At 43.0% G+C, this 121,896-nt stretch overlaps 3 protein-coding genes across 5 annotated transcripts; 1 reads left to right on the top strand and 2 right to left on the bottom strand.

Moving 5' to 3' along the window:
• Positions 1-4,733: 4,733 nt before the first annotated feature.
• Positions 4,734-14,158, bottom strand: KLHL38 (kelch like family member 38). 2 transcript variants are annotated; one of them, XM_027792425.2, is made up of 4 exons: positions 13,796-14,158; positions 11,765-13,240; positions 10,241-10,346; positions 4,734-7,808 (listed from the first exon to the last, which is right to left on the bottom strand). In XM_027792425.2, exons 2-4 carry the CDS (start codon positions 13,112-13,114, stop codon positions 7,522-7,524), a joined length of 1,743 nt encoding a protein of 580 aa, XP_027648226.1. In that variant the 5' UTR covers positions 13,115-13,240; positions 13,796-14,158; the 3' UTR covers positions 4,734-7,521. The 2 variants fall into 2 exon arrangements, with proteins under 2 accessions (XP_027648226.1, XP_005241416.1); XM_005241359.3 differs by lacking the exon at positions 13,796-14,158 and having other exon boundaries at positions 11,765-13,756.
• A 6,737-nt stretch (positions 14,159-20,895) lies between these two features.
• On the bottom strand, positions 20,896-46,455 carry ANXA13 (annexin A13). Of its 2 annotated transcripts, XM_013302356.2 has the most exons (12): positions 46,386-46,455; positions 44,596-44,670; positions 32,544-32,622; positions 30,179-30,273; positions 28,368-28,538; positions 27,663-27,696; positions 27,495-27,574; positions 25,706-25,774; positions 25,396-25,497; positions 23,338-23,413; positions 22,406-22,518; positions 20,896-21,233 (listed from the first exon to the last, which is right to left on the bottom strand). In XM_013302356.2, the coding sequence occupies exons 1-12, from the start codon at positions 46,398-46,400 to the stop codon at positions 21,114-21,116; spliced, it is 1,029 nt and encodes a 342-aa protein (XP_013157810.1). In that variant the 5' UTR covers positions 46,401-46,455; the 3' UTR covers positions 20,896-21,113. The 2 variants fall into 2 exon arrangements, with proteins under 2 accessions (XP_013157810.1, XP_005241417.1); XM_005241360.3 differs by lacking the exon at positions 44,596-44,670 and having other exon boundaries at positions 46,386-46,454.
• Positions 46,456-53,788: 7,333 nt separating this feature from the next.
• On the top strand, positions 53,789-82,838 carry FAM91A1 (family with sequence similarity 91 member A1). The gene is made up of 24 exons (XM_055799562.1): positions 53,789-53,976; positions 55,816-55,900; positions 56,881-57,032; positions 57,938-57,995; positions 59,757-59,824; positions 61,084-61,197; positions 62,225-62,315; positions 64,541-64,603; positions 65,668-65,774; positions 67,024-67,062; positions 67,168-67,280; positions 68,216-68,334; positions 68,736-68,848; positions 69,045-69,131; positions 69,889-70,021; positions 70,705-70,853; positions 71,314-71,448; positions 73,545-73,658; positions 74,602-74,674; positions 75,978-76,127; positions 76,631-76,738; positions 77,027-77,150; positions 78,207-78,276; positions 79,690-82,838. Exons 1-24 carry the CDS (start codon positions 53,905-53,907, stop codon positions 79,864-79,866), a joined length of 2,514 nt encoding a protein of 837 aa, XP_055655537.1. The 5' UTR covers positions 53,789-53,904; the 3' UTR covers positions 79,867-82,838.
• Positions 82,839-121,896: the final 39,058 nt, after the last annotated feature.

Raw genomic sequence — 121,896 nt, 5'->3', positions numbered from 1 at the left:
AAATCAGGGGAAAAAACTCTTCTTCTAGATATGTTTTAGGGTAATGATGCCCTTCCAGCTATGAGGCATCTGGGGACAGAAGAGGCTGGTATCCATCTGCCACATGTTGCCTGAGTTTCCAGGAAGCCCTGGTCCTCAGCACTTGTTTGATGACATTTGTGTGTGGATCTGTAGGATGGGTGGTGGGCCAGGGGAGCCACAGGGAAGAGATGATTTTGTTTTTTTAAGGTGTGCTTCAGTTATCCAGGTTGCGGCATAAAGTGTTGCTCTTGCCTAATGAACAAGTTGGATGCTCTGAAACTCCAGCTGATGATGCTCTGAGGGTCATCTGTGTCCTCTGCTCTGAATCTCTCATAAGCTCTTTAGAGTAAGGGCCCGTGTATTTTACACTGCCATCACAAATAACAGACTCTCGGCTTGAAATCTGTGATTGACTGTGCATGTCACATTTCATGCCATTAAAAACATAAGCTCAAGCTTGGAAGGGCGAATGTGCTTTTGGCTTCTCTGCCATTTGTATTTCAGTCTGCAGGCACCACTTCTTTCACTGCATGTTGCTGTTTTTCTCTTGAAAAAATTTCCAGAGCCCCCTGTGCCTGCAGAAGAAACAGATTCTATTTACTGACATTTGTTCCAAGTAATAATGAGCAGAAAGACAACTCTTGTAGGCTCTAAACAGGGTCTCTCAGCTAGAAGCCTTCAGGGCTTCAGCCAGCAGCTCCCAAGCCCAAAGGCTGCCTTCTTTTAAAAAAGTCTGAATTATCCATTAAATACCACAGCGTCTTGAAGAAGGTCCATGGGACCTCTCTGCTTTCCTCCTCGGTCAAGGCTTGAGCTGGCACCCAGTTAAGCTGCTGGGAGTCTTCTTAGGATGCCATGGCTATGTGTGCGCTGCTTGCACAAGCATTGACTAGTTTATGCCATGGGTAGGGGGAATTTGGGATCCCATTAATGGTTAATTCAGGTGCTTGCAAGGGAGTCCCAGGGCTGGCAAGTGGCCTGAAGCACTTGGAGGCACCATTGACACAGCCTGGGTGTTGAGGAGCCTTTCTATGCTTTTGCACAGGGTGAACCCTGTGTCAATACCTTGGGGAAGAATTGTCCCCTGCCACTGGCTTCCTGTCTCCGGACCTCAGTGTATGGCAGGGGACTCTCTTTTGGTGGCTGATCCCTTCACGTGTCTCTAAGGGATGCCATCCTGCCAGGTGGTAATGGACAATAGCCATGCATGCCCTGATGCCCTGGGCTGGCTTCCCATGTCATGCTTGCTAGCGGCCCTCATGCCAGAGGCTGGTTTTTTGACAGGCAGCATATTCTGCAGTGCTCAGGCTGTCTCTAAGACTAAGAGCCCTACCCGGGGAACAGATAAACAGAATAATGTTTGAGCCTCTGGTACTCTTTAATGTCATTTTCAGGGAAATATATGTGTCATAACAACATAAAGCAGGCATAATTCCCTTGCTTTCAATCTGTTTGGTGCCAGGGTCCACGTCATTTCAGCATCAAAATAGATCCAGCAAGCTCATGGTAACTTTGCTCTCCCAAGAGCTGCCTCTCTTGCCCCCTTGGTTTGTACTTGTCTCTTGTCTTCCAGCAGCCTTCCTCACCCCTGTCAGAGGATGTCACGTACTGTTATGGTTAATATCTAATTTTCACTGGAAGCCCTTGGGAATTGGGCCCTTATCTCCACATACCATACACATCAAAATGGTTTAATCAACCCTATTAATTCCAGGGCTTGTTGCTGATCCGGATAAAACACTGTACTTTCCCAGCACTGAATCTTTGTAGCCAAGTTTCACGTTGCAGCACCCTCCACGCAGATTGCTCTCTGCTTCTTGGGGCTGGACACATTCCCTAGCAGTCCCTCACCCCTCACAGAGAGATGCCAGGGCCCTACTATAAGGTTCAGATTGGTTTTGGCTGATTTGCCAGACCAGAAGCATCCCATCAGCTTGAAAATGTGGACTTGAGAGTCCTTGGTGTCACTTCCCAGTGCTCTGGGTAGTCATTGCCACCTCCAAACACGGGTGCAGGGCACCTGCAGAGCACATCTGCCCAGTTGTTTGGCTTGAGAAGGTGTCTAAGAATGGGAAGCATGTCTCAGCGACATGCTAAGACCAGGGAAAAAATGGGAAAAACTCAGGAGATATTACAGCTGTAGCATGGGGGGACCTGAGGAAGGGGACATGCCTTTGTCATTGTTCCAGCATGCCTGCTTTAGGGAAGGGTGCTGGGACATGACTTATTCATCAGGAGACAAGTCTGATAGAGTAACAAACTTCAGAGGACTAGATATGGAAGGATTAGACACACGAGGCTGGTCTATAGACATCTTCCTGACCAGATGAAGAAGTGGACCAAATTCTGCCATCTTTTCCCACCTCCAGCAGTATTTTACCTCATAGCTCACCCCCATCTTAAAGCCAAGAGTCTCCAACAGCTGTGGGGATGTCACATGTTTAAAGCAACCGCAAGATGTCCACCTAATGTCCCGGGGCTGCTCGAGACATGCTGCTCCTTGCTTTTCTCAGAAAGGGTTCTTGCAACATGAAAGAAGTGCAGGCAAACAAAGAGCCCCAGGGAGAGAAGTGACAAGCAGCAGCTGGAGCCGGGGGGTGACTTGCCGAGTGACAGAGCAGTTGGGCTCCTCGTTACTCTGCTACTATTTTGGAAACATCAATAAACAGAAGAGGCCAGATCAATCTCTCAGCGCTCCAGCACAAACCTTGAGGAGCCCTGTTGACTACTGTGGCAAGGGCAGCCTGAGACACCAGTTTCTCCACATGCATTGTGCTTTCTTTGGACCCGGGGCAAAGTCATCAGAAATAGCCACTGCAAACATTATTAGCAGTCTCCTAATTAGCAAGCCTCAGCTCCTTTGCTGGTGCAAGCTTGCACCAAGGAATTCATGCTAATTTGTACCATGGAGAGTATTACTCTCTAAATTCTGTGTGGGAGCTTTCAAGCAGCTGGAAAAAAAGTATAGATGTTTATATTTTTAAAAAGGGATAAAAGGGATTGTTTTTGCCACTGTCAATTATTAATGGCTCTCAGGTCAGGCTAAGGAACAATGCCAGGGATAAATTACCCTGTACGCTATTCATATGTGCTCTCCCCAATTGTTTCCTTCTCAACCAGAGGATTCACCTCGCAGTGAACTCCTTGGCGTTTAGAAAAAAGGACTGATGAAGCAATGAACTCAGAGTGCCCGTTTATTTATGCATCGACATCTTTCCTACTTTGTCAGGTGTGTTTAATCAGAAAGAAGCAGGAAATGCATTATAATTATAAACATATTACCATGCAAGAAAAAGGCTGCCCTTGCAAAGGATTGTGTTGTTTGATAAAATGATTAGAGTGAAAAAACACAGGCTTAACCTGCGAAGCTCTTTGCTAAGATCAAAGCAAAGCTGCCTGCTACCACAGGCTGCCTGTGCAGATTCAGCTCTGAGTTTGCAGCGAGGGAAGTGGAAGAAAGTTAGAAAGAAAATGCAATCTCCTCCCTTACTTTTTTTTTCCTCTGAAACTTTTCCCCCAGTATAAAAAATGAGTCAAACATTAGATATTTGCTGTTAAAATTAATAGAATTAGTGATGAACCCAGCTGAGAACACAGTAATTAGGGCCCGGTCCAAAACCCCTTGCTGAAGCCCATGGAGAGACTTATTGTTTTCAATGGGATCTGGCTCAGAATCCTGGTGAGCCAAAGCAAAGATGGAGTTACAGCATAACCCTGGGAGATCCTGGATCTCCTGCAGTCTTTCCATGTGACCTTGCCCAAACTTGCAAGCATTCCTTAATCCTGAGCACAGCTGAAACAGAGTCACTAATCTGCTGCTGCTGCAAAAAGCAAAAAAGTCCTTCTAGGCTGTGAGACCAGGAGCGCTGTAGGTAAGACGCAGAAGGGGTTTATTGCCTTCCTCAGCACCATGAGACTGAGCCACAGCCCTGCTCTTAAAAAACAACAACACAGACATACTGGAAATTTTCCAGAGGATAGCAACAAAAATGATCAGAGGTCTAGAAAACATGACTTATGAGGAAAGAAAGAAAGGGCTGGGTTTGTTTAGTCTACAGAATTAGAAACATCCTAATAAACTTGAGAGATGTAAAAAAATGTACGGTATCAAAAAGGCTAATCAATTGCCCTTTATCTCTGTGGAAATGGCAGAAGGTACAGCAAAGATTTAGGATAGATTGTATGAAAAGCTGTGAGGTTAATAATGCACTTAAGTATGTTACTGAGGGATGGAGCAGAGTGTGTCTCACAGGAGATTTTCAATGTGGTGGACAAGTCCCTGCCATGAGGGCCTGGGTAACTCACTATTTCATGGGGCAGGCTGCTTTCAGCTATGGTTTCCATGATCTAGTGACTGTCTTGGGACACCTAAGAAGGAGACCTTGGAGGTGATGAGCTTTCACAGCATTACCCGATTTGAAAAAAAGCAGCAGGTGCTCAGCCCTTTTACTAGTTGACCCCCAAATCACTGGCCCTTTCTTAAAATCCTCTTTTCCTTGGCTTCCATGGTTATTAAATAAAGAGAAACAAATTCCCATCTCTTCACAGGGCTGTCATGATATTTAGGAAGTACCTTGATGCTCTCCCATGGGGAATTCCCATCTAAGTGAATGCTGAAATGCTTGAAATTAGGATGATGATACCTCTGAAAAAACATATGGTGATGCAGAAAGTGATCCAGGTAGTGGTGACCTTGCAAATCCTGCTCAGGAAAGTCCCCTCCTGATGCTGGAGAAAGAGGTACCTTGGTCAACCTTTGCTAGATGTGCTTTCACCCATAGCAACACTAGGTACGACAGTTGCAAAGCACTTGGGATAGTACTAAGTATTGCTCTAGGTGGGCCAGGTGGTGGCCAGCACCTGATTAGAAAGGCAGCATCCTTTCTCCCCATAGCATCTGCCCTGGGGCTGCATATCCTGGGCCCTGAAGCTGCTGCCTCCCTGTGACCAAGTGACTCTGCTGGCCCTTGTCTGCCTTGGTAAAGCTCAATGCTGTTCCCTGGTTTCAACCCTTTTTGCAAAGGGCCCCAAAAACTTTGATCAGTTTGCATCCAAACTGACCACAAGACAGAAGTCTATCAGAAAACAGGCTTTATATTAACTACCCAGCAGAACCAAATTCCTTGATTTACGGGCATGAGGTGAGGAGTCGGTGAAGTACCACAGGGTTGCAGCCAGAGCAGGGCTGGCCATAGCCCTTGGCAGCTCCAAGGACTTGGGGGAGATGTGAGGGCTCCCCGAGGGCCGGGGGAAGGATGCTGTGCTCAATGCTATTGCAACCGTGCCTTTTCTTTGCACTCCCCATTTCCTGCCCAGCTACAGCTGTGCAAGGTACTATTTGGCCCCTGCATGAATGCTGAGAAAATCACTAGTTATACGATACAGGAACGAAAAAAATCTGTTTGCTTCCAAGCACAAACCAATGACTGTGGCAATGGTTTGCAAACATGGGGTTATGGCCCCAAGTCAGCTTTTCCCCCTTGGTTCTGGGTGTAGTCACGAGCCTGGCAGGAATCCGTGTCAGCTAAAATGCATGGCAGCAACAGGCGTCTCCTGGAGTTTTGGAGCTGAGTGGGGTCACAACAGGAAGGAGTTTGGCAAGGCGGCACTGTAGGGTTAGGAATAAACATCTCCCCGGGGCAGACTTTCCATAATTGGCCATGACAAGGCTTCTTTCTCCAGAGAGCTGGAGCTGGTCTGTGAGGAAGCAGAATGAAATCACTGCTCTGGTCCAATTTGGCATGTGCCCGCGATTTAGCCCTGCTTTGCACAGGGAGGAGGTGATGATATAGACTGAAAGACAGAGGAGAAACTTAGCCAAAGACTTCCGAGCCGGGGGGTGAGTTTGGTTTCCCACTCATTTTTTGCAGGTTTACTCAGATCCTTAGAAGGAAACCCTGGCACAAAACCGGTGGTACAAAACCAATTCCCTTTATCAACAATGCCGAGAGAACAATGGGGACTCCTGAACACAAAGCTTATACAAACAATAACAACCATTTTGTTTCATATTGTTAAAACAGCAGTTGATACGCAATGCTTCCTTCCAGCCCCCCACTTTGTTAACTATTTCTGTCACCCTTCTGCTCCCAGATACAGATTTATGGGAGGGGATCTTAGCTGTTGGAGTGGTGTCCTGCAACGTGATGGTGACCACACGGCTGTGCAGCCTTCTGTGAAGAGGAAGGTTGGGTGTGGTTTCCTCTTGACACCCTGAACCCTTGGAAAAGCCACACTTTCTTTCAAATATGAAGAAAAAGGGGTGTTGTCTCTGTTGTCCTTTCTCTGGACGGTGGTCATCAGTGCTATCTTCAAAGCTCCCTGCTGTCTCAGCAATCTTACCAAGCCTGGTGACCTGACAGCAGTTTACAGCCTGTTCGGTATCTGATGATTAATCCCCTCCCTTTAAAAATATGCACTTAGTGGCAGAACCCCACAAAAATATTGGTGGAGCCAGAACTGCTTTGCCAAGTGGCAGACTTAGACTTGCTCTTCTTGGAAAGCTGGTTTCCTGTCACTGGCTTTTTCTCATCGTTGTTTTCCAGTGGTTTGGAGAAAAGAGAAAAAAAAATAAATTGTTCCTCCCAAATACCTCTTCTCCTTTACATCTCTTTTCCTTCATGCGTCCTCTCTGCCATTCCAGATTACAGGAATTCCATCAGCCAACGGGCTTCCTAACTAACCCCACAGCTATCCCTGATGCAAAAGGAGAAGCAAGCTCCCTGCCCTGCAAAATAAGACCCCTTGAAAAAGAAGATGCAATCTTCATTTCCATCCCACCTTCTCCCGCTTCTTTGGAGAGCAGGCAGATGGAACAAAAATCTTCCATGCACTATGAAGGAGCGGCAGCTCAGAAAAGTCACATCTGCATCTTGTTGCAATGTGAGAGTTTAGATCACAGCGTTAGCCTTTTGCTAATTTCTAATTTGATGCTAGGAACATTTACGTTTTATTTCTTATGAAATGACTACCATAGCTAACGCAGGCAGCTGCTGCTGGGCTGGCTACAAGACTAGAGCTTGGGGCTTCCTATTCTAAACATTCCCATCACTTGAAATGGAGGCTTGGTCACCACCAAGCAGCAAAGGGCTGCGGCATGCAGCTGAGTTTGCATGCTAACAAATGCAGGTTACCCAGACCTTACTCTCCCTGGAGAAACCAGCATTCCTATTCACCTTTCATTTAAAGTCTGTGCAAGGCTAAATCCTGCAGCAGGTTCTTACCCAGCATCTTTTTCTGGTTTTCTGCTGAGCCTCTGTGTAAGGCCCCCAGGCTGGACTTAGCAGCACCATGTGCAATACTGGTCAGGTGAATACAGCATGAGCACAAAGCTCATGACCTTTGTGGCAGAGCGTTTGGGGAATGACTAACGCAGCTGGTGCCTTCAAGGTCAGGAGTTTGTGGGACCCCATGAGGATTCCCCACGTCCTCTCTGCAGAGCAAGGTGGGTCCTTTCTGAGAAGGAAAGCACTAAATGTCCTGGGGAGTACCAAAGATGGTTTAGAGGAGTTTAGAACAGGGGACGCACTGGAGTGTAAGGCATCCATGGTCAAAGAGTTTGTGTGGCAGTTTTCCTTTTGGTGTCCATGTGTCAGTCTCTGGATCATAGCAGTCCAAGGAATCCAAGTCCTTGATGGCATTGTCCGTGGTGAGACTTCGTCCTCCTGTGACATACAGCTTGTTCTTGATGACAGTGGCCCCGTGATGCATTCGTCTGTCCTTCATGTCTGCACATTTAACAAACTTGTTGCCTTTTGTATCATAAGCAATTATTCTCCGGGTGTACCCTAAATGCAAAGCCAAAGGTAGATGAGACAGGTAATATATTTTCTGCTAGTCTTCAATAAAACATGTTATACTAGCACATAATTTGGCAGAATTAAGATACCTAAGCTGGGAAGTAATGATGTGTTGCAAGAATGCCTGTCTATCTTCCCTTCCTGTTTGGCCTCACCCTGTCTCAATAGCACCTTGGCAGCCAGGGTTTGATGACCACCATAAAACCCCTCAGAAACTTGTTAAACACAGTTGAACCTTGCAGTTTTCTACACGTGCCTTCAAACAGCCCAAAGTATTTCTTTTCACCCAACAGACTTCTAGAGCTTTGCAGAAGGATGGCTGCAGAAGCATGGCCTTAGAATCTCTGAAGATCTGCACAATCCAGGCCTGGTATTAGAATAGGCCTGTAATCAGAATTGTACTGAAGTTGCTGTGCTGAAGTTAACAAGAAAGGTAGCCTTGAGCTATTCTTGAATCCTGAGACCAAGTAATTATGTTGTGCCAACAGGCCATGGCTGTAACAAGATACAGCTGCTGGGAAAGCAGGTGCAGGGCCAAGAAAGATAGGGACCGGTATGGGAAAACAGGGAGTAACAAACTGCAAGGCTGAAGCACGGCAACACAATTAGCTACATGGGTAGAATGCTTATTTTAGTCATGATAATTAGGGGTGTGAGAACCGTGCGCGTTTAGAGACTACTAACCAATTATATTTCTGCTTTACGAATATGTATGTGTATCGGTTCTATATAAGTAGTGTTAGAAACTAATAAAGTTGAGCAAGATGCATAACTCGTATTGAGCGTCTTCTTGACTCCGGCGAACCCTTCTTCCAGCAGAGCTTCACTTGGAAATACAGAAGCCAATGGCACATGGGGAAGGAGCAACAATGCCTGGTTGGGTTGGAGTCATAATTGTCTACTGCGTTGACATGGGTACTCAACAGCACAGTGCCACTGCTGCTTGCTCCACTCCCAAAGCACTCAGCGCTGTGTCTGTGCTGGCCATCACGTCAGTGACCCAATGGACAGCTTGTCCACTAAAGGGTGATAGCTAGTACCAGAGCCATTGCCCTGGAGCAATGGAGGTGTGGAAGCCTGGTATGCAGCAGTACCTTGCTCATGTATCCCTGTAGATAATCAAGAGTGCCCATGGCAAACAAACTGCTTTAGGCTGTGTTTTTCAGGCTTTGAAGCCACTTTTCCTAACAATAATCAAGGCCTGCCTCGCTTAGGCCAACCCATTCCCCTTTGTTACAATATGGCCAGTCATGAAAAGAGGACCTGAAATGTGGCAAAAGCTGTTTTTAAGAGAAAATATTAGTTTTGTGTGTTTTACCGATGTTGATAAACTAAGAGTGTTTGGCCAATGTTTTGGCACGGAAGGTGAAAATTAGCATGGAAGTAAAACCTGACTGTGGTGAATCTCTCTACTTTCACGCAAAGTGAAAGATGTTTAAAGTTAACATGAATTTCTCTGGATTTTGTTAGATAAATAAAAAACAAATTGAGAACTTAAGCTCATCATCATCAGACTTGGGTCAATGCAGGCCCTTCAGATCAAACCATCTGAAGATAAGAGGTTGAAAATACTGTATTCTGGGCACTGTGGTCTGGGGTCAGGGTAATCTGCCACACGGGACCCTGATAGTCTTGGACTTTTTGACTCAGCCCTCCCCCTGTTCTCACTGCAAAGGGTGGCAGTGGCCTCCCTCTGAGAGATGACATCATGTTTGAATCCTGTGTGATTTGAGTTCAGTCCTCTGCTCTGCGAAAGCTTCCCTAGGTCTCATTTTCCCTTAAATAATATAACACGTGCTTCCTCATGCCAGTCTGTGGTCAGGGGAGCTGCATTAAGGACGGTAGTGCCAAACTATCAACAACATGTGATCCATCAAAGTGCCATGGCCAGAGGCTGATCCTCAGGTTGAAGAAGACACTGAGAAGTTTCCTTTTTTCAAGTGTTTCACCCCCTTTCAGGACATTTCACAATGACCCTAAGGAGGCAGCTACAGGACTGATTGACCCCTCATAGCCCCTGTCCCCAACCATCCCAACAAGCCGTCCATGGCCTTGTGGTAACCACGCTCTCCACTTTTCCAAGAAGAATAGACAGGGAGGGCCAGACTGTGAGCCAGCAGGAGGGAGCAGGTTCCCCATGCCCTTGGCTTCCTCCCTTCTGCAGAGCAGTAACTTGCATTGGCTTTTCCCCAGTCTTCCCCCACCCAGGTCCTGCTACTTGGAGTAAGAAGGTGCCTCATAGAGAACTTGTTCCCACTTCCATGGCCATGAGACCCCATGTATGGAGGCTGGACACACTCCTCCTTTTTTTTCCCAAGCTCCATGTGCTTATTGAGGGAGCACCCCAAGCAGGAAAGCTGTGAAATCCCACAGGAGCTGGGCAGGGGGAGGCAGAAGGGAGGGGGAAACAGAGCCCTTACCACCTACGATGATAATCTGGTCTTCAATAACAACAGCTGGTGCACAGACGTTCTTCACCACTCTGGTCTCCATCCGAAACCATGTATTCCTGGAGACATGGTAAACCTGACAAATAAATAAAGATACAGACGCAGCTGTTTATGTTGCATTTTAACTGGCAATTATAATTGCAGAGGAACTGATGGGTTTTACTTTGTCCTAATGAATATTATTCTCTGGCTTCAACTGCTGGAAACCTGAGAATTTACCCATTTTTTTCCCCGAATACGTTCCCTTGGAAAGCATTCTAGTTCTCCAGGCTTGTCTGCTCAGGAGATGCTTGCACATGCACTAAGGCAAAGTGTATCTGCCATAAGCAAGCTCCTCAGCTGTAAATCTTTGTATGGCAGTTAAATCACTGTAACTCCTGGATAATGCTCTATCAAAGTACAAGCTGTTTCATTTAATTTTCCAGTTATTCTGTGTGTTTCTGCCTTAGCCTTACAATTTTCTGGGCAAACAAACCTCAGCTTCACCAAGCTCTGCTGGCAGCCCCCGTGTTTGCCCAGCTGCTATATTTGTGCTGGTGGCTGGTATGCACTCAGATTGGCAAAGGGACTTGTTAATGGGACTTAGAGTAGTATCTAAGTCATCAATTTATGTGAGAAAAGGAGCTCTTGCCAGATGATGATCAGTCATCTGTATATGGGTGACACAAACTTTTATGTCATGTCATCCACTTCTTAATATAGCAAATATCTCCAGGACATCTCCCCACTAACTGATAAATACATTTCCTTCCCCCTGATAATCAAGTAGCGTTATCACTGTAAAGAAGCATTGCTCATGTGCTGGCTTCATCTTATCCTTTAATGATCCTTTTTAGTTAAAACACGTAAACCAGTGAAAAATACTCATGGGGAAAGTAACACTACGACGTTGCTAAAACATCACATCAGATAAGAAAGGATTTACGTATTTTTTCCTCCTCCTAACTGCTGAAAACAGGCAGAGAGCCAGCAACATGTGGCAGGAGGCATATTTTTAATACAACTGTTTACACGAAATAACTGTCAGTTTAAGTCCTGGCCCTTTGATGCGTGAGAATCTAATTGCTCTAATGAACGTGAGTCTGCTTTTGCTGCAAGCGAGCAGGTGCACGGCTGAGACCCCAGCTGGGCCACTGAGTGGAAAGCACTGGTTTTGGTGAGATCAGCTACAGGCATGAAGCCAGGCAGGAGGGTCGGCCGCTGCCTGCCATAGCATCACCTGCAGCAGCCCTGGCCCCGGTGCCCACCAGCGGCAGGGGTGACTGACACTCGACGAAGCACCTCAGGGCTTATGCCTGAAAAACTCAAAGGGCAAAATGAAAGAGCTGCAATATTCCTTGCAGACAAGACTTCCCTGAAGCCATGTGTCAACTCATCCTGCCTCTTGCTGCAACTCACAATAGTTTTCTTGGGGAGTTTGATTTCCTCAGGAGTGTGATGAACTGCTGAATACCTTAGATGAAACAGCCCTCAGCAAGTAGGACTGACCATTACCTGGATCAGCCGGACAGGGTTTTGCATAATGTCTTCTCCCCCAAAGAGGTAGACCCTCTGATCTTTGGCAGCAACAGCAGGGTGAAGGACAGCAACGGGCATGTTTGCCATGCTCTCACAGGTGTTGTAGATGCTATCGTATCTTTCCACAGAATTCAGGATTTCCTGGTTTTCACCAATTCCACCGAATGACAAAATATAATTTTTATATGCCAAGCTTCTGTGGGAGTAACGTGGAACTAACATGTGCTCAACCAACCTCCACTGATTGAGTTTGAGGGAATAAATGTAAATATTATCACTGACCGGGCTTTTCTTATTGCTAACAGGCATCCCTCCGAGCACATAAATATTGCTGTGTAAACTGACTGCGGAGGCTTTGTACAGGCGCATGGGAAGTTTGGCCAGACTTAGCCATTGGTTTGTCTTGTTGTCATAGAGCAGGACATCCCTTGTCGTCTGCTGGCTGTCCTTCCTGCCACCAATGATGATGAGGAACTCTTGGTTGGAGTACCTGCGAGGAACGTGCAGCATGGGCTTGATGTCAGGTGCATTGGTGCTGTACAAGGAAAACATATGTCTCCGGGCTGACTCAAGGATGCTCCTGCAAGTGGGTGAGGATTGAACGAGAGCGTCATTGGCGATGAAGTGGAAGAGGAAAGTTGGATGGACGTACTGAAGCCTGACCTTCTTGAACAACTCTTGGATGTAGCCTTGCCTTGCCTGGAGGTCGTGCCGGATCCAGACCATCAGTGCCTCAAAGACCTGCTCCTCTTCCCCACAGAGCTCATCGTCCCCAAGGTAATCGATGAGCTCCAAGAGACAAAGGTCTTTCAGGTCCTCAGAAGAGGCCACCTCAGGAAAGCATTTCAAAGCCATAGCCTTGGCTTTCTTATTCAGGCTTTGGCAGTTCAAGACTTTTGCCAGCCTGATCATGCTCAGACAGTTGTCAGGAGCCAGCTTATCTTGGAGGTAGGCAGAGCAGGCCTCGAACAGCTTAGCATACTGCAGCATGGAGGCTGTCTCCAACAGGCACAGGACATTCTCAGCGCATATAAGAATCTCCCCTGTGTAAGCGTAAAGGATAATCAGATCCAAAACCTTGGCGTCGATGCCCTTCAGGATGACTTTAGCCTGGTGGCTCTCTCTGAAGTCATTACAGAACATCGCCTTGAAGTATGGACTGCTGGAAGCCAGCACGTTTCGGTGACAGGGGATTTCAAAGCCCCCGCAGCAGAGGGTAACATCAGTCAGCATCCCGCTCTGCCGCAGAGCATTCAGCTGCCTCAGCAGTTCAGAGGAGAAGTCCTGGTCTTTGAAGAGAAACTCCTCAGCTGATCCCTCCTCCATAGCAAAACAGAAGAGAGATGAATTCTGGACTTGACAGAAAAAGACAAGTTCTTAGCAGCTTTTGTTGAAATATCCAGCTCCAAGGGAACAAACTGGGACTTTGATGTTGCTCTAAATATGCATTCACTGTTACACATAAAAATGGAACATGGTTTAAGCACAGTGGGAAAACAATAAAGAAGCTAAAAGGTCGCTAAGACCCTTTAAAATTTCCATAAAGTTATCAGATAGGTTGTAGCTCTGAGGTCAGTGCTGCCTGTGTCCCTGGCAACAAGCAAAAGCACTAAAGTTATCTCACTGATTTGGGATTAAAGCTGGATGGCTGAAGCAAATGGTTTGTTCATTTTAATCACGATGAATAAATGCACTTAGACATTTATTCACTATTTTAAAGTATTAGCAGTTTAGTAGCTTGCGCCTCTTCCCCCTAGAGTTAGTCACTCCCAAGGAATGTAAATCTGGCAGAGCTGAACTCTGCAGCAGGGCAAACGAAACCCTAGAGACTGGGAATCTGCATTAAAACGGTTATTTATTAACTCTGCTTAGCTGTGTATTTTTTTTATGTTAATCAGACACACAATGACTAAATTAAGTGCCAGGCAAGAACAATATGATGAGTATCTATTGTCTATGAGGCTAACTGCTCAACCTGCAGTGAAACGGTACGGTAGAAACGTTTACCTTCTGTCGTCCTTCACTGCATGCACTTACTCTCTGTCGTTTATTCTCGGCTGAGATTTTCCATAGCTAGAGCCTGGATAAAAACCTATAAACCCACAGGACGTTTCTTTCAGTAGGTAAGTGATTCATAGAGGGCGATTTCTGGATGTGTTTATTCTGAAGTCACTTTTGCCGCTTTCAGGAGCTGCGCGCAGGAGTGGCGAGGCGGTGGGGCATTGTATACATTCCAGCGCTAAGAATAGGCACACACGGGCTTCTCGCTGTTATCACATGTGACGCTGACGCTGCCTTTTGCAATGACCTGGCCGGTACTGAGCATGCCCGAGTGGTGTTTTTCTGGCAAATGTTTACATATAATAAATAGACAAGGAGAGGAAAGTTCACTTAAAAAAGTCCTGGCTGTCCATTTGGAAACAGCGGCAGGACCCTGTCCTAAAGTGCCTGGGAACTCTAGAAGCCTGTAAACAGTCTGCAATGCCTCGTGCTAGGTAATGCACTGTCACTGTAGTTTCATGGAGAAAGAGGGAGAGAGAAGAGCTTCCAGGGACCCCGCTGGGAGAGACCGTGTCTCCACCTTATGGAGAGATCTGGGGAGCAGCGGCTCCTTGCAGTCTGTGGGAGATGTTGATGCACCAGGACCCCTGTGTCCAGGGCTGCCCCAAGCTGGGCAGGGAGACCCCAGCTACCTCTGCTGATCAGAGAATGAAGTTCATTCTTGGAGCAGTTTATGATGCTGCTTGGTATTTCATATGGAAAATATCAGGTTGTGGCCGTTTCTGTAAGGACCTCACTGTCTGAAACCCTTGGCAAAGAACTTCTCAAGCAGGTGACTTAAAGAAGCTCAGTGTTATGGGTGGGGGGACCAGAGCAGGTTGCTGAAGCTAGTGCAGCAAGCTGGAAACTATAGAGTCCCAGCGTGGCATTTAGCTCCTCAGGGTGGACACCTCGCTGGGGTTCCTAGCTACAGAGGCCTGCCCACGAACAAGGTGTCCGAGCTTCTTTTGCAGCCGGTGAGGTCTAGTCAATACAAGCACATCTGCTGAGTTATTCAGGTCACCAGTAAGTACCACCTATGTTTGGGCAGGTGAGCAGTCCTCCAGGCACTGCTAGGTCTCCACAGGTGCTCAGCTGCCTCAATCACATGTAGGTGTCCATATTTAACACTCCCGAGTAGGTATCTGCGATGATGAGCCTAAATCCATCCCCAGGGCTGGGATCAGTTGAGTGCCTCATGCCAGCAGAGGATCTCCCACAACCCCAGCTGTCCCCCAGTGGGCGTCTTCAGCAGATCCAGTGTGATGTGTCCCAGCTCAGTGCCAGCTTTCTGGGTATTTCCAGAAAAACTGCATGGGCTGCCCACGGACCCATGGACTGGGTAACTGGATTGAGCCCTTCATCTGTGCTGAAATTCCTCCCTTTGTTCTGGGATGGGACTGAATCCAAAACGTCATTTCTAAGCATTGCTACCACAGGGAAACACAAGGTTAAAGCAAAACTCCTCATATTTTCAAAGCCAAAGCTCATGGGTGAGTCATGCCTGCATCTAGTCACAGCGAGGCAGATGAGTGAAAATCGTTGGGAGCTCAGTGCCCTTATGTCAACTCCTGTGCTGCGCTGGTGTCTGCAGTTCTCCATATGTCCCTGCCCCCGCATCCGCAGCCCAGCAGACTGCAGGGATGGGTGCAGCCTGTTTCTCTAAAAACAGCAGCTTTGCATCACGGGTCATGCCATACGTGACCTTTCCCAGAGACTTTTCAATGCAGCGTAACAACGTGGTGAAATGCCTGGAGGCTAACAAAACCCGGAAGGCCCAGATCCGTGTTAGAGACAGGGTGGAGTTGGGCTGGAGTAAGGAGCTTTTTGGAGGTTGTGGCATCTTCCCTTCTGGCACAATCTGTGTGTGTGTGTGCACACACGTGTGTGAATGGCCAGGTGAAGTGAGGGAGGGGAAGGGCAGGAGCCACTGGACTTGATTCCTGTAAATGAGCCCCTTTGAGGGTGAACTTGGCAATGGGGAGCCTTTTCCCTCTCCTTGAGTAAAGAGGCAACCCACAGGATGATGTTGAGGCGCTGGGGAACATGCGCCCTTCTCTCCCTGCTCCCCGCCACCGCTGCCTCACCAGCTGGCCATGATCTTGCTATAAATATTTAGAGTGGCATTAAAAACCCAAAGGAGAATTTCTCTCTCCTCGTCCAGAGAACATTAGCTACCCAAACAAAACGCCCTCTCCCTTTCTTTGTTGCTCAGTATGTATATGCTTTCGTCGCGGTCCATTTTGATGATTGATTTAGGTTTCTATCTCTGTTCTGGCTCTAACTCTTTGCTGCCTGTTTAGTTCTGCCTCTTCCTGGCAGTGGCTGTGGATTATTTTTTTAACCCTTAAAGAAACAAATGATGCTATCTGACTTCACTAATGACACTGTTTTATGGGGTCGTGGAAGGGTAGGAGGGATGTTCTTCTGCTTTAGATACTGATAAATGTGGCATTTATTTAGAAGATCCCAGGCTGGAGGGCTTTGCACGGTTATGCAAACTCCTGCTAACTCAGAGTACAGCGTGTGCTGTTTAAACAGCTTATTGCTCTCGGGGGGGTTGCTGCTCCCTGCTGAGTCCCCACACAGGTCCCTGCCAATTTGGGGCCAAGGCTCCCAAGCAATGAAGCTCTTGCTGCCTGCTTTACAACTGTCTCTTCTTTCTTTCCCAGAGATTATGGTTTCAGACACATCTCCAACCAAGTGGGCACATCAACACTGCTTAGCTAGGATTTCCTTTATAAATAAACTAGAAATAAATTTTCATGGCATATCCTAGAACAGTATGTCCTATATGGCCCCTACTGCTGCAGCATGACCCCTGGTGAGAGGATAGAGCTGTTTCTCCTGTGGGACAGTGCAACTTGTCTGAGAACAGCTGTTTCTGAATGAGTTGTTGAGGCACATTTCCTAGGTTGGCATGCTATTGACTGAACCAGGCCTGGGCAGTCTTTTTTGGGAGGACAGGATACTGCATTAACCACAGGAGTGGGATGTCGCACGGATAATGGGCTGGTCTGGACACCATGTGCGCATGGGAAAGTGGGCTTGTTCGCAGGTTATGTGGGCCAGCAGCACTGTGAGATGTGATGCTGCAGGTCCCCCCTCGCCCTTGAGTGGGACTGGGAGCCACTGGGGGCTGTTATAAACGGTGCCCCTCTGCAACTGCTGCTGTGTGAACTCCACCAATGGCCACTTTCTAGAAAATGGAAAAGTCTGCCAAAGAACTCACCCTGCTCCTTCTGCTCTCTCTCCTTAAGTGTTTGGGATTGCTCAGTTTTGGAATTAGGATGTCTGAACCTTTGATCTGACCCAGAGCAACTCTTCTTATGTTTTAATGTAATGGGATGATGAAATTACTATTATCGTGCACTAAGCAACAGAGTGGAAAAAAGCTGTAATCTAATCGGCCAGCAGACAGGTGCACGGAGAAGATTGGTGACGTCAGACAACTTCTAAAACTCATACATTGATCCTATTACAATTCAGGTGAAAATGAACAAATACGGATAAGGATAAAGGACTATTCAAGGCACAGACTTCACTGAGCTTAGTCAGTGTTATGTGCACTGCCTCAGTGACTACCAGCCCCCACAGTTATCAAGGGAGAGATCATCCCTTTCCCCAAATTTTCAGTCTAAAGAGACAGGGGGACAAGAACAAATATTCCTTATTATGGTCTTCATAAAACCGGGAAAGGGAACAAACCCCAGGATTAACATTCCTCATTGTAAAAAGAGACAATTACAGGGAGTGCAATTGATCAGATGCCATGTGTTGGAGAGGATGGGAAGATGCTCCAAGCACCAAGTGGTGGCTGGCTGGGGTGACAGCCTTCAGCCCAGGCTGGGAGAGCAGCCAGCACTGCCTGGGATGCTGCATGCCCTGGCAGTGTGGGGGTTGGTCATTGGGCCATGACACCATTTTGCTCATAAATGGGAGGGGAGAGAAATACAAGAGTAGAAAGGAAGACTCGTACGTGGGAGAATTATTAGATATCTGTATTGCATATTTACACATGCATGTAAACATATATAACAGATATGTGCATTGAAAGAGCAAAAATATGTCTATACAGGCAAACTACTATCAAGAGATAGCATGGACAGGGACCTTTCTACTCAACATGTATGTCTGTTTCTCACCCAGCTGATAACACCACCAGGAGACCAAACTCCACACGTGATGTCTGAGCCAGACCTGTGAAGAAAATGTTTCCCGACAACCAACACCCAGTTTTTGACTCATCCTGACACTTCCCACTGAAGCAGCCTCCTCAAGTGCTGTCCATGCTCAGCTGGAGCCCAATGCAGATTTACTATTTGCTTCACTGGACTGGGACAACAGCCCTTTGACATTGTCCTTTAGCTCCCTTATTGACATCTCAGGGCTGCTGAAGGCAATGAAACTCCCCAAGCTAGCAACTAGCAGAGAAGACACTGAAAAGTAAACAGAATCCAGTGTGAATATGGGGAACCGATAGGCAATCACACATGACAAATAAGATGAAATCCTTTGTGCTACTCCAGGCAACAGAAATACAATGACTATTCCACACAGCACTGCCAGGTGGGGTCTCCTGTTCAGAAACCACCCAATTCTAGAGTCATGGGAAGATTGGGTTGGGGACCCCCTGGGAGCAAACTTTGTGCAATCTCCTGCACACAGCAGGGCTAACCTCAGAGTTAGATCAGCTTGCTCAGGGACTTGTCCGGTTGAATTTTTGAAATCTTGAAAGATGGAGATTTCACAGCCTCTCTGGACAGCCTGCTCCAGCCCTGAACCACTCTCCTGATGCAAAATTTTTTCTGTATGTCTGACAGAAATTTCCTTTGTTGTGAATTGCGAATGCTGCCTCTTGCCCACAGAAGTCTAAATTCCTTCTGCTGCTACTAGTTGCCAATATCTGGTCTTCTTCCTATTCTTTAAGTTCAGATACCCTTGTGGTCCTTCTCTCTCAATCCTCTGTAATTATTGCATTACTCATTTTCTATTTAGCTGCTCAGCAAACATGGTTTCTCCGAGTGCCCTATCACCACAGCTGTTGTTCACATTGGTATGATGCTTTAATTCTGAACCAAGGCTTAGTTTAAGACTTGATTGAATCTGTCTTTGGTTCTGATTTTTTGGGCAAGGTAGCAGACCACATCTGTAGATACTGGTCTTGAAATCTGAACTTGAATTTTGAACCACTGATCTAAACTTTTGTTATAGAGGCATAGGGACATGTTTTACAGCACTGGAGACACAGAGCAACTTCCCAAGTGTCTCTGCCATCACTGTATGTATTGTGCACAGATAGAGAGATATAGCATGTAATTCAATAATTGCTTTGGCCCAGTATGTGTGGGTGTGAAGATGTGTGGGCTTCTGGCTTGGTTTCAGGCCAATCTCTAATTAAAGAGTGAGAGATTAAGATGAAAGCAATTGTACTCATCCTTCTTTAGTCAGAATGACCTACTAGTGTTAATTAAAACAGTCTTCAGGCAAAAATAAATTTAGCTGCCAAAGTTATGTGCTTCACATTAAATAAGGAGATAGCTGGGTTTCAAGTGTGCTGAGTTTCTAGAGGTTTCACAGAAACCACTCATATAGCTTTGGGCACTCTTGTTGGAATATTTTAAAACAAATCTTTTGCCTAAATCAGCTCCTTCATGTGCATTTCAGCAACCTGCTGGCTTTTTCTTCTTTCTACATCGTTTGAGAATGGGTACCTGCCAGCTTATCTTGGACTGAACATACAGTGTGGCCTCTGGAGGATAAAATATCACCAGGAACGCTGGACACCTAAGTAGATCATTCATCTATCCTTTCTATAGTCTCTGGTTACAAGAGCCCCGTGGCAACAGCAACAAGAAGATATGCAGATCCTGCACTGCTCCGCTCTTTCTGGGTCTGGACGTTAAAATGCCTTTGATAAAGGCAAACCTGGAATCATGTCTTTCATTTCAGGTTCAGGATCTTCCCCTGATATTTTAGGTTGCTAGAAATGTTTCCAAAGGAGGATCAGACATTTAAAACTCCAGAATGTCCTTTGACACTTCTGTGACACACAGATCATTGTTCTTAAAAGCCTTCACCTTTCTCATCTCCCATTTATTTTGCCTCAACTTTACAGACTGTAACTAGACAGCCAGGTACGACTGCTGTGACGTTGATACAAGCAGAGAGAAACAGGTCCAGTGCTTCAGAAATATTATTTTCAATGGGAAAATCAACTGTGGTCATAAGTATGATGGCCACCAGCCATCAGACCCTCAGAGGATCTAGGCCCGAAACGCCCTTCCCCTTGCAGAGCAGTGCACTCAAAAGAAGGAAGGGGGCAGATGCAGGGAAATGCTCGCAAGCCCAACTTCTTGACCCAGACTCTTTCTCTCTTCTTATTTATCAGGCCCTGTCATGTTATTTTTCATCCACATCTTCTCTCATACAATTACAGCATTTTAGGGTAAATCAGGGAGGAATTCTGGTGGGGGTGAGCCATGAGATCAGACCAGCTTGCTCAGGGCTTTATCCAGTCAGATCTTGGAAACCTCCAAGGATGGAGACTGTGCAGCTGTCCTGAGGCCCATGCCTGCCTCAGTGGGAACCTCATTTCCCTGCCTGGCAGATCCACCTCACAAATCCCCATCTCTTCCCCAGCTATGCTTCTGCACCATATTCCAGGATTTGGTGCCAATGGGGACCACAAGTCCTTATATCCTTCACGGGATAACTTCGGAGGTCACTATGTTGGGATAACTTAGGAGGTCACTATGTTGAGAGGGCAACTCACAGACAGGGAAATCACTCTGGCCTTCCCAGCTGATAGGAGGATTTTAATCAGGGCCTGAATTAAATGATTAATTCGCAGCCCTCAGGTTGTTTAAAAAGCTGTGATAATGGGCTGAGAAGAAATTACTGTCCGTTTTCTCTTGGCAGGACTGTAACGGCATGACATAGCACCCGTAGAATTGGGGAAAGAACAGGGATAATCTTCAGAATGACAGAAAGACAGAAAATCTACCCAGAAGAAATAATAACAGAAGATTCTTCCACATACCCAAACACAAAGAGGTCAATTTAGATTTAGATTTTTTAACATGTCTTTATTGCTTAAGGACATTTGGCGAGATAGCCATAACATAAACCTCATGTCCAGCATTACTTGGCAACACATTTCCCAGCTGGAAAGAAAATAAATTGGATTTTTTTTCTTTGTGCTAATGCCACATTTTTTGGATGCTATTTTGGAAACTAATCAAGAGGTGGCTGCTCAGCATGCCTCTTCATTCTTGATGGCTTTTTAGTGCAAAAGAGCCAGCAGCAACTTTCTGAAGTCCCCAGAGGTATCCGATCGGACAGCTTCAGCTAACGACTTCTTGTACATTTGTTGGAACTTCTCTTGTATTGCTGGCAGGTCACTCTAAGGAGACACCAAGAACCTCTTTAGAAGCACGGGATGTACTTTGAGTGATATGCCCTGCTTCTATTGGGACCCCTGGGATCTGATCTAAAGCCCATCGCACCCAGTGGGAGGAGGAGAGGAGAAAGCAGATCTAAAAATCTTGGGAGGACTTTCAGCTTAACTTTTGGATTTGAGGTAAGCCCATGTCTGATGGTGTGGTGAGGGGATGCTAGCTGCAAAGAGGGGTACGGGCCTGTGTGGAGAGCTGTGCTGGGGTGACCAGCGCCATCTCTGCCCAGTGCTCAGCAGTGCTGTGAAGGCATAGCCTTGGGACCGGACAAACTCAAATGGGTTGCTGAGACCTCCTGAGGCTGCTCCATGGTGGCAAGCAAGGACAAAGGCACTTCCAGGAGTGTGGCTAAAAGAGAGTTTTGTTCCACCCACAGAAGTAATTTTCTGGTTACTACAGGGGGAGAATTAAATGCCTTGTCTCAAGCTTTCCTGTGAAAAGGCACCCGTTGGTCTGATCTTTATCACTTTGGGTTGTAAATGTTATCATGATTGGACTACGGCTTAAGAGAGAGACTACCCTGGAGCCTAATTTCTCGCACTGTGGACCATAGAGAAATATGCTCTTCTCTCTGTGAACGACTCCTCCTCTTTGTCAAGACTGAAACAGTCCTGGGGTTACAACCTACACAGCTTACAAGGAAGGAAGACTTAAAGACTGTGTTTAAGATCTCAAATGCCTCGTGTAGTTTTGTGCTTTTTAAAATGGCAATTATCTTCTTTGGCTCTTTATTTGTCTTCCCTCCTTCCCATCTGTTTTTCCCATCTGGAATCAGAGAGAATTTGCAACATATGTTTATAAACAATTCTCAATTTGGGAACTGCTGCTTTATCATTACTTAACTAGGGATTTACTTTTACACATCCTAACGGGGCCAGACCTCCCTGTGGATTAGTTTTAACCAGGTATCGTTGACTCCACTTGAAATTGCCTGCATGCTTTCTGGTTTAGTTCTTTTGAAAACTAAATAGATGCAATATTGAAAGAGCGTGACCACCAATGTTGTTGAGCTGAAGTGGGTTGACTGAGCACATGATCCACCAGGACTCACTCCATATCCTCTACATTTATATTTCTCCCACAGCTGATGTGAGGTATTACAGGTCACAGGGTTCCCTACCTCAGCCCTGGTCACAAGGATGCGGATCAAGGTCTTTTCGTCAGTCCCACCTCCTTTCATTGAGTTATGCAGAAGTGTAGCGAAGTAACCTGGGCAGTCTTTGGCACAGCTGACTAGAGAGAACAGGAAGAGATTTCATTATACTTGTATCTTGACATTTTGCAATACACCTTCAAGGAGAAGGAAATAAACAAGGAAGAAATAAAGGAAACTCTCTAGGGTTTACTTGTGAGCTAGTGGGGCTTTCATTCTGTGACTGGTCTCCTATCGGTATGCAAGGAGAAGTCTTGGAGGTTGAATGGGATGTACAGTTCTCCACTGGGAAAGCATGTCACACCGTGAATTATCAGTATGAGCACTCTGCCATTCCACAGTGAAAATGAAATTGAGGAGAATGAACATTTGCCCCTCTGGGGTTCCTTTTCCCCCATCTATTCCGATGCTCACTCCGCAGCTCACAAGAACAAGATTTGGGAGAGCCCAGACCCAGATGGATAACAGCTATACCAGCAAGTTAACCAGAGCCAGGGCACAGGCTTAAACACCAGTCACAGTCATCCCCAGTGCTAAATTGCTGTTGAGGTCACTGTACATTTTTGTGGTGGCTGGATAGCACACTTCTGATGATGCCCAGGCATCCACTGGAAGCTACCAACAGCCATGGCTTCAGGGGCAGCTTTGAGGTGAGCAATCTGTGTTAGAGGGCAAAAAATTTAGCTGCATGGAGAGGAGCTGTGTTTAGCAAATTTTATTTCTAATACCAAGGAGTCCAAATTGCTACTGAAAACTGTCTCTTCTCTTCCTGGCTCACTTTAGGGCTATCTTGATGGCTGCTGCCAGGCTATACACAGACACCCAAAAACCAATGTCAGATGATGGCAAGAACTAGAAAAGAAAGCTCTTGACACCTTTTTTTTTTTTTTTTTCTTTACCAAGAGTGAGATAAGCCTTCTCCAGATCTCCAGATGTTTCACTTTTAATGGATTCTTCTATATCCTTCCCACACACCTATGAGGACAACAAAAAGGAGCTATAAGAGCTGCTGTCTGTACATGTAATCCCACTGTCATAAAACCAGCATCAGATTTAGGATCCAATGGCAAAAAACCAGTTCAGATCCTTTAGAGCCTTTCCCAGGGAGTAATTCAAGGCCAAATGAAGTTCTCTTCTGGTGCAAGTGCTCACAGGTCCACTAAGAAGAGAAGAAGGTCCATGGAGCCAGGTAAAGGTGCAGTGGTTAAGAGACGGATAACCTACATCAAGCAATTGCACTGCTATCTGAGGGCTTCTAGGACAAAGAAGATGCAGCTTCTTTTTGAGTGACCCCTAGTCAGGAGAAACTGCTTGAGCTTCCCCTAATCCCTCTATCAAAGGCTCTGGATGGCTCTCACACAAATATGATAATTTTTGGAGCTTTCCCAGCTCTATGAAGTTTTGTTACTTATTGTCTTTGGCTTCCCAGGGAAAGTTTACAACACTGCAGTTGTTCCTAAGTTTTGGTATTATTCTGTAGGAAAGGGAAAAAAGAGACTGACACTTCAAAACAGAGTTGATCCTGATTTATGAACTCCACGAACCTCAAAGGCTTTTACTTTGCTCTGTTTTGTCTGTCAGGATGGCCCCGCGTGGAAGACTTAAGTGGACTTTTAGGTCAGAGCTGGGAGACCATGTGTACAAAGCTACCCTTGTAGGGTACCTTGTAGCTCTATTTAGGCTTTATTAATATATATCATATAATATATAATATGTAATATACAATATATAATAGATAATAGATAACATATAATAGATAATAGATAAATAGGCTCTATTTAACTTTCCAACTGCAGAGGGGGACTGAAGTCTGCACAGCTCTTATCTTGACGCACTTCTGCTTAAGTACAGCCAGGCAGGATGTGGTGGACCGGTTTGGGCAACCTGATCTGCTTGGCTTTTGGAATCAAAAAGCCAAGGTAGCTTGGCTATCAGAGCACTTAACTGAACCCCCAGGGTTTGAGCCACTCCAAGGGAGAGAGCCTCAGTCAGCGACTGGGTTTGTTCTCCTGCCAACAACAAACCAAAACTTGGATGAAACTGCCAACATTTTTCCAGCTATGGGCTCCTTATTATGCTGACGCTGAAATATGGCCTTGACTGGAGCTTTTTTCATCTTCAGTGCCTAGGGTTACAGTTTTCTGGTGAACTCAGAGTTATTCTAGGGAATTTCAGGACTGTGAGCCAGAGGCTGGACGGGGGACCTTCTCCTGAGAATAAATGTCACTGCTGAGCTTCCACCTCACTGTCAGGAGAAGGACCTTGAATCTCCCATTGCTTTGACTTTCTCAGGCCATCTCCAGGTGAGGCATCTCAGTGGGGGTCACCTCCAGGCCCAGGCATGTGTAAAATGTCCCTGGTGGGTGACACAGGGAGAAGTACCAAACGGCCAGGATCCCGCTGCCTACTTTGCCTTATGTTGGGAGACAGAAAGTGCAGCAAAGTACCCGCACAGGCTGTCTGCCCAGCGTGGGCAAAAAGGAAGAGGCTGTAGATGTGCCTCTGCCCAGCCACAATGAGCGTGTGAAGCAGTGGGATCTGGAGGAGAGACCTTGCCAGGCTCTGCCTTGGAGAAATAGAGGAAAAGACTAGAAAAGCAAAACTCTGCTTCAGGGCAGGAGTTTTTAAACCTGTCCCTTTGCTGGTTCTCCTGCAGGAGTGGGGACACCCACCATCGTGCAGCTATGGGAGGGAAATGACATTATGACATTTATTTGGCTGGATGTTTTGTAGGTTATGAAGGGGAATAGGTTCTTCAGCAGCAGCAAATATAGCTTTTATCCCCTATTTCCGTAAGATCAGGATCCAGATGAATAAGAATGTTTTCCGAGATTCTTAAAGCACTGAAGAAGTTTTAAAATGGCAAAGAAAGGATGGTCTGGTCTACATGTTGTTGTAGGGTCTGCAAACTCATGCCAGGCCCTATGCGACCCACATCGCAGAAGAGAATAACTCACCTTTTGGTACGCTTGAAAAGTAGCTCTCAGCTGACTGTAGCTTCTCTTTGCTAAGACCACGTTGAAAGCCAGCTCCTCTGTTCCCCAGCGGCCTTCTCCTGCCTTAAATATTACATGTTATTTTTTCGAATCACTTGTTTATTTGTCTTTACTGTTAAAGACAAAAAGTCAGCCAGAGCTCTTGATCCACCAGGCTCCAGCCTGTGCCCCCCTTGCTCACCTTCCACTGCCGTGGCCCCTGTGCATGGTGTGTTTAGCCACCCCCAAGACAGCACGGGGCAAATGAGGATTTCTCCACAATTGCACTTACTTTGTACAGATCTGTGGCATCTTGCTCAGCGAGCTCTGCATTGACCTGTTGGGTCTCATCTCGGGTTGCCTAGAGAAAAAAGGACATGACCGTGAAAAAACCAGACCAAGCGCAGGTTAGGTTTCATAGTGGAAGGGAAGGTGGTCAGCCTGTGGCCCTCACAAATATTTTGGTTATAGTTTTGCTGCCATCTGCTGACAGATGTCTCGTAACGGGGCACGGTGGGACTTGGTGGTGCAGCTTTGAACACGTTTACTACAGCCTCTGGTTTTGCTGACTTCAGCCTGGATGGTAGGGTTTATCTCCCACGTTTATTTGCTATGTGCTGGGACCCTGATGAGACAGTAACCCTGATGCCTCTGGAGCAGGAAGGGACTCTCAGGGGTGGGCAGCTGCACAGCATTAGACCATACCCTGCAGCAGGGTGACCCGTTGGTCCCCCTTGTCCCCAGACTCTTTGCCATACCATAGGTGCTCCTGCTCCCTCCCCCAGCCAGCATGTGTCCAGAGCAGAAAACAAAATCAGAGGAAAACCTGATCTGAGTTTGGAGTTACGCTTGCTTTGAGGAGGGCTGGACTAGAGTAGCTCCAGAGATCCCTTCCCACCTGGCTGCTTCTTTGGTTCTGCTTTCTGCCACTTTTTGCTGCTATTTTTCCACTGGTGGCAAGTGGTTGCGTGCGTGGCCAGAAGCTGGGGTGGGAATGGGGCTGAGATCTGCAGGCAGAGCTGGGGCAAGATGCCCCCAACACGGCCTTGGGCTTTCACCCCTTGAGGGCTGAGCTGCTGGGTACGTACAGCACCCGGGGCTCAAACCACAAACTGGTTTATCTGTTATACAGCTACTGCAAAATGGCTCCCAGTACTTGCGGTGAAGTGCTGGTGGTTTTCATCGTGCTGGATATGCCCTGATAACTGCAAGATATCTTCCTGGCTAACCTGTATACTCTGACCATTCACTAACACTGTAATGCCTGGTAGAAATTATGAAGGACTAATCTATGAATAATATGTATTTGCCACTCCTGAAAATATACCCTAAGTGGTTGAAGAGCTGTGACAATGCTTTCCAGAATGGGAATCTAACTGTGATGTATTTAGTGATGTGACTGTTACGTCTTCAAAGCGTCTTCTGTTTATTTAATCTTGTAATTTCTCAGGGCTGTCTGACCAGACTGGCTACCATGCTGCATTTCTAGGTGTGATCTGACTCTTCTTAGTTATCATTCTTACTTATGAATATATATATTCATAAATGTCTTTATGAAAATATTAATTTTCTTCTTTATTTCATGTAGGTGGTTCAAAATAAAGTGTGTTCTAATGGAAAATATGCATTTTTGGTGAATGGAAAATAAATAGAACAGCAATCTCTTTCTTTATTGTTCTGGATCTATCTGAACTGTAAAATCCTCAGCTGAGATGGAAATTAGATTTTGTTGGTTTGGGGCAGAATTCAGCATAATGTAACCATGCCCTTGAATGGGTATTCTAGCCATTACCATGGCATAAATAATGATAAAAAAATGCTATTCTCTTCAAAGTATCAGAATTTATAAAATTACTTCTGATTTTAGAAATTAAAATTGTATATATTAAAAGGCTATAGATTAGAAGGCTCTTATACTGAAGAATGCCTTTTGCTTATGATGATTACCTCATTATTATATCACATATTGTAATTACTTTATTATAAATACAAGCTAATATTTATTATGATTACTCAGGGTAGAGAAAACTAAATACTTCAGTCAGGCAACTGCATAAAAGGAAAGCCCCCACCAGCCTTACCTCGAGCACAGTGACTAATATCTTCTGTAGGGAGCCACTTGTGTCACTTTTAACATCAGACTCTAGATCCCTATCAAAGACTATGGAGAAAAAAGAAAAAAAATCCGTGAGGGTTCGCCCAGTGATAAAGGTTTTAAATGAAGGCATTTGAAGGACAATACTACTTACGCCGTTTATATGCCTCCTTTATGTTTACAATTTCCTAGGCAAATAAATAAAATAAATAAATAAGGAAAAAACACTTAGAAATAATAAATACAAATTCAATTAGTTAATAAATAAACAAGCAAACAACCCCCCAGTATGTCAGTGCCATGACCATGTTTGCATGAGGTGTAGCAGGCGTGGGTATGGGAGAAGCTGAATTCCCATTCCCCACTGGTGCTGGGACCCAGTGTGGTGCAGACCCACAACTCAAACCCATCCCTGTTCAGGACAGCATTTCAAGGGATGCCTGACTCATGCAGGCATCTCTCTGGTTTCACTTGTTTTTTAGTGTTAGCTAAAGGGCCTTTTGAAGAGGATCTCGTTCCCATAGCTGGTGGGAGCCACCTCTGAACAGTCAGAGCAGTGCCAAAGCTGCCTCTAACAGGCACCCGGGGATTTCTCTTCATCAGCGCTGCTTCTGGGCCATCCACGGAGATATGGACGAAGGAAGAAATTTGCATTCTATTGCTCTTAACTCCTCCAAGAGTTTCAGCCCTGGTATGGCAACCTTACCGCTGCAACCACAGACAACAAGCATTTCAGCTGTGGGAGCTGGTCTGATCCCTCCTCCTCCTCCTCCCGGGGGGGGACACGGGACGACGCGGAAATGCTCTTGGCTAGCTCTTTGCCCTGCTACCTAAAGAAGGTCATGCATGGCGTCCCAACCTTATTGTTTCGTGTGCAGAGAACCTCAATCAGCAGCGACTCATCCGTCCCAGCACCCTTCATCGCCTTCTGAAGCTCCCGGGCCTCATACTCGCAGGGCAGGTCCAGCAGAGCCAGCACAGCCATTTCGAAATTCCCACTCAAGTCTCCCTTCAGGTCCTCTACCAGATCCTGAGGGGACAGTTGGAAGGGTTAGTGCAAAAGCTGAGTTGAGATTAGAGGGTTTCTTAATTTGTTTCAGGGAATTTCACAATTTCAAAGCTTCTTCTGTACCAGAAAGGGACAAAAACATAAAAAAGACTTTAAATACGTAGACTTCTTTTTTGCAAAATAAATTCCCTAAAAAGTTTTGTTTGGGATTGAATGAAATGATTGTCCCATCTTCAAATACCAGCTCATATCAGTCCAGTTTTGACTCTTGTTTAAATAAATGCAAACTAGTGTTTTTAAAAACTTAACAGGAGGAGACTTTACACTGAAACTTCCTGCTTCGAGCTGCAACAGAAGGGATTAAACTTATTAAACTTCTCTTCTTACTGGAAAAACCAACAAATTTTTACAAAGTGCTTTGGTGCCAAGCAGTCAGCATTTTTTCCAACAACAACAACAAAAATAATAATAATAAAAAAATCAACCTTCTGATCTACTTAATTCAAAACGTAGTAAGACCCTGGAGTATGTACACTGGAAGGCTGCCTGCTGATAATTCATTTGAAGCCCTACCTCCAGTTAACATTTCCTGTAGCATGGGAAGCACTTGACAAGTTCAGAACAACAAAGCCCAGCTCTAAATCTATTGTTCTTTAATACCCTCTTACACAACCCCGAGTGAACACTCAGTTTATTCGAGCCAGATTGACATGGGTGTTGGAGCAGTTTCCGCACGTGTGCCACGAGCCTTGCTGCTGCCTGGAGCAGCGACAGAGCGAAACGGCACAGCTTGCGGCTCCTTCCCGAGGGATTCAGGCTTCCCAAGCAAGCGAGAAGGGTTGCTACGTGCCATTGTAACCGGGATGTCTCGCGGCACTTGCTCATTTCTAATGACTATTTTTCTTTATCCTCATTATAGAACTAAATTAATAGTATTTACGTAACCAAAATCTTTATCATGCTTGCTGTAAGTTCTACTTACAGAAGGATTTCAGGTTCAGTGCTGCCTGTCTTATTAATATTGATTAACGACTAATGAGCAAGCAGACCTTAAGAAAATACCAATGTAATGATAAGCTCTGAAGGAGTCCGCTTTGCACCTAAATAATATATTGGAAGATTTATTTTTCTTACATGCAAAATCATTAAGGCAGTCTACGCTTCCTCCTCCAGAAATCAAGTCCCCAGTGAGACTTCTTAGTTTTACAAGGTGTATTCTACTTCATCGCTGGAAGAAATCAATACTACATCTACTAAACTCAACAAAAATATCATGATGTAAGATCAAACAGTTCCTCTGAATTTGCATCTGGTCTAAGAGGGATTCTGACTTAAAAATTTCCCTTTTACATCAATTCCTTTTTCTGAATGTGCTGAAGATGAACACAAGCTGAAATATTTTTTTTATTTCAGTTATGAATTATTTTCTAGCTCTCCCAGCTTTGATTAAAACACTCTGATCTGGTTGAGGCTGAACTCAAGAAGACTCTGAGGCTAAGATTAGAAATATAATCTGTATTTTAGGAGATAAAATAAATTGCTGAATAACTGGTGTCCTCCTGAAATCCACTGTGCCCTTGTTCTTTTCAGAAGTAGAGGCCTGTAGGCTATATTTCTAGCAGGCATGCAGTTTGAAACAGGGGCCATTTATATTGAAATACCTTATTATACAGAGTTTTGTACTTCTGTTTTATTTGTTGTCTCTGCTCTGATGTTCGACTCGACAAGACTTCAATAATTTTCTTTTCATTGGTTCCTGTAAAAGAAGTTGCACATAGTAATTACTTAATCGTGGATCTAATGCAAAGGATAGAAAATGTGATCTCTAAAGAGAAAAAAATTGCTATACGTATATCCCCACTGATGCCAACTTTATGATTTGTAGCACCTAAGGTTCTTTTGCGGATATATTTAATTGTAATCAGCTACAATGATCAGACCATAATATAAAAGTTCACCATCCCGTGCCACTCAGATTTTACCAGGGCAACTCAGTCTTCTGTTTGAGAAGGTCAGGCACTGCTCCCAAAATCAGGGTTATGCCAGCACCGGCAGCCTGACATACACGTTTTTGGTAGCAACGCTTGTTTGAGTAGTCCTGAGGGATCACCCACCAGCTTGTGCACTAAGTGCACAAACACTTGTGCCGGCACAACAGGACAAATAGCGTGGGGTGAGAGGCTGGAGCAGGTGAGGATGTGTTTAAAACAGCTTCATTATCCCACTGCCTGAATGTACAGCCCGTACAAAATGGGTTGTGCCTTGTACTAAGCGGAGTCAGGAAGAGGAGCAGGAACTAGCCTTTATGGTCTGAGTCTCTGCTGATGCCATTGTGCTTGGCAAAAGTAAGTGAGAGTGAAGGGGGAGCATGGGGTGCCCCAGTGACAGGCACCACAGCAGCTGCATCTCCCGGGAACCCGCAGGAGAACTGCACACGGAGCACACTCCATAGGAAAGCCCTTGGGCAGCTTGGAGCTGTAACTTACGCAACGGATGGAAGCAGCTTTCTAAAGGCGATGGCTTTGTTCTTGTACTTTTCTTGCTGTCAGCCTTATAAACAGATGTTTGCACTAAACAAAGCTGCTGGAAGGCATTTGTTATGTTTGTGGAACAGGACCACAGTGATGTTACTTGGATGCCCAAAAGACACTTTAGAGTAGCTATTGCATTCACACACGTGCCCTAGTACCCTTCCATCCAAGGGCCAGCAGCCTGCCTCAGGCATTATTTTTTCAAGACAAGTATTGAAATGGGGAATGTGTATCAGGAGAGACCTATGACCCTGCATGTGATGGGCATTGCCAAAATGCCTGTGGTGCATAAAGGGTTTAGATGGCAGAGCAAAGGCATCCATGCCAGGTCTGCTGATGCATGCATGTCATGCTGGTGGACGCTGCCTCATGCTCTCCTTGTGCTCTTCCATCTGTTGCATCCACATACTGGGCTTTGTGCTGTGCCTCATCACAGGTTCTTGGGAGCAGGGACCAACAAGGCCTTCCAAGTAGCTACCAGTACAAAGGATAAAAATACAAATTATATTGGCATTCAGCAGCAGCTGATGCATTTTCATGCCTGCCTATCACCACCAAGTACATACAGGGCAAGTTTAAGGCATCTGGTCCAGTTTTTCCTGCTTAGAATAGAGGCAGAAGGCCCGGTCCAATTTCAGAAGGAAAAGCTACCTTTTCTCCTATCTGGCAATGAGGGGTTAAACTGTCAGTAGGAGAGTCCTCTGGGGAGCTCTCTTGAGGGGGCTGAGTTGATAGGATAGGAACAGTTCCTAAAATTCAGCACATAAGTAGCTGATTCTGAATGTCAGTGCTACACCAGGAAGAAATGTTTAAATACTTGTTTACTGTGCAAATACCTGGAGTGAATTAATGACTTATTGCTCTTGTGTGCTGCCTGGCTGCTCTCCCTCTGCTGGACATTGTCACTTCCATGGACCTGAGGATCCCATGAACACTGTGCATTCCTCGTTCCTGCCAGTGCACAGTCAGCCAGCTTACTTCAAACTACCTTAGAAGATGGTGGGAGGCAGTATTTTTGGTTAAGAATCACTGATGCAGATTGAAAGCACTGTATATTCCTTTCAGCTGATGGAGCTGCAGTGGGCTTTGATGAACATTTGGAGGTGGTGATGTTTTTTACTGGTCCTTGAAGGCCTGAGAAAGGACATATAACCATGACCTTAGTCTGACTGGAATAGCTGGACCCCATGACTGTCATATCAGTCTTGGTAGCTTGATGTTCCTATCGCAGGGAGCAAATATCATGTTTATCCCAATCCCCTGGAGCTAAGCAATTAACAAACTTGACCTTACCAGTTTTTGAGAAACAAGCTGGCTTCCCTTCACATTTATCTTATTCGTATAAAACTTTGTGGGTGTGCATATTCTTTGAGTCAGTGACAGAAAGCATAAAGATTACCTGAAACTTGTTGGAACAGCTGTTTTGCCCTAAGTTTATGTATACGTCTTTCTAATATTGAAATGTCCTTTGTGTAAAACCCAGGAGGTTTCTTACCTGCTCCTTTGCAGGCACTATGTAGTTTCTTGGCATCTTGGTCTGCATCAAAACCATGATGATGGTGTTTATTGGTTGACTAGGAAAACAGGAAAACAAGATAGATGGGAAGCAATTTTGCATTAGTCTCACTGAACGACAGCAGTCTGGGTCAGGTTCTTGCTTGATCTTTGTTCTCACCATCTAAACCATTCACTGGTTTAAGAGAAGTTCACACTGGGCTTTGCTGAAATACTGTATCTATCACTAGGGTGCCTAGAATGGATCCGCAAATAGCTGTCACCACATGACACACAGTGCCAATCCTATATAACATTGTTCTGCCAGTTCAGGCTTATTCAAATAATTTAAAGGTAGTAACTCCATACTAGGCACCTTCATGGAGATGTAATATTATTTGTTTGTACTGCTTTAATAACAGGCCAATATAAATGCCTTAATCAGATGCATACAGAACCAGGCTCTGTCTCTGCAGTACGTTTGTTAGATAGGAGCTTTTACAATCCCAATCAGCTGAATAAAAACTGGTCCTGCAAACCTTTCTTGCGGCGATGCATTCCTGCAAACAAGATAATTGGACATACATAATGTGATAAAGCTGGTGCATTTTATATTTTGGCAAAATACTACATGTGGTTGCCTTGAGCTAAATCCATGGGGATAATAACTCAAAGTCCACAGCCACAACAAAAGTTTACAGCCTGACATATCAATGTAAACAGTGGCTACTAATTTGGCAAGCTGTGAATCACAAGGTCTGAAATGCTGGTACATCCTCTATTCTGCTGTTTCTCGGACAAGGATAGAAGTATCTGAGACCAGGAGGTCAGCAACATTTGCAACACCTGTAATCAGAATCATGAATCAGATCTTTTAAAAGCCTAAGCTCTAAAAGAATACCTGAAAATAGGTCTTAGGTTCCTAAATCAAGTAGAGCTGTATCCACAGCATGGACTTGGGGGGTCTAAGTGGGCACCGCAGGTACTTTGGCATTTCCATTCAAATAGCAACATGTCGATCAGGCTAGTTGCTTTGCAGGGCTGCCAAGCACTGGCACCACCACTGTTAATTAAGGTGTTAACTTATTTGTTACACTGTTAACTCCAGGGCATGGCACTCTGCTTTCCACTAAATTAAGTGTTGTGACACCCCAGAGTATGGCAGTCTACTATTAAGCCCTTTTGAAAATGCCACCAGCCTACTGAAGAGCAGAAGAGGCTAAAAGGCCTTGTCTTTGGGGATAGCACAGGGCAGAGATGATTCCTGAAAGACAGGAGGCACAGGATTGTTCTGCTTGTGGGATAAAAATAATTTAGCCATACGGCTGTGGGCCATGCTCTGCCATGCATCCATCTGGCCGGAGAACAACCTTTTTATTTACAAGTATAGCTACAACCTGGAAGTTTGTTGGTATTCTTCAGAAGTTTCATGCTGTGATTCACTGGTGGAAGAGCTACATCTCTGGACAAAGGAGTCCTCTGTCAAAAGCCAAAGGGTCTTTTCTCAAGGACAAAACCCAAATCCAGTCCCTACACTGCTTTACCAATGCACCTTTGTGACAGACTGAAGACCATTTAGGTACCTGGCTTTTCTCATGCAGTTAGCAGCTAGGGTACAACTTATTGCTAATGGTAGCTGCATGTAGTGCAGCCAGCTCACTGAAACTGGAAGTTATTTTGACAACAATAGCAATTAGTAAGGTACAATAACACAATAATTCCTCTTGGTCTCTACAGCACAAGGTAACACTTTCATTGCCATATCAATATCACAAATGTTGCTTGTAAATGCGTAACCTACTGTATGCTCTGACACACACACACTTCTCTAAACCTTTCAAACAAGGTGGAAATAGATGCATATAAGTAACTAATATTTTCTAGTGGGAGATTTTACTTAATTATCTTCAGATGTCCCAGAACTTTTGTCAAAAAGGAAAGGTGAAAGTACAAAGTTAGGAAACCGAGGCACTGATCACTGTCTTTATCCAAAATGAATTGCATTCACTTTTTTCTATTATGATAGGGTGTATGTGCTTCTCCTTTGATGGAATCATGTACAAAAGAAAGCTTTTTTGCACAACATGCTTGAAAATTAAGCAGCTTTAATTTCTTTCTTCCTTTCTGACTGCTACATCCTCATTTTCATTCCTGTGAGAATAAAATTCACCTCTGTTCTCTGTAACACCAAAGCAAACGACAGCTAACCAGACTCGGTGATGAGCGTGGGGGAACGGAATAATGGGATCCCACAATACCATGGAGGTTTATTCTGGATATACAGACCCAGGATGCAAATGCTGCATGCACAAAGGGCCTCTGCTGGAGAGTCATACGGGCACAGTGTTGCCACAAGGAGCATGGTCTAGGTGCTGCTCAGTGCGTGGCGGATTCAATGAACATCATGGTGTAGCATTCAGGAGTATGCTTTGCTGCCTGCTCAGCTGAGCGTGTCCTGCAGACAGCAGCTTGTGGTGCCAGTATAGTTTTCCCCTCTCAATAATACCAAATTTAACATGCAAAATGTTTTCAGACACTTCAGTCCATACTTTAACGTAGGATTGGTAGTGCTGTCAGTTAGGACTACGTTGCATAATGCACTCCTAATTACTTCTTGCATCTGTATCATGCACCCTGGAGCAATCCCAAAAGACAGCATAAGATGGAGAGACAGTATCCCTGCCTTTCCCCTGATGCATGTGGAATGCTCTTAGTTGGAACGGGGTACAATATCTGAATGGAGTACATGATGGTGACATTAAGATGTCATTTTGGCTCTATAGTGTTAGTATGCTTTTCAGATGATGTTCATGCCACTAGTATGGTTGATCCTGCTGTCTTTGTTAGGCAGCTGGTACGGAAGTTGTTCTAGGGTTGTTTGCAAAACATTTCTTTGTGAGGGTGAGGACCAGGGAAACAGCTGAAAAATCAGCCAAAAAAAGGGACAATTCTGGAGCACAAAATCCAGATAGAAATGCTAACATATCAAATGCATAGATTTGACTACTTTGTAGTATCCAAGTGCTATTCTAACTTGTAACTTACTATAGCCCCCAAATTGGCTCCAACAATGAGTTGAGAACTGTTACTCCACATTCATTTCCTCATGACCTGGGACAGAAGATGTACTGGTGAGGAGTGAGAGGAAAAAGGCTTTGTCTGGCATTTGCCCCCACTTTTCAATCATTCAGCCTGGACAGAAACACCTACACAAACACCCAAAAGCAAGAAGCTGGTTTGCCTTACCCACCAGCAGTGCTGGGCTGTGGGTATCGCTCTCGTCATGTTAATGCTGCCGCCTCTGCAGCTCCCACCGCCTCAACCCTACCACAGATGCACCGGGTCCCCGTAATGTCATTACAGGACTTTGGGAGAGTGGTTTGCTCCCTTATGCCTTGATGGATGGTCAGTTACACTCAGGTTTTAGTGAGTCCCTAACTCCTAGGTGCAACTTGTCGTAGCTGTTGTGTTTGGGTGTAGCACAGTTGCAACAGGCAGGAAAACAGTAGCACCAGCGACTGAAACAACATTGTGGATTTATGAGGATTCATAAAGATACGTATTTCTTTTCAAGGGGAAAATCATGCGGGAGAGAAGGAAGGCCTGTTTCTTAATGATGTTCAGGACATGTTTGTTTTAAAGCAGCACTGTTGAGTCAGCTCTGCTAAAGCCTCCATCTACAAATAAATCACTGTAAAACATTAAAAGATGCACCCCGGGGATATCATTCTTATAGTACTATGTGTAATCCCAGCATCAGCTTTATAGATGGGAAACCTGATACTCTGGGTAAATGACTGTCAAGGCCAACTCCTGAGTTATTTGGAAAGCTCTGGTTAAAATCCACCACTGGCTAGGTCCCAGCCTTGACCTTGCCCACTGATGCAGCCTTTCTGCGCAGGAGGGGGAAAGCTGCAGGTTTGGAGAGGTGGATTTTCCTGCAAGGGATAAATGGCGAAAGAAATGGGTGTTTAATACCATTTGTAAGTTTTAGGCATTTTTATTTTAAAAATATGGGCAGAATCACTTTAATATAGTTCTTGTTTTAGAGTTAGGTTCTAAGTTTAATTTGAGTAACTAATGACTTACAAGTGTTACAGCAGTTTAGGTGACAGCATGATGTGCAGTCTGGAACATCAGGTGGACAGATTGCATACAAATGTTGCAGCTGGACATAGGATGTAAGGGAACTTGCTTTCATAAATTAGTCCAGCTCCATCTACTCAGTTACTTCATATTCTTCCACATTTCTCTCCAATAGCTCTATATTAATTAGTGTCATCAGAGTTCTGGTGGTAAGAAATCTTCTTTTTAACTTCCAGCCTGGCTGAATTCATGGCCTATGTCTACTTGTTTTTTCTGCCTACAGTGTTCCTTAGCTTGAAGAGTTTTTGCCTCACTTAAGCATATTTTAAACAACAATCATTTCCTCTTGCAGCTTTGGCTAGAATTGCCACAGATTTATTTTTGTTACACTGTATAGATTATAACTGATCTAAAACTAACACTTCTACATTGTTGTGAAGCACAGAAAGCAGTTTTTCCTGCTGTAAATTAAATTTGACTTTAAGGAGATGTAAGATAAATTTATGGTTGAAGATGGTTTGCAATGCTTATAGCAGCATTTGGAGACTGTTCTTTGCTAGTTCAGCACATGGAGCCCTTACGGTGCACGAATAAACATTTTAACAAAAGGGTTAGCAAAACCAAGAAAGGCATAGTGGCGACGGGGGGTGGGGGTGGGGTGGGGGGTGGCAGGGGGAATAAGAGCTCTGGTGGATTCAAGGCATCAGTAGTTAGAATTGGTGGGGTGTTGCAATACATCGCAGACATTTCTGAAGACTAAGTCTAGTATCTTCCTTGAGCCAAATACAATCAAGCTTGCAGTAGATACAAAGTGCTTATATGTCAGTAGACAAGAAGAGAAGAAACACTACCATGAGCATGCCAGGTAGCTTCCTGTATTACAAAAAAGAGAGAGCGCGCCCTACTTGAAAATAGCGGAAAATACAGCTGAGCAATCACGGCTATTTTTCCATTTCCATCATTTCAAGCAGATGGCGCAACCATGCTCAGGAACAGAGGTTTCTGGAGGAGTACTGTCAAAACAACAGAAAGGGTAGCTGCTCGGGATGCTGCTGACAGTGCTCACCCACTGCAGCTCTCACGCAGATCGATGCTGATAATGTACATTGAGAGATGCAGACACAGACCCTTCTAGCAAGCGCCAGCAGAAGCGTGGCCGCTGACAAGAGCAGGTCTAATAGCTATGGGCAGAGCTCTAGAAAGGGCTGGATTGATCCAGGGATGTTGAGTGCCTGCCCCAGTCTTCATTTTTGCCAGATCCACTTAATGTGCTTTATTCAGTGCATGCCTAATTTCAAGCTTCTCTTTGGTTGCTGTTTTCATTTTTCTTTGGCTTAACAAAAATAAAAATTAAATCTCAAAATGGCTGCACATAGAAAGGGCAGACTGACTCGTGCTCTTTCCGGCACTGACTCCTGCAAATCAGTGTGGTCTGGAATAAAAATTAGGGCTGTATTCAGTTGTCTAAATGTAGGTATCTGTTGCTGTTAGAGATGCCCCAGGGTAAGCTGGCTGCTGCCTGTCAAAAATGGGCAGTGTCCTGTGGGACCTGCCTCCGTCAGCCCAGTGTGGATGTCTCACATACCTGAGAGCATACCAGTGGTTACTGGAGGTAGGCAACAGAATCATGCCACACCTATTTCACCAGTTTCCTTATTCTTCACGTATACGTAATCATGTTCACAAAAATGCATTGAGAAACCCAAGGTTTTAAAAAGAATGACATAAACCAGTTCCATGCGTAACACTCTGAGCTTTCCTTTCTACCAAGCAGGTGAGCGTCAGTTTCCCACAGATTTATGTCTCCTGTCTGGCTGATTTTGGTGCCTCTACCACCTACTGCAGCTGAAGCAATTCCTGTGATGGGCAGAGGCATAATGGCCCATCGCTGTGGGGATTCTCTGGTGTCTTACAAGGGTTGAGCTCATGCCTCTGTCTTTTGTTCAGCAGACTTCTAATACAGTCTCTCTCTTCTCAAGATTTTCAAGAAATGTAACAGGCACTAAGAACTCTGAGACTAACACCCTGCTGGTAAAATCTGAAAATTGTCCAGTGGCTTCAAATATTTTTAGCTAGGGTAACAGAGAAATACATACAGCAGTGTCATGCATCCAGTTTCTTTAGGAAGCCAAGCCCCAGACAATCCATAATATCCCAAAGGTGAGCACAGGAATGCCAGAAAAACAGACAGACAAGCCAAAACAATTGAAAACCCATCACAGATAGGAAGCTGTGGAACCTGTTGAGATTTTGCAGTTCTCACTGTGCGCAGTCACTGGGTCACCAGTTCAAAGACCTTTGGGGACCCTCATCTCCAACTAATGAACCAGTTCTCTAGCTCAGCACTGCCAGAGCTGTCAGGACTGGTTTGGGCAGAGCTGATCTTGCTGTAGGCAAAGGATAAGTGAGCTGACATCCTCAAAGTGCCTTCCAGTTCTATTGTTTTCTGTATTTCTCTTTTGTGTGGTGGGGAAAATGCAATTTCTCTGTCTGCCAAGAAATGTCCCAAACCATCTAGTCACCTTGTTAGCATAATAAATGAAAGGACTGGGGCGTTTATCTCATTAGTTAAATTGTATCTATTATACTAGGATCATGGAAGACAGCTTTTGGCAAATCAGCACCTATGTGATTAATTTTTTATCAACACACATACACTCCAGATTAATTATTTATCCTGGCAGAAGCCTTCAATAAGCTATAAATGCAACTGGAATCTAAGGTTAACTAGACTAACAGTACTGGATAGGATAAAAAGAAAGGGCATGTTATCTTAGATCCTGTGGTTTGTGTCTTCTAGTACGTAACACTTTGTGTGCATGACATCCTGTTAGCAGAACAAATGCTGAACTCCCACCCAAAGGGACAGTCTTAATGACAGCCCAAATCTCATTACTCATTTTCAAGCATTTCCATGTGTTAAGAATAAAACACAAGAACAAATATGGGAGTAGGCTGATATATTTCGATTCTGATCTACTTCCAAAGCATGGATTGAAAACATGATGACACATCCCTACTTCATCAATAGTCTGATTTACTGATTTACTAAAACAAACGTTGCCAGTTATAAAGATTTTTTTTTCGCCCTGTTGTAATGCCTCCTTAGGCCCTTTTGACCTGGGTCAATTTGTGGATCATTGCAGAAGGTATGAGCATAACAAGAACAGTCACAGCCTCCTCCTGCTATATAAGGTATATTATATTTCTATAATAATGTCACCCTATTTGAAACCCATGCATTCCTAATAGAAAATGTATCTTCCTGCTTCTACCAGTGAAAAATGCAGCTGAGGCTGGAATGAACACCAACAGAGGGGAGGAGAAGCCATTTCAGAGGTAGCACCCAATCTGCTTGTCAAGCAGCATCCCTCCCTCACCCATGGCAAAGAGCCTGGAGACATGTATCACACATCTAAACTGTGGGCAGGAGAGCTCTCGGTGTCAGCAGGCAGAGGATCACCCCTCCACTGGGAGCCTTTGGCTTTGCCATGGGATGGATGAGGCTGGCAATGGGGCCCAGCAACCTGTGGCTGCTCTCTGTGGAGGGAAAGCCCTGGGACACTGGCACAGACCTGCTCTTGGCTGTGTCAGCCAGCCTGCCACAGGGCTGTCAGTGTTCCTGGGGAATAAAAGTGTGATTTGTTCAGAAAGCTCCAGACCATCAATCGGAAAGGGCAGAAAAGCAGATAAAGCCCATTTCATTTCAGTGTATAGGTACTTCCATGAGAAAGACTTCCAAATATTAGAGAGCTCTAATATAATGGAGAAGCAAAAGAAGCAAAGAGCAATTACTGGTAGGCAAGGTCAGGTCTCGTCTAATTGGGAAAGGCTGTTCAGGGGTGAGGATATCTGGTCACTGGTGCATGATGGGTTCACCATTGCCTATCATCCTTGCATCAAAGCAAGATGTTCTTCTGCAAGCTCTTCTTCAGTGAAATTCAAATAATTGGTCTCAATTATTCAGGTAGGAATTTATGTGAAACGTAAAGCCTTTTAGCATATGGGACAGAGTAGATGGGTGCTAGCATCTAAAAAAAACCCCAGAAGCGAACAGCAGCAGCATGTTGGAAGTGGGGCAGTGTCACCAAGCACCAGAGTTTGTGCTATGGTAATAAAAAGGTGGGGTTGCTAAACACCTTTTTTTGACATATGCCAACCGGCAAAGTGGTACCTTAAGGGCTATGTGTCCTTTTGACTGCAAGGTTTCTTCCTCTGCTGTTTTGTAAAATGTACCTGTCATTTTTGTTTGAGCAATTTTCTCAGTAAACCACAACACGTAATTGGAATATTGCCAGCTGCCTTCTTGTTGACTGCTCTGAGAATGGTATCAGCATCTCCGAATGCCGTCCGCCATCTGCCAGGCAGGCTGTCACTCTCCCAAATCCTTACGGCTGTTTTAGGTCTAACAGCTGCACAACAGCAACATGCGCTGTGGGGCCAGCTTATTGCTGACAGTTTGTTGCTATCAGGAACAAAGCAATTTCTAGATGACTTCATTTATATATATGTATTATATATATAACTACTGGATATTACAATATATGTAAATCATGTAGATTAGATTTCATTACTCAATGGCCTTTGCAATGACTCGGTGACTCTTTCCAAACTGAGAGATGCAAATAACTTTTTCTACGACTGAGACTAAAACTACAGTGATAACAAGATCCTAATAGAATTAGTTGTATTTACTTTTTCCTATTACAAACATGCGGCAACAGTGCAGGTAATTGCTCTGACAGTTATTTAAACTGGAAAATTAAAACCATCTCTCTCTCTTACTATGCCCCTCCTGTTTCTAAGTGGCTGTTAATGTATCATCTCATACTACCTTATGGCTAATTTTTTATCCACTCAGTTTATTCACACTCATTACGATGACAGAGAAGTTCATGATTAAGAGAAAAAATAAGTTTTGGGGGGGTTCTCTCATGGCTGAATTTTAAACTGTCTGGCTTTAATGTGTCCAAACCTTCCTGTGGCTGGTGGAACTCCTTAACGCAGATTGCTTTGAAGATCAAGAGCTGGCTACCAGTGGAAATGCCAAAGCTGCAAACCTGCAGCTTTTATTTCTAGAGGGTTCAATCCAGATGCTTAAACACAGACAACCTGGAGATGTGCCAGAGCACCCAGCACCTGCACGGGGCTGGCAGAGGTGACACAGGGCTGACAGGAACCTGACTCCCCTGGTGTTGCAGCTGAAGCCAAGGCAGCAAAGGATGCTAGGATTCTCCAGAGACACCACGCCTCTGTTTAGTCATGAGTCATGCCTCACATCACTTCCTTTTAATACTTAATGGCTTTCTTCCCCTAGGGCAAACCTGAAATTTCAAGTCTGGAATAATTCTCTGTTATGCTGGGGGTGGACTTGACTACTTTAGTTTTATTGACCATAATGCCTGGTTGGCAAACACTTTGTATGCTGGGCCATTAGGGGTAATGATAGCTAAAATGATTGGAAACTGCCATATTCTGCCTCTTTTTTCAGCTGAGATACCAAATCTCTGTCTTGCACGCTGATACAGAGACAGCTAAAATGTTCTTCTGTCTTACTAAAAATTTTACACTCATTACGTCAATTAAGACTTGTGATGAGTACTGGTAAGTTAACATGGATGGAACTGAAATAAATTCTTGCGTATGCCAGCATGAAAGTTAACATGACTTAAGTACACCTATGCAGGGCTGAAATACATGAACACAATCTTTGGAAACATGATGATGACTCTCATGTATTTTAAAGCTCAATTATTTAAAAGGAGAAGAACCTGAAGGATGTTGCACCCCATCAGGGAAGCCCCAAGATTACACACTTCTCCCCTTGGTTCATTTTAAAACATTCCTCTGCAAGATGCATTATCTGAACACCAACCATACATACATAGACACATAGAAGGGCTGTTACTATACAGACATTACTTGTTTAGTGTCTGACAGCCAACTGTGTCTACCGAACTTGGAGACTTCTGTGTTGGACTCTTTTCCACCTCACAGGGTGGAGGAAGTCTCGGGATACTCCCTGGTCAGCTGAGTCACCTACAGCAGCAGTAATCAATCTATTGCTTCTGTTAGTAGTCACAGTTAACAACAGAGGCAGAGTAATTTTTCTAGATAGTAACAACAGAACTTGATAGAATATGCTAAAACTGTTGTATACAAAGAAGAGCTTTAGAGTCCAAGTATTTTGGAATTTTTTTATGTTTTTGCAAAACATAGTTGTTTGACCTATTTACATTATGTAAAACATAAATGTAATGACCCTTTGATGCTTCAGATGGATTATTTTTTTTTTTGCCACAAATGCATCATACATTTTTCATGGGTAGATGCTTGTTAACATCTACCACGGCTGCACTCACAGGACAGACCTAAAAGGAACAGCAAATATCCTGGATAAAAGGGGACCATGGAAATGAAAAGAATTTGCCACAGTTCTTCCCCTGTGTTGGGTGGCTGAACAAGAAAGTATCTCTGTCTCCTGCTGACTGTGGGCTTACGGCCAGGGACTGAACAAGATTCGACTGTCCCTGAATATTGGTCTGTCAGGGGAAGCAACAAATAGCTATTGTTGAGCTTTGTCATGAGATAATAAAATCATGCTGTGGTAAGTAGTACTTGTACTAAGGGAACATTTCTACAAGGATAGTAATGTCCATAGGCAACACAGAGGTCCTCGTGATGTTTGTGAGCTTATGCCCAAGAGGACTCCTCAGGCAGGTATGTTCTCCGTGTTATACTTACTTTTTTACCTTCAGGTTCCCCAACCATCTGGCTCACAACAACCTGCCACCCCCTTCTCACATTACAGAGTCTTCCCTGGCAGAAGGTTTGGGCTGCTTTACAATCAGAAGATGAAACTCAAGGACATCCCAGAGAACCTCAAAAAGTGGTTTAAATTACAAACACAGAACTTGCCCACCCACTAGATTAATTCAAGTCACAAACATCACAGAGAACACTGGAATAATGCACAAAGAGTCGTCTTGGATTCTTGAGAGACAGAAGGTAAAAAACCAATTACACAATTTCACAAAAGTCAAAATCCATCAAACTTTTCAAACCAGCATACCATCAGAACCATTGCTGCTTTTCCCAAACTGCCCCCAAAGCACCTTGCTTACAGCAGAGCAGCTACCCAGATTTTCAGGTGGATTTATTCCACTTCTGGTGATTTTGAAGACAGCAGCAGTACAGATAAGCTTGATGCAAGACCGCAAACAGAGAAAGTAACTAGCGACTTTAAATCTCTAAGGAAGTGCAGTCAAAAACTTTGTTTGATTGTAGAAAAAGGGACTGGATCGAGTTCAGAGAGAAAAAAGCATGTGGAAATATGCAGATTTGGAGCTGTAACGTTGCATGGGGTGCAGATCTTGACTGGGAGTTTGGTTTCTAAGACAAAGGTACACTTTAGGGCTAGTTAGAAATTTTTTGCTGAAAGCGTATTTTTTCAGTAAAATTTGGTACTTTTGATCAAATTAGCATGCTCAGCAACATACTAATTTTGATAAAAGCTCCATTCTAAAATGAGACATTTTGATATAGCTGAAAAGTTCCATTTTAACATCCATGTAATGGAACCTTTTCTTTGAACAATGCTTAGCTTTCAGTGAAAACTTCATTTAATAATGACATTTAAAAAAAATATAATTAAAACCTAAATCCATTTAACCAAATAAAATATCTCATTTGACACAGATGATTCATTCTATATTTCTCCTAGCAGAATTTGGGCTATTCAAAAATTTTTCACTTCTGAAATTTCAAAGCAGATAAAATTTTGGAAAGATGCAGCATTCAACAGAACGAAACAACCCAGTTTTACCCAGCTTTCTAGTGCTGAGATGGACCTCAAAGGTGGAGTTGCCTTTGTGCACTGCAGTGCCTCCCAAAGCCACCATAAACCACAGCAACAGGTGCTGCAAGACCACGGTGCCCCTTTCATCCTTCATAAATAAAGTGCTTACTGGCTCATCTGCTGACAAACTGGTAGTCCCTATGGCTGGTTTCCGTATATCCTCTGTGAGTCTGTAAGACTTGCTCTGGAGGTTTAAAAAACACAAGATGTAAGACACTCATGAACCTACGGTTGCAAAACAGGAGATTAGGAAAAAGAACAAATTGCAGCTGAAAAGCCTGGTTAAGAATTTAGTATTTTCAAGGCTATTCCAGAAGCGGTTCTCTGATACAGATGTAGGCATTTCTCCAAGATAACTTGTAATTTCTAGGGACAAACAGAATGATGCAATTCCCAGATAAGTCACGGGCTGAATCATGGAATTCTCTTCCAATGTGGGCTCACACCTCTTTCCACTGAAGCTTACAGCCCAGCTCTGGTGTGCTGCACCTACATCCAGGGTGTAGTATGGACCAGTGTGGAGCTCATACAACTGCTAAACCTGCCCGAGATGCAGTGCTGTGATCTCTCTTGCCACAGACAGAAGTCAGCTGGCTAGCTTAAACCTAAATTGCGTATGCCTGCTCTACACTGCATTCAGTGAACTGCCCAGTGAAAGGCTCTCCAGGGTCAGGACCCTCAGGAGGTGCCTGCTGACAACCCTGCAATGTGTGCTTATGTGGACACGTGGGGCTGTGGCAGGAGCCTTCTTAGTCTTGTTCCCTAGGCAAAGACAGGTTGCTGAACTGCTTGCTCCTCTCTCCTTATGCAAGCAGCCAGTCCAGAAAAGGATGGTGTGGAGATGGGACCATCCACCCTTCCACAGGGAGACAAAATGCTCCTTGACTTAGTAGCTGGAGCTTTGTGTGAATGGCACAGGCTCTCTTGCTCAATCTGCCAAAGAAAAATGTCCTGACGAGCTGGTTCGAAAGCAGCAGATGCTTGGCATCTCTCAAAACCTTGCTGAATTTGAATTAAAAAAATAGTCACATAATAAAATAATATAAATCTTAGAGGAACTAATGCAACATTAGCCTGTATCAGTAAACAAGCTGTCTTCTATTGATATATACTGTGAAACTGCAGGGTTTCACCATTCACTCATGCACTGCTGAATAAATACTGCCTTTTATCCATGAATTTTAAAATTGAGGCTAAAACCCCCCAACTTCTTCAGCACAAGCTACTCAGCTTTCAGAAGGACCAATCACTCGCAGCTACCACACACAAAATTTCGACAATCAGGTTGCTTTGAGGTTAAGTATCTTTATGCAGATTTAGATATTTATTATTAAACACCTAAATGTTAGCCAAAATTGTCTCAGTCAAAACTCATATGGTAATTTGATGTGTAAAACCTGACACCTTTTTTTTTCCTCAGGCCCTTCTGTGAGCACCACATTTTGAGATTCTACTATTACACTACCATTCAGTGATAAACAGCCAGGTTTTGAAAGTGTTGACCTTTGGGACAGGAATTTTTTCATACATCTTTAGGGAATTATTTTAGTGTTCAGAATGTTCCAGTACAAATTTGCTAAACTACTTACAATTAGTTTTCTCCCAACATCCTATACATAATTTCTTTTTCTCAAAATTAAAGCGCTGCTCTTTTTAACTAAGCCGCAATGAGCATTAAAACACTCAGAACCAGTGTGCTACAGTAATAGTTTCATTATTCATGGACTGCAATTAAGCGATGTTACCAGCTACATGCAAGTTTTCCACCCACGCTTAAAGTAGATTTCGAGGTTAAATCTTCATTTGCAGCTGTATTAATGTCATTTAAAGTGAAAATTGTCAAAAATAAAACCAGAAAATTGTTGCATTTTTGACAATCCAAATTAAATAACTACTTACATGTGAACTGCCCATTTTTGCTTAGCCTGAGTGTGTAGAAGATGCAACTCTTCTGCACTTCAATAAAACAAGCATACAGACTGAGTAGTCAACTTTTATTAGAGCAGCTAAACCCTACCCAACCCCGGGTTAATCAATAACTTCTAACATTATTTAAATACTAGCCATTTTGAGGTGGGGTGTATTCCTAGTTACATGCTGGCTTTATTATCTAATATCACATCCTGTTGGGTCATGGAGCTGGCTGGTTTCTCCAAGGAAAATCAGGATTTCGCAATATAAGCCTCAAGATTGTACATACTTATTTATCTAATTGCTATTACAATGATTCAAAACATATGGTGGTGCCCAACATGAGCTTTCCAAACAGGATTAGAAGGAAGGATGCTCCTCTGAAGAGTTTATATTGGATCTTATGGGATTTAGTGGTATTCAATACATCACTGAGGACCCTCAGCTCCTACAAAATATTTCTAACAGAATCTCAATGCTTTTATTGGGTTTAAATGGCAAGGTTTTGGTGGTGGTGGTGGTGGTGGGGCTTTGCAGGGGTGGCCTCTGTGAGAAGAGACCAGGAGTTGCCCCCTTGCTGCACAGAGCCAGCACCAGCTGACTCTAAAATGGACCCACCACTGGACAAAGCTGAGCCTCATCAGAGATGCTGGTGTTGCCTCTGTGATCACATATTTAAAAAAGAGTAAAAAATACTGCACAGCAGCTGTGGGAGAGGAATGAGAAAGATGTGAGAGAACCAGCCCTGCAGATGCCTAGATCAGTGAGAAAGGAGGGGGAGGAGGTGCTCCAGGTGCTCCAGCAGAGATTCTCCTGCAGCCTGTGGAGAAGACCATGGGGAAGCAGGTTGTCTCCCTGCAGCCCATGGAGGTCCACAGTGGAGCAGATATCCACACTGCAGCCTACGGAGGATCCCACACTGGAGCAGGTGGACATGCCCTGAGGGAAGCTGCAGCCCCTGGAGAGCCCATGCTGGAGCAGGCTCCTGGCAGGAATGATGGCTGGTGGAGAGGAGCCCGCGCAGAGGCAAGTTTTCTGGCAGGACTTGTGATCCTGTGGAGGACCCCATGCTGGAGCAGGGGAAGAATATGGGAGGAAGGAGCAGCAGAGAAAGTATTATGGAGTGACTAAAACCACCATTCCCTGTAGCCCTGTACTGCTTGGGGGAAGGAGGTAGAAAAGCTGGGAGTGAAGAAGCGAAGTTGGGCCTGGGAAGGAGCGGGGAGAGGAAGGTGTTTTTAGTTTTGTCTTTGTTTCTCACTATCCTGCTCTACTTTTAATTGCCAATAAAATCAATTAATTCCCTTAATTCAAACCTGTTTTGCCCATGACAGTAAGTGATGAACAATCTCCACGTCTTTACCTCAGCTCATGAGGTTTTTCATCTTATTTTCTCCCTTTTGAGGCGGGGGTGTGAGAGAGTAGCTTGGTGGGCATCTGGCAGCCAGGCAAGGTTCTGCTTTAGACCTCAGGTAAGGCACCCAGAGGAAAGAAAGAGAAGAAAACAAGTACACTTGAATTTATAGCAGTTCAGGAGGAAAAAAAAAAGTTAAAATTCTATGTGATTATCTAAACAGCCAGCAAAAAAAAATACAAAAAATCACAGTGTTACTGGAAGTGTGGTAATATTTCTAGGTTTTAAATGATTTGATAGACAGTACTTTCCTGCAAAGACCTTGCTACCATTCAAACACACGTGAAAACAAATGATCAGCTTTGATTATGGTGTTTGAACATATGCTATGTAAAATTCAAATGTGAATGTGAAGAATTTTATACAGAATTCAATGTTTTGTAGTAACACACTGTCTCAAAGGCATCTTCAAAGTCTTTACTGAGCTGGGAACTACCCACTTCTTTCATAATATTTTTGGGAATAAAGCCGACCCAACTAACATTAAAGGGAACACTGAAGTCGGAGGGAAAGCAACTGCAGGGTTTCTCTGGAATCTGTAAGATCTGAGGGCACTCATATACTCAAATACAGACTGGTAATCCTACTGCTTTTACTGGTTGTGAATGAAGTACAGCAGCTCAGCTCATTAAGGATTTAAAACAAACAGCAGACCGAGTCACAGTATATCGTGCTGTGCATGCAAATGATCTATCTGAATGTGCAAATAGGGTGTCGGTGGGAAAACTATGTGCTACTCCCACTGATCAGTTTGGTGGACTTAGCTTATGTACCAGGAGTTTAAAAGTTTGTATAATTTACAAAAATTAAGGACCGTATGGTATCTTTCAGCTTTGTAAATAACAGGACTGACTCCCTGTAGATCTGAGGACCGTACTCCTGTGGGTGACATACCCCCAGGCAATGAGATAGGGGCATCTCTTGGTATCTAGTGAATGGAGTCCGCCTCTACCTATTTCTTCCTTCTTTTGCCAGCAGCATGGAAACCTGAGGGACAGGTATTATGCCATGGCAAGACCAAGTAGGCTGGATGCAGAGGACAAGGCGGCACTAGAGGCTTACCAGAAGGGTGCCTATAAACCTCCTCCTCTGAAAGGTGGAGCGGGAACAATTCAAAAAGGTGAAAAAGAAATGAAATAATATCCCAGGTAAGAAACATCACACACTGCAGAGCATAACTGTTGATGGATAACACTGCTATAGGGAGAAGAGTCCGCCGGCGTCAAGAAACTACTCAATATGAGTTATGCATCTTGCTCAATTTTATTAGCTTCCAACAATTCTTATATAGCCTAAATACACTATCATGCTTTCAAAGCTTAATCATGATTGGAACAAGCATTCTATTCATGCAGCTATTTGCGTCAGCTATGTCTCGGCCTTGCGGTTTGTTACTTCTTCTATCTACCTCCTGTTCTTGGTTTTGCACCAGGATTCAAGAATAGATCAAAGTTACTTTCTTTTTAACTTCAGCACAATTCTAATTCCAGTACACTTCTAATTCCAGGCCTGGATTGTGCACTCCAGGCCTGGACTGTGCAGACCCTCAGGGGTTCTGTGGCCACACTTCTGCAGCCATTCTTCTACACACTGCTACTCTGGAGATTATTGCTGGTGACCACCAAGCGAGTCTTTGTTCTAAAGGCAACCACAGAACTGGTTGCAGTCGATGGGCCTTCACCAAGGCTAAATGGTAGAGGCAATGAAAATCTTGAGTCTAGTGAAGTAAATAAAATAATAAAGGATCGAGATAGTAACAGGTAAGAACTAAGTGAAGCTGAGTTTTGTGCTTTTTGCAGAGGGTATTTGTGGGTGGCAGCAGTGCACCCACAGGGCTGGGCAGTGAGATGGTGCCTTCTCTGTCTGCAAGAGGCAGAACTTTCCCTGGAGAGACAAACACCTGGATTTGTGTGACAGAGAAACACGGCTTGTAGATTACATCAGAGTCAACAGCCTTCACCAAGTTTGACTGCAGCATTGGTATGAGCCATGAAAGGGCTCTTACAGTGGTATCACTGCCTGCCACTCCTGTTCAGCTCTGTTGATCTCTGGAAAACCTGTGTGAGACTGAGAATTTGCAGAAAGTAAAGACAACCACAAGAATCCTGAACCGTATTTGGAGATTGATACAGACCAGACAAAACGGGTGGTGGGTTGACCAGAGACTGATCAGGCACTATCAGTCTTATCAGATTTTCAGACAGGTATACCAAAACATTCACTATCAGGGGTAAGTTGCAGGAAGGACTGAAGCTTTCAAATCTTTCAAATGTTCACTTTGGAGAAGAAATGAAGGGGTTGAAAACTGAAGTGGAAGTCCTAAAACAATTCAGCCCATCAACAAACTTGGCTAAAACCAGGCATTTACAATTGATTTGTCTCCTGTTGGAAGTCGGTGTCCTTGAAGGAAGTCAGTGGCCCATTCCTGGATATGCAAAAAGCATTATTTCAGAGGAAATAATTCCCTGGGAACTATTTGGTCTTGAGATCTGATCAACAGTTGTCAATTTGAATAAGCAGCTCAGGAGTGCTGCACAAATCACTCCCAAGGAAGAGAAAAGAGTCACCTTGGAGAGCAGATATTCTTCACTTGTCGGTGAAGGTGGCATGCAGCCGCTCAGGCCAGCCAGGACTCAAAGAAGGAATGCGACTAAGAGATCTCATTGCAATTTCTCAGTGCAGGTGCTTGGTTCAGAGGAGAGCTGCACTGGTTCAGCTCAGGTCACTCTTTCAGAGTACTGTATATTATACCTTCAGAGTGCTATACGTTATACTTTCAGAGTACTACACATACCGGTAGATATGTCTCAGCTACCTGTTGGTGGGAAAGGCAAACTGGCAGGCCCCCACCAGTCCATCAAGCCAACTTCTGTTACAGGAAACAGAGGAATTCACTAGAGGAAGCCAAGCTGCTACTTCTGATCTTGGACAAGGAGGAGCTGGTTGAAAATCCAGAAAGGGAAGGTAATCTGTCTGAAAGCAGTACTGACACATGGAGTTAAATTGTTGCAAGGAAAAAGCACAAAAGACTTGGAATAACAAAAAAAAAAACAAAAAACCAGCAGACTTTTGAAAAGTCAGTGAACCAAAAGGTAATGTCTTTTGAGAAGGTGATCTCAAGAATGAAGGCTGCTGAGAATAACTGGAAGCAAATATATTGAAACTCAAGAAGCAAATGTTCTCTATAGGGAGGAAAGATAGGTAACACAGTAAGAAAAATGTGTAGCAGTAAGTCTGCCGCAAATGCTCTTTGAGAAAGCAAAACTCCACAAGTCAATTAACAATAACTGAAGCTGCCAGTAGATAGAGAGAACAACACAGGAATCAATTTAGAAAAGCAAGTGGACAGAATGAGTTACGAACAGCAAGAGACAGCAAAGGCAAAAAGAAGATGGTCCAAAAATATCTCAGAAGTAAGGGATAAGCAAAGGTAAATGGAGATTTATTAGAGAATGTGGAAGAAGAACAGCTAATGGATGATGCATACCACGCTAAAGTTTTCAGTCCTTGTTTTGCTTGTCCTCACAAAGAAATATTATTCCTGCCAGAAATTAATGCATTTAAGTAAGTAGTCATGTGTACCAACCAGAACAGAAAAAAAAAAATTAAAGTAATGAATATTCATTATATATAGTCAGCAGCACAGGTCTACTGAGCATCAAACTAGGTGTAGCAATCTCTGAACCAGCTGATTACCTGTGAGTTCTAAGAGAGGTCAGGAAAAGTTGTAAAGGACTGGACAAGCCTACACATAGTGCCTCTGTTCCAGGACAGATCTGTTCATTGCTGCAACTTCCTGAAGGGTCAGCTGGAGAACCTGTAAACTGTGCAACATCCTACACATAAATATCAATCCTGATGAACAGAGCTGGGAAGGGAAGTGGTTTTAATGATATCCTAGGCTTTGGAAAAAAGGATCAGTAGCCTGATCCTCACTGCTCACTGTATTTTATATACATGATTTAAAACAGTGTGATTATAACTTCAGAGTTCAATAACCTCAGGTGAAGGTGCAGGAGTTCAGAGTGTTTTATCTATGACCTTAATTTAGAAAGTGAATTTGAATCACTTGTCCTGTTTTTTGTTCAACAAGAACAAAATCCTGTTGAAAATCAAGTACTTCTGCTATTGGCTTCTAATCAGAGCTCTGCTCAATTATTCTGCCTCTCTGAAGATCTACCCTACATCAATAGTTGCTTTCTAATGGTCTTGTTTTTCTTCCCTTTTGCCAGTGCTATCACTGAAAAGTCTGAGACAGCTGATAGCTTTAATGGAAGAGGAATAATGCATACATTACTGTTATTCTAAGCACTTGAGTTTTTAGCTTGTGGATTCTCATATCTGTGTCTTACTAAAAGTATTATTCAGGTGCTGGTGCCACTAACAAGATAATTTACCTCAGAACCATTGAAGAAAAAAATTGTCCTGCCCTGTTGAGAGGTATGTCCAATTGCTCATATCAAAAGCAAACAAACAGTACCAGCCAACTACCCGTACCATCTGGTTATATAGCAATGGGCAAGGCAAAAAAGGTTTTTTTATTACTATCTTTTCATAGTTTACTTATAAACCATTGTAGGGTGTGACAGAAAAGGGCTCATAAGAAACCTGAGAGCTGGGGTTAAAAGAACTGAGGGATGAAGTCAGATTCACAGGCTGTGACTGTTCCTGGACTGAAGCCTGCCAGTGACATGAGCAGGGAGGTCTTATCTGAAACTCTGGAGATCATGTGAGCTGTTCACCATGTCCTCAGCTGCAGGGATCTCTCTGTGTGTCGGCACCATGGGGCATATCCACTGCTGAGGCTTTGTGTCTCTGCAGTTAATGCAAAAGTAGGATCCTAAAGATAGCAGTGACGCTAAAAAAGGAGAACTGGGTCTGCAGTTCTCTGGGGAATTAGTCGAAGATAACAGAGCACTGAGATTCTATTGCTCTTGGTCCCCTTTCAGCCCCAAGGTTATTACCAAGCACGCATGGTAACAGCCTTAAAAATAAATTACACGTGTGATCAGGGCCTCACTTGCTTTGTTTATTCTTACACACTAAATCATTCACTAAAATGTTTTGTAGTGTTAAAAATATAGAACTCTTCCCCTGTCTCCAATTCCCTGACACTTAAAATGCTTCTGCATGGCAAGCTGCTGATTTCAACACAGGTAAGACTTTAAATGACACACAAGAACCTAGATTGTAAGATAAGGAAGGGCACCCGCTGCTATTTATTTGACGCAGCTTTCTTGATAATATTAATCCACTTGCTCGAGACCCTGCGTGAATAGGATGGGTGGCTGGTGGTATCAGGACTGCAAGCTTTCAGCCCCCACACTGTGCAGACCGTGTACTGGGGGCACAACCCAGTTGCCGTAGCCCGGGGCCACTCCTAAACTAACATCTTGCGCATTCCTTGTACTGAAACGCTTATTTGCTGTACCTGCCCTTGCTTTGAGCAGGGAGTAGCATTCGTCCAGGTGTATCATCAACTGCATTAGGGAAATGAACGTTAAAACTAACCCAGCAGGTAACAGAGGTATTTTAACCTGGGCTCTGTTCCCAACCTGTGTCAGCCCACGGCCGGCGGCGCGGGTGTCTGGAGGAAGCAGCCCAGGGGAGGGTTTACCTCCCCAAGGCACAGGCACCTGGGCCTTAGGGCCGCTGTGGCAGCACAAGGCACACCAGGCCGCGACAGCCCGGCCGCGTCCCCCTGCTGCTGCCGGGCTCCAGCACCCCGACTGCGGAGAACAACCCGCTCCGCTTGCAGCTGCTTTTTAAAATCATAATGCCGCCGCGCTCCCCCGCCGTCCGACGATGCGAAGGGTCAGGCCCCCTGGGCCGCAGCCGCGCTGTCCACCCACCGCCTCCCCTCCGCGCATGCGCAGCCGCACTCGCGGCGCTTCCGCCGGCCGTCTCCCGGGGTGACCGCCACGCCCCGCTCCGCCGGAAGTGACGCCTGCAGGCGCTTCCGGGGGCGTAACGCGGAAGCGGCGGCGGGCGGGAGGTGGCTGTGGCGGCGGCGGGGGTCTGAGGGCAGGGCGGCCCCTGGGCTGCAGCGCCTCCCGGTGGCGGGGCCCTGCGGCGCGGCCGGGTCTGCTCGCCATGAATATCGACGTGGAGTTCCACATCCGCCACAACTACCCCTGGGGCCGGCTGCCGGCCAGCGTCAAGCAGGTGCCGGCCGGCCGGCGGGCGGGCGGAGTCCGGGCTGCCGAGCTCCCGGCCCGGGGAAGCGGGAGGGTGCGGGGCGGGGTGCGGGGAGATGGGGGGACCCGGCCCTGGCCGGCTCATGGGGAAGGCAGGCGGCCCTGTCCGCGGGGGCCGTGAGGTTCCTGCGGCGGGGAGGGAGGCGTGTGGCTGTGGGGAGGGGGGGGTACGGCGGCGGGTGTGGGGATTCCTGCGGGGAGCGGCGTGTGAGGAGGGTGTGGGGCTGCGTGTGAAGGGGGGGCGTGGGGGTGCGCGGCCCCCCTGGGGCGAGGGGGGATAAACGAGTGGTGTCGGGTCTGTATGTGAGGAGCAGGATATACCTGTGCGTTTGGGGCGGCCCTCTGTGAGGAGAGGGAGGCGTAGGGGTGGTTTGGGGTCTCTGGGCAGCGGGGGATGTGGGGGTCCTCTCGCAGCTTGTGCAGACACAAGACCGGCTGAGCCGGCTGTCCCTCATGCAAGCCCTGGATACTGTGAGCTGAGCCGGGACGCAGGTGCCATCGGATTCCGTAGCCAGGGAACTGTTGCACGAGTGGCTCGTGGAAAAGAAAACCTCATGAAATTTTGATTTGCTGGATTTAATGGGCCTCTAATAGCAGAGGGGAGGTATTGTGTCACATGGAGAGGAGGTTCTCATCTCCAAAGTCTTACTCTGCTTGAAAGCAGATGCTGTTAAACAATTCCTGCTCTTGCACAAAGGAAGGATGGAGAGGGCAGTGGCTGCAGGCCCTGAGTAACTGAATTCGTTGAATTTGGGATTTCAGGAGCTGTAAGAGGGGCATGAATGATAATTTTTTTTAACCTGTGCAGCTGAAGTGCTATACTGTTGGCTGTGTGATTCAGGATAGAAAACCTATTAGTATTTAATGTGTTATTTACTTAAGTGTAACTTCTGGAATGCTGTTTTGTTTACATTAGTGTTAGAATAGTCCTTAATATTTTTGTGCTTTGAGCAAATACCTGGATCTCTCTTTGGATACTTAATCAATTATGGACCCTGTCTGTGATACCAGATGTTTCTTCTCTAATACCTGATTCTGTAGTATGTGTGCAACCTACTTGTTTATCCCATATATGCAGTAAAGTACAGTTTTATCTGAGTATCTTTGTTAATATTAGCATCAGTGAAGGAACCAGGACAGGGTGAAAAAAACCCAAGAAGATCACTTGTTGCGGATGCAGAGTAGAAGAGTAATACGAAGAATTTTGCGGGGACAGTTTTTGAAATGAGGCATTTAAAGCATCAACCAGAGTTCTTGTTCTGTCTTCTTTCATGATAGTCAAGTGATGTGCTGTGCTCACACCTTAATCTTGTGACCTAAGATCACTTGATTGCCTTGCTTGTGTGAAGCTACAACTTGAGCTGTTTCGGTATTTATTTTTTGCGTTAATAAGCTTAGCTGGAGAAGTGGAAGTTTACATGTCATTCACCATGCTTGGTTTGTGTTAGGCTAATTCTGGGTAATTTTTCAAGGCTGCAAGTGGCTGAATGCTTGGTAAAATGCCTGATGTTTCATGTCTTCTGGAAGATGGTTGAGATGGATGAGAATTAGACGCTGCTTTTTTATCCAAATGGTACTATGAAGAAAAAGGCTAAAGATTATTGCTTAAATCTGCATCCTGTGCAGTGAGCTATTTAACTAAAGGTACTTTTGACCTCATACAGAGACTAAATACAGTATCACTGTTGAACTGAGGGACTCCCTGAGTAATGACAACTGCCTGCATATGTTTCTTCATAAGACACTGCTGTGGTTTAACTCAAAGGGGTTTTGTGTTTGTCAGCTAAAAGGCCTTTATGTTTTCAAGGGTCTTGGAAACTCTCAGAGGGAATATGAAAGGCAGGTCGTACTCTACAGCATCCGCAATCAGTTACGATACCGGAATAACTTAGGTGAGTAAAGAAGCTAAGTAACTTCTTATTGTTACCCAACTCTTCTGCATGGAAGCTTGTCTTACTGCAAAACTGCAAGGATTAGCCCTGTTCAAAGGTCCCTCCTTCCCTGAAAAGAAATACTTTAAAATGATAAAACATCAAGAAAAGTCTTGACTTCTGAGTCTGTTTGGCAGCTTTTCTAGTGAAGCACTCTTTAAGGTTACTGAGTTGGCAGGTGGAGCTGAATTTCTGCTGTACTTATCTTGCCCTTTTCCAAGAAATTAAGAGATGTTAAGAGAGGATTTGACTAATAAAATAAAGCCTGTCACTAGATGAGATGCAGACAGTGGCCCTGACTTGTTTGCAGACTTTGATTAGTTTGCATTGACTGCCTTCATTTGTCTTCCCAAAGTAGATTATAGCTTCACTGATTTTTATGGTGTGTAGCAATAGGATAAGGGCTACTGGCTTTAAGCTGAAAGAGGGTAGATTTAGATGAGATATTAGGAAGAAATTCTTTACTGTGAGGGTGGCGAGGCACTGGACGAAGTTGCCCAGAGAAGCTGTGGATGCCCCATCCCTGGCAGTGTTCAAGGCCAGGCTGGATGGGGCTCTGAGCAGCCTCGCCTAGTGGAACGTGTCCCTGCTCATGGCAGGGGGGTTGGAACTAGATCATCTTTAAGGTCCCTTCCAGCCCAAACTGTTCTGTGATAATTAAAAGATGATTTTCTACAGCCTGTGTTAGTTCTGTGCCAATGGATCCCTCTCTGTTAACCTATAAGTTAAATCTGCTCTGTTTTAATGTCATCCTTAAAGGCTGTAAGAGTACTGCTATCATACATAGAAATCCTTGGATGCTGAATGCCCTGCACCACTCCTTTATTTTGTTCTTCGTTTTCTGTCAATTGCCATTATACTATTCTTAATACTTCTGTTGTAACGTTTCTTTAAAATTGAACATCATAGAATAGTGTAACTTTTTGTTTCTCCACTTGTAGTTAAGCATGTCAAGAAAGATGAACGTAAATATTATGAAGATTTGTTAAAATACAGCCGAGATCATCTCATGTTGTACCCTTATCATTTGTCTGACATCATGGTAAAAGGCTTGAGGGTGACACCATTTTCCTATTACACAGGCATAATGGAGGTGAGTACAAAGCCATGGTGAGAATATGTTTTCTGTCCTAGAGATCATGGTAATGGCCCTGTAATGCATACGAGGCAGTGTCACGTAGTTTGTTTGGTTTTGAGGGGGGTCTACTAACAAGTAAGGAAACATAAGGAAAGGGTCTAGAGAACTACTTGTACCTGCAGTTTCTTCCCTTCTGCCCCTGTTTGCCTCTCAAGAGCTGGGCTTCATCATGTGGAGCTGGGGTGGGACGCACTCTGAGGCCAGTCTTTCTCTTTTGATGTTTGAGATTTATGACTCTTCACTTCAAACTGTAAAAGAAATACCTTATTCTGTTCGATTAATAGAATGAAGAGATTCACCATTTTTAAAAACCAGTACATTTAAATGGTTATTTTCTTTTTTTGTTCTTTTTCAAAAAGGACACTTAACTGTATTAGAAGCTTTTGTAAAAGCTTGAAGTAGATGCTTTTTTATGAGAACAAAGATGGTTCTGTTTTAGGTTAGCCCTCTGGCAACCTTTTATATTTTCATTGGATATCAGAAGTGCTTTTTTAAAACTTATTTTGTGTATAGTGATGGCAGACAAAACAGATTGTTAGCTTATTCTGTTATTACTGTTAGCAATTCTGTGTGCTGTTTTTTTGTGTGAAGACAGATACAAGATTTTGGTTATTATTCTTTGAATCTGCATTTTTCTTTGTAAAGCTTACATTAAACAGAAGTCCTTTTTTTAGGTATTTAACATACTGTATAACCATTAATCAAGCAATTGGCAAATTTGATAAGGTAACTGACTAATAAATTTGTTTTAAGTTCATTTTTCTCTTAAAAATAAAAAAAGGCAGGCAGAATTTTGGACCTACCTGCTTCACTGAAATGATGACATTCTTGTTGCAAGTAAGTTTTGTTGTCTTTTTAAGGATATAATGAACAGTGAAAAAAGCTATGATTCGTTACCCAACTTCACTGCTGCTGACTGTAAGTATTACCTAGTTGTTACTGCTTTCAGTGAAATAAGGAGCTTCTGAAAACAGATTTGTGGGCATCTGTTTGTTTGAACATAAGCATGTGAATGTAGGTGTACAAGCGTTTAAATAGTGATATTAAGGAGCATGTGCTCTCCATACAGGGTTCTGACCACGTGGTCAGCGCTGGAATTGGGCTAGTTTGAGTACAGATAGGCCCGGTGCAAGACCTTGTACAGCTTCTGTCCGTCCTTATATCGCATTCCTGTTTGCTTGTGCTTCTGGGTGAAAAGTCTTACTGGCTGTTGGGCATCAGCAAGCTGAGTTGCTGGTCCTCTCCTAGTGCGTTTTTTGGCATGTGTCGGGCAGAAAGCTTTAGCAAGTTACTGAAAGGCTGTTGACGCTCCTGTGAATTAGAATCAGTGTGGACTAAGGGATGGTGTACCAGAAAAGAGAATCTCCTATTTTATGATGTTCCTGGATGTGCCAGATGTTTTATAGTGTTTTCTATTAGACTGTTGTGAGTATAGGATGGGGAGATTAGGAAAGCAGAAACATTGAACCTGGTGGAGGGGAACAGAGTAAGAGCAATAGCCTACTGGTAAGTCTTACGGAGCAAAATGTAAGCTGCTGGTGTAGGGAAGGTGTTAATCGCACCTGCCACTGAGAAGTTATAGCTAAGACTTCATTCCTCACCTTGGGTATGAATTTATATAAGGATAGTGTGTAGTCAGGTGAGGAGTAGCCTGCAGCTTCTGAAAACAGTTGGTTTGGTTTTGTTTTTAAAAAGATATTGTCAGTTAACTGTGCTAATTTGCCTCTATATTTTGTTTTTGTTTTTAAAAGGGATCTTGTTAATGGTGCTAATTTGCCTCTATGTAATGTTCACACTGGGGAAACATATAAGGCAAAACCTTTTTTCCTCAGCTCCATGTAGCTTGTTGGAAATCTAGTGATAGGAGTATGAAGAAAGGAAAGGCTTCTGTGTTTGAGTGGCTCTTTGCATTTGGTTATTTTTCCATAACAGTTCTGTTACTTTAGCAGCAGCTGCCAGTCAGTGACTGTGGTATAATTAAGTTAAACATCTTTATTAACATTTTTTGATAAAAACTGGTGTGGAACTACAAAGCTGGAGTTAAAACTGAGACAGAATATGGGTTAAAACTAATGAGTGGTTTTCCAGTATCTGTTCACAGTTCCTTAATGGTTGAAGGCTAGAGATTATAGAATTAAATTTTGATTCAGTTTAGCTCAACTGCATCTTAATCATCTTCCTTAGAGGCTTAGGTGGCCTTTTTTGCTCTAATTCTTAGTTTGAAGTTCTAATCCAGTGTGTAGTGTGGGCTTAGTTTTTATTCCTCCTAACTTCTGACCAAAATCTGGTACAACTTTAGTCCTGTTTATTTGAAGCAGTTATTACCTGTTGATGTGAGTGTAGGAGAGAAAGGGCTTGGATTATTCCCATATCACTCAAGTCACAGGGTAGAAGGGATTTTTTTTAACCTGTACAGAGTAAATGAATGGGGATGGCTTCTGGTTTTAGATGCACGCAGTTCGAATGGGGATGGCTTCTGGTTTTAGATGCACGCAGTTCTCTGTCAAATTCTGTTTGAACTGAATTTAGCTCCTATAAATATCCTTTTTTTTTTTTTTTTTGGAAGAAACAGTAATTAAAAATAGTATTATAGAAATAGGTGTGATTCTTTGAGGAATGTTTTATGTACCTTCAGCTTAAGACTGTCTTAAGAGAAATAAAATCTTATTTATTTTTTAGGTCTAAGACTTCTTGGTATAGGAAGAAACCAGTATATAGATCTAATGAACCAATGTAGGTCTTCAAAGGTAAGTTTGTCTTTAATTTTCCCTCCTCTTTCCTTCATCTTTCCCAGTGCCGTGCTGTGTGTCCGTCCCCGTCCCCCCCTTATTTCATAGAAAATGAAGATCAGAATAATTTCATGGGCCTGGTTAGTTTAATAGTGTGACTACCTGACTGTGACATAATGTATTTCTGATTATATTGTCTTTCCTGAAGTTAATGCAAGAGCTCTTTAATTTAAAATCAAAGTATACTAAAGAAAAAGATATTCAGTGCTATATTTTTGGTTTGGATTTTTTTAAATTCTTATATTTTCAGAGCTATATTTACTTGTGACATCAGATAACTAATGTCTTCTGGCCACTGTAAACATGGAATAATGATACTGGTTCTGGAAGAATTATTGCATGTTTCTGTGGGTGGGCTTTATTCTAGGATAGCCCTCCCATCTAGGTATAAATTTTTATAATACATATGTTTTCCTCTAAGACAATGGTAATAAAGATGAACAGGTGTCCTTGCACATGAACAGCACCTGTGGAAAACATTGTAATGACTGTCGATAGAAGTAGGCCCTTTAGTTCACAAAAGTTCTTTTCTTCAGGAAACTTGTAAGTGCTCTTACAGTAGGTTCACAGTGCTCTTTCAACCAAAAGTGCGCTTACCAAAATGTGAAGCTGATAGTGAACCAAAAAGTAATGGCTACACATGGAAGAGAAGATATTTAGGTCTATAAATAAACAGTATCATCCAGTTTTTCTTTCTTGGACTGACATTCAGTGTACTTTTTAAGAACCATGCTTATTGAGAATGTGGGGTACTTTGTCTTTTAAAGTGAATAAAATTGTTCATAAAATGTTTTTTTTTTTTTTAAGATCACTGAATTCCTTTAAAATACCCAATTTGTATACTTTGTTTGCTGTGCTTTTACCTGTTCACATCAGGAAAACGTCCTAAATAGTTTAAATGTGGACTTGATCCTAATGTGTTCGAATAGTGTGGTTTTTAATTAGTGACATGTACAGTACAGATGAAAATATGGGTTTATGTGAAGACTTAACAGTATCAGATGTAAATAATTTTTTCCTTCTTAATTTCATGTGATTTAAGAGAGGAGGGAAACTTAGTAAATGACAAGGCTAGCAGTATTTGTGTATGTCCAGCCTGTGAATATAATGTACTTAAAAATGGATGTTTATAAACATCCATTTTTATAAAGGTAAATGGCTGTCTGCAGATGTGACGTGCTCTTTATTACTATCTCAAATGGGCTGTACCACTGCAGAAATTTTTCAGAAGGAAAACTGCTCATGATCTGTTACCTGTGAAACCCGTGGAGATTGCTATAGAGGCATGGTGGGTTGTGCAGTCTGGCTACATCACTGAGGATGACATCAAGGTATTGTAGTATGGGTTGCTTCTCTAATTTTAGTTGAATACTGATAGTCCCTGAAAGCAGGGGCTTCCTTTATTCTACATAAAGATTATGTTGCAGGTTTATAAGTACTCTGTAATGGAAATTGTGATGTTTTCTTTGTTGACATATTCTGCCCTCTCCCTTCTTTGTACTTTCTACATTATGTACAGTGCTGAGGTAGTTTTGTGTCAACTATCTGTGGTAACTGATACGATAATGTGCTTTGAAGGAAATAAAGAACAAAATAAGTTTTCTTAAATTTCATATTTAATCTCAGAGAGCTCAGTTTTGACTGAACCTTCACCTTGAGTATAATTCGAATCTGAATGCCAGTGGACTTTGAGAGAGATATGTATATATATATATGTTTTCATTGTTTCTGCTCCTTGTGTCTCCTTCTTGGTTTTTTTTTTTTCATTGTTTGCACATGAAGAACATGTGAGCTGCCTTAATGTTTCATCCTCATTCTACTTCCATTCTCACAGTTTCTTTTCACAGTCATTTGATCTGGATTTAGTTCCTTCTCTGGAAGTCTTTTGTTTAGATTGAAACATATTTAAAGCAGCAATGGAATCTTTTTTGGAATATCTTGGCAGTAGCCCCTTAAAGTCTGACATCTGATCAGCTCAGAGTAGTTGACCTGATGCATATTGATATTGTAATGGACCCCTTTCTAGAACGGTTCCAATTGTGTGGCTGAATGCTTAGTTTGGAAGCTTTAAAGAGCAAACCTATTACACTGTGGACTTCACTTGCCAAATACCTGTGCAATTAAGTACTGTTCCTGGAGCGTGCGTAATTTTGTATGAGGACAAGAGTAAAAAAATGTTAAGACTTTAACAGGAACTGCAGTGAATTCTTCAGTGCACATAGTTTAAGAACTTGCATTACTTCCTATATTCTTATATTACTTATGACTGATTTGAGGCTGAAATTTTTGGCATTTTTTCAGTGGTATTAAGTTACATACACTCATTTCTACAAGATTAACATGATTTCTTTTACCTAGATTTGTACTACATCGGAGAAGTCTGCTATTGATAAGATCATTGATTCAGGTCCTCAGCTTGCTGGTTCATTAGACTTCAATGTAGTTCACAGTAAGTTTTTAATGATACTTCTCTTCTGTTTGTAGATTTTGCTTAGTAAGTTCTGAGGGTACTGCCTGAAAACTGGCAATAAAAGGGGATGCAGGCAGCTGAAGCATAAGAGGAGGTGGAGGAAAATACTCAAGAGCTTGTACAGGCTGCAGTCCAGATCTTGTAACTGTTTAACAGTGAGCCGCGAGCAGCTGTTGTTCTGTTGTTGTTTGATTCAACAAATTCTTTCATTAGAAGCTATCACTAAAGATTGTGGGGGAAGGGTATGTAGATGAGGACAAGAGAAACTAAAATTAAAAATGTCAGAGTTAGTAATCCTGGGTGGTAAAACTTCACTTCTTGCTTTTCAGAGAAGAGTTGTGATTTTTTTTTTTTTTTTACTGTTTGAAGACCATAAAATGGGGCTTAAATCTAAGAGTGTGTCGTATTTCTCAAAGGTCTGCAGCTGTTACTGAAAAGTGATGTCTCCCCCCATTTCAGTGTAACAAGTATTAGATATACACAAGTCATATTAGGCAAGGAAGTACATGATGACCGACAGACTCCTCCTTGAGAAGTCTGTCTGTAAATGCTTGGCTTATTACAAGCAACGGAACCTGTGCACTGTAGTTTTCTTAAGAAATTGAGTCAGAACAAAACAAAAGTGAAGCAGGTGAAATTCAAGCTGTGGAGTGGGTCTGAATCAGTATAGGGCTTAAGAAAATTTGAATTCTGAAAATGCTTCATAGTTATTCTCTATACATGGCCTGGTGTTGCTTCTGGAGAGGGTTACAGCTCAGGTTTAGTAGGTTTAGGAGGATGTAATGTAACTTTCTACGTTAATTCATGGGTAGAAAAAGAATGTATGGAAATTTAATGTAATGGACTGCCAGTAGGATGGGATTTTATGGGGAAAGAGGACTGTTTAGTCCAAACTGCGATGTCATCAATACATTTCAGGTACGGTAAATAAAGAAGTATGAGAACTGAATCTGAAGGAGAGACAGTGAAAAGCACCATTAGCATGTTGATGGCTCGTAATGTCATCCTGATCCATCAAAGCCGATTTGCTGATACACTCAGCTGTGCAAACTCATGTGTGTGTCACTGCCCATGTTGAACAGCCGTTGTATCAGCATGAATTCAGGCTAGTTACCTGCATTAAACGAACATTTTATTTCAGATCTGATTCGGGGTGGTAATTTTTCTAGTTATACTATAATATATACATACATGCTATAGCTGGGCTGAGCGATGTTTGGGAAACATCCTGACAATTTTACTTCAGGTGTTTAGCTCTTCACCTGAGGGCGGTTGGTACACGTGCCCTGCACTGTAATGAATATGGTGTAGATGGGAGTGATCTTGGGTAAGAAAGGAACCGCAGAGAATAAATTTTCTTATTTTATACAGTGTAGTTTAGCTTTATGCTTTACTGTTATGGTATAGCTGTTACAAACCTTAAACTCTAGAGATAAGCATGCTGAAATGTTTTGCGCTTCCTTAAAAACTTCTCCCAGGCCTATCTACTCTTCAGAACTCTGCTGATATGCTTAGTGCTCGAATCAATCTCATGTGGAGAAAGTGTAATTTAAAAATCTACCATATTATTGTCCTTATTGTATGTGATGTCCATCTGTATCTGCTGCAGCTTTGCTGATGACTTGTGCTGAAGTGCCCCAGAATTTATTTTTGCAGTTGTATAAAAAAAGACTTTTCTGTGAAGATGTGTGGGAAGGATGTCTGAGAACCATCAGAACTGATGTGATTTAGTTTGTATCCTTGCTACGAAGTGTGCAAGTTCCAGCCTGAGTTAGGGGAGAACCAAAATGTAGCCAGCATCCTCAGCTGACAAAACTAATTCAGGATTAAAAAAAAAAAAATGCACTTCCTGACAGTACAGTGATGATGGTGAAAACTAAATTAACGTTTAGGCAGAAAAACACTCCTCTCTGTCAGATGTAGCTGCTTCGATTGGTGGTTGTTCTGCTCTGCTGTCCTGAAAGTAGCTGTAGAGCTCCAAGTGTACTGCATTAGACTGCAAGTAAAGAACTCTGGTTTAGGGTGACACCTGTTTAATATTGTGTGTGGTTTATTGATCCATGCATTGCAAAGTAATATTCTGTGTTGGAGGCTATCAGGAAAAACCTTGAATTCTGCATTGGCTGATGGGGAAGTTTACTTAGTGTATCATTAATAGTCTGGAAAATGCTTTTCTCTGAAACGATGTGCTTTTATTTATGAAGGTTTGTATAACAAAGGATTTATTTACCTTGATGTACCAATATGTGATGACAGCTGTATAGCAGGTAAGTAAATCTGTAATGGTATTATACCTATGTTTTCTTGGCTTCATTTCAGTTATCCTGTAGTTCTCTGCCTTGGAAGCTGTGCATGAGTTTGCTTCAACAAAGCATTTGAGCTATAATTTTTTTTCCTAAATGTTTTAAACTCTGTCAAACTGTTGTTTTTATTGTGTATAGTATTCACTTCAACTTGAATTCTGAGATTTTAATCCATATTTGGGCAGATAAGATTCTGTAAAAGAGTTATGGCATGAATTAATAATTACCCTCCTATATACATCTGTAATGAAAAGGGAGAATAGCATAGAGAAACATAGTTGCCTTACCAAAAGGCCATGGGTTTTTTTTACTCCTATTTTCTATACAGATGCAACATTTTTATAGATGCTGAATTCATCCTTCATGATCTTGTCACCTCAATTATAGACATGCACTGTGTCTGGGGACTGTGTAGGCGCTTAAACTAGCACAGCGTACGGCTGCCCTTTGAACAACTCATTATGTTATGCTAGGTCTTGGGGGTGTTGGAATGCCATATTATCTGTAAAGATTTAAATTGTTTAGAACTTGGTCATGCAGAAGTACCTGTCATTGCTGTAGTGTAGAGATCAGTTAAGGAAAAGTCCTCTAAATACAAGAGACTTCATGCTTATATAATACTTTGGGAATCTTAGCTTTGGAGTGTGGTGTGGGGTTGTTTTTTTGTATTTCATTCCAGTCAGAGCCATGATGTAATCTCCAGACACATTACAAAATCATTTTATGGGCTGCATGACTGGAAATTCTGTGGTGGATGAGCCAGCGACTGCAAGGCTATGATGTAAAAGTCAAGTGGCTTTAGTTTTTATAAGAAAACACATTGACAACCATAAATTTTCTTAGGGAGTGGGAGAATTTTAAATACCATGTATGCTATCTTTAGGCTCTTTGTGACTGGAAGAATCTTCAAACTTACAGGTACCATGAAAACTATATAAGTGTATATTTATTTTTCTGGTCTTATGCAGTTTCAGTTTAATTAAATAAGTTACCAGATTGTAATTTTGCAAGTAATTCTTCTTTTTTAGTACCACCACTTGAAGGTTTTGTGATGAACAGAGTGCAAGGTGATTACTTTGAAACACTCCTGTACAAGATATTTGTTTCGATAGATGAACACACTAATGTGGCAGAGGTAAGTAAAAATTACCTCCCTGTGTCAGGGAGGATAGGAATACTTGAAAGGGCTCAAAGCACACTGCTGAGAATACTCAAGGCAGAGATATGGATTGATACAAGTGATTTCATTTAGAAGTATTGCCAGGCTGAAGATCCAACGTGTTTCTTTTATCTTGAACATGACTTTTATAGTGCTTCAGGCTTGAAGAGTACCTTCAATTCAGTGAAAAATTCCATCAGCTGGAACAAATTTATTTAGGGTTGACTAACTTAAACTGTTTTATATGAGCTAGAACTGGAGAAACAGAATTTTCCTAGTGTGAAATAAAAAAAAAATAATTCTTTGGCATTGAAAACATGCAGAGTATTAGAAGACGCTCAATACGAGTTATGCATCTTGCTCAGCTTTATTAGTTTCTAACACTACTTATATAGAACCGATACACATGCATGTTCGTAAAGCAGAAATATAATTGGTTAGTAGTCTCTAAATGCGCGCGGTTCTCACACCCCTAATTATCATGACTAAAATAAGCATTCTACCCATGTAGCTAATTGTGTTGCCGTGCTTCAGCCTTGCAGTTTGTTACTCCCTGTTTTCCCATACCGGTCCCTATCTTTCTTGGCCCTGCACCTGCTTTCCCAGCAGCTGTATCTTGTTACAGCCACGGCCTGTTGGCACAACATAATTACTTGGTCTCAGGATTCAAGAATAGCTCAAGGCTACCTTTCTTGTTAACTTCAGCACAGCAACTTCAGTACAATTCTGATTACAGGCCTATTCTAATACCAGGCCTGGATTGTGCAGATCTTCAGAGATTCTAAGGCCATGCTTCTGCAGCCATTCTTCTGCAAGTATTGTCTTAAATAGGAATGTAACTTTTGCTAAGTATTTATCATTTTAATGAGAAATATGTTTTCATAAGGTCTTATTCTCAAAACTTTGTGAATAAGCACCTGAAAAATACCCATTAAATATATCCAGATTTGTTTTTCTCTTTGTATGGCTTTTGATATGCATGAGTAACCTAGAAATTACACAGTGGAAGATGACCTCGTATTTCTTTTGCATGCTTTCAAGTGGGACAGTTATGAAACTTTATCCCTTTTTTTTAATCACTTGTGGTGAACACAAAATTGCTTCTGCAAGTACAGGCTGGGTTTAAAAATAAAGAAAACCCATAAAAAGAAAGCCCATGAGTGGTGAATTACCCTGTATTGTTAATACTGTATTGTTAATTTTTTTATTTTTATTTTTATTTTAGCTTGCAAATGTCCTAGAGATTGACTTATCTTTAGTAAAGGTATGTGTGTATAATGCATCTGTTGAACTTGACGTGGAAAGTTCATTGTCTTGCAGCCTGGTTTCATATAACAGTTGCTTATTACATGTGTGTCTGTTTCTTCAGAATGCTGTGTCCATGTATTGTCGGTTAGGCTTTGCTCATAAAAAAGGCCAAGTAATAAACCTGGATAATCTTCATCCATCATGGAAGAATGTTCCTTCAGTAAACAGACTGAAGTAAGTGTCTTCATTCTTTCACAAGGCTTACTTTTCTCGTTGAAGAGAAAGCTTTGAACCAAAATCTGGTTGTAAAGCTATTGGTTGTTTTCTTTGACTTCTGAGGCAACAAATGTCACTTGGCTTTCTAATGTGTATAATAACAAGGATACTTGATCCTTTTTTTTTTTCTTTTTTTTCTTTCTTTCTTTAATCTGAGGATAAGGGGTGGTAATATAGCCTGTAAGTTCAATGTACTACTTTTGTTGCTGTTACTTAATGCTGGCTTTTTGACCTTTAAATGCCTAGTTGCTCACTTTTGAAGCAGAGAAGTGTATACTTGCTTTAAACTCCTAGGGCCAGAAATAACAGCTGTTACTGTGCTAGTACAGAGACAATGTCTCTTGGCACTGCTGTCAGTGAATACGTACATAAAATTTGCTTGCTTGGTATCAGGTACCATTGCAGTTCTTTCACTGACACCTATGTATGTCTATATCAAATCCTGGAAAAGTGATGTTAATACCAGTCAACAAAGGATTCTCCAAGTTGGAGTGCAAAGTTGCATTAATTAAGAGTTGTCATGTGTTCTTAGTTCAGTATCTATTAAGCCCTTTAAAATGACCACTGTGCCTGAGTTTTCTTTAATGTTTATTCAGACTGTGAGAAGAAAGTGAATTAGATTTTTTTTTTTTCCTTTGGACTCTTTGACAGCGGTGATTTGAATTTTCAGATCTCTTTTTCAAAATCTGGTATTTTCAAACCCCTAAATAAGCTCTTCTGCTGAAGCTAAAGCAGGACTCCGAGGGATGTCAAGCTTGACTGATTCAGGGCTTAGAAGTATTGAAAGGCATGTACTGGGTATGCCTGTGCATGGACTACTAGCACTGGAAGGCAGAGATACTTCTCTGGTGCTACAGTGACCAATAGATGTGGATTTTAATTCACATTAATAGGAGTACTTTGGACGCTCAAAAGATGCTGCTTTCATGGGACAGTGGGGAAAACAGAAGTCCTATACAGGAAGCTGGGTCATCAGCCACAGATACAGATACCAACAGCCAAGATGATCCAGGTTAGCACTAACAGTAAACTTTGATACATTAGGATCAATTACTTCTATATTTCTAGAGTGCCATAGGCTGTAGAGGGGTCTAGAAACAAGTAAAACACAGATTGTGTAGATCCTTTTTTCATATGGAACATACAGTGGGGGAGGTGGTGTCTATTCTTGGTTTAAAATTCTGTAGCCATATAGCTTTTCTTCTGAGGATGAGACTGACCTGTATTATGGATATCAATTGATGCAAAGATACGAGCTTCAATTGAGAAGTCAATCAATAGTTTAGTAGTGATAAGGGAATTCTGTTCCACTCAGTATGGCAATAACTAACTTTTTTCTGTATTTCTTCAACTTGATGAACTTATTGTAAAAGAAATAAAATGTGATCATGTATTTTCTTTTTGTTCTCTTAGCTGAAACAGCCAGTGTGAGCAGCCTGAATCTGTCTAGTGGACACACAAAGCGTATTGCCTTCCTGTTCGATTCTACTCTCACTGCCTTTTTAATGATGGGAAATCTTTCACCAGTATGTCAAAATTGTTCAATGTATTATGCCAAGAATAAATATGTAGAGCTTTAAAATACTTTGACTTCAATATAATATGGTTGTAATTATTAAAAAAAACCTTGTGTTACTTGTTAAAAAATGTTTTTGCTTAATAAAACTTTACTTACCCATTCCGTTCTCAAAGAATTAAGACAGTTTTGTTTTGTTACTCCAGAACTTGAAAAGTCATGCAGTCACTATGTTTGAAGTTGGGAAACTGTCGGATGAGAGTCTTGACAGCTTCTTGGTGGAGCTGGAAAAGGTAATCTGTTTGTTACATGTTTGATCAAATGCTTTTTCAGCACTTGGAAGTGTTTAAAGGGCCAGAAACACCCAGTATTTTCATTGTGTAAAACTGCTTATTTAGCAATACAACGATAAGAACAAGCACCTTATCATACTGAACCTGGTTCAGTTAAATGTTTCTTATTCACAGCATTTATTTCTGTAGTGACTTTCAGGTGCACACTGTGTATGCATATGAATGTGGTGAGTCTGGTGAGCAAAGTGAGTTCGTGAACTACATTTCCCTGAGTCTGTATGTCGACACACCTGCATTAGGGCTTGTTCAATAGAAATCACTTTCTTTTTAGTAAAGTATTAATATTTCTGAAAGTCTGCATGTCATTTTTGTAGGAAAATTTGACCATTATGTCTGGAATGCTTAACCTATCCACCTTTTAAAGATAATTCTAGAAGGACAACTGTAGAATTTTGTAGGAGGACCACTGGCAATTGCTGTATCGTTGTATACCAGTCAGCATGACTGGACATTTAAATCCTTTAACCTAAAGACTGTGTCATAGTTCTGATTTATAGATGTTGTATTTGTGTACTTTTTGACTGTTTGACTAGCATGGCCAAAACTCAATTTTTATTTAACAGCCTCTGCATATGAGCGGCAGGGTTGTTACTCAATTATGAAACTTTAAAATGCCGATTTGTTAATCTTTCCTTTTATGTAATTGTTGCTTGTGGAAACTACCTGCCACTTGTATGCATTTATGTTTGTTTTTTAGGTTCAAAGCACAGGTGAAGGGGAGGCACAGCGGTACTTTGATCATGCGCTTACGCTGAGAAACACAATACTGTTTTTGCGGCATAATAAAGATCTGGGGGCACAAGCTGTACAGCCTGATCAACCTAATAATGGTACTGTGAATACTCTTGAGGAAATCCTTCTAAGTTTGTTTACTTACCTGCTGTGGGCTCAGTTTTCTGATTAAGCTGTTAGTTCAGAAAGCAATTGTTTCCTACTTGTTTAAAAATAGTTTGAAGCCAAAACATCACTTTTCCATCATCCTTTGAGCCTGCATTACTGGCTTTGCCTGTTGAATGACAGATCTGGTTGCCAAAGCTTGGACTTAACATCCAAAGCAATAGATTAAAGCATAATGAAGGCAGGACAAGCTGAACTTGAGGAAGAGATTGGTTTCAAATCTTGTGCTTCTGAAGGCCATATAAAGGAGTCATTGTTTACTCAGAGTTGCTCTGTCAAATGAAACATTTTTCAAGTGGTGAAAGGGAGTGTATTCTTCTAATGGGGGTAGATATTTTTTTTAGATGTTTCTTACTTCCTCAGTATCTCTGCTTATTTCCTGGGCTCAGTTAGTTGGTGAGAAGCAAGCTGTAGTTCTGCCAGACAACCCTGTATGAATGAAACTGCTAAAGTTATGTACAGTTTTATTAAAATTCACCCCAATAATTCAAAACTTAATTGTGGAAAATGTTGTATTTCATGACTTAGCAGGGGAGAATGGAAAATCTGAAATAATATCTTGGGTTGTGTGTTCAATCCTAAGTGATAATTTAAGAATCTTACACTTTCCACATAGGGTTTCCATTGGACCTCTTACGATGTGAGAGTTTGCTCGGCTTGGATCCAGCTACGTGCAGCAGAGTTCTCAACAAAAATTATACTCTGCTGGTTTCCATGGCACCACTTACCAATGAAATTCGACCTATTAGCAGCTGTACACCCCAGGTGAAAAAAATACGGGGGGTTTCCTCCCCAGTATCTAGTAATGTGGTATCATAACAGCTTTGTTTTGGATACATCTGTGAGATGTCCCTTTCAAAGTAACCCAAGTACTGGCATGTAGAATAGTATAGCAATTAATCTAAAAGTGTTTAGTGAGGGGAAAACTCAAGTATTCACATTTGTTTTATTTATTTACCTGTTCAATTTACCTGTTCAGGTAGAGTCAATGACAGATACTTTGTTCTTGAATTTGTAGTCATAGAAAATACTATCACCTTTCTGTAAAGTCTTGCAATACTGGACTAAATACCTAGAATATTAGTAGCAGAGTAATACATTTGAACTCCTGTGCTGCAAAACTAGATTTATATTTCTTTAAAACTGTTGATTCATAAATGATAGCTGTACGTAAAACAGTTGCAATGTTGAGTTCTTCCTAATTTCTTGAATAACCTCTCTTCAGCATATTGGACCTGCAATACCAGAAGTCAGTTCAGTTTGGTTCAAACTGTATATTTACCATATAACTGGACAAGGACCACCTTCTCTGTTGCTCTCTAAAGGAACACGTCTTCGAAAACTTCCAGACATTTTTCAGGTATGGTATTCATGGATTTATTTTTCCTCCCTTCTCCAAATGTTTTAAAGATACTCTGTACACTATTTAGGGATGGCAGTTATGTCTCCTTGTCACAATGTCACTCCAGTGTATTTATGCCACCCCTTTCAATTTTAATGTAAAATATGCTACTGCAGTCATTGTGAATTTAAGTTTATGAGCCTATCCCTAGAGTGTGTTACAAAGATGTAGAAGACCTATATCAAAAGATAAAAACCTAGCATATTGTGCTTTTTCTAGTATCATGCGAGATAGGACATCTCTGCATATATCTTTCCCTGGTTTAGAAGATGGCTAAGATGATCGCTTTCAGTTTGGCCACTGTAGAAATCTGTGATGGAGGCTTTGAAGTTCTAGGCTGTAATTATCCCATCAGTTTAAATGACGGAATAATAAAGATTGCACTAGGTTAGACAAAAGGCCTTCCTAGCCCAGTAGCCTGTATCTAGCAGTGGCTGGAAGTAGGAGGAACAAACTCAGCATGCAATACTTCTTAAGACCTTTCCAGCCCTCGGCAATGTTCTGGTCTGGAACTTCCTGATATTGCTGTATGTGATATTGCGTATATAGACGTTGTGACTGGAATTCTTGTCTCTGCAGTGATCTGTTGCTCTCCTGAATTCCTTCTAGCCTTGAATCCACCTAACTTCTTCACATCCATACAGTGCTTTGGCAAGGAGTCCTGCAAAACAGTGCAGGTGATAAAAGCATGCCTGAAAGACTTCAGATGCTGCCTTCTCCCATTCTGTCACTTGAGATGCTAATAAGGACAGATGTGCCGCAAAGGAGTACTGTTAGGTGTGTGTATGCTAGGCAACCCTAGGTAGAAGTGGCCATGGCAACTTCTAAACTTGCCTGAACCAAAAATCATTGTACCTATTGACTTTGATTTGAAATACTGCAGATGCTTAGTAGTGTTTAGGTCTTGCTGCTCACAGCGGAATTAATAAAATAATATTGTTCAAATTCATAATTGTAGAGAGGCCTCTACAGTTTGCATCTCATCGCTCTTGAGTAGATGCTTGAGGAGCTAAATATATTAGAACAGTAAGGAGACCTTCAGAGAGAGATGTGCATTCTTTGGGGTACCTACATCAGCAATCGTCTCTGGCTCTAGGATTTGTAGATGTATTTTCCATTCCTCAAACCTCTTTCATGTGCCCCTTCCCTTTCCAATTTCAAAAATTTGGTAGATTTCGATTTCTAAGACTTACTTTAAGACAACATAGGATTAAGTGAATCAAGGCTTCTAGAGCAGAAGGCATTTTGTAAGGCTGTGGGTGATGAGCTTGATTCAAACCTTAGTCTGTCATTAGCCTAAACTACCAGTAAATGTATGGATTGTGCACTTTTACTAGTAAAAGGCATTGAGTCTGTAGCCTTGGAAAAGTTCAATACGGATTGAATCTCAGTGTGCTGATAGGTTAGGCTGTCTTGTACTAAATGATCTCACGTTCTGCAGTGTCACAAACTTGCTGGAGCTTTTTTCCTCTGCATGTATATGTGAATGCTTCTCTCCTGCTACTGTTTTGCAGCTTCTTCCTTAGGGAACTGTCAAGATATTTCTAGAAATCTTATGAAGGTTCAGGGGAATTCAGTCTTGAAAACTGAGAAACTAGGAAATTATTTCCTAGTCAGTGTTCTTGTTTTCCTGTCTCTCCCCCTTGGATAGGTATTTTGGGGACTGTTATATCTTTGTTTCTCTGGTGGTTTTATTTTATCCAGTTTATATTTTGCTTTCAATTTTATGCAGGTTTATTTTCATCTCCTACTTGCTGGGAGGCTGCTGTGATGGCTAGATAGCTCTACAGGAATCGATGACAGATACCTCCTGTTCAAAATAGCATCTTAACTTTGAGATTGGCAAACTTCTGTCTTTACCAGGAGTATGAACATGAGTTTGAGAGAGATGAGAACATGAGTATCCTTGGTACAGAGAATAACACTGTAGAGTTGTAGTTAGCTGTTGTGACTTCGTGATTGTAACAATATGCTCATGCCTAACTCTAGTATTTCACTTTATGTGCTTGGATAGTCCATTACTACTGTAAATATTCTTAATTTCTCTCTTCTAGGGTTATGATCGCTTACTAATAACGTCTTGGGGTCACGACCCAGGAGTAGTTCCTACTTCAAATGTGCTCACAATGTTGAATGATGCTTTAACGCATTCTGCTGTTCTAATCCAGGTACAGTGTGCTCTGTATAAATAATGAAAACACAGAATTTTTTTGAGTTAAGCTGCTACATGGTAGAGAACACTAACAATGTAGGAGAGCTACACTTTTGCCAAGAGCTGAAAAATGTTTAACTTCCCTAGCCAATGCTGCTATGATTCACCGTGGTTAAGGCATGGGTTTTGAACTGAATGCCTATTACGTATGCATTATTGTATTACAGGCAGATGTAATAGAGTTTTGCTAGCTAAAAATGAGGTGTGGATTTATGAGAGTAGGGATATAGGAAACTGGAATGAAAGTGAAAAGCCCACAAGCTTTTTAGACAGCGGTAGTGTAAAGCAACAGGGAGTAGAAACTGTATTCAAGAAATGGACTTTTTTTGGGGTGCTTGGTATTTAGCTCTTACAGTAAAGTATGAGCAAAACATGTTTTTTATCACAAACAGCAGAAACAGAGTGGGTTTTTCTATTTGAGAGAAGTAAAATAGCTTCTTCTGTTTCTTCTGTTCAGCTGAACTCTCAGAATGAGTCGTTCAAATAAATAGATATTTAGTATTGTAACAAACATAGTTACACATTCTCAAAGGACCACTTGTGACAGCCTTGACTGCTCAAAAATGTTCTGTACTTAAGGGTGGAAGCTCTGTTTTGCTTCAGGAGCGCTCAGTGAATAGAAAATCAGTTTATAACCAATAATTGGAGAAAAAATCGCTCCTCTTCACTGAAGCTGAACTTTTTTGCGTTCACTCACATACATTTAGGGGGAAGGGTGGGGTATTTTATTAAATTACTTATTTCAGCTTAGTAGGAACTTTAATGTATAAATATCTTGATCTTATTTGTTTCATCACCTTGACTGGTACTCCTTAAAAGGAAGCACAAGTAGGACTAAGCTAAGCTGATGAGTATATATTTTTTTTTTTTTGTTCCTAATTTAATTACTTGATGTTCAGGGGCATGGCATGCATGGAATGGGAGAAACAATGCACATACCTTTCCCATTTGATGAAGCTGAGCAGCAGGGAGGTAACTGATTGTCTTTAACATAATCTTTATACCACCATTTTTAACTCTCTTGCACGTTACCTTGTGCAGTAAGGTTGCAATAAACCTTTTGATACAAATTTTCTTGGACTTACAAGTCAAGTTAGATGAGAAGATTTAAAGAATACTTAAAGGGTTGACAGGTCTGTTCTGAGCTTAGAGATAAAGTCTTCTGCTTTCTATCTTCTCTCTCCTAATTGGAATGTGTTTTCTGGCCTCTTCTTTCCTAGCACAGATGTAAAGTAGTAACTTCCACAAACACATCTGGATCTTTCTTTGTGTGTACTTGCTTATTAACTAGCAAATATTTAATATATTTAACAGCATAAATAAATCTTCTGTATGTTCTATTCAGCATCTCTTAACTGTAAGACAGGTGAGATGAAAACTGAACAAACTTATCTTGATTAGTAGCACTAGGAACTATTACGGAGGCTTTTTCCCCCAGGAAGAGCTTTGCTAGCAAAATCTCCTATTCCTTCAAAGTCTGCCTAGCTCAACTGATTTTGAAAGGCAGGAATTAACGTGTTCTGAAATACGCCTTGATGAGTTAGGGCACAAGCTTTGCATAATTGAGACCATAACCTTCCCACCTGAGAGCTGCCATTAAAGTATGAATTTCCAGATATGAAATCTAAAATTACTTAAGCTACCACTTAGAAAAATCGGGGCCAACTAAAAGCAAAGCTAAACTTTCTAATTTAATTTTCACTAGGTTCAAAATGAGTTATTTTCAACAAAATGAGTTACGTTTGTTCACACTCTGAGATGTCTGTTTTCTTCCAACTTGACGCTAGGTGAAAAATCTTGAAGGCAGAATCTCTAAGTTCTAGCATGAGCAACTCAGTGTTGAAACTCATTGTTAATCTCTAATATTCTATTCTAATTCTTCAGAATTTCAGATATGTGGAACATGTATCTTGTATTGAATTTGCCATAAAAGACACTGGCACTGAAAGAGCTGGACATCTGATTCCTAGCTGAACCTTTCCATCTCTGCTGTCTGTATGTGTCTGTGTGTGTGAGAGAGATCATCTTCTGTTTGTATTTTTCTTTTTCCTTGGCTTTTTTACTGTACTATAAAATTCCAATTAGTGCTTGGTGTGGGAAGACTGTGATCACTTAGGTGTTACCCTAGATCTACCAATGTGATCACTAACATGGAGCATAACCAGAGAGAAAAATCCAGATAAAAAAAACTTAGCCTGGCCTAGAGATGAACTTACATGGTTATGGAGGAGGCTTCTTGTAAAATAATGTTGAGTATGTGTTGTTTTTCTACTAGACTTCTCTCGTGTGAACATGGGCATTCATGCGGCTTTAAAAATACTGAGAAGCAAAGTAGACTTGCAGCATTTTTGTGGCTATGTCACTATGTTGAATCCTTCAAGTCGGCACGCTAACAGAAAGCTGAGTGATGCTTCCGATGGGAGAGGTTGGTTACCAATAATTGTCTTTTTTGGCTATGTTCCCTTAATTTCAAATACAGTCATTTTAGCAGAGGTGAGCAAAGGATTAAATTCTTTGGTTTGAAACTCTAAAAATTATAATCCAACACAGATAGGAACCTATTTTGAGTGTAAATCTATTGGCAGTAGGCTTACTTCCTAATTCTTCTTTGTGACTAGATCAGAAATAGCAAATACAGACTGAAAAATCACTGGACTAACAGTCAACAGAAGAAAACCAAAATTTCAAAATATTAAAAGTAAATTATGTCATTTTTATATGCCAGAACTGAATCTTCTGTAAGTGTGCTGAAGATCCTGAAGTTACTCCAATTCTAAAATGAATTGGACCCTATGTTTCTCCATATCCCTTCCTCCAGTTTTCTAGCTGTAAGGTCTTTGGGCAAAGCTTGTGTCATGTTCCTTACATCAGGTGGTAACTAAACTTATATTCACCTACATGTTTATGTAAAAATTACTTTACCTTTAGGAGAGGCTGAACTAGCGTCAGGTTCTGATGTAAATGGGAGCACAGAATCATTTGAGATGGTAATAGAAGAAGCCCCAACGGATTCTGCAGTCAAGCAAAGCCTTGAAGGTAAAAACATGGCAAATGGCTTGTACTGAACATTTTCAGTCCACTGGGATACCTTGTTTTTAAGGATCTTAACACGTTGTTTGGTTGTCTGGGACAAGTGCAACACCAACTGTTCTTCCTCTTTAAAATCTGGAATCCCTTAAATCTTTGAGCAGTTCAGTAAATGAACTGTCTTAAAAAGTATGAACTGTCCAGTGGATCCTGCTCAGAGCTAACTGATTTCTGGGGTCAATATTTTTGCTTTGTCTCTTATTAAAATTTGGCTGTCCTTTGGTTTTCTTTCTGTAGTACCCACAACAGAACTGGAATGGGTTCCCCTGGAATTATGCTTTGGCATTCCTCTCTTCAGCTCCGAGTTGAATCAGAAGGTCTGCAGAAAAATTGCCACTCATGGATTATGTAGAAAAGAAAGGTGAGCTGTCATCTGTCAGCTACAGGCTTAACAGTTTGTATGTGTTATGTCCAGAGCTTCTGCAAAAAAACCCACCTACAACTCAATGCCTACTAAAGCAGAACTGGGCTCAGTTTCATGGAGTGCTTAATTCTAGCGTGTAAGGTGGTTGCTTTTTGGCTACCAGCTATAATGTGCAATGTAGTAGACTTTAGCTGTGGTAAATTTAAGATTAGGCTGGTTTTGTAGCTTCTGCGGAGAAAAAGTTAATTCTTTGTAGTAAACTGTTTATGAACAGATCAGGAAAAAAGTACATTTGGGTGCCTTCCTACTCATTTCCCCTTTTTAGCCTAGCGCAGGCTTTTTCTTTCTTCAGCCTGACTGTTTGGGGCAGGGCTTACTGGCAATGGTTTGATGTAAAATGTGTTTAGCTCTTGTGGAAATTTTCTTTGCTATTGGTATTTTATTTGCTGAGTTAGTCATGGCTTCCGATCAAGGTGTCTTCTGCTTTTTGTTTTTCATTATGAAAGATTACTCTTTCAACAATGGAATTTTTGGGTTTGTTTCTTTTGTGTTTTTTTTTTTTTTTTTTTTTTTTTTGTGTGTGTGTGGTTTGTTTTTGTTTTGTTTTTTTCCTGGGGCATGGTTCTGGAGACCAAAAGTAAGGCTGCCTGGAAACATGGCTTAAGGATTTTATTACAGTAGTTGACCTGTTTTTTAACAGTGTGTCGCTAATCTGCTTAAGTCATGTTACCAGACTGTGCTGCATAAGTATGAGACATAATAAAGTCTAATATATTAATTTCTTATGTAAAATAGCATTTTTCAATTGCAGTAATTTCACTTTAGTTAGTGTAAATGTCAGCTAAATGCTATTTTCCCTACCTAGACTCAAGAGCAGATGAGTGGAGCACCTCTTCAGTGATGACTATCAGGCTTTCTGTGTGAAACCTTTTAACTTTGTCACATGATGTTAGGTACTACTAGATTTACTTGTGAGCAAGTTACTATGGTGGTACTTTACTCGTAAAAATTTTTGCATCCTGGACAAAGCTTCTTCTCTTTTGTTTTTGGCAGCCTTCAAAAACTCTTACATTCCAGTAGAAAGCTGTCTCTTCAGGTCCTTAATTTTGTTCATTCATTTCAGGTAAGGAGCAGTAACCCAAATGTAAATCATTCTGATTGGTCTGTCATCCCTCTTTGCCTTTCTACTTGCCATTCTTGGGTGTATGGAAATATACGTGGTTTGTTTTATTTGCTTTTTCTTTGAATGGTAACTGTATTAAAAGCACTATCAACCTAAAATGCTGCTGGTAGCAAAAAGTGAGTACTTCCCTATCCCTTTTCTAATATTATTTGATACTTCTCTCAACTTCCGTGGTTGCATTGTGTAATTAGTTTCATTGTTTTTTTTATGGGGCTTGCACAGTACAGCAGAATTGTTCTTTGCTCCTCCAGTTGTAATGCAGCCTACTCTACTAGTTACTTGATTGATTCTTAGATATGTTAGGGAGATAATACTCCAAACCATGGATGTGCTAATCTTTTGAGATTATCTGCATCTGAAGTCCACTGTGTTCCCTTAGGAAAAAATAAAATACATGAACATGTGTTTCATACCAGTTACTTTTTGTATTTGTCCAAAGATCCTCCAGAACTTGGTGTTGAATGAGTATAGATATGTAAAACTGCATACTCTGGGAGGATTTTTTTAAGAGCATGGAGAGAGAATAGAATAGGGGTCTTGTGTATCAAGCAAGGAGCAGTGCCAGGTCTGTAGCCTTGTATAATTCTGCACGGAAGCGTATGTTAGCAAGGCATGTCCACATTTAACATGGAATCTTCTTAGCTGTGTATGACTTGTGATACTTTTCTCTAAAACCCTTATCTTTTCAGTAAGGTAAGGAACTTGTAGGTTACTTAACCAGGTAGCATTATGGGTGGTGTGATCCTGGAATTGCCTCCTTATGAGAATGGTGGAGATTCCCAGTAGGTCTGAAGCCTCAAAACCATTTGTCAGTCTCAAGTGACTCCTGTCCTAATCTCTTAGATGATCTCTCTGAGATACACTCTCCTTGATGATGATCATAGAGACGGGGAAAAAAGAAGGTGCTGAAGTGATTCTTAAGCTGAGGAAACCAAACTTCTGGGAAATAAAACTACTCAAAATACAATCAAGTCCGTGCCTTCAAATATGTATACCTCTTAGCACATTATGGGATAAATAGCAGTATGGTAGCTGTCCTGAAGACTTTATAGCTTTACATTCATTTTGCTAGGCCTTTCCTTCAATTTTAAGCCTTAGGCTTCCCTGAAGTTTTCTTTGAAGCCAAGTAATGCATGCACAGATGCAGCTGAGGCAGCTGTACGCTTATTTCATGCTTCCCTTTTGTTTATTCCGTTTTTACTTCCATAACCATTTGGTATTTATTGGGTTAAAGTAACACACTTCAGAAACACTAAGTGTATTTGCAATTTAGATTAGCCTGTCAAATTTAGCTGTTAAATCCTTCATTGTTTGTCTTGTTTTTAAGACACTATTTCTTCCTTTTGCTTTCAGGAAGGTATTTCAACACTGGATCAGCTCCATGATGCTGGTTCTTCCAGTTCACTTTTGCAGCCTATTTCTGCAGATATGGGTGTTCCACTTCCTGCCAAGAATCTCATGTTCAAAGAAGGTGTATTATCTGAATGGAACGGATGGGCCCCTTCCTCAGTTTTTTTCAGCCACACCTAAGGAACAGGCCAAATAGGGATTCTCATGCATTGATCACTAAATGCCTTTCTTCTATTATGGTTAATTCCTAGTGCCAACCACTAAGAAGTGTACTGCTGCTGCAGCATAACCCATGTAAAAGTAGTGTTATAAAAATGTGTCGTGTTGCAGTATTGGGGAAGTGCTTAAACAGTCTAGAACTTGTTACTCATTACTGCATATCTTGCTGCAACAGAGAGCTTTTTAGCTGTCAGCACTATTTTTATCTTGAGACAATCTTTCTTTTGTAACTAAACACGCCCTTTCTAGGCTTTCTGATGATTGTTAAATTTCTATGCTGTCACCACAAAATTGCAATAGTAGTTTTCTATGTTCGTTACTCAGACATAAATTCTGTTTAGTTTTGTACTGTATTACTGAAAGTCTTTCTGTATAAGGAAAGAGATTTGGCTCTTCCTCTGAAAGCTCAGTGATAACTATCTGTTTAAAAAAAAAAAGTATCATGGTGATATGGGGCATTAAGAATTGTTGAATTCTGTAGTTCAGCTTAACACTGGGGCCTTGACAAATCAGTATGATGGGAAGAGATTTGATGCTCACAGGAGGCTGAGTTAGTGCAGGCTCGAAGGCCTGCTGATGGTTTAAGGCCACTTTGAAGATGTGTGGTGCACTTTCATCTCTGACAGAATTTGATGAGGTGCAGAATTACGGAAGGGCTGGAGTGGTCAGCTCTGTTCGTGTGCTTCTTCATGATAACGGGTTCGTCTTGCTCTTTGTGTGAAACCAGGAGTGTCTGAGACTTGATCACACTGAGTTAGTACCTCATTGTTATTTGAAGCTGGTGATGATTGTTGTGGGAAAACTCCTTATGTCGTAAGTTGAGTTTAAGGTAGACAACTAGACCTGTCCTGTTGGTTAATGTTTGAAAGAAGAGGGCTCTTGATTTTTTCAGTCACTAGCAAAGGAAGACAACAGCAGGGTATGTATAGGCAGAGACTTCTCGGAATCTGTTTTCCTTGAGCCATTAGCTGCTGGTTATAACAAATATTAACAGTGAGCTGTTGCATCTAAAACCATGTTCTGGCTGTATTTATAGGGGATGATTTTTATGTAGCATGATTTCACTTTGTTTATATTAGGCATTAACAACTTCTTGCCAGCTTAAAAAAAAGTCTGTCCTGTTTAGCACACAAGGAGAACAAGAGATGTAGAATGTTAAGACTTTTAACCCAACTGTCTAAAGTACTCTGCCAGCTCTCTTTACTGGAACTGCCTTGTTTTAAAAAGTCATAATTAAAAATGAGACTTAACCATCCTGTCCTTGCTAGCCTACAATACGTAACGGACCAAGAATCTGTGGCACAGATGATGCTGGAAAACAGCAAGGAGAAAAATGGCACCATTTGGGTTTGTATCCTGTTCTGTACGACTAAGAAAAAACAGGACAGAACTTTGAAAAGGACAAATGTACCACGATAAGATAATGCAGTGGCTTCAGTTACAACTGTGAAAATTCCATTCTTTTTCCCTTTGCTTTATATACATTCCTAAAGTGTAAGTGTAGGACTTGCACTCTTAAGAAACAGAGTCTGTAGTACTTCAGTTTGTTCAGTGCTGCTTTCCTACGTCTGTTTTGGTTTTGTATTTTACCAACAGCAGCTGAACTTGCTATTCTGCATATGTTACAGGGTTAGATTCTCTATATAAGGTTAATCACTTAACACTACAGTGACTTTTGTACTGGACGTGCATACTCTCCGTAGCGTGTTTTAAGTTGCCTTATTTCCTTCAAAAGAAATTAAAGAGGAACTGAATGTCAATCTGCTAGAAATGGCAGAGGAAACATCTACTGTGAGAATTGTTGTGTGGAGATTAAGTCAATATCTAGCACTCTAGATGAGCTAAGCAGTAGGTGATGGCTTACACTTTCAGTACTGTAGATGTTACTTTAAGTGCTACAGTGAGCTGTAGTAGATGAGCTAGTTTGCTGTGTTGTATTGAATTTTGCCATGCACTATCTATACTGGTATGTTAAGTGATGATAGTGCGTTGTGTGGAAGTTTGAAATTGGATGAAAATTTCTTGTTCTCACTGCATATTCTTCGGTGTTACTAAGTGAAGGATACCCTTTGTTATTAGGTTGTCTAAAGTAGTTTCTAAATAAAAGTAGCCTGCTCCTCAGAGTTGTTTAATACCCATGAATCTTACAATGAAGAGTGAGAATTCCAGATATGTTGCGGTTTTTTCAAACTCAAGCTACTCTAATTTAGGTGCTTCAACACTAGTTTAGGGGCTTAAATGTTCAGGTCAGCATACCCGAGTTTACTGAATAGATTGCAACCAAAGAAGTCCATAAAATACCTGAAACTCGACTACAGATCCAGTGCTTGGGATGGTCCAGAGGCTTTATTCAAAGTATGGGACTTTTGTTTTAAATGTGGTGTAAAAAGATCTCAAAGATCTTCATACCAAAAGAATCTATTTTATATTGTATTGCAAATAAAGACAAATTAAATAAATTTCTTTTCTTCAGGTAGTTTTATTGACAGTGGGGAAAATCATATGCGTTACACACTGTAAAGCTGTTCTAAGTTTTTGTCTTCAGCAAGATGTTTTTTAAGTTGTGGAAGAGCTGTTGGCTTTGTGCTCTGGCACAACCCTAGTAATACTCAGTCTAGATGGATGTACCTGAAGATGTTCAGGAGCCACTAGAAAGCATGTTGTGTTGTGTTCAGGTTTTTTGATATGACTTATTATTTCACAGTTCTTTTTTTTCTTTTCCCTTGTTCTCAGTTTTTCCTTTGTTTTCTTGTTCAGTGTTCCAAATGGTTTGTATTTTGAAGATTTTAAAGTAGGGCTGTAACTGAATACAGTTGCGCTCTTCTAGTGTGACATTGTTAATATTATACATTGAATTGTACAAAGTCTGTGTTCAATTAAATTATTGGCACATGTAACAAATGTTTACAAATAAACTGGTGTAGGTCAAACCACGTGCAGAATCCTTCACATGCAGTAGTTTTCTTCCTGGACACAGCACTGAAATGTCACTCTCACTGTAGTGCTCAAGACTACCAAGTGTCATCAAAGTATCTTTTTCCCATGTGCATGCAGTTCTTCAGAAATGCAGTTTTATCAATGGAAACACCTTATTTTAGCATAGTTTTCCCCACACCATACGCTTAACCTCTAAGGAGAAGGGAAAGTACAAGAGGATGGTGTACAGCAATCTAAGCCTGTAGTGTTGGGTGTTTGAAGGCACTTGCACATGTGGGGTCTTACCCATTTTCTTTGACTAAAGACATTTTTGACTAGGAACTTGGAAGGAATGAGATCAAAACTGTTATTTGTTTCTTTAAATTAATCCAGGCTAAGGTTTTTCATCTTAGCAGTATAACTGCAGAGAGTCTGACTGTTGGATTACAATATAAGAAAGAAATATAGACCTAGGTGGTGAAAGAAACCTAATAGCATCCTCATTGGGCTTAAATCTTCCTTTATTCGATCTCAGATTTTCTGGAAAATGTGTATGCAACTACCTCTTTTTTTCTTTTTTTTTTTTTTTCTTTTTTAATTCCCCTGTCCTTCCTCTTGACCCCAAGTTGTTTTGTTCAGGTCAAATACTCCAAACACGTGCCTCTAGCTTTGTCATCGTGATAGAGCTCAAGGTTCCTTTTGGACCACACATGAAATGTATCTGGTTTTATTGTTCAGCACTTAAAGCTCATATTAATTGCCCCCCCTGCCCCCATCCCCTGGAGCTAAGCCAAGCTTTTTAATGCTTCTGGAAGAGGGCTTTGGGCGACTTTGATAATCAAGGTCACTTGCTTAGGAGCTACTTGGTACAAGGTGCCTTTTGGAAATGGTGAGCTGGGGCTAGGCAGGCTTTGGGAGTTGGTCTTGCGCAGAAACACAAAGTACTTGTGGGGCTGGAACGAGGGATGCGGCTCAGCTCAGCGTTCTGTCTTGTACACGTGGAGCTGAACGGTGTTGCGTGGTGTGCTTAAGTCTTCCAAACCTGAATCACTGTCTTCAGTAACGGGCTTAAGGGTTGCGGGTAACTCCTTGTATGCTTGATTCTTTTGTTAGGTGATTCTGCACAGCTCGCAAAAGTGAATCAAAAGCATCGCTGTGTGAATAGGATGTCGGAAGCATTAGTTTATGATAGCTTTCATGAATACGGTGTTGGATTCTTGCAAATTAATGGAGACCTATATTTATATAGGTTTAAATTGTCTCTTTACATTGTGGATATATGTCATGTATCTCTAGGCTCCTGCTCTCCATCCTTTGTTTTCCATTCCACCCTCCCAACCAAAGAAAACTATTGTTCCAAGTCTAAGCAGAACTGTGAAAACCTCAAAATAGGTGCACAAGTGACCCGTGTTGTCTCCCAACATTTTTTCTATACTACAGCAATATAATTTCTTACAATTCCTTATTTATTGTCATCTTGTGTTGTCTTACAGACAACACACACCCCAACAAAGGATATAAGGAAACTTTTTTTTTTTTTGGCAATTAAGACAGTGAAGGGCTGGTGCAGTCTCCATCTGTGGAGGTTTTAAAAAACAGACTAGATAAAAAGCCCTGAGCAACCTTACCTGACCTCATGGCTGCCTTTGCTCTGAGCAGATTGGACTGCAGACTGCCTGAAGTCCTTTTCAACCTGAGTTATTCTATGCTTCTGGTCATAAAATGCATGAAGGAATTTTAGACACTTGTTTTTAAGTAGGACAGGGTCAAACGCTAGACAAAATTCAGATTGTGGGTTTGAAGAACACTAGTATAGTGGAACGTACAGCCAGTAATACAACAACAAATTTTCGTAAAACTAGTTCATCACTACTAGCTGCCAGCGTTAGACCAGGATTATGAATGCGGTGTTTGTGTGGTACCAGCTGCATGGAAGCAAACGAACCAGCGACAAGAAAACTTGATGGCAGCAAGAATGTTGGGACTGGAGCCCAGGGCAGCAGCAACAGGTGGAGGACTGAGACCTTGGAGAAGAGGGTGGATGGAGATGGGAGGGTGACGCTGCAGAGAATGGTAGCAAGGAGGCACGTGGCCACAGCAACTTGTAAGTTGTCAAAGTGCTTCCAGGTTCTGTTTTACCTGCTGGTGTCTGGTATGGGGGGATTTACTGCTTTCCTGGTCCAGCAGCACTGAACAGCTTCCGTGGCCTCAAGCTCTGGGTGTGAGTTTTGCTGCTGAGAAACATACATCGCTCCTTGAGCTGTAGCTGTCAAGCCTCAGTTGAGTTTTGATTTCTGTTATATAGCTTAGCGCAGAAAGGTTTTTGTGGTTGTTAATGGGCAGCTAATTTTCTAACCTCAGAGGTGGATGCTTTTTTATTGACTTTTCTGTTTGGGTTTTTTTGCCCCCACATGTGAAAGAGGGGAATACTAATGAACTGGCTGTATCCTTTATTTCTAGGTGTGGTGTGCCTGTAGCAGACATCCCAGCAGGAAAAAAGCACCGTGACAAGCAGAGGGATCTGTTGCAGGGCTTTCATAGGCTGTTCTGTTGTGTCTTCCGAGTTGCTTCTGTGTTGTACGAATCACAGATACTATCACTTGAAAACAGTGGTTTCTGTGTTTGTCTTGTTTCAGCCTATTTGCCATTTTGTTTGTAAATGGTAAGGGTTTAGTTCTGTTATGGTCTATATTGTTATAGGACTTGAACTTGTGTTTCCTGGGCTGTAGCTTTTGCTTGCTTTCCTTCTATAGACAAAAAATCGATCACATTTTCTTCGATGCCTGCTTTCTTGATATTTTCCCGTGGGTTTTTGTGCTGCAGCCTCAGCTTTTTACCTGTGGCTAGCCTACGTGTCCCTCTCAATTGCTTTACGCTGCATTTATTGTACTCGTGCAAAATCTAACCTATCTCTGCTTATCTTTCCTGTTATTAATAATGTTCACTTGTGTTTTTCCTTTTGTAAAGCCTTTGGCAAACTGAAAGCTTTCTTTCATTGCCGTTAATGCATAAAATCCCATATGGGGGTGGGGGGGACCTATGTTATTTTGCTTTCCATCACGGTACACATGGGCTTTCATGCTGAGCCATGAGTCCCCTGCTTATGCCATCTGTTTGAAGGGTAGCATTGCCTACACTGATAGCACTAAATTTCTCCGAGTTACCTGGGCCTTTACTTCCAAGAAGCTGTGGAGTTCGGACATGGATTCTGATTGAATGATTTGTCTTGGTGAGACACTGTTTCGTTGTTTCTTCAATTAGTAAGTGTGCTTCTTCAAAAGCTGCAGGACAGTGGGGTCCCTTGACCTGGGAAGAGAAAGATTTAGAAACAATGGGAAGAATTAAGTCACTTGTCAGGAATGAAATGTTCCGTGTGACATTGATGCTGAGCTTGTGGTGTTTGTAAGCTGTTCTGTAGCATATATAGCCTGTGACGTGTCTAGTGTGTGTATGAGCCGTGAGGTTTAGTAAATAGTCTTGGCCCAGCATTGTTGACTGAAAAGAGTTGTTGCAATAGAAGGAATATATTCAAGTGGGCAACAGAAATGAAAATGGAAAGAAGCAAATGGTGAGAAGGAGGAAGGAATAGTAGTCTAGAAGAAGTGCTGGGGAAGGAGGGTAAGTGTCTGTCTGACCTGTTATATCCTAGAGCTCGCTCTTACAGAGTAGAGGAATGGCAACACCTTCTAATTATAGGTCCTCAGGGGACCATTTCTGCCCCAAAAAAACCAGGGAAGAAGTTAGACACAGAAATGAGCGGTGCCAGGGCTGTAAACAGACTGGGAAGCAGGGAGTAGAAATAGGATTGGAAAGCATTCTTATAGCTTATTTTTCCAGCTCTCTGAGCTCCTTCAAACGATCAGCATGAATTTGCCTGGATTGTATTTTCACCCAGTGTATAAAAACAAAACATGTTTTAAAAATGAGCATGAGGTGTTAATAACTTTTTTTTTTTAATTTAAATGAGATCGTGTAGCTGTCATACTCTGAAATCACATGTTTAACTGAACCATACAATGTGATGTAGTAGATTGAGGTTTCTAGACACACAAATGTCTTTCCTCTAGGTGTCAGCACTTCTCTTGTTATCGTCTTGACCTCTAGCAACAGGCAGCATCAGCAAAAAAACAGTGGATTTGTGTGTGTGTGGGTTTTTTTTGTTTTTTTTTTTAATTAAAAGTATTATTCAAGTGGATGCTCTTTGCTAGTGAATACTGCTGAAGTATGACAGTTTTATATAACCGACAGGCAGAACTCTCCTTACTGGTTAAAGAGGCTTCAGAAAACAGACTTGGTTAAAATGTTACTTGCAGAATATCATACAGCTGTTTATAAAACTATCTAAATGATAGGCCTAGGCCTTTGGCAAATATTGACATGACAAATGATATTCATCAGTTGTAATGAGCTTGGTGGTTCCGTAAGCGTTGCCATCTATGACAGCATCTCCTAAGTTAAGCATTAGCTCCAGGTTGGCCAAGTTCTGGCTTTTGAAGCAGAGCCAGGGAGCCTCTGAGAGCAGGATGGGGTGTAGGACTTTGTTACTTCTTATGTGCAGCTGGGTCACGTTCGCGTTTGTTCGTCTGCTGCAAACCCAGCAAGGGCAGACTTAGGCTAACTCTGCTTTCCTGGAGGACTGGAGTCCCTCTCTGGAAAGGTGGTTCAGTGCTGAGTGGGACTCAAGTGTCTGAGCAGCCTGGGGAACTGGGGTCTGAGACACCTTAGGAGCAGGAGAAGGAATGTGGTTTAGCTCAGTGCTGTTTATTTATTTATTTATTTTTTTATAACAGGTTTGGAGGGTGGAAGAATGAATTTGAAACATCTATTTAATGTGTAGATAGAAAATCGTTGTGAAGCATCTTCTCTCTTGGATCTGGTGCTCTCTCAGATACCTGGCAAGTCTGACAGTGCTAGCATACAGCCATTTGATTCAGAAATACACTTGGGATTTGTGTTCAGAAGACTACTGAAGCTTGGTTTTGTAGCATTCCTTGTACTTCTTGCTCTGCTTTGATCCTGGATAGCAATTTGTCTAGGCTGTGCCTGTACTTCTGACCTTGTGAATTACTTGGAGAGCTCTTTTTTCCTTGGCATGTGCTTCCAAGGCAGTGTGATAAAGTATTATTAGCTGAATGTCTATGTGTCTGTTTCTGAAGTATTAGTTTATTTGGCTAACAAATCTGATTGTGTTGGCTCATATTCTTCATTAGACCAATATTTCTTCCTAGAGAGCTGATTTTACAACTATGTAGAGTATGTCCCGAGGGGACTGAATAGATGTCAGTGACAACACTGAAGGTTTATCCATGGTAACACGGTGATAATATTTCAGAAGGGGGAAGGAGATACTGCATTTTCACCTCCGCTTTTCAGAGCAGATGCATCTCAAATCTGTTATTAAACAGATGGCAGGATCTGTAATTGGAGTGCTCTGTATGCTTGTCTTCAGGCTAGCTGTACAGGAGGTGAAGGTGCCGTGGGGTACGAGTACAACAAGATAAAATAAAATAGACCCAGTTCCTCTGGACAAGATGGTCTGGAGGTTATGATTTGACTTGAGTTCATGTATTGAAATAGCGAATTTACGTCAAGCCTGCAGACTGAGTTGATTGAGCCAGCAGCTCCTGGGGACATCACCAAGCTTGTGAGGAGAGTTGGGCAAAGGCAGCCAGCCTCATGCAAAAACTGTCTCAGCAGCAGCAGAGAGCTTGGCCTTGGCTACACAACATACCCACGAGGCTGTGTAAAGACACAAGGTGCCTGAATCTACCTCCACTTACGAGTGAGACACACCCAGGTCGATCAGCTTGTGCCAAAGCAGAAGCCTGCGAGCAGCTGCATGTGGGCACCTTCTCTGCACCTTTGTGTAAACTTGCGCTTTAGACCAGCAAAAGTGGAACTGGCAGGGACTTTTTTGATGAGCAGTCCTGGGCAGAAAGTGGTGATTTGCTGAAAGGGAGCTTCATGGGCCCAAGATGCCTGTGTATGTGCAATCCACCCTTTTTTTCCCCCTGTAGCAGAGGTATGTCTATAATTGTGTATATATACATAGAGGTATGTATATAATTCATATAAATAGCTGCATGTAATGGAAAGAAACCCTATAGCCCACAATTAGGAAAAAAAATAAATATTAAGCATCCCATGTAGAAGAACTGTTATGCTCTGAGTTGGGTAGAACAGCTGCTTTCTGTATCAAGGGAGTAATATAAATACTGCTTTCTTAGGATGCAGAACAAACCGTTACTTCTTTCATAAACTGATTTTTAACTCCCAGCCAGTGGTACCACTGTGCTGCTGATACTGGAAAAGTACCAATTGCTGCCTGGCAGGGTTTTAATAGGATGCAAACAGGCAGGGCTTCTGCAATCCAACAGAGAGCAGTCTTGCATTTAAAAAAATGAGACAGTAATCTATTGCACAGAAGTACTGTTGTACCTGCTCCTTCTCAGTTAGGAGTAGAGCAGCTACCCAGAAGCTCTTGATTTTAGAAAAATAGGTTTTTCTGAACAGGCCTTCTCCCCTTGTATCCCTGTTCCTGGTTGAATCTCCATCTGCAGAGGGTGGATGAGCTTGTTGTGAGGGTACCAAGTTTCTGACTGCCGATCCTGGCTTGGCTTCCTGCCTTTCCTTTGTCTTTGTGAGTGCTGCAGGGCACAAGTGGCTTCTTGACGTGTGCTGGTGCAGGGTCCCTACCCCGGGGGACGTGTCAGCGTGGTGTGCCTGGCTGTCTGCAAGCCACGTCCCCGCTTGGCTGACTGCCTTTTCTCAAAGACGATGAGTTTGTGCTGTTCAAACAGCCCAGCTGCCAACCTCTTCATGCTTGCTTGCAGTCAGCATGCATGCATCCATGGGGCAAAAACCATCGCTCCCTTTGCGCTTAAAAGCAACCCCTGGACCACTTCAGCAATGCAGCCCAAGCAGATGCCCCTAAAGCAGTTTCATCCCTGTGTCCACCCCCTTTGGACCATCCTGCATTAGCAAAGCACGGCTGGATTCCCTGCGGCTCTCGCAGTGGGGTGGGTGGGGGGTGGCTCGTTGCACACCCAAGGTGGTGGTGGCACAGCGTGAGGGATTATTTTATGTCATTTGTAGGCAGGTGTCCCCCAGGCTCTGCGTTATGCTTTGCTTTTGTGGGCCAACAGTCAGATGTACAGTCAGGTAATACTTTGTGTGAGGAGGGAAGGAGAGAGAGGAAGAAATGATTCTTAGCGTGTAGATCTTGTTAGACGCTAAGAAAAAAAAACCTTAAAGATTTTTAATGCTCTTAATAGATTTCCATTTGCTTGAATAGAGAAGAGCTCAGGTGGATTTCTTAAAATATTTAGAGGGTAAGTTTAGTTTGATTAAAGCCTATATGGTCTGCCACTGAAGAAAAGTTGCTATAATGGAAAAAAATCTCCTGAGATAATTAGTCTGTGCTGAGATCAATTAGCAGCGCTGGTGGGATGATTCAAAGGAAGGAGCCTGACCCTGGAGTACCTCTGGGCTCTTAGCAGGGCTGTGGGGGAAGAAGAGGAGAAATAGATGGTACCATGCGACTGAGAGGGCTCACAGGAATTTTATTGCTATTGCTCCTGCTTTGCTGTACCAGGACTGCTGGGCTAGGATTGCTCTTGCAGATTTTTCCATTCTATTTCCTCTGGCTCTGCTGTCAAACCCACAATAGTGACATTGCTTCATGTCACTATTCCAGCATCTAACAGCTCCTTGGGAAGGGTTTTTCCCTATGACAGAGCCGTGCTGTGTCTTCCTGCCTTTACCTTGCTGCACACCTCCCCTTCCCACTCGCAGCACCTTTGACAAGCTGGATGAGAAGACATGGTGATGAAATGTGTCCCAAACTGCTCCTGAACATCTCAAGAGTCCTGTCATCTCAGATGACTTCAGAAAGGTCTGTGCAGGGATGAGAGGCCACTGAGGTACCAGTGAGAGGGCTCTGATAGAGCTGTACTGTCTGCAAGAAGAAACTGAAGTTTCTGCAAGAAGAAACTGAAGTTTCTGCAAGAAGTCTCCTGAAGGTATGCAGTGATGACAGAGTCTTTCAGAGCTGCCGAGCTGTATGTAGCTGTTACATTGGAAAGGGTTGCTCCGTGCATGAGAAAAATGAAGACCTATATTGGCAGAAGCCTTGCAAAGTGTTAGAAGACATGGAGGGTTACATGTGGGGGAAAAAAATGCAGCAAGCTTTTTTTTTTTTTTTTAATGCTGTGGACTTCTCTGAACTTGCATTGTGTTTGTGTCACTGAAATACATCTTTTCAATCATAAGTGCTATAAAGTTTAATTTTTCTAGAGCAGGGAGTTGAATGGCATCTCAGGAAGAGAGTAATTACGCTTCAAAGCTGAGACATCATTTGGAATAGGGTTATTTTTAATCTGGGATTAGGTGACCCCATGGGGGTTATACTGGTGTATCTGAGCTGCCTGAATGCTCTGCTGTAGTATTGCTTGCCCCTACCTCTGCCCTCGTGTGGTTTTGCATGTTTCACCTGCTTAAAGTTTGCTTTGTGATGTTACAGTCCCTGGGGTTTAAAAGTAGGAGCTAATTTAATAGCAAGCTTCAAACTGCTGAGTAAATTTTACATGCGCATGAAGGGAAAAGTGACAGAAAATCTTCAAATGCTTAAAAGTAGTCATCAGATCAGCTTACCCATCGAATAAGGTCGTTTTTTTTAATCACCATATATGTCTGGTAAAGACTGTAGCTATCCTGTGGGGTCAGGCTTAGCTTGGATAGAAAAAAAAAAATATTTTTGCAGAACTGGGCTCCTACCTCCAAACTAGTTTTGACTTTTGCAGATAAATTTATTGGCATATGGGATGCAACCAGCCCTTTCTGCCTCCTGTCCCCTGTTCCTCAGCAAATTTCTGCCCTGGGGAGCTCTTGCAGAGGTTGGACAAAGCAAAGCTGCTCTGCAGGGGCCCTTCTCTGTGCAGAAACTTGTCCAGCCCAGCAGATTGCAGTCTGATTTAAGGGATTATTAAGAAGGTGGCTTCAGCTCCTGAGATCACGTGGTTTATAAATCAAAGCAGTGGGGTGGCTGAAGTGGTGGCCAGCTGGGGCTTGGTGGCAGTGGCTTTGTGGATGTCGTGGCCACAGTTGACTGCCACGGTTGAGATGTGCAGAGGCTGAGCATGTTTCTGTTCTCGTTCATTTTTTTACAGTCTTTTCTTTTAAAAATGTTTAGAGGAGAAGGGGAGGGAATGGTCTATGACACTGCAGTGTCCCTGGATATCACTTCCCACTTGGGAACATTACATGAGAGTTTTGGCTTTTTATAGCCGCTCCAGTGAGCCAGTTTGCTGTCTTCGCTTCTCAGAACCCAACACGTGTACAGCTGTGGGATGAAAAGGTTTCATCTTGTGTTTAATCAAAAGCCTAGCAGAAATTGTAAATCCCCGTTCTGAGCACGGTTCATGTATATTTAAAAGGTCCACTGCGAGGATGTATACATCTTGTCTCCTTGCTGTGATCCTGTAGCCAGATACCTCATGGTCCCCTGGTTTCAAAATCCAGTCCCAGGAAAGTGCTTTCTCGAATTATCCAGAGCTATAATGTGTTTACAGGCTTGTCGCACTTTACCCTGACAAAATGGTCAAAATTTGCATTTGTGGAGCGCTGTGCAATTCTGTTCTGCCCTGATGTGAATTATTGGCACTGGTGGTTTGTACTGGGGTTGAATTAGGTTCATTTGCTAACTTACTGCTTTGCAGGACGATGAAACCAGAGTGGATTTATTTTTTCCTGTGGTAGGTGCGGGGTGAGCTCTGCTTCTTGCTGCCTTTGGAAACATCATGCTTTAGAGCAACTGTGGGAAACAATTGAAAGCAAATTTACTTGCAGCCAATCAGTTTGAAAAGGCTGTGGAAATTGATGCTGGTTATTTTCAGGAGGAAAGGTGTTGCCACCAACTGTAGCATGAATTTCTTTGTCTTGGGCTTTCTAAAAGAAGCTCTGCCAAGGTTGAGCAGGGGTATAAGCAACATGGGTGTAAAAAGGAGGGGTGACACACATCTGATGTATAGTTTGTAGGAATGTGGAGCTTCTCCCTGATGTCCCCAAGACCTTGCAGTACTTGTTTTATCTCAGCAGACTGAGGTGCTTTAGGAGGAGGAGTGTCCTTCCCTGAGAGGGCACTTCTGTATGGTGTCAGGGTGTCAGACGTGGCTCCAGGTGAGAGGCTGAGTACCGTGTCTGTAGCCTGGGACCACAGGGAGCTGAGGGAGAAGGTGGTGGCATTTTTTGCAGCCCCTCTTTGCCCCCTGCTACTTACACGGAGCACAGAAGCTCAGCTTCTGACGCCAGTGCTGCTGCTGGCTCCCACCAGGCCTTTGCCAGTTGCTTCCCTGCCTCTTTTCTTGTCAGCGAGGTGCAGATCCAATATCGCCTGCCTCGCCAGGGGGCCATGAGAACTTGCTGCTATCACCTCTGCAAAATCTCTCGTGGAGGAGATGGGTGCTGCGAGAGCGTTTCTGTTGCCGCAAGTGCAGTGGAGGGAGCCCGGCTGAATGCGGTGCACGCTTGTGCTTCCCGGCACAGCTGGTGCCTGCCGGGTCCTTGCACTGGCTGTGCTGAGCTCCCTTCTGCCAGGGTTAAGCTGCAGGAAAGCCGCTGGCTTAAATCTGGCTTATCTTAGGTCTTTGTGATTTCCCCAGCAGGTTCAGTTTCCTTCCTTCAGAGGACTTCAGTAAGGCAGCGTGTGGGGAGGCTGGGCTGGAAGGCTTAGCAGCGTGCCTGAGCACCCCGATGTATTTAATATGCCAATCTAATATGCTTAATGCGCAGCTCATGAGGACTAGCTGGGGTTAGGTGCATCTCCAGCCTGAGGACAACTAGCCAGGTGACTGTAGTGTTCTTGCACCCTGTTGGTCAGTTGGTCTTATATTGCCTGACTGATAAACTGTCACGGCATCGTGGAAGCAACATACACTGCCCTTTGCAGGTGCTTTCTCGTTTTGTCACCCGCGAGCTACTTTGCTTTTTAATGTAGCCGTGCACTTCCCAGTTATGATTGTGGAAGGCAATGCAGCTATACAGTTCGTTAACCCAATCTTTCTGCATCTCTGTCGTGTTACTCATGAGCTACAGTGGGATGAAAGAAAAAAACCCTAGAAAATGATTGGCTTTGGATATTTAGAAATCGGAGGGATTTGGTGGTTGTCCCTGGGATGCCCCCGTTCCCATATGTACAGACCAGGGAGCAGCGTGTTCTTGAATTTCTTAGCAGCACCTATAGCTGTCTGTGTCCAACCCTGATCTAGCTGCTAACATTTCGATGGGTAATGAATACAGTCACCAGGATCCCAGTAGGCTTTTTCTCCACTTCTCCAAACATATCTAAATTTTCCTGTAATGGTGAATCCATCATGCTAATTACAGCTATGGAGAAAGGTTAGCCCTGTCTGCCAACAGCTCATCTGCATTGCTGAGGCACAGGTCAGGCTTGGGAAGGATTTATTTCTGTTGCAGGTTTTTATTTAATCCCAGTAGTAGTTCTGGGCTTTATTATTATAGCAGCACAGGCATCCTCCGTTAATTCATGTTGTATTGCTGTGCCTGTCACACGTGGGCTGCAGACTTCGGTGCTCAGAGGCTTCTCGGGCTGCGTGAGGCTGCATACGGATGGGTGATGTGGGGAGTGGGCTGAGGGTGGGGATTGCAGTTCTGGGGGAAGGAAAGAATGCTTAAACCAAGTGAAAATGGATGAAGGTCTCCTGGGATTTGGGACATCTTATTAATATTCAGAAATAGAGCTTATAGCTTCAAAAATTACCGAATTATGCTGTGCATCGTCGTTTTTGCAGACATCTTTGCCCTAAGTGGGACGAAAGAGAATGACTGTGACTGCACTGTCATTTTATTTGTAAACAGAAATAGGTAGGCCATCAGTGACTTTGCTGTAGGCAGTATAGGTACCTCCTTATTAAATAACTAAAAAAAAATACGGCCCCTGAAGGCTGCATTTCTAAGGAATTCTAACAGCTTCAGAAAGGCCTTGCAGCTGGCACTGTGATGTTTGTGTGATACCTGCAGAACACAGGGTTGATGCTCTAGAAGTGATGGAGACCTTTTTCTCTTGACTTACCCCTTGCCTGGGTTACCGCCGGGGCTCTTGCCAGGGCTGGAGTCAGCAGAAGGTCAAATGCGGGTGAATGGAGGCAGATGCCTCAGGAGATGTTCCAGCTTTGTGCTGCCTCTGTACTGGGCTATGTCTAAAAAGCAGTGAACCCTAAAGGAATGGATATGCTGTAGCTTGGCCGCTTAGGCTGAACTTAGAACTTTAATTGCCCAGAAAGCTTATAGAAGGTTGTTCTGCGTCCTTCATGACAGGGACAGCCCCATTTTTGCTGGGAAGAGCTCCTACACAATGTTGCCTGCTGCTGCCTAGGTGTCTAATGGATAATTGTGTATGAAGCTGGTAGGGAAATCGTGTATGTATCTGTGTAACTTGCATATAAAGTGCCACATATGTGTTGCTTTCTTCTATATCCTCTTTCCCTGCTCTGAAACGTGTCCCCTGTCAAATGGCTCTGGAGGAAGTGCTTGGACTGGTGAGTCTCCATGTGTGAAATGCAGAAAAGCCTCCTACCTTATCACCCTGCCACAGACCCTCCCAGGGGGATCCGCACCATCCACTTCCATCAGATACGTTTGAGAGACAGACCTTAAATATATAAATTCATAGCAAAAATTCTTCTTTGTCCCGATAGTAAGTTGATTAAAACTCCTATACTGAAATGCTGAAGAGCAAAGAAGAAACCTGTGACAACAGCCCAACTCTCTGTGCTGTGCTGCCTCATTTCAAGGCAGATGGTAGCAAATTCTCATGAAGTGACTAAAATTGGCCAAAGTGAACAAAAGTCATTGTTCCACGTGTTGTCGGAGATGCAGCATTCAAGTGTCCAGCGAGCATGAGTCTTCCCAACCTAAAAAAAGTGGTAAACTACGAGGAAGCTATGTTGTGGGATTTTTGCCTTTGATTGTAGAAGCAGCCGTTTATGCTCAGGTCATGGGCCAGGACTAAGTTTTCTAAAACATGAATGTGATAATTGAGCACAGTCAATGGCTCCAGGAGGGAACCCTGAAGTACTTGTTATTTGTGGCACCAATTATGCAGCAAGACAACTTCCTGAATATGTCACTTTCAGCAATTAAAAAATGGTTATTTTTATCACAAATGGCAAAAGCAATAAAACATCAGTGCACAGTCCAGATCTGGCTCTTAATTTCAAAGGACACAAATTATTTTAAGGAAACAGAGGGCTGACTTTTGCAGGAGAAGCTAACCTTTTCTTCCCCATATTCCCTGGAACTTTCTGTTGCAAATTCTTTAAATACTTTGCACAGTCAATTAAAACTTGTTATAACAATATATGATGGTTCGGCCCGGTGCAGCAAAACTCACAACTGGGCATTTTGCAGAGTGTGACTAAGGGCATGAAACATGGGATTATGCTTGGTTTGAAGGTCACGTATGTGATGCTCCATCTTGCTGGGTTTGAGTTTATGATGGCATCACTCAGCACAGGTGACATTTTCCATGTATTATGCTGGCTGCCTGCAGTGCTAGGTAAACCTTGTAAGTAGAAGGCTGCTGGTCTGATTTCTGCTTGATTTTAGTGTCTTGCTCCTTTATCAAAAACCATTTTGGGCCAAGAACGTGAGGCTGGAAGAGAGGGAGAGTGCTGCTGGGCATGGTGATATGCACTCCTGTGACCTGGCATCTTTCTGCGCAGCAGAGCACTGAGAGCATTTTTGGTTAAAGTTAGTGAAGTTACGGTCCGTGACATAGTTGCTCTTGGCCACGCTGACAGTGTAATACAAGCATCTCAGGCAAAGGTGAGCAGAAGATGAAGCATCAGTGATGCTGTGAACACTGGGGGGGACATGCTGCTCCGATACAGCAATAAGTACAGAGGCAGCATTAATATTGTCAGAAATGTGTTGGGTTTCTGTGGTTGTCCAAGACTTGCAAGTGATGTTGCCTCAGGATCAGGTGGCAAATTTAACCTCATCCATGTTGCGGTACAGAAGGGCAGACCTGTGAGGTTCCTGAGCGGCACAGCTGAGATGTCTGTATTTCAATTAGGATGAAGGAAGAAACAAGTGAGAAGTTGCAAAGATATCTGTGTGACATTCTTAAAATGGCAGGTCAGGGAGACAGACACACTTTTGAATGGCTGTGGCTGAAAGCACTCGAGAAGGCAGCAGGAGGTTACCGAAACCGAGCTGAGGTTCTCCAGGCTGAACAGCAGCTGGGGGTACTGAAACCGCAAAGCAGGTCTGCGACACTCGTCTGAATGTGGGACCGAGGATACCAGATTCTTAAACAAGATTTTGTCATTGTATTCCAAAGTTTACCATAGTCTCTGCAGACTTCAGCTGAGCTTCATGGCATTTTGCTGTCATATTTAATATTTGCTTTTTTTTTTTAACTGTAAAAATTTAACTTCCCAGGGTGTTTTTTGTGAACCTGTACCCAAGTTGATATTTTCATCAGACTATTCTGATGGCAAACTAATGGCAATTAGAACGCAAACCAGATGCGTAGTCATAGTATAACAATTAGTATCTTTAAAACCTATTAGACTGTTGTAGACAGAAGGATTCTGTATGGTTTGTATGGTGATTTTGTGCATGGGAACGTTAACTGTATTACCTGTGTAAGCAGCTCTTGGACGGAGTTACACTTCAGAGAGTGTAATGCAGAAAGGGCTGGAGGCTTTAGTATTTACCTGCAAAAAGAGTGAAGTGACTGTCTTCCCCAAGGTGTTTAGTCCCTGCCGACCACCTGCTGCCACGAAGCTTTGGCTCTGGCGCTGGTGCCGTAGTTCTCTGCAGAGTATTCAAGAGCTGTACAGGGTGCTGGTATTTCTGTAAATGGATTTTAGCTATTTGCTATGAAGAGGTTAAAAAGCCACTGAATTAGACTCTGGAAGAGCTGTTCCTAGTTTTACAGATCATTTGAGCGTGACACTCACTTTTTTCAAAAAGGCAACTACCTGAGATGGAAATCTTAAGAATAATGCAGTTCTTGCATTTTGAACTACAACAAAAAAATCCATATAATGTTTTTAAGTTAGACCCAAAACCTTTCGACTTTTAAAAACATACTGAGTTGCAATTGCAAATCATGCTGGCAGCTTGCTTATGTGGTCGAAGCAGGTATTCACTGCTGGAAATACAGAATTGTGTTTGGGAACATCAGCTGCAGTCAAAGGTCTGTTAGCAATAGTGATACAATTTGCTTCCACTGAGCGCTGAGAAAACCTCTGTGCTGAAAATAGCCTTTCTGAAGTATATTTGCCTACCTGAACGTCATGTCTTGAGCAATGGTGTGGGAAAGGAAAGCTGGTGTGGCAGCTCTGTGGAGGTGCTCAAAGCATGAAGCGGATCTGAAGCCCAGCGTGGGCTGAGCTGCGGCAGTGCTGGGCGCTCTCCCACTTGGACAGCCACCTGGGAAATGATAATTAAACAATCCCCGTGCAGGGCTGCCTCTCTGATGTAGGGGAATTCAGATCCAATGTTATAGCCAGAGAGGGAAGTACACAGCTTTCTGAATTTCACGTGCAGTCAGAAGCGAGGTGTGGGTGATGGCAGGGTGTCTGGCAGGGGGATGGAGATGGCAGCTGGCAGGTTTTCCAGTGGGGATAGGGCTGTTCTTTTGCTTGCCCAGTACAAGCAAGGACAGAGACTGCTCCTCTGTAAGAAATAATATTCTGTGTTTTGTGTTCCTCCCTGGGGGGTGCCACGCATTGCTCTCCAGCTCTTGCTTTGAGCTCAATTCCAGCCTGCACATGCCAAAAACTGCAGTGTAACCAGCCGTGAGCCTGTGCGACTGCCTGCCTTGGGCAAAGATGAGGGAAAAACAACTTCCCTGGGGGGTTTTGGAGGAAAGCACACAAGCATTTCATTAGCCAAGATACTCGTGGCCTCTTGCTGGTGTTAGATGCCCTTTGGATATTTTTAATGTCCTCATGTGAGAGAGAAGCTATGGATGAGACAGAATCATGTACGTGTATCTCTAGTCTGTTTTAATTGTGCTTCCTCCCTTCATAATTCCTTGCTGTGGGAATTGCAGCTGAAAGAGTTTTGTAAGAGAAATGTGGTCGAGACAGTTTGTGCTTAGGAGTATCAGATGTTTCACTTCAGGGTGCTGTGAGCCCTTCTTTGGAAACAAATCTCATGGGGGGTGTGTGTCTTTGATCATATTTTATTTATTCTGAAATCAGCAGAGTTTCACTTCAGACTCTGAAAACTGGAGTATTTTTTACATCTATACAGCCAGCTATGGAGGAGGAGATTCAGCAGCTGTGCCTTGCACATCTGCTGGCTGTTTACCCCTCGCAGGTGTGCTCTGTGGACTCTGCTTTTGTCAGCTCTTTACCCTGGGATGAATGCAAATAGCTGGAAAAAATGGATTGTCTGTGTTCTGCCGCTCAAGTTTATCTAGAGAGTTCATCCTCACTTGATTAAAAAGTTTGCAAACCAATCTGCAGTCCTGCGCAAGTAATAGGATGGCAAGAAGATTCATGCCTCCACCAAACTAATTTGTTTTTATCTGTATTCTTTGGAGTGAGTGATAAGTGGTGTTTTCTAGAGAAATGGAGTTAATCTTTCTCAACACAAGGCATAAAACAAAATTAAACAGAAAATTGTTGAGCAGTTTTATCTAAGAAAGGAAAAATCTGGTTATGCTAATAGCAAAGTACTTATTTACAGGGGTATGTTATGGTTTATGATCATCCCTGAAAGAATCATCATACTTTAAAAAAGTTCATGTTGAAGCATCAGCTTCCCAGTCCAAACAAGCCAGTTAAAGCTGAAGACCAGAGCTGAGAAACTCTAAATGACATATTTTTCACAAATAGTTTACCTGTTGAAAAAATGCAAATGGAACAGGCTTTTTTTTTTCTGAACTATTTGCTGATTTAATCTAAATATATTCCATTGTGAGATATTTTACCTACATTTAAATTTGAAAAGTAAAAAAAAAAAATTATCATGCTAAAATAGGTGTTTCATTCAATCCCAGATGGATCAAGGTTATATTCTTCAGTTCACCAGCAGAACCAAACTGGTCCTCTCCTTTCGGTTGGTGGCACAATGTGTGAGACAGGCACAAGGCAGCCGTGTGTTCCCCAGGATCGGATGGAGACCAGTGCTGGCTGCTCCCCTGCAGAGAGTCCAGACAGGTCTAGAGGTGCAAACACACGTTCCTGCATGGATCTATAGAAGTTGCTGCTTTTTTAAGGGAAAAGGAACAGCATTAAATTTGTGGGGCCGGTTTTCTCTTCTCCAAACCTTTTTGGTTCAAAGTCCTCCCTGGGAGCATCCTTGCAGAGAGGGATGCCCAGCCAGAGCTGCTGCTGTGCCCGTGCCTCACAGAGCAGCAGCCACAAACCCTGATGAGCCGGTGGGAGTTTTATCAGGAAGGCGAAGTGCTAAAGTGAGATTGTAACCATCTGTCAATAGGTTTTTCTGTGGGAGAGATGTAAAGGGCAAAAAGGTTTTCATTCTAGGTAATCCTCAATTTTCTTGACTCGCTGAGCAGCAGTGCTGTGTCTGTGTCTCACCTGGCTGTGATAACTGGAACAGCAAAGCTTCAGAATGAGAAGAACTGGATGAAAATATAAGAACAGAAGTGAGAGGATGTCCTGATTGCAGTGGTCCCTACCAGTCTCTTAGGACTGACTCATTCATCAGCTTCACCATCACATCAATCCCATATATGGCATTGTGGTGGTCAAATAATTCCTTTTATTTTAGAAGAAAAAAGCAGTGGTCCATATCATCACACTGAAGTGAAGAAATGCTTATTTCCTGATTGTGCTGAATGCAAGATTGCTGAAGCACTCCAAAGGCGGTATGGTAACCGCAACGGTGAGATCGCAGGGAGCAACCCAGGTAATGTGATCTGTAGCAATTAAAGAGGTAAAATGTCTTGTCTTTCAAGGTACCAGATTAGTTCCAAAAATACCTTGCAAGTTCTGGTGCCTGGCAGTTTCAAATACAGCTGTGTTTGCATAGTATAGTTTGAAATGGCTCTTAGGCAGAGCCTAAGTGTATTGCTAAATGGACACACAAAATGCACCGTGGCTGGCCTTTATGGCAAATGTTTGGTTAAAGGAATGTTGTTGGGAATGTGCCCGTCTCTGCTGTGGCTGACACTAAGGATTTGTCATTGCAAGTTAGAGGACAAAATGGTTTGATATTTCCAAAGATGAGGGGAGTGGAAATCCATGTGCCTGTCCCTAGTGCTGGTTGCAGTAGTTTTATCCCACTGTCAGCCAAAATGGGGATTTTGTTCCTGCTGTATACTTGAATCAGGGTAAAAAACCCTGGAATGTTATTGAACTTGTCGCTGCAGTCATTGCAGTATAACGGGACAGATCACATAAATGCAAGGTCTAGCTTCAGCCGCTCTGACCTGTACTGACAGGGACCCTTGCAGTCCTGAGTTATTCAGGCAACTGCTGGCAAGATTCAAGGCTGAATTTATCTAAATATCATAAATCCAACAGAGTTTTTAAAACCACAAGAGACCAGCTAACACTGGTCTTCAACCATACGTGTCATCTCTGTTCTGCCAAGGAGCTCACTGCTGGGTTTTGGAGGTAGAGAGGCTGCAGTCATTCTGGAAAGAGAGATGTGGGCAGGTAATGGTTTAAGGTTTCCCAAGCCGTGGATTTGCTTTATGGGAACAGCCTGCAGTTAAATACATTTGGACAATTGTGCTGGTGAAGGTGCTCTTAGGAACCAGCCCGAGAGTGAGTGACTCCAGCAGCATGGAAATTGCTATAAACAACAACAACAAAAAAGGATCGTTATATCTTTCTTGCAGGCAAACTGGTTTTGGAAGTAGCTGACCTAAAAATAAAATAGAAAACACTGACACCACCCTTCAAAGTCTTCCAGGGTGTGTTTGCTCTGCCTCCAGCGCCTGACTGCCTGCTCATGTGCTCTGCTGGCATACTGCCTTCCCGGGCTGCCCAAGGCTGGGCCATCCTGTGCCGTGGCAGCCTAGCACCTGAGGGACAGGGTTGGCAGAGATCCGAGATCTTTTTGTTTTCTACTTTGTTCTGTTTGGAGAACATGTTTGCTGGCTCCGAGATGCAGCCCGGGCTGAGCCCAGTGAGCCTGTGGCGGCTGCATCTTCAGGCTGCACGATGCGTGTGCTGGTTCAGGGAGCCCCTCCCTGGCTGCCCCATGGATATACTATTATTTATATAAAGCAGAAGAACAAGTTCAGGAGAGACCAAGGCTCGTGTTTCCTTTCTCTTTTTATTTTTTCCTAAATTCATAGTGTCATGCTTAGCACATCCAGGCAGGATGCAGAAGACTCACCTCCCTGTTGGGTTTCTGTCAGACAAATTGACCTGGCATTTCCCACGCTTTTATAGAAATAGCTTAGCAGGTGTTGAGTGTCAAGACTTCATCATGGAAAATGTCAATTGCTGTACAGGCACTTTAGAGACATGCCTAGAGTTTTTGGAAATAAATGTAATTTCAGATTAGTGACTGGCTTTCTCCAACCTCTGATAAGTGGATATTTGGCTCTTGAATATATATATATATATTATGCTCCAAGATATGGCTTAATTTGCAGTGTGTGGTCAGAGCTCTGTGTGTGTTCCTGATGCTGCAGCTGAGTCTCCGTAGCTGTGGTGGAAATGGATCTCTAAGAAATGGGGCAGGAGCTCTGCTGCTGCGGCTTCGGGGGAGAAAGCGAGGGAGCAGGCAGTCCCCAGGCTCTGCTGGCCAGCGGGTCCTTACTCAGAAAGAAAACAATTAAGTGACAAAGGACTTTGGTTAACCTTCACAAAAAAGCATCGGGCTTTCTTTCCTCCCGTTCTGTTCTGTGTTTGTGTGAAAACATAGTGACAGTTAAACGAGCTTTGTTAAATCTTTCATAAAACAGGTTAGCTGTGAAGGCAGAGGAGTTAAAATAGTCTAGCATTTTCCCCACAGACTTGCTCGCAGAGACTGCTACAAATACCAAGGTCTGCAAATCCAGGATTCCTATGTGCAGTTGCTCATTTTTGCACACAGAAATTCCTGTGAGTGGCTGTTTTGAGGGAAATCCCACAGATCCTGAATTTTCTTCTGTTCCATCTGAAAGTCATTTTTCCCCAATCCAGTTCCATCTGAAGTCCATTTTCTCCATTTTTCCAAATGGGGGGAAAAAAAATTATGTAAATGTGACAGTGTTTTTAAGTCCACTGTTTTTTTTCATGAAGGATCAGCTAATTATTTTTAAAGCATCTGAGGAGAGCAGAGGGGAGGCGAGGCAAGGCAGGCTTTTGGGGACAGCTATGAATTTCTTAGATAATCTCATTTCCTGGCTAGAAGTGGTTTGACAGACTACCCCTGGATATGAAGCACTGTATGAGAACAATCCAGGTCTGTGTTTTATGGAGACTTTGGAAAAAACAAAAGCTGTGTGTGCTCGAATGCTGATGTAAGGAGATTATATCAGAGGTGACTGCCAGCTGCATTTCCAGTTTCAGCAATTATCACAGTGCTGCTTGGATTTGTTTTGTACTAATTAAGTTTTAGTATGTCTCAAACTTGTGTTAGTATCTTTTTATTATGTTAATATCTAAATTCAAATTGAAAAGTGTAGCTAGCAGCCTACACATTACCTTCCACAAAACTAATCTGTCTTGAAAAAATGATTTCATGTTTTTTTTCTTGAAAAAAAAATCATATTTTTTGAAATAACAGACAGAAAACTTCTGTCTTCTCTTTCTGTTTTTCTTCCTGTTTATATTCCTAGATGCCTATTTTATCTGGCTTTCAGGTCCCCAGTACAGTGCTTTTTTGCTGCTTAAAATAAAACAATTCCTTTGCAGGCTAACAAATGTGCTTCCCAATCAGGAAGGCAAGTATTTAGCTTCTGTGCTTCACTAACCTGTGCTGATGCTGTGAGCTTTCTGCGTTGAACCTGGCAGTGTTGGCATGTTCAATAGCTAGACATCTCCGCCGTGACTTATGGCAGTGCAGAATAGCAAATATTATCGCTCACTTCATTTTGTGCAGAATAACTGATGGGAAGCAATGCAGCTTTTTATGTGCGTCCTTGTTTAACAAGGGCTATAATTCGTGCAGCATGTGGTTGGTGTGGAAAGACTATTTAATGGACGCATATTTCCCCCCATTTACAAGTCAAACCCTCCTAATAAACAGTGAGTGAAATCACAGGGAGCTTAAGGAGATGCTTCACCTTTCATATGCTCTTTTCTTTGCTGGGTAACAGGCAGCAGCTACATTTTCCTGTCTCTGACAGTCCAGACAAAGCTTGGTGGACTGTTGACTTTAATGTCTCGTGGAGTATTATAAAAGAAGCATAGAAGCGGCTTGTATAAAAAGAATCATCTTCTTTTACCTTTGCCTTTCATGGTTGCTGTATTTTTAGTGTAGTTTGAGGCAGTGATCAGAATGAAGATGTCAGACTCACACTGTGCAACCAGTTCAGCCTGCAGCCAGACTGCACCTTTGGTGTTTGGATTGGAGTGGAGTAGTGCATGCCGTATACAAGCTCCCTTCAGCCCTTGGTTTGGGTTTAAAACTCCGGATTAAAGTCCTGGGGCCAAAATGCTCTTGTCCATTCTCTGAACTCTTAGCATGGAAAAGATGCTGCTGCAAAAAGAGCTTGGACCCACGTTTCAGCCAGCTCTGTGCAGGTGATTAAAGATCACCATCACCAAATGAGAGTACAAAATCATGCGGAGTGTGGATGAACAGGACTCTGGTGGTTATAATTATCCCTGTTCAGGGTCAGGGTGTTGGGTGTCAGGGTCCCTGGGGTGGGATTTGGGTACTGCAAAGCAAAGGGGCGCTCTCTGTCCCACCTTTGTCCCACCATTCATGAAGCACAGCCGGGGTTGACTGTCCCTTGCTGGCATCTCCAAGGGCTTCGGTGGTGACCTGCCATGGGGGCACGTTCATGCTTCTGGCATTTCCATTTTGCACTGGTATCCTTTGTGACTCAGGATGGAGCTGTGGGTTCCCTCATTCTCTAGAGTGGGAGCTGAGTGGTCTGGGCTTGATCTGTGTGACTTTACCCACCTCCTGTTTTCTTGAGCTCATATTTTTAGTAAAATAGAATTCTTTCTTCCACCTTGTCATTTTGTAAATCAGTCTTATGTGTGAGTGATATGAAAATGATATGAAAAGCAAAGCCAATGCAGAGAAGGCCATGCCATGGGGCCTATTTATAGGGCAGTGCCCTTCCTGAAGTATGACCTGTTGGCTCAGGTTTTTAAGCTTTTTGATGCAAGAACTATCCTTCTGCATAGGTCCGAATGAGTCCTAGGACAGTGGCACCCAAATTTTGAGTGGGGTTCTCAAGAAGTGATCACTCTTGCTAAACCAGAGACATTCATGAGCACTTAGCAATGCTGAGGCCATTCAAGGACATGTAAAATATTTGTGTTTGGGCAACAGCGGCAGCATCTTTCTGAGGAAGAGGTTTGAGTGACCAGGAAAAAAGGTGTGAAGTGGAAACGTGGAGCCAGGAGGTACCCACCAGGGGTGAGGCTGGTGAGAGCCACAAAGATGACTGCTTGGTGATATTTGCCAGCCTTGCCACCTCCTTCATGCCCTGATAAGGGAAATGAGTCCATGGAGCCAGAGGAATCATTGTCCTGGTTTTGCATATTCCAATCTGAAGTTGCACCTGAAATCACGGTGGTGTAAATACACATTTGTCAAAAGCACAAGGAAAATTCTCATGGCTGCGGCACTGAAATAACAAGATACTTCCTCAAAGTTAACTGTATGTTTGACATTGACTCAAACTGGTCTGAACACAGTGTACAGGAATGTTGTTACACCAGCCTACTTGGCAGAAACTCCATCTTATAGACAAATTTTATGTTTGCACCTGGCCTACCATTTGATACGTGCTATAGAAGCTGCACCACATAACAGTCTTAATGGGCTGACAATCAAAAGCAAGCCAAGAACTGAAAAATAGCCATTGCAAGGGGGAAAACTCAGTGCCATTGGCAGAGCTTGTAGATGGGAGTTTGCATTACAACTCATTCCCCTTCTCAATGTAATGCCTGAATAACTTGGAATAATTGTGTCACATTATCTGATGTCTTAAGATTGGTTTGCGTGGTATGGGGGAACATTAAAAACTGCAAACCACCCAGCGGTGAAGTGCCCCAACAGGTAAGACTCCGAGTTACTCCTTGATTTCTCAGCCTGTAGGCGGTTTTGCTGCACATGTGGATGGGTCTTTCTCTGCAGCCAAATCATGCTAGAAATGGAGGAGAATATTTAAAAAAAGGCTGGGATTCTCAGGTGATATTGTTCCAACAGCTCAGGCTATTAATAAAAACCAACCAAACAACACCACAACAAAACACAGGAAGAGGGGACTATGATACCTTGCAAAACCTCTAACGGTAAAATCATGATAAAATCAAGGTAAGCCTGGCCATGGAACTACTTGGAAAAGTTTCTGGCTGATCCTGTCAAACTAACGTCCTTGTGCTCTACCCACTAGGAAAAAGCCCTTCCGACTTGCTGCTTTGATATCAGAAAATGCAACATTTGTCCATTACTTTCTTTAACTGAATTAAGCTAGCACTGACTGAGTAGTTTGCAAGAACTAATGAGAGCTGAACACCATCTGGAATGCCTAAATTGGGGTCAAGTTATCAGATGCCCAGAAGTGCCAGTGTAGCTATTTGTGAAGATGTTTGCCATGCCCAAAAATTAACAGAAACATTTAGAAAGCTTATTTGGTTTACAAATTCAGTCCTGAACAGATGAATCAAAAGTGGCCAATTTGGAGGCAGGGTCGGTGTTTTCTAGCCCAGGTCAGCTGCACAGTCAGCATGTGGAGCAGAGAGCTGTTCACGGGGGGAACCTTTGCCTCCCTATAAAATCAAATGAGGTGGGGAGTGGCACCTTGTATTTGTAAGTGGGACCACACCTGAGAAGGCTTTATCAACTGTATTGGGAGTTATTTTAGGGACTCTGAATCACAGTGTATGGGGACTGGGCATTTTAGGGACTGTAGTACCTATGCTGGATGCTGAAGAAGCTCTCTGCAGCTGGCCCTCTGCTGTGTTTTGGTTTCTGGAGCTAGTTTGCAGTGGTGTGAGGTATCGGGAAAAGAGACTGCTACCTGTTACTGCTGTAGCGTCCTGTTTAAGGCCTGCCTGCAGCTTTGAAGCAAAGCCATATGAAGACAACGCCATTCTGGTCTCATTCTGGTTTGAGACGTCACAGAAGAAAATTAAATAACGCGATAATATAAGAACAGCTTTACAAATTATCCCACAGACATTTATGAAGGCAAAGCAGCGCAGATAAAATACACAAAGCAATTCCAAATCCATTAGCAATGGATGTGCTTAGAAGCCCTGTGTCTATTATGGAAATTTTTGGGCAGGTGTCCATAAATTGATAAAAATGCATACCCCAAGCGATGCTGATGAAGCTGAGGCTGGATCAGTAGTGAGGGAGCTGTGCAAGGCACTGACACGAAGTATTCTCCATAACTATACACACAAAGAAACAAATATGAGGCTGGGAAAATCAGAATTCACGTCAATCTAACTTAACAAGGAGAAGTGATTGTTTCACAAGTGCTTATAGAAGGAATTAAGTCTGTTTAATGCAGTCATTAGGAAAAAGGAGAAAAATAATTGTGAATGATCAGAGGGCGAGTCTGACTCATGCCAAAATCAAAAGCATTTCAAAGGCATCACTGTATTTGCCTTATCAAGCCTATACTATGGAGTAAGGTCTAAATAAATGAAGAAGCACATGGTGTTACAGATGCAGTAACTCCCTGAGAAGGTCTCCCCTGAAAGGGGAGAAGGCATACAAATAATTCTATGGGCAATGATAACTTTAAAGCAACTTGTTTGTAGAAAATTAGGTTCAGGGGCAACAGAGGAGGGTAAAAAGATGAATTGTGGAAAGGAGAATGAAAAATTACGGTAGGCAATGCTGTATGAGGTGTTAAAGCACAAAACGTTCCCTCATGCATGGCTTGGAAGCTTGCCTAGAGGTGGGATTTGTATTATGGACACTGCTGAGAAAATCCTGTATAAACTTGTTTCTGTTGAAATAAAAAAAGCAAAATAGGCATCTGCTGACATATGAACATGAAAATGTCACACACAGGTTTTCAGACCCAATTTAAGTAAATAAACTTCTTGTGGGTTAACTAAACCAACAGGGCATATCTATATGGGATACCAAGAAGTGCTGTTGCTAAAGTTTCCTTTCCCTTTTCTAAAGCAACACAGCTATGGAAGAAAGCAAACCAACTTTATCATGTTTTTAACTGCAATTGTGCAGACACAACTTTTTGAATGGTTATTCAGAATTTTATTACAGAGGGAAACCAAACCATCTGCGTCTGAGCTGCATGGGAAGCTGTAAGAATGCAAATGAGGAGAAGAAATGTATTTGATTCGCATGGGAGAAAACTGGCTGTGTAAATTCCGGATTCTCCATGCTGTAAGTAAAAGTGAGAAAGGGATGCATGTGAAGCAGAGACATCTCTGTGTGTGATACCTTCAAACCATTGGGAATTGCTCGTGTAACAGCAGTGGAGGATCCAGGTACAAGCCTTTGTAAATTACATTTGGTTTTGTTAAGTAAATCTAGGGGAGGGATGCGGTTGAAGCTTTGCCTGTGGAGCAGACAGATGCGGTGTCAGTGATCACACACTGCAGGCCAGGTCACTCATATTTGCATTATGTCCTTTCTACCCGCTGCCAAAATCAAATATTGCAGGACTCTTGGGTGGCGTCAGCTCATACCGTATGGGGAGACTGCATTTGTACCACAGCTGCGGTGGCCTAATGTTTTGAGCTTGTTGCGAGTATGTGAACAGGAGCTGCTTAAGGTGTTAGGTATTAGGTATGCCGTCTTTTTATGCCAGTAACTTTTTCTTTCCTGGGCCATGGATGCAAATGTTAAACCTGAACCTGCTGGGAGAGCTCAGGGGGTTTGCCTGGTAGATGTCCACACCTGCGTGAGATCTCTAGAAGCGTGTTTGGTCAGCTAAGCTTTCAAAATGCTTCTTTACCTCCATTGACCAGGAGGCTCCAGATGACTAATTCACATGTGAACAGGGAGTCTGCAGACATCTGGAGACAGAAGAGGTGAATCTCACCTCTGTCATCCACGTTACGTGGATCATGACCTAGCAAACTGTATGACTTGCAACACAACTCCCTTCTCAGAGGAAAGAGGAGAGAGAACAGCAGAAGAAAACCAGGAAATTTGGCAGCACGTTCAAGTTCCTCCTTTTATGTTAGAGCTGGCCTGTGCGTGGCTGTATTTTGCACCTATTTTGTTAGATTTGTCGGTAAGGGGGAAAATGGATTGCTTTAAGATGGAGGTAAGCTGGTAAGTGAAGTAAAATGAAAGACAGTGTCTGTGTCTGCAAAAATGACAGTATCCTGGAGACTAATACTGTGTGTGCTTTCAGCAGAATTACAAATATTCCTGCTGGAAAGGCAATCGTGTAGTAAGTGGGTTTGAGTCAGAGAAGATGCCAGTGTTTCAGGAATTGCAGCATGGGCTAGAGTGATAACAGATCTTTGCCATGTTTGTTTCCTGGTGTTTAAGCACAGTGAGTTAGGGTGAAAAAAACACAAAGCGTTTAAGGCTGTCACATCAGGGAGTCAGAACCATGCCTGAAGCAGCATCATGACTACATAGCACCCACATCTGTGGGTGCTCAGCATCCAGCCTGCAAGGTGTGGAGCACGCACGGTCCCCCTGCAGTCTCTGGGAGCAGACTTTGCCAAGCAGTGCCACCTGCTCCAGCCCATAGATTTCACGGTGGCACAGCCCTTCTCCTTGGCCATGTCATAACTTGTGCTGGAATGTGGTGCTCAGAGTTTCCTGGGGTGGATGAGAGACCTTCATGCTGCTGAGATGGGTAAGGTGCCATGGTGTACCTAGCTACATCACCTGCTTTCACACAGAACTGCCTGTGGATGGAGGAACCCAGCATCCTGGTGGCCACGTGGCTGCCTTGAGGCTTGGGACAGATGCTGCTGTAGGTGCTGGAGAGTGGGACTGTGGAGGACGACAGGATTGTGGTGGTCTCTCTGACCACAGTCACCTTCCACACCAGCTACGACTCATATCCTGCAGCTGTGTGGCAGATGCCTGACTCTCTCTTCGCTGTGCATTTAGAAATAGGGCTGTCTTCCCCTGTGATCAGGCTGTGCTGGTGCTAGTTGAAGGGGGGTGGCCCCTCCTGAAACCCTTGTGGTGGTGGGAGCTGAAGTTTCCTCCCCTCAGAAAGGCTGCAGGGGGGATTCAGAGAGAATGGTTTTGATAATCCAAAGGATAGGAAACAGCTGAGAACAACAGAGTTTTGTGACTTTCTGAAGAGGAAAAGATGAGGGAGGGCATGGTAGAAGTCTGTAAAACCCAGAGTGGCCTGGGGAGGGGGTGGACATCTTGTTCACTGCCTCTTCCAATGGGAGAACTCCAGGCCAACCGATTGCACTAAAAGACAGTGTAAACCCAAAAACTGTTTGGTTTAGGCAAGATTTAGGCATCAGGTTTACGCAAGCTGTGGAGCAAGTGGCACTGGGGAGCTGTGGTTGCTAGAGGTGCTGGGGTGAAGTTCTTCTTTCTCTCCCCTACCAATTCAGCTGCTACAGACCAGGAAAACGCATCTCTTCAGCAGGGTTTCTCAGGAGTGTGCCCTGCTGTCATTTCCCAGCAGATATTCTTCTTGCCATAAATGCTGCTACTTCCTACCAACTAATTCAAAGAAGCAGGGCTGCTCCTTTCCTCCCTTTCTCTGGAAGGCTTGAACCTCCAGGAGACCTCATGCCTTGAACAACTTCTAGCATAAGCTTTTTCTGGAGAGAGTGGCCCAGGCTTATGCTTTCCCTAGGCTGTGGCAGGGCAGAGATGGGCTGCAGCCTCCCCAGTATGCTCCAGACTCCACAGCAGCTTCAGTCAGGCAGCATATGCCTCGGGGGGGTTCCTGTTGAGAAAGCAGAGAGAAATGGGCCGTCAAACTTTTACGGTGGGTTGTAATTAATTTGCATGAGAATTCTTCCATTTCAGTGCATGGAAAATGTTTCTATAGTAGCTGAAAATGATCTCTTTTCCAATCATTCTGCATCACTAACCACCTTTTCGGGATTGAATTTATTCATGAGAACCCAGCAACTTTCTCTGAGAAGTCTGAACTGCTAGAGAAGCCAAAGATGATGATCTATTAATTGTGAATTTTAAACCCCTTTGCTTTAAAAACTACTGTATTTGAGAACCTTGTCCTCTGTGCTCTGAATGGAGTAGCTTTACCATTAATGTCTTCTGGTATAAGAACATTACACGGTCCTGTGCTAAGTAGCAGCAGCTGACCTGCTTCATCTGTTCAGCACGGTAGTGATGTGTCTTATGCAAAATGTTTCTACAGTGAGAAACTGTGAACAAGTGTTTCCCACTCATCTTTGCCACCATTCCCCTAATGATTTTAGAGACCCTAAGGCATCCCACCCATTTGTCTTTTCCAAGTACTAGTATCCTATTTTTTGTACTTGTAACTTGTCTGGAAGATACTCCAGATCACCTCAGTCACTCTCCTCTGTCCCCTGCCAGTTTCTACTGTCTTCTTTTGGGTCTGCACAGAATACTAGACTGCACAGAATATTAAAACTAGGTGTATACAGTGGCATAGTACTTTTTGTCACAAAACAAAGAGATGACGGATGCTTCGTCCACAAGAAAGACTCTTAATATATGACCACTGCATAAATAAAATGTCCTCGTAATGAAATCCCCAAGTGAATTTTCACAACAAACCTCTCCTTTGGTCTTTCTTTCCCCTTTCCTCATGTGTATGAGAACCTCTGTCAGCTTTGCATCTGCCTGGGTGGAGCCCTTCTCCCCATTGACTGTTTTCCCATTTCTGTCCATTGATGTGCTTCACTTGGACCGTACTTCTCCTCGGCATTTCAACACACTACGTTATGTTAATCAAACCCCCCCTTGCAAGCGTAATGGCGCTGTTCAAACTAATAGTGATAACCAGATGATGAAAACTAGCCACACCTTTTGGTTACCCTTATCTAAACTCCCTAACCAACTTGCCTCGTCAGGGCTTGAGGAAATATTAGTGGGTAAACATTTATGAGTCACAGCGGTTTCTGGAAGTCACCTGCCTGAGCAGCAGGGAAGTGCCCGGGCTCACATAATCCCTTGGCCAGGGAGCTCTCCCCAGTCTGTACTGCATTGCTGGAGATGGGTCCTGACAGACCTGCTGTTACCCCCCCCATTGAAACACAACAAAGTTTTCCGTGTTTAATCATCGGGTAGCTGTTTTGGAAAAGTTGCTTGTGTTATTGGTTCTTGAGTTACTAGTCTCAATTTATACCAACCCAAATCCCACTGTTGGAGGATGGAAGAAACCCCCCTGTGGATTTCTAATAGAGTGAATCATTAGATCTCTGCAAAGAGTATTTGCGCTACAACCCCCTGCCCCCAGCCATTTCTGAGTATGTAGTAACCCTAAGATAGGTAGAGTTAACCCTAAGATGGCAGAGGGAAAGCCTGGCATCGACACCCTTTTCCTCTCCCTTTTCTCCCTGCAGATGACAGCCCATCGCCGCAGTCGCTGCTTCTCAGCTCACAGTCCGTGTTTTGCAGCCTCCTTTGGCCCTGGGGTGTTCAGGCGGGTCAGACAGACCTCACTGAACTCCCGGGTGACCTCCTCCAGGGCACTGTGGTGTCTCTCATTTCACTTTCATTTATTTCACTTCCAAACTGAAGCAAACCAAATCAAATTGCTGGCACGGTGTTTCTGAGCATGCCTCTCTACACAGAGATTAATGCAGTCAAATCTGTCCACTTTAGAAGTTAATTCAGATTAAGTCCCCTGGCCCTCCTGTGCCGTAGAGCTGTCAGTGGTCTCCCACAGAGCCAAGAGATTGGTAGCTTCCCAGGAATTGGAGAAATAAAAATACCCAGGGTGGGATTAATGTCACTGTATCTTTTAAAGCCCTTTTCCAGCCAGTGCAGAGCAGGGAGGCACAGCTCCTCTGGTGTCCTCCGGACAGTCCTGGAGCACTCAATTGAGGGCAGCTGGTCCCTGATGGATGCCTGGCACCACGCAAGATGATTCTCCCTCCTTAAGATGATGGGTCAGTAGCCTGAATGTGGAGGAAATTACATCACTTCTGAAACGTAACATTCAGTGGCAGCTATAGTATCCACTGATCTAGCTGTGCTCCAGAAAAATGCCCCAAATAATTAAAAAATGAAAGAGTGCAGCACTGTGAAATGGAGACTTTCTTGAATGTGGGAGCTGGATGGATTGAGTTTCACCCAGAATAGCTTGGAATGACTTACAATAAAATTTGAGTTTTCATCTTTTGTTTTATTTGAATCAGTTTTCAGAGCTCAGCCCTGCGGCATTCCTTAAGGAAAACCGGTGGGTCACGCTCAGTTCCCCTAATGTGCTGTTATCACAAGCAAAATTGGAACTGTATAAACACAGGCACCTAGTGCCATTAGAGATGCCAGGGAGCTCACCCATCAACAAGGCCTGGCAAGTATAGGATCCATAGGACTCCCCCATTTCTGGAGCAGTGAAGGGAGACCAAGTGGGATCTCCTGGAGCACGACAGATGGCACTGATTGCCCTTGTTGAAGCAGAGTTGCTCCTTTGAGTCTGTATTTCTGAAGCTGGGTTCTCTCGTGTCTCCAGCTGCTGTCCTGATGAGCATCCACCTAGACATACCTAGAGCCTTTCCTCAGAAAGCTGCTAGAACTACTTTGTCAGGGTAAGCTTATCTTTGGGTGAAGGAATGAAAAAAACAGCTCTCCTGGTACCTTCAGAGGCCACACAGGGAACCTGTGAATCTAGAACAAGTACTTAAGATTGTGGTTTCATCAACATCTGAGCCAACCTGATGGTTCCATCTTCCCTTTTGTCCTTCTTCCTGCTCTCTGCTGTGTGACGGCTCTCCCTTCTTTGCTTCTGGCTCCAGAACCCTTCGTTCCTCCTGCAAGGCAGTTCCAAATTGTCCACTCATTTCTGGTGGGTTAGTGAGTTAAACTGGCTCAGAGCAGTGCTGCTACAGCTGGCCTAAAATACACACCAGGAAAGTGGCTGAGAGCAGAAGAGGGGATTTGTAAAGGGGAGCAATGTCTCCATCCCTTCTTAGTAGCAGCGAGCTGTTAAATTGATTCAGATGGCTGCGTGAAACCCCACCAATGATAAATGTCTAAACTAGGTGGCTTGAATGTGGCCTTGTGTGTTTTCCTTAGCACCTGGAACATCCGTGCTGACTAGCCACATGCTAAACCAACCGTAAACCCTAAAAAATCAAATAAGAACCCAAACTAACCGTCACGATGCAAGACATTCCTCTTGCCAAGAGATCAGGCTTTTCTTTTCTTCCCCATTTGCTCCTCAACGCAATTCTTTGGCAACATGAATTGCAAAGCTACTGAACTGGGTGGCAAAATGACTGCACATGCAATGTACTGCACAGTGAGTCAGGTCTCATTTTTTGTGCTAATTGTATGAATTGCAGCAGTTTGTTTATCCTCTTATATGAATAGTGTTTCTTAATATGTGAAACAGGTTTACTTTTGCAGAACCGTGGAGCACAGTGAAGCATGTACATTTTTTTGATATGCGAGGTCAAATGATCAGCTAGGTAACACTTTCTGTATTTGGTCAGCAGGTTGGTGTTTGATTAGTTTAATTAGGTTAAGCAAGACATTACCTAAAATATGCCTGTGCTTTGTCCCAAAGTTTACATTTGTATTGCTCCAAGGACTGATGGAAACGTTGCATTTGCTGTATCACTGTGATACTGTAGAACATCATTTTTTGTATGAATAACTTTAAAATTATATCCTATGCTTGCAAATGCCTCAGGGAAATAAGGAACTAGAATCATTCTCATATTGCAGCTGCATAAGCTGTAGTTCAGAGAGGATGTATGACTTGTGCGGTCACAGTAACATCAACATTACTACAGGGAGCAGGTTTCATCCTCGACCTGTGCTGTAAATCCTGATATACCTGCACACACCATTACCAGTATCAGAATATAGGATCATAGAAGAGGATCACAGGAGGACTGAGCTTGGATTGTCTCTAGTCCAAGCTCCTGCTCAGAGGAGGGTGAGCCATGAGCACAGACCAGGTTGCTCAGGGCTTGATCCAACCAAATTTTGAAAACCTGTGAGGACAGAGGCTGTGCAACCTCACTGAGCAGCTTGTTCTAATGCTGGCTTGTCCTCACTGTGAAAACATTTTTGGGTATATCCAGGACATATAGGGAGCAATATCTGTGAACCCTGGAGGGAACTAAACTCTTGAGCTTTTTCTTGTGCCTATCCACTCCAGTGTTCTCTAATATCTTGGTCCAGCTCCCGTTGTTTTCTTCGGGATATTTGTACACTGGGGAGAGCAGTCTGAACTGGCAAGTCTGGAGAGAGGGTCTGTGCGTGCAGAGAAGGAGCAGAAATTGTATTAGTGCAGCAAATACCTGAACTGAAGCCCAGTGAAAGGAAATGCATACCCCATTTTGGCATTGTTGCACCCCAGAACATCAGGATATTGTGTTTCTGGACAGGTTCAATGAGCCAAAATGCTGCCGTGAGTCGTAAGCTGGTTCCACCTGACCACAGCAGCAGAGCAAACTCCCTGGTGGCAGGAGAAAGAAAAAATGTCTCTGTAAAGAAGCACTATGAGCCAAAACCACAGCGTTTTGCAAGGCTTCACTAAGCAGCTACCTATACTTGCACACTTCAATGCTTTGGGACACCTTATCTAGAATAAGAGTCATGAATACAATTAATTGTTTAAACAGCCCCACCCTACCGTGGCAGATATCGCGGTGGGTTAGGCATAAATGCAGGCAGAATCCCGATGGCAGCTGAGGGAGGATGAGTGGTGTGTCTGGCAGGTGCTGGATGAGTTGCTGAAGGTCAGCTTGACACCACACAACAGGGAAGTGTAGATGGAGGCAAAAAAGCCAAGGTAGTATCTTTTCTATTTTTCCTCTTCTTTGGCACTTGAAAATGTAAGACAATCTGCAGCCAGAAAAATGAGGTTTAGAAATACTTACAGACTTAGAATTTTAACATTGAAGTGGTTGCGTGGGGGTTTCATTTATGTCAGCAAGTTTATATTAATTACTTATGCTTTAAAAGTCATTAAGGGAACATCATTAATTGTACTAAACTGCAAATGGGAGATGAATGTATCTGGCAAGCACATTTTCTTGTGTCTTTAGGGTTTTCTTTTCCTGTCCACTGTTTTTTAGAAGTTTAGTGTCTTCAGGATTACCCTCGTTCACACATGGTGTGCATCAACCCAGCAGTGCAAGTAAGAGAACAGAAATCCCTTGGAGTTCCCTGGTCCAGACTTTGGGGCTCAGATATACAGGAGCGGTTTCTGTGGCCACATCAGCTGGTCTAACGTTGCTGGTGTCTCTCCCTGTAGTTTTGTGATTCTGTCTTGAAGAAGTATGCAGAAACAGCATGCCGTGTTTTGTAGGTAGAGGCATGTATGCTTCGCTTTAACCAGTGAGAACTTCTTTTGATTTCAATAGGATCCATCTAAGGGCAAAATCTGACACTTAAATTTTTTGATGTTCAGGTGCGGCAGCTGGAAATACTCTTATTTTTCTGAAATCAATCCAATTAATGAGTTAAGGATTAGCTCTAATTTGTGAGGTGCTTGTTTTTCATAAAGAAAGGATACTGGCTTTTTGCTGAATGAGAACAGAGGAACATATGGGTGTTTGTGCCTATACGTGTATACATGTATGTATGCATATATCCATGTTTATCTGTATTTTTCTATATTTCTGTTTACAGTAAGAGTATTTAAATAGAATGGCTTGATTATAGTGTGTTTTCTTCTTTCTACCTTCTTTTGCAGTGCAGCTGAGTGTGGTACCGGCAAAGTTTGCCCTGGCTGTAGTAGACCAAACCTAGAACTTTTTCATGGATTTTGTAGCATCTATGCAGACTCAGAGATGTGGAACTGGGACCAAAGCTTGGCCAAAGTGCTTAAGAGGATTTGCCTGAGAATTTACCATAAATTAGTTTATATAAATAGTAAATAAATGGTAGTGGTTAAATTAATTCCACGTAGTGACAGATTTTAATTTGTGCCTGCCCTAAATTCTAGGACAACTGCACAAGGTTTTGTATGTGAAGAGAAAGGCATTTTTTGTTTCAGTAGTTTGCTTTCTTGAATGAAACAGTCTAAGAAAATGTACATAAAATTAATCTAGCATTAGCTCTGGTAGGATTTAGATCAACTTTTCCTTCTGCTGAAATGCATTTCTTCTACTGAGACAGCTGGAGCTTGAATCATTTACTGTTCTAGGGGTCTGATGCAGACAACAGAAATCTTCTCCACCTTCTCCATCAGACGCCTGGGGTGTTGGATTAGTCTCTGCACCACAGAGTTCCCAGACTCAAGGTTTTTAGAGGTGACTCTAAACAGTTTATTAGCTTTGGAAAGTGGTAATTGTTTTTCATGGATTAGATAAATCTCATTTCAGTTGATGTAGTTGAGTTTTAAGAAACCATAGTCATAGCAATGGAAAGCATTGTAAACAAGCAATGCTACAGCTCTTGGGAATTTGAATTATTCACAGGAAAATGTGAAATAGCACAGTGACATGAATCCAATCCTAAAAATATTACTGCTAACTTCTTGTGGGCCATTTGCTTAGGTAGCTCTTTCTGACATCAATAAGTTTTTATTTTGAGGATGCTGAAATATTCAGCATTTGATTCAGTCCGTGGTCTCATTTTCTTAGGTGCTGCCATTGAAACTTCAGAAGTGAACCTGGTCTTTATGGGTAATAAGGAAATATGGGCAGTGTTAGAGCTGACATTCTACTTATTGTCTGATTTTATCTCAGATGCAGTTCTGGGATAGCTCTAGAGAAATAAGTAATTGCTTCAGAGTTTACATCGGCATACCTGGCAGCAGGATTTAATCAATTAAAAATAAATGATGTGACTTGAGCTGTTTATTGAGATGTAAATGGATGGCTTAAAAAAATTGCACAATTATTACAAATGAGACCAACAATCATTTTACAATAGAAAACAAAGCACAGGTGTTCCTGCTTGTGCATACCTCTTCCACCCCAGAGTCTGAATAGTTTGAGGCTGCTGGCGTGCAGCTGTGTTGGAAAGAAACCTGTATCGCAAGGCAGCTCTGGGCTGAGGCAGGCATGGGGAGCTTGGCAGGAAAACCACACATGATGCAGCGAGGAAGGAGCTGGGCCTCCCCTTGGTGAGTTCTGGGTGGCTGCAAGAAGCATCTGACTCTGCTGACACTGCTCCGGAGGAAGGTTTGGGTTTCTCTGTAAGCGCTCAGGGAACTGTAATCCCTCCTTTTTCTACCCTGTGCTGTGGATTGTCATCTGTATCACTGCTGAGGGAAAGGCAATGGAAGCATCCCCTCATGAGCTCCCCGGGGAGCATTTGGCTGTCATCAACCTTGTGCCTAATGGCACAAAGTAGTTCTTGCGTGTGCTTGTGAAATGAACATCTGCCGGGGCTCTAGGGCGCTGGTGTGTCCAGCTGGATCATGATGGCCTTTGGTGTCTTGGTTGCAGTGTTGTAGGTTGACCTCTCCTGGTTTAGTTGGCTATGTGGGAGCATGGGATTTGGATGCATCAGCACCTGCAGTTTGACCCAAGCCAGCATATCCCCAGCTCCCGTGTGTAAAAGTTCTGGCACATGAAAAATTTGAGAGTTCAGATTTAGAGCTCTGAGTATAGGACCATCAGAAAGATGCCTTTAATTCATAGCAAGCTGTGAGCTAAGGATGCAGGTTTTTCTTGCTGGGAAAGGCAAAACCTGTCCTGAGGATTGTATTACCTGTCTGTGTAGAAACAGCTCCTGGTGTTAAGCCTGTAAACACAGCAGGAAACCTCCTGCTGTTGGTTTTGCACATAGATAAAGCGTGGTGGCTTATGAAGCCCCTTAAAGTGCTCTCTCCTGAGAAACAAGTGAACAAAAAAGATCAATGGTACTCTGAAGTGTTTTGAGCAAGTACCTCCAGAACACTTTTTGTCTCAAGGATGCATTAATTGCAGCCTTCTTCCTTCTTCCTCATTACATGCCTTGAATCTTTTTTCCTGGCATTTTCATGGGTCAGGGTGATGTACAGGCGCTGGAGAGCAAGTCTGTGTCTCCAGCAGGTGACCTGGGAAGTCTGGGGCAGCAAGGTCCTGGTTTTACTCTCTGCAGCTGGAGAAAGCTGCCCTGGGAGAAGGGGATCTCCTGCAGTCCTCTTTCTCCTCAGGAATGTAGGAAATCATCTGTGATCTGCTGTGACCACCAGCAACTTGCTGCACCCACAGTGGCAGTGAACACTTGGGACATCCACTGCCCATGGGGAAACTGCTGCTCTTTGAGTCAAGTCATTCTTCTTCTTCCTGATTCCTTGTTACTTCTTTATTGCTATTTTTTCCCATTTTATTGCCTTTTTGTTGTTTATTATGGAGCTACTTGTAAAAGCTCTGGGAGGCTGGCATTCAGGTCTTGCTCCTAAAGCTGCAAATGGTATCACTGAATAACTTCACCTGGCTAAAATGAACTGTATGGATAGAAAAGGTGGCTGATGTTGAGGTCTTTGGATGGGACTTGGAAAATGTGTTTTGACTCCTGTGTGTAACACCAGCCTTAGATCCTGCCTGCAATGCACACATGCTGCGCATGCCTCAGGGAGGTGTTGCTGAATTGGTTCTGATGCAGCTTTTCCCCATTTCCTCTTTCTGTTATATTTTATGTTACTTGTACCAATGTTTGCTTCTGCCTTAAACTCTTTATTACAAGCCCATCAAATAAATAAATTCAGTGGGAACCAAGCAGGCATCCCCATTCCTGCAGAAAGCTTGCTACTCACAGGACACAACTTAGCCCTTTTTATCCTCAAAGGATGCCCACGATGACCTGACAGGGCTTCGAAGAGGCTCCACCAGGTGGCATTTGAGGACCAAAACACTGGTGGCACAGGCAGGTTTTGCGGTGTCACTCCATGGACAGGGTGATGGACAATCTCATTTTGGAGAGGCGAGATTTGCCGTCTCCAGCCATGAGCAGAAGCGAACTCGCACCACTATCTCCCCTTCACTGACCCAGAGAGATGTTGACATCAAGTTACTCCTGTAGAGCTCTGCAGTACAGCTAAACATGTTCATAAAAAGATGAGCTAGCTGTGTTTCACGCAGGGGTCAGTGCAAGGGCAGGGAAGCCCTTACATTTGGGCCTCTCCATTGAAACCGCCTGGACTGTACAAACACATCTTTCCCTCCCCCCGCCTCTTAAAAACATTCTACACAATCCCTCTGTATTTGAAATCTCTCTCTGTCTCATTAAGAAAGTTTGATATATCCCTTTCTGTGTTTTTTGGGTTTTTTTTTACCCTCATGCTTAGACTTGCTACATGAGGGTGAGATTAATATGAAAAAATTTAGGTGTCTCAAGTGTCTAGACTCGCTTCCTAGCTAATGGAGCTGATGGGGAGAAATGGACACTTCTGGTGCCTGATTCATATGGATGCATTTCGGATGTCTACTTGATACTGATTACCTGGGATGACTGACTGGGATGTTGCAATCTACTTCTAGATGTCTGAAGTTAGGTGGGATGAATCTGTCACTGGTATCTAGGTATGTGCAGCCAGGTCCTTGAGTAAAAGCAATCCCATGGATGGGTTTGCCTTTGCCTGAAGCAGGAACAACTCAGACTGTCTTTCCCAGCGTATTTTTTATGTGCATTACAGGGACTTTATCTCTTTCTGCAGTACATAAAACTTCTGGTTGGGCAGGGCCATTTTGGTTGGCAGATCCCCTAGTGTTGAATAACCAGGTGGCTTTTGCTAAATGCGTATCACAATGTTTACATGTCCCAGCGCCCATTGCTCTCAGTGTATCCTTTAACAGTCCATTGTATCGTTCGATTTTCCTGGAGCCTGGGGAATGATAGGGGATGTGATATACCCACTTGATGACATGTCCTTTGGCCCAGGTGTCTATAAGGTTGTTTCAGAAATGAGTCCTATTGTCTGACTCAAATCTTTCTGGGGTGTCAGGTCACCATAAGACTTGTTTTTCAAGGCCCAGGATAGAGTTCCAAGCAGTGGCATGGGTTGCGGGATATGTTTCCAGCCATCTGGTGGTTGCTTCCACCATTGTAAACATATGGCACTTGCCTTGGTGGGTTTATGGAAGTGCGATATAGTCAATCTGCTAGGCCTTCCCATATTTATATTTTAGCCATTGTCCTCCATACCAGAGAGGTTTTAACCACTTGGTTTGCTTGGTTGCAGCACATGTTTCACATTCATGGATAATTTGTGCAATAGTGTCCATGGCCAAGCCCACCCCTTGATCATGAGCCCATCTATATGTTGCATCTTTTCCCTGGTGGCCTGAGGTGTCATGGGCCCATTGGGCTGGAAATAATTCCCCCTTATGTTGCCAATCCAGATCCACCTGAGCCACTTCAATCTTAGCAGACTGATCCACCTGATGGTTGTTTTGATGTTCTTCAGTCTTGACTCTTGGGTACGTGAACATCTATATGAAGTACTTTTACAACCAGGTTTTCTATCTGAGCAGCAATATCTTGCAATAATTCAGCAGCACAGATGGGTCTGGGGTCTGTGCTACCAGTTGGTCTGGTTCCACTGCTGTAACCACCCCCACAGGGCATTTGCCACCATCCATAAGTAGTATGAAATACTGGCCATTTTTCTTGTTCATGAATGTACAAAGCCAGCTGTACAGCTTTTACCTCTGAAAACTGACTCAATTCACCATCTCCTCCAGCAGTTTCTGCGACTTTTGTGGGACTCCATGTAGCAGCTTTCCACCTTTGATGTGTTCCTACAACACAACAGGACCCACCAGTGACTAGGACATATTGCTTCTCATTTTCTGGTAGTTCACTGTACATTGAGTCCTCTTCAGCATGCATAACCTCCTCCTGTTGTGATATTCCAAATTTTTTGCCTTCTGGCCAGTCCATGATCACTTCCAAGATTCCTGGATAACTAGG

The sequence above is a fragment of the Falco peregrinus genome, chromosome 3 (genome assembly GCF_023634155.1).
Source record: "Falco peregrinus isolate bFalPer1 chromosome 3, bFalPer1.pri, whole genome shotgun sequence".
NCBI classification, from domain to species: Eukaryota; Metazoa; Chordata; class Aves; order Falconiformes; family Falconidae; genus Falco; species Falco peregrinus.
This window is presented reverse-complemented; position numbering and strand designations above follow the sequence as displayed.

Bases quoted from the DNA above. Each gene is read 5' to 3' on its own strand.
- KLHL38 (XM_027792425.2), bottom strand. From the start codon at position 13,114: ATGGAGGAGGGATCAGCTGAGGAGTTTCTCTTCAAAGACCAGGACTTC. The intron at 10,347-11,764 runs GTAATGGTCAGT...TTTATTTGTCAG, and splicing joins ACCCTGTCCGGCTGATCCAG to GTTTACCATGTCTCCAGGAA. The intron at 7,809-10,240 runs GTAAGGGCTCTG...CTTTGCATTTAG, and splicing joins CCAGATTATCATCGTAGGTG to GGTACACCCGGAGAATAATT.
- ANXA13 (XM_013302356.2), bottom strand. The intron at 28,539-30,178 runs GTATTTCAATAT...CTGTCCCCTCAG, and splicing joins ACAAAACTCTGTATAATAAG to GATCTGGTAGAGGACCTGAA. The intron at 25,775-27,494 runs GTAAGGCTGGTG...TTTTTTCTCTAG, and splicing joins TATTAGTCACTGTGCTCGAG to GCAACCCGAGATGAGACCCA.
- FAM91A1 (XM_055799562.1), top strand. From the start codon at position 53,905: ATGAATATCGACGTGGAGTTCCACATCCGCCACAACTACCCCTGGGGC. The intron at 73,659-74,601 runs GTACAGTGTGCT...CTTGATGTTCAG, and splicing joins ATTCTGCTGTTCTAATCCAG to GGGCATGGCATGCATGGAAT. The intron at 76,739-77,026 runs GTAAAAACATGG...TTCTTTCTGTAG, and splicing joins AGTCAAGCAAAGCCTTGAAG to TACCCACAACAGAACTGGAA.